This window comes from Sus scrofa, chromosome 14 (genome assembly GCF_000003025.6).
Source record: "Sus scrofa isolate TJ Tabasco breed Duroc chromosome 14, Sscrofa11.1, whole genome shotgun sequence".
NCBI classification, from domain to species: Eukaryota; Metazoa; Chordata; class Mammalia; order Artiodactyla; family Suidae; genus Sus; species Sus scrofa.
Window position 1 is genome coordinate 37735806 of NC_010456.5, and position 143470 is coordinate 37879275.

The window sequence follows — 143470 nt, forward strand, 5'->3', positions numbered from 1 at the left end:
GGTGACCGCGGGCTCAGCGCGCCTCGTACCCTAAAGCCATGCGGACTTCCAGAGAAAGGACTCAACGCAGTCTTCAAAGACCTGCCTGAACCAGGCAGCCTGCATCAATTAGCCTGTTTGAGCTCCGGTTTGCTTGTCTGTAAAATGGGAACACAGTGGTGCCTACCTCTAATAAATGAATATAAAGCTTGATGAAAAGCGTAGGTGGTCAATGAGTGTCAGATGTTTTTTGTGGTTTTCACTAGTTATGACTGAGTTGTGAGAACCTGGCAGGGGCTGTAAGAATGCCCTGTTCCTCTGCAGGAAGGACGTCAGAGCGAGACATTCAATCTCACGGGGGGAATTAAGATAAATTAAAATTGAAAGCCTGATTTCTGGATTCATTCATTGATTCAATAAATATTCCATTAGTGTCCATCTCCCGTTCTGGGCCCTGGGGAATCCAGCTGTGACCAGGACCTTCCCCGGGTCCTGTCCCACAGCCCACTGATCATGAGGCGAGATGGAGGTTGAAATCAACAGTGTCTAATTCAGTGCCAAACTCTCGCCTGCGTGTTTCCTTACAATCTTTCTGGTCACAACTGGGGCGCTGCAGACAGAGCCTTGCCCCCAGGGGAGCGCACAAAAGTGGAGGGCAAACACACCACACAACAAAAAAAGATAAAAAGAAAACCCCACAAAGACCACAGATGTTCTCCTCCACCGAAGACGCCACTGGGGCCGAGACTCAGCGCCAGCCTGTGACCCAGAGCACAGCATCGCCCAGGCGGCCGGCTGCTGCTGTCGCCCTCGCGGGGGGCTGGGGGGGCAGGCGTCCAGCAAAACATTTCAAAACGTGTCTGGGCCCAATTCCGGAGTGTGAGGCAATCCCTCCGGCCCATGCTGCAGGAGGACCCTTTATTTAGGCGCGTTTCAGCCGGGCTGCTCTCATCAGCGCCACTTATGTCATCTTTTGTGGGTGCAGGCGGGCAAATTTGCTCCATGTGCGCCCAGCCCAGCGACCTTGTTCTCTGAGTGGCCCCCACTTCGGCCCTGCGGAGCCAGGGATTTGCTCCAGGAGGGGCTTGGCCTGAGAAAAAGTGGCCACCACAATGATGTTCTCAGCGCCTCTTGAGTGTGGCCCAGGCGGAAATTCCAGCCCAAACCGCGCATTTTGAATTAAAACAAATCGAAAAAGAACTAAACTTTTTACCAGGGTTGGAAATTGCCGCATAGTTAACAATTCCCCAGTGTGTGTCTTCTGAATTATCCAGGCGAGATTGCTGGGTATCCAGACATTGTCCTGAATTTTCTGGATTTACCAGGTGGTCAAAATCTACTCTTATGGGGACCACCATTCAGATTGTATTAGCAAAAGTGAAAGATTCCGTACTCCAGCTATGACTCTGAGGGATACAAAGTCTGCTGAATTTTCGTGATACTTCGAGAGTGTCTTCCTTTCCCAAATTTCCCCATGCCCTTGAGGGTGGTAAGGAGGGAGAGAAAAATGGATGTGGTGTGCAGGGCTCAAGGTGACATCTTCTCAGAGCGTTGTGGGTTTCAAGGTGCTTTCATGGCCTAGGGAAGAGCCTCAGAGTCAGCACCAGGTTTTCTAAATGGAGGTACCTCCCCCCCACCACCACACACACCACACACAACTCCCCAACATGCACACAGAAATTGCAAATTAAAGCCCTCCCTCTGGTCAACCAGACATTAGTTCTCTAAACTTTCCCCAAACATCCAGATAATTAAGTGTATATGGGAGAGAGCAAGCCAACACCAAAATTTCAAGACAATTTTGTAATTTCCTTTCATATCCATTCTCTCAAGGAAGGTGTGGAGGCAAGGTTTTATCTTGAAAGGCAAAAAAAAAAAAAAAAAAAAAAAAAAAAAAAAAAAAGGGCAACACGAAACAAAAAACCTAGTTGTGTTTGTTTGTTTTAAACAACTCCCTCTCTGCCCTTAGCTGTCTGGCCCCTCAAATCTAGTGGAGAGAGTCGGGTCAGGGTTTGGGACAATTTCGTCGACTTTTTCGGCTTCAGAAGCGACTGTCAGATCCCACCCGGAGCGGATATGGTTTTGCAGCCGAGGCGCCAATTTCTGATTCTTCCGTTTCCTGGAGGGCCCCCGCAGGGGAGAGGGTTTCTTTGGCAACTTGTACCTCTAACGCAGCCTGAGGATAGAGGCCGGTTCTGGACTAGCAAAGCACATGGTTTCCCCAACAATTTGGATCTTTGGAAAGGAAAGTGTGCCGCGGACTGGGGGTGGGGTGGAATCATCCTGGTGATCTGTGTGCATCCCAGGGGTAAAGCTCTTTACTTAGAAGCAGGAAAATCTGAAAGCCAAGATGTGGAAGTCCCTTCCCCTGGGGCTCCTGGAGGACTGGGTTTGGTTATTGTCCTCCAGTTGTGGGGCGGCATTTTTGAGGGCACAGGGGTCCCTTGACTTTTACAGCTGGAGATGGGTGATTAAACTGTGTCTGTGGTTGTATTTGGCTGCCCAGCACACAAAGAGGAGGGAATGTTAGGGTAGGTGAAGATGAAGCCCAAAGAAGCCTGTGGAGATGCAACCAAGACACAGGGTGAGGATCACATCACAATGGTTCCCAAAGACTTCAAAATCTGGGTTCATGGATCGCCCCACTCTTGGAGAGGAGATGCAGAGTTTTCACTGCATCTCAAGGTTGTTCCTAACTCCCAAACATTAAGGATACTCTCCTAGAACCTGTTTCCCACCAGTGTCCCCCCATCTACCTACGGACTCTGATTAAACTGAAACACAGCTTGGGGTAGGCTTGGGAATGCAGCTATCAAAATCGAGGCTTTCTGAAGTCTGATGAGTCAGAACGTACCACTTTCCTTACTGACTGAGTGACTTTAGGCAAGCTGTTTAACCTCTCTGAACCTCCTTTCATCCATGAACAGACTCTACCTTCACACAGGAGGAGCAAGCCAAAGAAGCGGGCAGGAGGAGGGAATGGCCAGACCAAGGGCAAGTCTGACTGCCTAGTTCTCAGCCATAGGGTTGCAGAGTGCAGGCTGGCAGCACTCATCTTAGCCAGATGGTGCCAACATAATAAAATAAATATATATTCAAGGACTATTCCAGAAACAGCAGTGTGTGGTGTGGGCTGTCTTCCTACCTCAGCTGTGTGGGTGGATGTCTGTTTCTCACTGCCAGGCCCTAAGCTGTAGGTTCCAACCCAAGCCCTGCCCCTTTCTAGCTGGATAACTTTGGGGAAGTGCCTTCCCCTCTCTGTGTCCCAAGTTCGTGGTAGAAGTGAGTCCTGTCTCGGGGTGGTTGTGTGGATCAAATAAGTAGGTGCCTGGCACCTGGCAGTGAGATTGAGAGATACAATATCACAGCACGTCGTAACAAACACATAAGCACAGCCTAACACAATATACACATCCTAATGGAAGGTAAACGCGGTATAATATCCGATATTACGATGTGTTATATTGTATTATAATCCTGGGCACACGTGTGCGCGCTGGGAGGGACGGACTGCCTTAGCCAGGACGTGTTTCGCCATTGCAGTGCCCGTGGGGGACACTTGGGTTTGCTCTCGCACCTTTCCTCCAGCGGTTGCCACCTGGGGTTTCGTAGCGGAGCTGGAGCGCAGGGCAAAATGCAGGACTTTCGCTTTCTCCGAGTGGCGCCTCTCTAAGCTGGTAGCACCCGCCGCGCCGGGGAAGATTTGGGGAGTCTCCCGGACACCGGGAAACCTTGGCTGGGTCTGGCCGCTCTGTGGCGGCATCCAGTAGCCCAAGGGCATCAAGGAGACCCTGTGTCGGGGGAAACTCCTGCCTGAGCGAACTAGGCAAACACCCTAGGCAAAAATCCACAGCTGCCCGGATCGCGCCGACCTCGGGGAGCAGGGAACTTGGGGAAGGCCAAGAGAGGACCCGAAAACACCTACCCGGATCTTTCCACCCTCTGCTTTTCCATCCACGCTGGGAGCAGGCAGAGCCCGCTAGGAGATGGCACAGTCGGAAGCAAGGCTGTTTTTCTTTAATGGGCCGCTTCTCGGGATTTAGCGGGTCCCGCAGATGTGTATTCTGATCAACCTTTGCGAAACGATTTCTGGGAGCCCTTTCTTTGGCTCTGTAGAGGCATCACGCACCCACACAACTGTTTGCAGCGGTAGAATCACTGGCGGGAACATCAAATCGCTTGCACACGGAACAGTTTGCCCAAAGAATTACATGTCCATTGAGATATTTGCGCACCCCCAGATCCCAGGTCCTCTGCAAGAGAGCACGGGTTTGTTTGCACATCGATGGTCTTATTGCATTTTTTCCACTTTCTGGCATGGATATTTATATTCAGTCTGTAGACAGAATGGTCTTTGCGCACGCACAATTATTTGCACGCGCGTTAGCGCGAATGCACTTCATTATATACACACAAATTAGGGCACACCAGCGGCCGCCGCGCTTCCGCGCCGTCCTTGGCGCGCGCACACACTCGGAGACCTCAGGGTGTTAAGAAACTAGCGAGGTCGGGGTCTCTTATCTTCTCGGGAAAGGCCCGGAGTTTAGAGAGAAAAACTCTCTCCGGTTTGTGTTGGTTCTTTGTTGTCGTTGTCGTTTTTTTTTTTTTTTCTTCCCCCGACAGAGGTCGGAAGCCAGTTTCCCCGCTAGGAAAGACGGCGGGGACAAAGGCCAGGCAGCGGGTCAGCAGTTTTGAATAGAGGTCCAGAAACGGTTCTGGGGTTACCGGCAGGTCTGGGAGCCCGGAGCCCTCCGAGAAGCCTCCCCTGGTCCCAGAGCCAGGTGGGGCCGGGAGGGACCCACGGCCTGCGCTCAGAGGCTTGAGGAGCTGTGTTTATTTTCTAGTTATTCTTGGCCGCCTTCCACGGGATTATTTGTAGCAGCGCAGGGAACTTGAGGGAGAGAGGGGGCCCTGGGGGAGTGTGGGGGTCCCTTTGCCAGACCCTACGAGTTTTATGACATCGGAGTTCGGAGGGCGAAATTACAGGCGGCATCAAAATGTGTAAATTATAGGTTTGTGTTGTAAAGAGGCCTAAGCACGGTCGCCGGAGAAAGGCGGGATGTGGGTTCCAGGCTGACTCCAAGCCCCGCGCGCAGCGCGCCAGTGCGCCCTGGGCGTTTTCAGACTCCATCCCCAGGCGCGGTAGTCTGGGTGTCGGGCCGCTGGACCAGACTGTCCCAAACCGGGTGGCCTCACCAGCCGGAGAGAAAGAGACCAAGCCGATCTCCGGCGCCCGAGGCCCCGTGGTCTCGCAGCCAGGACCGCGGGAGTTGGGGCCCTGCCTCCTCCTCCCCCCAATCCTGCCCGAGAGGCCTTTTAGCTCAGGCTTGCTAATTAGGTTTAATCGAAAATGCTCTTAAAAGCCTAGCCGTGGGCAAAATCTCATTTAAGAAGTTAAGGTCTGTGCTGCTACAAAAGTGGAGGGCGTTGGAGAGGAATTTCGGCAACATTTCAGTTTCGAGCTGTCCTGACTTCATTTCTCATCTCTTTTCCTGAATAGTTTCTGCTTTCTTTTCTCCACGTCTTATCTTTTCCCCCTTCTTCCTCATTTTTTCTTACCTTGGCTTCCTTTCCCTTCTCTCCTCCTCCCCATCCCTCGCTGTCTCCCTGCCGCCATCTGTCTTTTCTTTCTATTCTTTTTGTCCTCACTTTTGAGCTATTTCAAAAACCCCCTTCTTCGTGATATCCTTTTCCTATTTACCCTATTTTGACTATTTTGAATTTCTGTTTTTCTCACTCCCTCCTTTTTAAATAGGACCCCTCCCTTCCTTCCCTTTTCCTCTCTACTTGGGTTCTCCACTTCTTGGCTTAGACTGTGTGCAGCCGTAAACATTTCTTGATTATGGAGAAGCCAATTAAAGCAGGTCACACTGGCCTGGAGAAAAGCAGAAAGGGAGAGAGACTACTCAAACAACAGCCTCCAGAAGCCCTGCCTTTGGGTAGCACCAGCCTCTCCCGGGCCAGGTGTTTTGGGCAGAGGGGGTCTGGAAGATTAATAAGAACTCAAATGTTCCACAGGTAACGGGACTGTCCACTTGGGGTAGAATACCCACTTATCAGCAGGCAGTCCACCCCATGTGTTATCGACCACGAGTGCATACCAAGGACTGTGCCTGGCTGCTGCCCATTCAATTCCCATCTTTGTTCTGGAAACTCAGGAGCAAATCTTGCCAAGAGTTACCAAGAATTTCAAGAAGACAAACAAACACACCCACTGATAAAGTCCTTCTGCGACCACCTAGCTTCCTTCCTGGAGGCCAGGGTTCGTTCTTTCTTGTTTTTTTTTTTTTTCTTCCCTCTGAGCCCAGGTCTCCCTCTTCTCAACAGCTGTTCATCCATTGTTCTATTTATTAGGTAAATATAAACCCCATAAATATGCCAGCATGAAAACCTTCATGTTCCATAACATGCTGTTCAGAGCCGCCAACATTCATCTTCCAACCATTTCGCTCTGGTTTGACAAAGAGTGTAGGAACTCTACACTCTGGCCCCTTTCCCTAAGTGATGAGAATATTAACATCTGACCATTGTGCCCCCATAGGTAGCCTCTACCCCATCTACTTTTCCTAAGCTTCCTTATTAAGAAGAGGTCATTTCCTCCCAGGCCTTAAACTCAGACCAGACAGGGGGAGAATGGTGACATTTCTGAGCCAGTGGCAGCACCATGGTGATCCTAGCCTGGTGCAGGGAGAGGCTCCCCGGGGACCTGAGCTGGGGACTTGTGCTCCTAGGGATTGGGGAGACATAGGCGCTTCTATGTGGCGATCAAGGAGGTGACCTCAGGGAAAGAAACACTGTTCTCTGAGTAATGAACAGTAGCAGCATCACTGTTCATTTTCCAGAGCGCATGCTCTTTAAGTCTGGCTTCCCGGAAAGACCCAAGCGGCTGGCTGATGAGCTCTATTTTTTTAAGCCATTGATTGCCTAGCATTCTTGAAGCTGGAAACCAGTAAGAAGATTAGTAAAGACAGAAATATGGAATTAACTTGTGGTGCTAATGAGGGTGTGGGAAACAGGCTGTCTGCAACACAGCTGGGGAGAGCATACATGCTCCCCACCAGGAGGGGGACAATTTAGTATGCCTTTTAAAAATAGGAGAGTTTGATCCTTTGGCTCAGCTGTTTTCTTGATCCTCTGGATGCAGTCGTACAAAATGATCTATGTATAAGGATATTCCATGCAGCACCGCTGTAATAGCAGAAGTTGATAAACAACTTGGCAGATATTAATGGAGATCTAGTTAAACTTGTGATGATAAAAGGAGCCTTGAAATAGCATGCAACTGTAGAAAAGGCTGAGGGTTTTCTGTGTGTATAGATAAGATCTCTGAGATGGAAGTAAAAAAATTATTAAAAGCAAGGGGCACTTTGGAATAGATAAGCAATGAGATCCTGCTGTATAGCACTGGGCACTATATCTAGTCACATGAGGGAGTATGATAATGGGAGAAAAAAGAATGTGTATGTGTGACTGGGTCACCTTGCTGTACAGTAGAAAATTGACAGAACACTGTAAACCAGCTATAATGGAAAAAATAAAAATCATTTAAAATAAAAAAAAAGCAAGGGGCAGAATGGTTTGTATGGGAGGCTATCATTTGTGAGAGGAAACGCAATTGTGTGTGTGTGTGTGAGTGTATGTGTGTAGATTGTAAAGAAGGGGATATAGGACACTGTTAGCCTGTCACCATAGTTACTCCCGAAAGCTAACTGCACGTTGAGGGAGGAAAATTTGCTTTCACTGGGTACGCTTTTCTACTTTTTCAGTTGTTTTGCCTTCTGCATGTCTTATCTGTGCCAAGAGTCATCTTGAAATGAATTGAAAAAATGAGTGGTGGTTGTCCATGTGGTTGTTCCCAGCAGCTCCCATATTGCCCTCATCCTCTCCCTTCCAAAATTACAGTCAGCATCTGATGAGGGCTTACCACACACAGAGGCTGGGCCAATCACTTTCCAAACATCTCATTTCATTGTCACATCAGTTCTCCTAAAGAGGCATCCTTAGTCCCATTTTACAGGTGTGTAAACTGAGCCTCTTCGAGGCCGATCTCCTGCCCAAGGTCACACACTAAGTAAGATCCTTTTTACCCCAGAAAGCCTGCTTCCTGAGCCAAATAACTGACCTCTATTTCAGTATCCTCCTCTTCATCCACATTTTATTCTCTTTCCAACTCCTCTAAGTCCTATTTCGCCACTAGAATCCGCTGCCCACCCCGGCCATCTCCCACCACTCACAAGTGGGTAAGTGCAAATAAAATGCTTGAAAGAGAACAACCCCATCCAGACCAAGGCAGGTCAGCTTGGTTCCAATGTAAATCCAAAGATAATGTGCACACTGCCCACGGCACACAGTGGCGGTCTTGAACATGGACAGAAGGAGGGCAAGCCCCTCAGCTCTTCACAGGAAACCCACCCATGGACTCAGTGCTCCAGAAGGATTTGATCCTGAGTCCTGTCCTTTTCACCAGCTCCTCCAGCTCCTCCATCCATTCCCATAAATCCTAGCTGGTTTCCATTCCTGGAGCCAGCTCTTAGCCCTGAAAGGTAATGGGGTGTGAGAATATGGCTTCAGAAAATTTCTTGGTTAAGTTCCGGATGTGGAGCTAAGATTCCGGTGGGGAGCCCTTTAACATAGGAGCTGGGTCTCTTACCCAACTTCCTCTTATCTGAGGACTGGGCTTTAAACTTCAAATGCATTCCTTTGCCGCCAGAGCAACGCCCCAGGAAGATACCAGGAATCCTATTTTTTGGCAGCTGGGACTAACTCAAGGCCAAGTCAGCAAATAGGCCTTGAGCACCTAGGATGTCCACGGTGATGCTCAGTGCACATCCGAGGTGCTAACATGTGTGTTAGTTTCATATATATTTGCATACCATAAACATAAATTCAAACTCTATTTAAAGAGTTACACCACGAAAGCAGGTCTCCATCTCAGCTCCTCTCAGCTGTCCTCCAGTTTTCTTCTTCCCAGGCAATACCAAATGTGGCTCCTTCCTTATGTATTTTCTGGATATAATCTATGCATGATGACTTTCTTCTTATTTGCTTCTGTTTTTGTTGTCGTTGTTTCTGGCTGCACCTGAGGGATGTGGAAGTTCCTGGGCCCACGCCACAGCAGCGACAGGATCCTTAACCCTCTGCACCACAAAAGAACCCTTTCTTTCTTTCTTTCTTTCTTTCTTTCTTTCTTTCTTTCTTTTGGTTATTTGAAATTTTAGACTCAACATGCAGGCATGGTCAACAGGGAAAGAGCCTACATCCTTGAATCCTTGTGACTTTGGGCACATCTGCAACTTCTTGGCCTGGGTTTTCTCCTCTGTAAAGTGGGCTGATACCTGCCTTAAAGGTTTCCTATGAGGAGTAAATGTGATGGAACGTGCACAGCATTTAGGATTTTGTCTGCCACAAAGAAAGCATGCAGTGAATATTGGCTTTTAATGTTAGAATGAATAATAAATGATAGTGTTCCACCTGCAGCATTGCTGCCTCATTCTCCTTCACTGGGTTCCTTCCTGATGTGGGTCATAGTGTCTTTTTTTTTTTTTTTTTTTTTTTTTTCATGCCCATGACATGCGGAAGATCCTGATTGAACCCTGAGGCACAGCAGTAACAATGCTGAATCCTTAACCTCTAGGCCACCAGGGAACTCCAGTCATAGTGTCTTAGACCTTTGCTGGAAAAATAACTGACGAATTAAATTTCTACCATCAGAGGAACTATCTTATAATTTGCAACATTTGAAAAGAGGAGGAAAATGCTAAAATTCTCTAATCCTGGCTTCCTTCAAATAGAGAGATGAGAGTTGTGTTTACAAAGTTGAACTGGTATTTCTGTTACTCCATTTGTGTGTGTGTGTGTGTGTGTGTGTGTGTGAGATATCAAAAGTTCAAGGAAATGCCTAAATCCAGAATCTGGTCGTTTTGAATGTGGGTCAGTCGCAATAAGTAACGGAATTTGCATTAAAACGTGAAAATGTTTGTGGTTACATTGAAAAGCAGAGGGGCATTTCCAAATTTAAATTTAAATATGTTTAAGGCCGCAATACAAATGGTAAACTATTGACTTTTGAAAGGCATTCTTCTGGATAAAAAATGCATTCCCTTTTGTGTAAGTGTGTCCTGGCATTGTTTACTTAAATTGAATCCTCTCTTGGCCCCATGTATTTTTGTGTGGCCATTGAAAGATGGCATGTTCCCTGTGTTCTTTTGGGGGAACCAGCAGGATGGCAATGGAGGGCTTTCTCAGGCCTGGGGTCTGCAGTTTAGGGCATGGTTGGAGGTCTCTTTACCTTGTGGAGACACACAGTGAAGGCTGGGTTCCTCCCTGGGCATGTGTTCTGAAAACAATTGCATAGTTCTTTGTAAAGATCATCCTACAGTTGGACTGTAAATAATGCTTTTTTTCTTTTTTGGTCACTAGTAAGTAAAATCTATCCCTCCTCCCTTCCAAGAAAGAAGCCAAGAACATAGGAGGACAGAGAGATTGCAAATATGCTGAGGGTGAGCTTCTCGTAGCAAAGTAAACAAAAACCCTGTGTGCTTTTTCTTTGCACTTGGGAAAAAAATTATTTAAATACCTAGTGCATAGATTAATAGATCTAATTCCTGTGTATTTAACACCCAGAAAAAAAAACTTCACATATTAACATGTGGTCATATGTGTTTCAAATCTTTTTTTTTTTTTTTAACTAACAGAAGTAAAATATTATAAAGTTGAAGCACTTTTCCCTTTTCTGATCTCATCTCCATATTTCTTCCTCTCCTTGGAGGTAACCACTATCATAATTTTGGTAAATACTGGCAGTCCACATTTTTATAGTTTTATAAAATATACACTTCTCCAAAAGCAACACAAGAAGTTGGTTTGTACTTTTTTGTGTGAAAACTCATACTCTGTCCACAGTTGTACAATTTGCTTTCTTTATTCGATGGTATAGTTCTGAGTGTAAATTGGTAAGTGGATATAATACATAGTTGAAAATATTATATAAATATACTAAATTCACTCTAGTTGCTATAGCGATTTATTCTAGAATAATAATTGTGGCTCACATGTGTATAGCACTGTCTACGCGGCAAGTTCTAAGCATTTTTCTCATTTTTTAAACGTTTTATTGACATATAGTTGAGTTACAATGCTGTGATAATTTCTGCTGCACAACAAAGTGATTCAGTTATACATGTACACACATCCATTCTTTTTCAAATTCTTTTCCCACATGGACCATCACAGAATATTGGGTAGAATTTCCTGTGCTATGCTGAAGGTCCCCATTGGCCGATCATTCCATATACCACAGTGTTTTAAGCATTTTATATAATGAATTCACTTAATCCTCACACCTGTAAGATAGCTACTATTCCTATTATACAGTTAAGAAAACTGAGGCATACAGAGTTAAGTAATTAGCCCAAGGTCACTTTCTCTGTTAATAGATATATAGTTTCCTTTTTCATCACTGTAGACAATGATACAGTGTTCATCTTTGTACCTATTTCTTCCTATATCCCAGTCCTAATTTCTACTGAGCAGCCACCCCAAAGAATTGCTGGGACTTAAAGTATGTTACACTGCTGACTTCACTAAACATTTTCAATGTCGTGTTCGCATATGAGATCTTGGGCAGCCTTTGCTTTACTGAGCCTCAGTTTCTTCCTTTGTAAAACCGGGACCTCAGAGCTAGTTCCACCTAAGTTGAAGTGGAGATGAAAAGAGCTATACACAGTAAGCATTCATAACTAGTAGCTGTGATACTTTGTAATAAGAAAATTATTGTTTCATTAGATGATGGCATTGTTGGCTAGATTCTAATCAAGTACACATTTACCAAAGTTAAATGATCTTTAGGACCAAACTGGACAATTCTTTTTAGTTGTGATCATTTTATAGGTTGAAAATAAGCCATAGGACCCCCTGTTAAATTTTTATATCAGGAGTTTCCATTGTGGCGCAGCAGAAGTGAATCCGACGAGTATCCATGAGGATTCGAGTTTGATCCCTGGTCTCTCTTAGTAGGTCAGGATCCTTCGTTGCTGTGGCTCTGTGGCTGTGGCACAGGCCAGCAGCTGTAGCTCTGATTCAGCCTCTAGCCTGGGAACTTCCATATGCTGTGGGTATGCCCCTAAAAAAAATTATATCAAACCACACCAAACAACCCAGAGTGGGCAAAATGAAGCAGAATCTTTTTTTTTTTTTAATTTTTTTTTCTATTATAGTCGAAGTACAGTGTTCGGTCAATTTCTGCTGTACTGAAGCAGGGTATTGAAACGCAGAACTGTGTCATCCTGGGGCATTTGATGACTGCTGTGTGACCCTGGGCAGATTACACAAACTTTCTGGGTGCTTAGTCCTCCAGCTCTCAAGCAAAAATAAGTAGACTTTCTAGACTTGCACCTTAGGGCTGCTATGAAAAGATGGAGGTGGATGGGCGGAGGTGATTATTTTTTAAATGATTGAAAATGAAAACTCTGAGTATATTTAAAGATATTATTTCCTGTACCTTAGATTTGGCTGGACATCCAGAAACCATATTTCTGTTATACACATACCCAAAAACATTTCAGAAAAATATATCTTAACTTTTGGAATTGGTTTTCCTTACTTAGGAGATAAAAAGAATGCACTGTAATGGTGTGTTATGGAATTTTTCCTCATTGCTGTGCCAACTTTGGTTCTGGAAAATGTTGAGGCCTTGTTTTTCGCTGTAAGCTGATTTAGGTGGTAAAAAAAAAAAAATGGAAGGGAGAGGAAAATACAGATACAACTCAACCCAACTGTTGTTTTGCAAACAATTGGTTACTTGATGAAGTTTAATTAGTTGTTTTCAAAACATCTTGCCCGACCAAATTCATCACCCTTCCTTTCGGCCGCTACTGCCAAGATGTTAAAAACCCAAACTAGTTGTGTTGGAAATTTCTTCAATCAGTTATCGGCTAAATTCAGCTTCTTTTTATGTCAAAAATAGCTCCCTGGTAGCTTAAGTCAAGCCAACTGGCTTCTCTTCAAACTGGTTTGTCTGAGGCTTGGGGCCACAGGAAATGCTCCGGCCCTGCTCCTAGTGGAGACCCCATTGATGTCAGTTGGAGTTGGGCCATTTTTGTTTGCTAATAAAGCCCCAGAATCCATGGTGAAGAACTGATGAAAGATCCTGGCTGCTGCTGGATGCAGGGAAACAATGCAACATGTCCTCAGGGGAAGGGAGAAAGTCAGAAGTAAACCCAACCAGTGGTGCAAAGCTATTCTTTTAGCCAAGTCCTAATGCTATACTGGCTGGCTTAGCTTTCCAAACATGGTGTGGAATAATAGGGTTGGAGAGAAAGTGAGAGAGAGAGAATGAGAGAGAGAGAGAGAGAAAGAGGGAGAAAGAGAGAGAGAGAAAGAGGGAGAAAGAGAGAGAAGGAGAGATTGAAAGCAAGGTGAGTGATGAAACTGACACTTTTGTTTTGGTTTTTTGGCTGTGCCCAAGGCAATGCCTGAAGTTCAGGGGCCAGGGATCAGACCTGGCCCACAGCAGAGACAATGCCCCATCCTTTAACCCCTGGGCTGCCAGGGAACACCCACCTAGATTTTTTTATTTCTATAAATTACCTAGGAGAAGAACAGAGACTGGGCATTACTCAAAGACAGAATGGGTTTGCATCCTCTGGTGGGGGAAGATTAGCATGTTATCAGTTGCATGTGGGGTAGTTGTATCTTGTTAGGCGGAAGTACTACTCTGTTGCTGTTGTTATTTGGGGATGAAATACATTTTAAGGAGACTGCTGGTCTGGGTGTCAAGCTGACAAATAGTGATGTAGTGGCTTGGCACTGTGTTTGTGTGAATTTGTGTATCATGAAAGTCATTCCTTCCTCAGATTTGGTCATTATTGAACTCACTTCAAGTGCATATCCAAGCACTTCCTATTTTCTTTTTACTATTATTATTTTGTCTTTTGGGGGCTGCACCTGTGGCGTATGGAAGTTCCCAGGCTAGGGGTCGAATCAGAGCTGCAGCTGCCAGTCTACACCACAAGCACAACCACAACCACATGGGATCCTAGCCACATCTGCAACCTACACCACAGCTCACGGCAATGCCAGATCCTTAACCCACTGAGCAAGGTCAGGGATCACACCTGCATCCTCATGGATGCTAGTCAGATTCGTTTTTGCTGAGCCACAACAAGAACTCCCTCTATTTTCTTTTTTATTCACTTTTCTAAACCTGAATATCCACTTTGGGCTCAGTCTAAGCAACATGAGTTTGGTGGGTTAATCTTTTAAAAAATTATATATATTAAGGTGAATATATAAATATTAACCTTTTTTTCCTAAAGATCATCTGGTTACACTTAAAATCTCCTTGAGAATGGCCAGACTATGGGCCTCTTTAGGGTAATGGTTAAAAACATATGGTTTGGTATCAGTCAGACCTGATTAAAATCTCAGCTCTAACATTTAGCAGCCGTGTGACTTTGTTCAAGTTACTTAAACATTTTGAGCTTCAGTTTCCTCATCAGTAAAATGGAGATGTTAGTGTCATTTTTATGAGGTAAGGGTGAGAATTAAATAAAACGAGGCATGTGAAGTGTCTGCACAGTGCCTGGTGTATCATGCAGTCCTCAGTAGGTAAATCAAAGAGTGTTATGGGCTGAACTGTGTCCTTTAAAAATGCATTTGTTCGGAGTTCCCATTGTGGCTCGGTGGGTTAAGAACCCGACTAGTATCGATGAGGATGTGGGTTTGATCCCAGGCCTCACTCAGTGGGTTAAGGATCCATCGGTGCTACCAGCTGTGGTGTAGGTTTGGATCTGGCATTGCTGTGGCTGTGGTGTAGGCTGGCAGCTGCAGCTCCAATTTGATCCCTAGCCTGGGAACTTCCGTATGCTGAAAGTGCAGCCCTAAAAAGGAAAACAAACAAACAAACAAATAAATAAATAAAAATGCATATGTTGGGGGAAGTCCCATCCTGGTGCAATGGAAATGAATTCGACTAGGAACAATGAAGTTGTGGGTTCGATCCCTGGCCTCGCTCAGTGGCTTAAGGATCCGTCGTTGCCATGAGCTGTGGTGTAGATTGCAGACACGGCTTGGATCCTGCATTGCTGTGGCTGTGGTGTAGGCCGACAATTACAGCTCTGATTCAACCCCTAGCCTGGGGACCTCCAATATGGTGCAGGTGCAGCCCTAACAAGACAAAAAAAAAAAAAAAAAAAAGTTGAATTTCTAAGATCTGGTACCTAAGAGCATGACTATATTTGTAGACAAGTCTTTTAAAGAGAAAACTAAGGGAGTTTTCTGGTGGCTCAGTGGATTAAGGCTCCATCATTGTCCCTGTCGTGGTTCAGTCCCTGGCCAGAGAACTTCTGCATGCTGCGGGTGTGGCCAAAAATATATCAATAAAAAACAAAGAGCTAACTAAGGTAAAATGAGGTCACACAGGTGGGCCTTAGTCCATTGTGACTGATGAAACCATAGAAGGGGAAATCAGGACATGCACAAAAAAAATGAGGAAAGACCATACAAAGACATAGGGAGAAAGTGGCCAACTACAAGCCAGGGGAAGGACTCAGAAAAAACCAGCCCCACCAACAGCTTGATCTTGGGCTCCCAGAATCATGAAGAAAGAGATTTCTGTTGTTTAAGCCCCCCAGGCTATGGTCCTTTGCTATGGCAGCCTGAGCAAACTAATACAAAATATATAGAATATCTATTTATGGAAGTTTCTGGTTGCTCATGCTGGTGATTAGCCATATACAGACATGGATTTAGTCTCTTTTTAGATCCAAGATGATGACACACAAACCACAAAAAGTAATAGTGGAAACTGAATTGAAGCAGGGCCTTCTTGTTGCCTTCTTGGCAAATTCACAAAAATGTTGTCATCCAGAAATGTGGTTATCACACGAGAAGCGTGACTAATCCCCAGTGATTCTAACTTATCATAATTTTTAGGTAAAGATTTTAGGATTTGGTGAAATGCAGTCATTTCTCATCAGCCGAAAGGTTCTAAAGAGCTTCTGGCCCAGATTTCATGGTTCAAGATGCAGTTAATGCTGTCAGATGTTTCTAATGGTTTCTAAGACTGAGAAGTTCATGCTCATCTAAGAATCTTTTTCTCAGCTACTTTCTCTTGGCAAATGGCCTTAACCCCCCATCTCATTACCACATGCCCTTCCAGTCACCAACCAGACTGTTTATATGATTTAATGAGTTCGAAGACATTTCTTAATTGTGGTTATAGAACAGTCTCTATCCCCTTTATTCCCACAAGCTGTGAATGAAGTTGGCAAGGTGGGGCATGCAATGTCACATGCTGTTCTTCCCATGAGCAGATGTTTGATGGTTTGATTTCCCTGGAAGGCTCATCAAGGAGGGTCAACTTGGGTTGGCCCCTCTGGGCCAGAAGATGATAATTTGGATAGGAAGAAAAAAAGAGGAGAGGCTGTTTCAAGCAAGGAGAAATTGAGAAAAATCAGATGGCATTTTAGTATCATCATTTGTTATATGTCCATCTCCTTATTAGATTATGATGAGACCATGGAGACTAGGGATTGGATCTTATTCACCTTCATACACCTGTTGCCAAGCAGAGTGCCTGCAACATGGTTGTCATAAAACCTGGCAGTTATTGTCAGGACCCGTGCGCTTCTCCATGTAATCCACTCAGTGGGCAGAAACACAACTCAAAGTAACTCGAGTGGAAAAAGAAATTAAAAGGAGAGGATTTTGGAGTTCCCATTGTGGCTCAGCGGAAACGAGTCTGCCTAGGAACCATGAGGTTGTGGGTTCGCTCCCTGGCCTCACTCAGTGGGTTAAGGATCCGGCATGGCTGTGAGCTGTGGTATATATTGCAGACGCTGCTCAGATCTGGTGTCGCTGTGGCTCTGCTGTAGGCCGACAGCAACAGCTCCAATTAGACCCCTAGCCTGGGAAACTCCATATGCCGTGGGTGCGGCCCCAAAAAGACACACACACACACACACACACACAAAAAAAAAAAAAAAAAAAAGGAAAGAATTTTATTGGATCATTAAATTGGGAAGTATAGGGGCAGGTCGGCTTCAGGCATATGTGTATCAAGGGCCTCAACAATGCCTCTTCATCTTTTTGTTCTATTTCCCTCTCTGCTGGATTAAGATTTTTTCCAGATAGCAGTTTCTGGATGCTCTGGGTTAATAGTTAACCAGTGCTCACTTTCTCTCTCTCCCTCTATCTCTCTGAATAATATGTGCATGTATGTATACATCTACATATATACACTCATAATTTTTAATGAGCCATCTGAGTTAGAGACATTTTTCCTTTTTACTCTAAACATAACATTAACTGTTTACTGAAAACAAGGGTGTTCACTTATGCAATCACAGCTCAATCAGATAATATAATATTCATTCAATACTATTACCAAATCCACATTTCATTTTCACCAACTGCCCCAATAATGGTGTTCGCAGTTACCTCACCTCCTCTGCCCCAGACAATTCAAAAATCCAACCCAGGGTCATGCACTGTATTTAGTTGACATGTGCCGCTCTTCCTCAATCTGGAAGAATTTCTCAGCTTTTCTTTATACTTTCTGACTATGATGTTTTTGAAGAGCAGAGACTCGTTGTTTTGGTAAATGTCCCTCATATTGGGTTCGTCTAATGTTTCCGTGTGCAATTTTGTGAGCATAATGACTAATCTTTCTGGTGGGGATCGCTTTCTCACTAGATATCTAATATGACAGTGCTCCAAACCTTTGGCTTCCATGAAGTCCATGGAAGTGGGCCTTGAGAAAGCCCATCTAAGTTTCCTATGTTACTGGCTCATGGTTTCTTTTCCTTCCTTCTTTCCTTCCTTCCTTTCCTTCCTTCCTTCCTTCCTTCCTTCCTTCCTTCCTTCCTTCCTTCCTCTCTCCCTCCCTCCTTTCTTTCTTTCTTTCTTTCTTTCTTTCTTTCTTTCTTTCTTTCTTTCTTTCTTTCTTCTTTCTTTCTTTCTTTGTCTTTTCAGGGCCATACCTGTGGCATATGGAAGTTCCCAGGCTAGGGGTCAAATTGGAGTGGCAGCTGCCAGCCTACACCATAGCCACATCAATACCAGGTCTGAGCTTCTGTCTGTGACCTGCACCACAGCTCACCAGATCCTTAATCCACTGAGCAAGGCTGGGGATTGAACTCATATCCTCATGAATGCTAGTTGGATTCTTAACCCGGTGAACCACAACAGGAACTCCTGACTCATGGTTTCTTAAGGTTCATCAGCCAAATTTTTAAGGGTACTGGCTTTGCAAAGACCATGTGATTTTTTAGAGCTACCTTAACCACAGGCCTTTTTAGGTCATCTTCTGCTTGATGTGTTTCTATAAATCTGCTTACAGATTTGGGTCAGTCTTAAGAATTGTTCAGGAAGGAAGCCTTCCTGTAAAAACACAATGGTCTTTGGTTTCCTTTATTGAATCATTTACACTCAAACCATTTCCATGGCGCCACATTCCAGCTTGTCTGAATTGACTTCATACCCTCTAATCCATTTTCATAATTGAGATTTTTCTCACAGGCTGCACTTACACCAATCATGGTGGAGTTCTGAAGTGATTCTTTAGCAAATCAAGTCACTTTTATTCTCTGAGCCTCAAGTGTTCTCATCCATAAACAGAAGACAACAATAGTACCTATTTCATACATTGTGAGGATAAATTTGAGTTAAAGTAAGTGGTGTCTTTTGTAAAATGCCTGATACAATGCCAGTTCTCAAGTCCTTTTCCTTATCTTGAGCTATGCGTTTGTATGTATGTCTATTTACCACTCCATTTGGGGAGATTCCACCCTTTACTTTGCAGGTAAAGATGTGCATGGTCCCTTCCAGAGTAGCTTTGGCGAGAAAACCAGGATGGGGGTTCCCGTTGTGGCTCAGCAGGTTAATAACCCCCCTTAGTATCTATGGGATCCAGGTTCAATCTCTGGCATTGCTCAGTGGATTAAAGATCTGGTGTTACCATGAGCTGTGGGCGTAGGTTGCAAATGCAGCTCAGATCCAGTATTGTTGTGTCTGTGGCACAGGTGGGTTGCTGCAGCTCCAGTTCAACCCCTGGTCCAGGAAATTACATACACTGTGAAAGAAAGAGAGAAAGAGAGAAGGAAGGAAGGAAGGAAGGAAGGAAGGAAAGAAAGAAGGGAGGGAGGGAGGGAGGAAGGAAAGAAAGAAAGAGAGAAAGAGAGAGAAAGAAAGAAAGAAAGAAAGAAAGAAAAGAAAAGAAAAGAAAAGAAAGAAAAAAAGAAAAGAAAAGAAAAGAAAAGAAAACAAGGGATGATGCAGTTGATGCAGGGTTGTTCAAGTCCCTTATTCATTTGTGGTTGAGCACCATGACATTAGAATATGAGCTTCTTGAGGGCAGAGATGTTTATTGATTTTGTTGCAACCTGAGCACCAAGAGTAGTTTTGGGCATGCAATAGACACTCTGGCAACATTTATTTAAATTACAAGCCCTTGCTCAGTACCCATGGAGGTTGGAATAAGATGGGGTCAGAGCATTAAATGAATTCCAGGTTTAGCTTGGATCTCTTCTAGTTGGTCCAGAGAAAAGGGTGGAAGAGATGCTCTCAGCCTTAGACCTGTGTGGCATTAAGTAGGTGCCAATATTTGAGCTGATGGGGTCTAGGGCTGTTAAGTGGTATACTGAAGCTTAATAAATGCAGTACCTAGCCTAATTAACCAATTAGGGTTAAAATTATACTTGATATCCTGCTATTGTGCTTCTCTGGTCTGCCAGGCCCTTGACCAACCTTACCTGAAATCCTCCCTACAAGACGGGTTTTCACAGTCTCATCTTTTCGGATAAAGTTATGAGGTAGAGAAACAATTACCCAGGACTGGATTTTTTTTTCTTTTCCCATTAAAAGGCTTGAGTGCTTTGTTGTGGGTTAAAGGAAGCAAGTTTTCTCAGTTCTACACATGGACCACAGTGAAGAAGAACAGTGATTTTATCACATCTGGCAGCCCTCTGTCAGTGGTGTGTTAAGTGATAAACGTGAATATCTTACTTAATCCTCTCAGTGATCCTGGAAGGGAGGGACCAGTATATCCACTTTGCAGAAAGGGAAAATGAGGCGCAGAGAAGTTTAGTAGCTTGCCCAAGGCTACAGAGATGTGGGAATGGGGGCTGTAGCTGGCGTGGGAGATCACCAGCTCCATTGTCTGGCCACCCAGATCCAAACAGATGGTAATGACTTTCAGCTAGAATGTGGACACAGAGCTGAAAGGCCTTATTTCAGATGTTCCAACCCTTGAGCAAGCCACCTTGATTTTTGGACCCTTCTTTGAACCATCTTCATAATCCAGCAGGAGAGGAACTACAAGTCAGCTCTGAGCAAGACTATCATCCCCTATTATTACTTAATAACTTCCTGGATGTGGGGGGAGCCTTTTGGTATAATGCTCTCCTTTTTGGGGTATAGAAGGGGAAATAAAGCTTTGATACAAATAAACAGAGACTAATATTCCTGGGAAAGGAGGATGTTGTCCTCGTGGTCCATGTGGGCGGTGCAGACATCTTCCTTCACTGAAATGTAAGTTGTTCCAGGTCAATGACTGACATCTCCTGACAGATGGGTCAACGCACATTCACTCCATTCTCTTATGTAAATCAAGGCATGGCTCCTTGATGAGCTATGGAACAGAGGGGATGGGTGGGTGGTGGGAAAACTGGATGCCACAGCCTGCAACTGTGTGGTGGTAAAAGGGCGCTAGACATATCCAGGTGTTTGAACCAACAGCACCCTTGCTTTGGGGTATTGAGCTGCAGAAGACATTTTGCAATCAGAACTCTGTCCATGGCCACGCTGCAGACACTTCCTTGGAAATATAGCCTGAGCAACATGTCTCATCTGGAAGTTTCCTCTCTCCAAAGAAATGTGCCCCACCTTTCCCTAGAGACTTGAGTCAAGTGATCTGAGGCAGAAATTTGGGGTGATGTATCTTACTTGGAGTCTCAGGTCTGAAGATGTACACCATAGTGTGTGAACTAAGCTTGTTCTTCAAAATTGGGATAAAAGCAATTATCAAGGGAAAAATAGGGGAAAATCACTAACAGTAATTGAGCACTCAGTAGGCTGCAAGAATATGCCTGACACATATCATCGTCATCTCCCTAACATGATGACATGAGTGTTGAAATTATCTTGAGTTAAGATGTAGGAAAACTGAGGCTCAGAGAGTTTGTGAACCTACCAAGGCCACATGGTTTGTAACTGCCAGTGTCAGGACTTGAACCCAGACCTGTGGATTCTAAACCACACAACATTGTTCATCAGAGAGACATGCTAAGCATCTTCATTTCCCCTGCATGATGTCCTTTAACTTTTTTTTTTTTTTTTGGCTGTGACCAAGGCACACAGAAGTTCCCAGGCCAGGGATCGAACCTGCACCAAAGCAATGACCAGAGTTGCTGCAGTGACAATGCCAGATCCTTAACCCGCTGCACCACAAGAGAACTCCCATTTAGTTTTTATAGCACCTTTCTTCTCCTAGCAAGTCCATGTTACAGCTGAGGAAGCCAACACTCAAATAAGTCATTCACCCAGGGTCTCAAAGGGAGAGGCAGATCCAGAGTCAAAGCACCTGCTTAGTGTTGTGCTTATTTTCTCAGAATGCCTGCCATGTAGACAGAGATGTCCCTCCTGCCCTGGCTGTGGAGTTTAGTTGTCAGGATGCTAGAAATTTGCCCATATGTCTGGATGTGCTCTGTGAGCACAGATAGTACCACCCTCTTGTTATGGATCAAACTGGATTCCTCAAATTCATATGCTCAAGTCCTAACTCCCAGTACCTCTGAATATGATCTTACTGGGAGATAGGTCTTTATAATGTAATTACGGTAAATGAAGTCATTTGGGTGGGCCCTAATCCAATACAGCTGGTGTCCTTATAATAAAAGGGGAGGAAGTCCCGTAGTGGTGCAGTGGAAACAAATCCAACTAGGAACCATGAGGTTACGGACTTGATCCCTGGCCTTGCTCAGTGGGTTAAGGATCTGGCGTTGCTGTGAGCTGTGGTGTGAGTCACAGCCACGGTTCAGATCCTGCATTGCTGTGGCTGTGGCATAGGCCAGCAGCTATAGCTCCGTTTGGACCCCTAGCCTGGAAACCTCCATATGCCATAGGTGCGGCCCTAAAAAGCAAAAATAAATAAATACATAAAGGGGAAATTTGGATACAGACAGGGATGCAGGGGAGAAAGCCATGTGAACATGAAGGCAGAGATCTGAGTGATGCAGTGCAAATCAAGGTACATCAAAGACTGCCAGCAAACTACTGGGAGCTAGGAGAGAGGCATGGAACAGATTCTCACAGGCCTCAGGAGCCAGCTCTGCTGACACCTTAGTTTCAGACTGGCCTCGTCCACAACGGGGAGAGAATACATTGCTATTGTTTAAGCCACTCCGTCTGTGGTCCTTCATTACAGCAGCCTTAGGAAATCAACAGAGCCCTGGAGGGGAAAGAGACACTGAGAATGGCCCTGCGACTGAACATGACCCGCACTCAGCTGACCCTCTGCACACAGTAACTTCTGTAGTGTCCACATCTGGTGGTGACTAGAGAAGAGTTCAGAGTGGCTCATTTCAAACCTCCTCTAGAGCAAGTCAAAGGACATGTCTGATTAAGGTTAGGATTCTCTTTGCTTGGAAAAACAAGCATGGAATTTTACTAGCTCATCTGGAAGTATATGCCATAGAATATGTTTACTGGCATCCATGTACACATGGAAAGCATCATTATACGTATCTGCTTATTTTTAGTTACAAGTTAAATATCAGATACAGATCTAGGCCAAATTCATCACAATAGCTAACATTTATGGTTCAGTTGCCTGGGAGATTTTCACGTATTATCTCACTCAACCCCCTCTAATAATTCCAAGAAGAGACACAATTACTATCTCACTTTACATGTGGGAACATGGATTCTAAGGATGCCAGGCAGTTGTGTGTTTGGGCAGTTCTCCCCTGGTGGAGCAAGATGGTTATCAAGTAGGTAGCACAAGGTTTTACATCCTTAAAATGCTAAGTGTAGTAGTTAGGGAATTTTTTTTGAAGTATAGTTGATTTACAATGTACAACAAAGTGATTCAGTTATATATATAATATAAAGATATAAAGCTATACATTTGAATGCTAACTTCTTTTTCAGATTTTTTTTCCATTTTAGTTTATTACAAGATATTGAGTATAGTTCCCTGTGCTACATAGACAGAAATCTTCTTTTCCCAATATTTTTGGCAAAAGTCCCACAATAACCTCTGACTGCATAGAATTTGGACACATGCGTATTGTTGAACAAACCACTGTGGCTGGGGCGGGGGGGCATATGCTAATTAGCCATCTCTTGGGTAATTGAAGAAGAGGTTGTTTCCCAGGGGATATCATGATGCTGTATCCAGAGGAGGAAATGGACACTGTCCACTCTGGGCTGATGACTTGTGCTACAGAAAAACCTGCCATAGGGTTTCTCAGAAGGAGTGCGCTCATCCTGCCTCCCAGATCTGTGGGCTTTAGACTAACCAGGAAATTGCTTTAATATACACTTGGCTTTACAGCAGCTCTCTCTCACTCCTTGTCTGCTCTAGTTTCCATGGTTTGAAGCCAGAAGCACCAATGCATTTCTCATGTTTAAATAACCAACACTTGAAATTAAAGCCCAAGCCTGAAAATTTGCAACAGGATTCTTAAAAAGCCTTTCTTTAGAAACTCAAATGTAGGGATAGTTGGGGCTAGATTTAGCACAAGACCTGTATCAGCTACCTACTGCCACAATAGTGCTGTGTAACTAGTGGCTTACATTAATGTTTGTTTTTGCTTATGAGTCTATGGGTTAGCTGCAAGAGTCTGCTGGTTGGGGCTTACTCAGATACTTGTGGTCACCTTTAGGTCAGCTGCAGTCAATGAGTGGCTTTCCTGACCTTGGCTAGTCTTTCTTATGTATCTAGGGACTTGGCTGGGACAACTGGGCTGGCCCAGTTCCAAGTCTTATGCTCCAGTGGGCTGGCTCCAGGTTCAGATTGAGAAAACAGGGAGATGAGATAACAGAAATCTATAAAGTATTCAGTTGTCCCATTGGCCAAAGTCACAGAGGCCAAGTTCAGCATCAGTATGGGAAGGGGCTACCCAATGGGTATCAGGTGATGGGCAAAATTGCAGAGGAGGAATTCCCATCGTGGTGCAGCAGAAACAAATCTGACTAGGAACCATGAGGTTGCGGGTTCAATCCCTGGCCTCATTCCGTGGGTTAAGGATCCAGCATTGCCGTGAGCTATGGTGTACGTTGCAGACTCGGCTCAGATCCAATATTGCTGTGGCTGTGGTGTAGCTCTGATTGAACCCCTGGCCTGGGAACCTCCATATACCCCAGGTGCAGCCCTAAAAAAGCAATAAAATAAGATTGCAAAGGAGAGTGACTTTCCTCCTCTGGAACTGGGGCCAGGGGTCTCTGGGCCCTTCAGACCAGGTCATGAGTATTTCTTGCTTCCTTCTTCTGTCCTTGCCGTGCCTTCCATTCCTCTCCCAAACCTAACCAGAGGAGGCCCAGATCCTCCTTCCAATAGTGCATTTATCAAACCCTACTCAAAGCCTTGCCAGATGCTTGACATAGCATCGCTTCTTCCCCCAAATGAGAACCTGAGGCTAGCATTCTTAGGAGACCAATTGTTCAGACTGAGACACTGAGTCTGAGAGAGGCGAAGAGACTTTCTTGGTTCACACCACCAGGAAGTGACAGGGTCAGGATTTGAATTTGGCGATGCCTGGGAGCTGGGTCACCCCACATATCCTGCTTCCTCTCCAGGCCTTTTCTACCCGAGAAATTTGCTCTCTCCTCAGTTCCTGCCCATGGTTTGGGATTAGATCTACTCTAAATATAATAGAATATAGGAAATATAAATATAAGTGAACTGGGAGTTTGGAATTGGCACATGCACACTGTGGTATATGGAATGACTGCTCAATGGGGACCTGCTGTAGTGTATAGAGGACTCTACCCTACATTCTGAGATCATCTATGCGGGAAAAGAATCCAAAAAAGAATGGATATGTGTGTATGTATAACTGAATCACTTTGTTGTACAGCAGAAATTATTATAACATTGTAAATCAACTATACATCAATAAAACTTTGAAAAAAGGAAAAAAAAAATTCAAGAAAGTTCTCTCCATGAACCCAAGAGAGAGAATTAGAGAGGCTAGTCCAGAAAAATCGATTTGAGAGAAGTCTAGAAAATTTTTTTTTTTTTTTAATGCTCTTGTTAGGGCTGCTCTCATGGCATATGGAAGTCCCCAGGCTAGAGGTTGAATCAGAGCTGCAGCTGCCGGCCTACATCACAGCCACGGCCACACCAGATCTGAGCCATGTCTGTGAGTTAGACCACAGCTCATGGCAACGCCAGATCCTTAATCCACTGAATGAAACCAGGGATCGAGCCCAAGTCCTCATGGATAGTAGCTGGGTTTGTTACCGCTGCACCAAGACAGGAACTCCCAGCAAATGTTCCTTTTAAGCTGACTTTTCTCTCAGCTCCCTAAATCTCCCCTCTCACTAGGAGCTCAGTTCTCCTCCTCCCTGGCCCCTGGGAGCTTCCACCCAGGGAAAAAAAAAGGAGGTCAGGGGGTGGGCGCCCAGCCAGCAAGATCAGCAAGCTCTTCTTTTTTTTTTTTTTTTTTTCTTTTTTCCTGCCAGTGACGGGTCCACACCCAGGGTGCATAAATCCTTTCTTTTATTTTTATTATTATTACAGCTTAGGGTCTAGCATGGGCCATAAACGGATTTAAGAGGCTGCGAGAATATAGAATTTAATATAGTTGGCACCATTAAATAGTGGCATGGCAAACCCACTTGGAGAAGTGAGACCTCTCCCCCCCACCAGCCCTTTACCCCATCTCCTCTCACCTCCCTCCTGATCCGCAGATCCTTCTTGAAGAGGGACTCTCGGAGGGGGCAGGGCTGAGGGAGACAGAGGGAGTGAGGCAAGGACAGAGGCAAACAAGGAGAGGGAGCGTGTCAGCAGCCCCCGTGGGGAGGGCATTGGGCGAATGGCCAATTAGGGACATTTGGGGAGATGGGACAGCGCTTTCGAGATAAGCTTTTTTTTTTTTATCAGCCTATAAAAATACCACTTTCACTTATCTGCTGGCTCCTTGTCCAGGCTCCTGGGAACAGATGGAAGGATGCACAAAAGAAAGGCCCAGAGGACAAGGGAGGCAGAGACTGGGGTGGGGGGCACTGGGGGCAGGAAGAGAGGAAGTGGCTCAGAAAAAGCCAAAAATATGCTGCATGGACAGTTTCTTCCCTCCAGACTTATCTCCATTCAGACTTCTATTCTTATTTTACTGCATGGAGCAGGGAGAGTCCTATGGGGCAGTGTGTCCTGTGCACTGTCTTGATTCCTTATATATGTTTTGTCTCTGTCTCCACATCCTTGGGTCTGAGTCTATCTGTTCAAACACCTATGAAGTTATTCTATTCAACTGGTATTTATCCAGCGCCGACTATGTAAAAAGGGACGGATGCTGTGTTGAATGAGGCAGTCATGGTCTCTGTCCTCAGCAGTTGAGAGCTTGTGGTGGAGAAAGATAATAAATAAGCACATAACAGAAATGATAGGAGGCAGTGGCCTTTAGGAGAGCTGAGAGCAGAGAGAATGGCACATGCAAAAGTCCTGGGGTAGGAACAAAGGCTGGTGCAAATGGGGCATGGAGAAGGAGGTGGCTGGAATCCAGAGGCAGGAAGGGGGCAGAAGATGAGCTGGGAGGGATAGGGAGGGGACAGCTCATGCAAGGCCTTAGAGATATGGGAAGGACTGTTTTTTTTGTGTGTGTGTGTTTTTTTAAGATCTTTGAGCTGCCCTTTGGAGGGTTGTAAGCTGGAACAGGACATGATCTGATGCCTTGTTTTTGCTTACAGGCAGGTAGCTCTGGCATCCTTGGGGGTGGGACTGGGCCAGTAGGTGGAAGGGTGGTGATGCAGTGGCAGTGAGGGTGTGTCCAATGATCCTGCAGTGTGTGGTCTGCAGGAGGGGCAGAAGATGGGGTCCCAGTCCTGGTTCTGCTCCCAAATCCTCAGGCAGCCTATCAGTTCTCCTTCCTATTGTTGTGTCTCTGGACCTCGGTTTCCCCACATGTAAAATGAGAATGAGACTAGTTACTGCTGAGGGTTCACATGGGGCACACCTTCCAGATGAGTCTAGGTCAGAGCCCTGGGGCCCATGGTGGGGGGGATTGACATGCTGCCACTTGAGAGGAGGCAGGCTGCAGGGCTGAGGTGGAGCTGGAAAGAGGCTTCTCCCTCGTCTGCTGCAAAAATCCATGTGTCCCTTCTCCTCCTGAATTGGTGATCCCCTGCCTGGGTGGGGGTGTTGAATCGAGGGGTTCTCTTGAGCCTCAGTAATGATCCGCAATCATGCCCAGGCAGTTACTTCTGCCAGGCTGGGCAGCAGGGATGGGAGGGTTCAAGGTGGGTGTGGACAGTGACGGAGTGGAAATCCTGGATGAATGGATGTGAATATGACTGTGTGTGGGAGCCTGGGTGTGGGTGTGTGTGTACACACATGCTGGTGTGTGATTTGGGGCAATGGACTGTAACTGTGTGTGTGGTTTTGTGTGTGTGACTATGGGCCAGTGGGGCTGCTTGTGATTGTCTATGTGACTGAGTTATGTTCACCTATGTGTGGATGTGAGCCTATGGCGTGACCATGGTTGTGTGTCTGGGTGTGTCTGACTCTATGCGAATGTGGGCGTGGGTTTTTGTGGGACGATGGATATGAGAGATTGTGTGAGTGAACAAGATACGTAGGTGTGCATTTGCCTGGGGGAGCCTGTGTGAGGCTGAGTATTGGACTGTGTCTGTGTACTTGTGTGTGTGACAGCATCAGTGTGATGGTGAGCATGGCGAGTGCTGTGTGCAAGAAGATCACTGCACCAAGATATGTAGTGGGTGAACCTGCCTGATGTAATTTTGTATGTGTGTGTGCATGAGAGAGAGATAGACAGACCAAACTGCTGCCTTTGTACAGGCAGTGGATGGCTCTGCGTGGCTGTGCATGTTAAAAGTGACTCCCAAGTGGCTGGGTCTGGGGCACTATGTTGTTTGATCCCTTGGGGGCAGAGGGCCAGGACAGTGGCATTGACCAGGGGCCAGGACACAGGGCTCGGGGAAGCAAGCTCCCTCCCAGCCAGCACTGTGGGGTCGAAGCAGCCAGACCAGAAACCTCACTACTTTCTGCGCCTGGCTGGTGGAAGCATGGGCTCAGCAGCCCAGGTAAGCACTGGGCCCCTACCTGGACTCCGCAGAGACTGGCTGCAGGTAGCTGTGGTCCTGGATTGACAGGGCTCCAGGGAGCAGACTCATCCTGGAGTGATCCCACCAGGCCCATGGCCTTGGGGGACAAGGTCAAAGCCTGCCTAGGGAGTGAGGCACTTGTGGGAGCAGCCAGGCTGCAGCAACTGATCCCTTGCAACCAACTTCCAAGAAGCAAACTTGGTTAGGATTTAGAGTCAACTCTTCTTCCTCCTGGGCCTAGGGAGGGTCCTGGAGGTGTGTGCTGAGAGCAAGAGCACACCTTGGGGGAGGGGGGCTGTGTGGGCCAGGGAGTGGGGCATGCTTGTGTATCAACTAACCAGCTCCTCAACTCTGCCTGCAGGGCAAGGAACTGCCCCGCCTTCTATCCAGGTGTGTATCCAGCACATTTCTTGCACCGGACAATTCCGACTTGCCAAGAGTGTGTGTGTATGTGTATGTGTGTGTGTGGGGGGGGTGCTTCCCCTGAGCACTGGGGTTCGGGAGGTAGGGAGGGGATTTCATTTATGACACTGTCCCCTCCATCCCCCGGGCACCTTTTGCCCAGTTCCCAGGAAGTGACTGTGGAATTTGTTTCCAAATATAGACTCTAGTGGCCCAGGCTGCCTAGACACGGCCCCTTTGGCCTCCCGGCTGAACGACAGGGCTGTGACTGCCTTCCAGGAGGTGGACCTCCGCTTGGAGCTGTTGGTAAAAATAATAATCATAAAAGTCACCCATAAAAAAAGGAGGGTAGCTGAACATGTGGTTATGAGCCCAGGACACCAGTTGCCCAGTGGTGATGTTTGGGTGGTGGCTGCCTTGCAGGCTACATGCACGCGCATGCACGCGTGCACACACACACACACACACACACACACACGGCATTCCACAGAGACACACAGATCCACACCAGCTCGTACCACACCTACCTGGGGCCCAGCGCACTGCAGACTCATAAGTGTTTTCACATAAGCAGGTACCCGGAAAAAACTATACATGTACTTTCCATGCCCTCTTGCAAGGAAGGACACACAAGAACACACACAAATGCAGACTAACACAACGGCAGAGAGACACAAAGTCCCTTCACAAATGACACATTATCCTCCAGAGAGACTGAAAGATAATAGATTCAGCCACACAGAAGGAGACACCCAGCCACCTCTCCAGGTGAGACGGGGAACTTCCAGCTTTGTTGTAAGATGGAGCCAGGGAAGTGCGTTGTTACTGGGCCCTTGCCTCTGCTCAGATTCAAGGGTTGTGAGGTCAGGCACTCACTCCTGGGTCCTGGGCCCTCCCCAAGACGGGGGCAGCTGTCCTTGACAGAGAGAGAGGTCTAGGAGAAAACCCAAACAAACCAGCTTGGCTTCTGTCTGCCAGGGTCCTGGCTCTGGGGGTGCACGGGGGAGGTACCCAGGATCCTGAAGATGAGGCAGCCTTGCAGAGCGTGCATTTTACACTGAGATGTGAAATATCAATTCCCGGGAAAGGCTGTGGGGCTGGCCTGAAGAAGGGAGGAAGCTGGAGCCTGCGGACCCCTTGAGCCTTTCTTTGCGGGGCTGTCCTGGGGTCTGGACGTCAGACTTCACCATTTTCTACAGAAGTCCTCACTTCCTAAATTGGACTCACCGCAGCCGGAGCTACACCAGGAGCCAGCGTAGGAGAGGTGCTCCCCAGCAAACAGGAGGCAGGAAGAAAGGTCTAGAAGCAGGAAGGCAAGGAGGGCATGACTGGGGAGGCTATAGGTCCAGCACCAGGCTCAGGCTGCTCTGAATCCTGGGTCCGGAGCCCCCAAAGAAGAGATCTAGTATTTCCTGAGACCTGCCATTTGGTGCCCTCTGTCCATCCTGAGCCAGCGTGCAGTGTCTGGCTGGCTCCACACCCTCTGCCCTCTGCAGGCTGAGTCTACAGCCCCCCCACCCCTGCACACTCCCGTCACCTCCATGTCCACTGGGGAAGCCGCTGGGGCTCCCTTTCAAGCTCTGTTTGAGGATGAAAAGCCTAGGGATGGCCCAGAGCTGGGTAAATTTCCAGCAGAGGCTGTGTGACTCGGGCAATTCCCCACTCTCTCTGCGCTTAATTATTTCTTTCAGAAGATGGAACCAGGCACTTCTCCTCTCCCCCTCTACTCCACCCACTCTATTTCTCTGCCCTCCAGGGAACAGGCTTGAAGCTGTGATGAATATGGGCCAGGGTTTGGGAAGAGAAGCGCTGAGGTTTGGAGAGGAGAGGTCAGCCTCTCCCCATCCTCCCTCCTGTCCCTCGAAGGGCTCTGGATCTGTGGCTGTAAAGCCCACAGGCCCTTTCTGGGTCCCTCTGCCTCCTGGGTGAGGGTGGAGAGAGGAGAGAGTGAGTGACTTGAAAAGAGATCTAAGCCTTTATCCACGATTCAGGATTCAGCTTCAGCCTACACTTTCAGTGCTTAAAAAAGTACCCTTTGTATCCCCCTCCCCTATTCCAAGAGACCTTTTCCCATTCATTCCCTTTCCCGGTCCTGTAAAAGGAATAGCTCCTGGCTTCTGGAATCAGAGTGTCTGGGTTCAAGTCCCACCAGGGTAGGACTGGCCTGGAGCCACCTTCTCACGGAGATATTTGGAGCTAGCTGAGCTGAGCAAAATGGTGTTACAACAACTCCCGGCTTGCTATAAATGTTGACTCCGAGGGGCACCTCAAGTGCGAATGGCTCTCTGACCCTCTGTCCTGTGCCCCTGTGGACACAAGCAGGACTCTTCTGAAAATATGGAAGCAAAATGCTGGGAAGGAAAGAAGACAGGGGCTTGGGTGTGCTAAGGGAACCCCTATAGGCTGTAGGCTTTCAGATTCAGTTGGGGAAAAAAAAATGGCTAGAGATGCTACAAGACAGTCCAGCGCTTTGGGGACCTTGGGTGACCCATCAGAAGCAGAGGGAGAGTTTTGTCTTGACCAGCTGGGAGATGAATGAGGTCCACAGGCGAGAGAGAAACTAGGATCAGGATCAGAGGCAGAGGAAGACTCGCTCCCTCCTTCAGAGGCCATCTCTCTCTCCCAGCATCCCTACAAACCCAGCATCCAAGCTGATGCGCACCCTGGTTCTTTCTGAGAGCTGCTGCCTCCCAAATGCACACAGAAAAGCCGTTCTGTGCCGTCCGCTGTCCACCCCACAAAAAAAGAGGGGCATTTCCCTCCACAGGTCCAAGGAAAAAGCAGTGCTCCCTCCGATATTATTTAATGCTCTTTATAAGTACATCCACACTTGAACAATTTTCTCCCTTGCAGGAAAAGGAGTATAATTTATTGTTTTTTTTCTGTAAGACCCTGCAGACATGAATTTTAGTTTCCGACTTTCCTCCTCCCATTTAGGAGACGTTCTTCCAGGCAGGCGACGAGGTTGCCCAGACCCACGCGGGGAACCTCGGGTACCCGTGGGGGTGATCGGCTTAAGTGAAGAGACTCCGTGAGTTCCGGGTCCCTGGCTGAGACGTTCGCGATCAGGGTTTGGGTGAAAAGTATTCTACCGGCTGCCCGCGCGCGCGTCTCTGAGGGCATCGCTTTCAACTCAAAGCGTGAGCTTTTGCTGGAGACCCAAACCTACCTGGCAGTGATTCTCCTAAATCGCGATTTTCTCCCCTGTTTAAAAAAGGAGGAGAGTTTTTCAATCCCTGCGGTGCTGAACTCACTAGGGAGGCTCCGGAAAACCCAGAGCGGAGGGCGGAAGCGCCTTGCAGGCCTCAAGGAGCGCGGCAAAAGTGCGCGGCGATTGTCCTCCAAGCGCCCGATTGTGGAGGACGTTCGTGGGGACTCCAGGGTTGCCATGGCGACCAGGAAAACAGGGCCCTGGCGGAAACAATTGCCCGGAACTTTTCCACCAGGAACCACTGTCAGTTGCCCCCCCAGGGCCGGCCTCTGTCAATTTCACCCCTAGAGCTTTCTGGGTGTGATTGCGCGGGGGGATCGAGGCGTTTGGGGGTCCTCGCTTCTGGACCTTTCGGCCAGGGCTGCCCCCAAAGGCCAGAAACCCTGCTTCGGTGCTCCGTGCTCGTGGCCCAAGCTGAAAGGGAAGAAAAATTAGAGGTCTCAACCAAGCAATCCTTTTGGTGACGGATCCTTCCAGTTTGGGGTTTGGCCGCCCTGTCAATCCGCACCCCCACCGGCCTCCCTTCACCTCCTCAAGGTCATTACTAGAGTTTTCACTCGCAGCTCCAGGCGGGGTGGCCTCCTCCATCCTCCACCCCCTCAACCCCTGCACCGGGTACAGAGCTCTCTTCTGGCAAGTTTCTCCCCGAGAGAGAAGAGGAAGGGAGGTGAGGTTTAGCCCTGCAGATTAAGCTGGCTATTCCAGAGGCAATAAAACAGCCTTTAAGGTTCTTTAAAAAACGGGTAGGCCCGAAGCCTGATCAGACCTTAGGGATTTCCAAAATGACTGGCCTGGTTCATTTTGGCCATAGGATGAATGTTACTGGAATCACTGGCTTGATGAGAAGGCATCAAGCTAAGCTTTCTTAAAGGGGGTCATTATTCTCACAGTTGCCATCTCCTTTGTTTTCTTTGCTGCTCTGCGTTCTGCCACTCTGCAGGTATACCGAGAGAGAGACCATGTCTCTTCCTTCTTAAATAAAACGCTTTATGCAACCTCAGCTCGAATTCTCCCCGGTGGGGACACCTCCGTGCTCTGTGAGGCCCGGGCTGGCTCGAAAGAGGCCCTAGGGCAGCCAGAACTGGAGAAGTCGGAGTTTTGTCTCTGGTTTTGAATTTGGCCCTTTGAGCAAGCTTAACACGTGTGGATTTAATTTCCCTTTCTTTCTTGCTTTCTTTTCTCTCCCCCCACCCCTGTGAGGAAACAAGAAAAATAGTCTGCCGTGTCGACAGCGCGACACCGTTCCCTTTGCCAAAGAAAATTTGTCTTTCCAGAACCCCAGAGAGCAAGTGGGCTCCCAGGTTTCCATCGTATCTTCCAGTTGAGAGAGGGGTTTCCAGACAGGCCCCCCGCCAGCATCCCAGACCTGGAGATATTAGCCTAAATTCTCTATCTTTACGGGGTCAGAGCCCTGGAATGTAGTATTCCCCATCCCCCACTTCTTTGGGGGCTGTGGGGACATTCTGACCCTGCAGACACAGTGACTAAACGAGGAGGCCTTTCTGCAGGTCCTGGGCTGCAGGTATGGTTGGAGTTCTCAGGCTCAGTGTCCATCTATGGGGACAGGAGGGGACTCCTGGTTTTCTCAGCTCAAGACCCTCAGCCTTGTCCTTCACCAGGGACTTCTAAGGTGGAGGGAGCAAGAACAGGGGCTCCTTGGCACCCCAAACACTGTACTGCCTTCTGTTCTTTGGGAGCTTGCAAATCTCTGGCGATGCTATTTCGGCTGAACCGTTAGAACGATGATCCCACAGCCATTTCTTATTTCATTAACTTGACTGCAGTGGTGGTGGTGGTTGTGGGGGAATCACTCCCCCAATTTGGGGGAGTGGGGAGGGATATTTCCAAAGCACAGGAAACAGCATCAAACATGCCTAATTGGTAAAGTAAGGCGAAATACTAATTCTTGGTAGGACATACTGAAGCGTATTGGATATTGAAATAATAATAACAGCCAGTATTCCCAGATACTTCCGGTCAGAAGGGAGGAAACCAGGCACTGAATACAACATTGGGATGGAAGACACTGCAGTCCTTGAAAAAAATATAATAGAGCCAGACTTAACTAGGCAGCAGGGAAAGTGACACCCTGAGAAACAAGGGAATTTCCCACCCTCAGTCTGACCTTTTCTTTTGCAAAAGGAGTTGGTCAAAGTTTATTTTCACCAACATGTATACTGTTGTTTTAATTCTTATTAATTTTCCCAGTCCTATCTGCACTTCTACCTACTTTTTTGTCTTCAATAGAGATCCCAGTCAGGCGGGACACATCGGGAGAGAAACGGAAAGACGGTGGATTGTTAAGTGAGCTTTCTTTGGGGAGGAAAGAAATACGGGGGTTTGGGATGTGACTTTCTTAAAAGTAGAAGGCAAGAGCAAAGGAAAAAGATCAACAGCGGTCGCCCTTGCTTTTATTCTGTTTCGACTTTTCAAAGTAGGAACCTCTGCTGTTCTATCCATTGCAATATTAAAATAAGGGCAGGAATTTTGCAAAATATGGAAAATACATTTCGGAGGAAAACCGTGCTGGGGGGGGGCAGGTCGAGAAAATCCTTCAAAATAAGGAAGGGAGGTTGCGAATCAGAGCCTCTCTTTCAAGTTTATTGTCTAATGGTCGGGAAAAGAACGGAGATTCTCGACTCTAGTTGAGGTCTTAAGTTTATTCTATCCGTGCTGCGGCCTCCGGACCCTCGGGGACAGCGGGTCCGGAAGCTGAGCCTGCGGAATCCTTTGTGAGTCGGTCGGGGTGTATGCGGGGCCCGCGCTGGGGATGCAGGAGAAAGGAACCTAACGGAAAAGAGCTCGCCCCACTCGGAGTTTCGCTTTCCCCTTCCAGTCTCGGCGGGGCCCGGGCCTCCGTTTCAGGCCCACCTCTGCCCAGAGGTCAAATAGGAACCCATCTCCAGGTTTTGGGCGAAGGATTTCAGGTTGCGCTCCTAGGCATGTGGGAACCAACGCTGTACCCAAAGGGCCTTGGACTGGGGAAAAGATACTTATTAATGATTTGGGAAACGAAAGGGAAGCTTGGGAAGGTCACTGAGGCCTGGCCGAGAGGAGGGACGCGGGCTCTGCTTGCTGGAAGCTGCAGAGTCCGCGGCCCGGCTGGCCCGGGCGCCCGTGTCCGGCGCTGGAAACCACTGTCTGGTATCCCCGCGGGCCTGACCTTAGCTCCGGAGGCTGCTTGGTCGATTGCGTTCCTGCACTTTCTGTTGCCGCTCCAGCCCCAGACGGACTGGGCCAGGAGCTAGGCCAAGCTTCGGGAAGCCCTGGGGGCTGGGCAGGCGCGCAACCCGGGGTCGAAGCCCGTAGCAGGGGGCAAGTCCAGATTCCGTTGTCCGGCTCCCTCGGGACCCCTTGGCGAGGAACTTACCCTTCCGGAAGGTCGGGAGCTCGCAGGCTCGGTGCAGAGTAGGCCTAGCTCTCCTCTCGGCGTCGCGGGGGGCGTCTATGCAGTACGTTTCGCAACAGTACTTAGAGCGTTTCCAGCTGCGCGCTAAACCTTGTGCGCATCCGCCGCGGGGCTGCTTAGACGTTATGCCCATAGATGAGACCAGTAACAAGAATAATCGTTATTGCAAAACAAAATAGAGCGCCTCGTCCCTCTGCAGGACCTGGTACTGATTTTTCTCTGCAGAAATTACCCTTCTTCATCCCCACCTCACCACCCACTCGCACCCCGCCCCCGCCAGGCCACGCTGGGACGGGTTGCATCCCCGATCTAGCTAGAGGAGGATTCGCAGAATGGACTTTTTCTTTGCAAGAAACACTGCGCAGGGCTCTCCCTTCTCCCTAAAGTCTCTGTTTCTTCCCCCGCTCCGCGATAACCCAGTGATTACTTCTATGCAAGTCCGCTGGCGGACACTGAGTTATCGCGTCCCAAACTTAACCAGCTAGAGAGGCGCCTCAATTCACGTATGCTGAGTGCTCCTCCTGGGGAAAAAAAAATATATTTTTTAATAATAACACTCTTACCTCCTGCAAGAGACCTCGGCTCCCCTGCCCCACCACCCCAACTTGATTTCTTTCCAATCCCTGGGTTGAGGTGAGCTCCCACCTCCCTTAGCCCAAAGCCCTCCTCCCCCCTCCCTAAGAAAATCGATCTTGGCTCTATTCGTGGCTGAGGTCCGCCACCCCCATTTCCCCAGAGAGCGTTAGATTTGTTTATTTCTTTATTTATTCCCGGGGCCCAGGCGTCTGGGACTTGTGGCTGTGCAGACCCAGCCCGGAGTGATAGGCGAAGACGGAGAGAAATCAACCTCCCGCCGCTGCCCCCCAGTTGAGCGTGACAGCTCGCGGTTCGGTTGCGTGACTCGTGACGTCTCCAAGTCCTATAGGTGCAGCGGCTGGTGAGATAGCCCGTATCGCCTGGTTGCCTCTTTATTTTATTGGGGTATGCCTGGTAATAAACAGTAATATTAATTTGTCGAAGACCACAAACCAACTGTGAGCTGGGAGGTACATACTACTCTTGACAGACGCTGGAAGAAGGCTTGCTCTAAGAGGGGGTCTCTTTTGGGGGGTCCTTTCTAAACTCTTCACCTGAACAACCCCTTACTAGCCAGGCGTCACTCACCGGCTTCCACGCTGGAAAGAAGAGGTGGGATTTTTGGAGGTGAGTGTCGCCCTGGAGAATTCTGGGGATGAGGGGTAAAGGATTCTCTTAGGACTTGCCTGCCCACTGCCTCCTCGCTTTCCGTCTCAACTCAGCCCTGCTGGATCCCCCCCTCCCCCGCCCCTTGCTACTTTTCTCTGTGAAATAATGCACTCTCTTGCTTGCATTTTGCCTTCCAGTGTCACCTGGCAAGAGGAGATTCCCCCTTGAGGTTTCAAAATCCCTGGTTCGCTTGGTGGCCCGCAGTATCTGCACTTCACGAGCTAAGCGAATCTGGCCAGGCAGTTACTTGGGGGAGTAGAGATTCTCCCTCTCCAGAGGGGCCTGCAGATTATTTATGGGAATTTATTTTATCCGCAAATCTCTGAGAATTTAAAGGGATTGGAGAGCGCTTTCTGGATTTCCCCTTCCTTTTGCCCGAGATGCAGCCTCATCCTGAAGCCATGTTTGTTTTCTGTCTTTGGCCGGGGGTCGCCCCTTGAGCGAGCCCAAAGTCCTCGGAGCTGACATTTTGGAAGGGTGAGGGTGTTTTCACAAATAAATAAACTGTCTTGGCAAAAGGCTGTTTGAAAGCAAACCTGGAAGGTGGAGTGAGAACTGCAGCAAATGCTCCAGCTGGTTTTCTCCCTGGTTGTCCCACTTTTAGGGTTGGACGATCCACTCTAGAATTTTGCAGCGATGTGTCAGGCCTGCCTTGGGATTTTAGTTCCAAGGGCCTGAGAGGATTACACCGAGGCGGCCTCAGATCTCCAGGGCAGTTCTCTTCCTTCTGTTCCTCTCCCCAGACCTTGGCTTGCAGGCCTGAATCTCTAGGCAGAGCCCCAGAAAAGAACCGGGTGAAGGAGACGTGGGTGAGAAACAGAACAGGAACCCTGACATTTGTTCCAAGCACTAATTCTTGGTTTTCCAAACTGGGTCTGCTCAGGCTAAGACCTACTGACTGTGTTTACGCTTCTATTGACCTCTTCAACTCGACCCTCAAAATAATACATTTCAGAGAGGAGGAGGGAGGGAGTGGAGATGAAAACCTGAGCCAGCCCCCATTGACTGTTTGATTATTTTAATAATACTGGGCACTGCCTTGTGTACACCTCCAGCCAGGGAGGTCTGGTGGCCCTGGGAGGGTGGGGGTGGGAGCGCAGGGCGATTTCTTGGCATCTTTGATCTCGGCTCCCATCCCAAGGCACCTTCACCCTGCCTTCACCCTGGAGTCACCGAGAGTCAGGGTGATGAGTGGGGAGGGGGGGTGATGTCAGGGCAGCTAGCAGCAGCAGGCTGGGCCAGGCGGGGTCAGGCAGCTCTCCGTCTTGAGGTCAGCGGTGGAGGGAGAACGCTGGCAAGGCTGCAGAGGAGGCTGCTGGTGGCGTGTGTGCGTGCACTCCTAGTGCGTTCAGGCTCCGTTCTCTGCACGGCCCGTGTCACCGTGATTACTTCCCGGGCAGAAGCCGACCGGGGTTTGCTATGATTTGTGCGGGATTTTTTGCAGCCACCGAGCCTCGCTCCGAGAAGCAGAGATGGATGGAGGTTGGGAAGGGGGTGGAGAGGAGGGGGTGATCTCGAGGTCTGGGTTTGAGAGTCCTGTGGTGATTTGAGTGTTCGGGAAATCTAATGGAAAAGGTGGTTGGGGGAGGGAGTGGGAAGGGACTGGGAGGAGGGAGGGAGAGAGAGAGGGGGAGAGAGAGAGGGAGGGAGAGGGAGAGGGAGGCAGGGAATGTGCAGTGGGAGCTAGCTGGATAGGCATTTTCAGTACTTTGTAAGCATCAAGGCAGCCCAGCGTCACTGACCTCAGCTGAGTTGGCTTGTATTTCTGAGAGAGAGAGAGAGAGAGAGAGAGAGAGAGAGACCGACTTACCTCGGATTCCGGAACTCTAACCCCGAAAGCTGCGCTCAGAAAGGACTTCCACCATTCTCAGGGCTCTCTCTTCTCTCCCTCCCTGGGGTGCAAGGGAGAAGCTGGGCACTGAGATCATACTGCTGGGGGTGCTCACAGAGGCTGCTGTTTTGCGTTTTTCGGAGCCCTTCTGGCGCCTGACAACTTGAAGTCTAGAGAGAGAGCGGGCGCAAAGCGGAGGAGGTGTGTGGCGGCTGTGGGTAGTCGCTACCAAGGCTCCCCCGGTGGGTGCTCCTTTGTAGGCAGCGCTAGCCGCCGGTCTGGGGAAGCAGCCCCCCGAGTAAACCCCCGGAGCCACCATGCCCGCGCCCCCGCCTCGCCGCCGGCTTCCCTGCTAGGAGCAAGAAGGCGTGCGGTGAATGCACCAGCTTCGCCGCCGAGCGAGGTAACTGTTCCGTAGATGGCCCGGGAGGCTCGGGAGGGAGCCGGCTGGCCGAGTCGGCCCGGGGAGGCGCGGAAGGCTGCACTCCAGCCTTGTCCGGGATTCTCCAAGGCTCGACTCGCGGAGATTTTGCGCGGCCCGGGGCTGCCCGGCGCGGGGAGCCGAGGAGGCGGCCCGCGCCCGCGGGAGCCGGCGCGGAGGTTTGCAGGACGCGCGGCCTGGTTCTGTCAAACCGCATCTCGTTCGGCTCCCTCCAGCCCCGAGCTCTCGGGACCCGGCTCGGGGTGGGATTGTCCCCTCGGCCGGCGGTGAATGGGAGCGCACGTGGGGGACGCCAGCCCCGCTTTCTTTTGTTGTGAGCAGGCTTCGGGGCTCCTGTTGCCGCCTCCCCCGAACCCCAAGGGCGTGGTGAAGGAGGCCTCGGACCCCATTTCTGGGTCTTCAGCCGCTGCAGACCAGGGTGGGAACCAGCCTTTTGGTGTAGCAGCTGCTAAGATGCTGGGGGGGGGGTGGTGGCATTTCTTGTGCCTCCTTCCCAGTCTTTCCGGGTTTGGAGAGAGGAAATCCTTACTTGTGAACGTAGAGGAGATCAGAGCAGAAGGCAAGCTCCTCCGGGGTTGAAGCGTGCTGCAACTGTTATTTCCAGTGTTCCAACCTCACATGTCCATAAACCCGGGCCATTGCACGCGTTGTGTTGGACCCCCGTGGACTTCAGTGGCCGGTTCCACACCAGAAGCCCAGGATTTACCTGGGAATCACTCTGTGGCCACTAACCTAGAGTTTGGGCCTGTAGTTCCACCGAGCCAGGCCTGGCTGAAGCTCGCAGAATCTCCCCTTGGTGAGGCCGCTCAACAAAACCCCCCTCTGTAGCTAGAGAGCAGAGAAAAAAGGAGAATGCACCCCAGGCCAGAGGCTGAATGCTGGCCTCAGGCACCCAGCACCTCGCCTCCCTCCCAGCTGCTGCTCGGCTTGCTTTCTTGTCCCTTTCTGTTTGGCTACTTTTTATTTCTCAAGTTGCTTATGGTGTGTGCGATGGGGGGGAGAGGACTCTTAATATTAAAGGACTTTTAATTTTAAGGCCTGTAGCTGATAAAAGATGAACGTGAATTCTCAGACCTGGTCTCTGGGTCTGCAAATCTTTCACCTCCTATGTTTTTGGTTTTGCAAGAGGCGGGTTACTTCAGGCATTTTGCCTCCTGCAGAAAACTATTTCTGTTGCCAGATTTAATAAACAGGGCTCTGCTGGCTCCTATAATTTGATGAAGGAGAAAAAATTCTCAGAAGGGCACTAGGTTTGTGTTTTGTTTTGTTTTTGGTTCGTACCCAATGGCTTCCAAAAATACCCAGGCCTTATCTTTATTGGCTCTTCCAGAAGTCCAGACAAATTTGACGGGCAGCTCACTTATCAGGGGGAGCCTGCGCAGGGGAGATGCGGGCCTCCCCTCCTCCCGGTCTGACGCGGGTCTTTCGCAAGAGGTGGTGCGTGGTCATAAAGTAATAGTAATGATAATAATAATAGGACCTTCTGCAGCCTCCTTCAGCAGGGAAAGGAGGTGCTGGTAGCTGGAAACTGCTGGTGGAAGCCTAGTAACTGCTCCCTCCTGTCACCAGAACTGTGTTTCCAACCTTCTCTTTTTTCTCTCTCTCTGCACCCCCTCCCATCTGTCTTTCTCTTTCCTTCTTGTCCTTAGAGCAGGACCCAGAGCGGTCACAGGGCCCTGGGCTCACCATGGCCGACGGAGACGAGGGCTTTGGCCTGGCTCACACACCCCTGGAACCAGATTCAAAGGATCTACCCTGTGACTCAAAACCCGAGAGTGGGCTAGGGGCCCCCAGCAAGTCCCCGTCGTCCCCGCAGGCCGCCTTCACCCAGCAGGTAAGAAGACCAGAGCCTCTCTTTTAGGTGCTTGGGGGAGCCCAGGGCTTGTAATTGTCCCTTTTCTTTTTTATTCCTCCTCAATCCCACCTTTCTCTGCGTGCCTCCCTAACTGCCAGGATACTCTGATTCACTTTATTGTGAAGATGAATCTTTCTGGCCAGAGGACCTTTGAAATACATTGAAGTTGTTAGGGGAGCCTTAATGATCTGACTCTTTGGGGCCAGTGAACAATGGCCCAGATCGTTCCTTTCCTGCTGCACTAGGTGTAAACTCGGCCTGAACGCCTCATTAAGGGCTGGGTCAGCGGCCGCTTCAGGCCAGTATGAGCGATGGCTTGACCCCTCTTCAGATCTTTCGTAGCCTTCGCCTCCGCCCGCCTCCTCCGTGCCGCCGCCCAGCCCCGTGCGCAGCCCCATTTGTCTGGCGGGCCGGAGCCTGGAGGGCTGGTGCAGCCGGACCGGCGGGTGGCGAGGAGTGCGCAGGGCTTGGCTGCCAGGGTGCGGGCAGCCGCGGGCTCGCCTGGCTGGAAGCTGGCCTTGGCCGACGATGAACCCTCGCCTCTCGCTCTGCGCCCTTCACCAGGGTGCCCTGGGCGATTAAGGCATCGTCTGAAGAAGCTTGATGATTTTAAAATAGGGTGTCGGGTGGTTGGAAGCGGGGTGTCTTGGCCAAAAGAGAGGGTTGCGCGTAGCTAAAAGCCGTCTATGGGATTTCGATGTCCTTCCTGGCTTTTCATTGCTTCTCTCCTTTGCCCTTCACGTCTCAGAAAGATGCGAGTATATTTATAGAGAAGTGGCTAGCAGTGGGCCCGCAGTTTCAGAAACTCAGAGGTTTTCTTTCACAGAAAAACGTATCTACTTATTCGACGTCTCCAAATTATTGCAAAACGAAAACTTTGCATATAATTTTTTGGCCTTGGCTTTGTAAAATAACTTATAGTTGAAAGTGGAAATGTTAAATCGCTGTGCCCATAATCAGAATAGCTTGACGTGAACGAAGCTCGATGTGAGGAGGGCCTAGGAGTTGCGTTAATATAGACATTTGTGAATTCACTTTTGTTCGGGACTGGGGGAAATTATTCTAATATGGAAACATTAAAAAAAATTAAAACTGCACCTAGGTCTATATAGGCAATGCCATGGTGAGAATAAACATGCATGTGTACAGTGTTTGCACATCTCTAGGTTTTCGTGTGGGGACATATTGATGTCTACCTAAGAATATCCTGACTGGTTTTTTTTTTTTTTTTTGAGATTGAGGTTGTCTTTTTTTTGTTTGTTTCTTTTTTCTTTTAGCTGCCTCTTGGCTAAATCAGATTAAGATTGGTCCCATTTTTTCTCAGCCCCATCCTCCCTATGCAGATTCTGGAACACCCTGATGGTTGAGGTTTTCCCTAGCCTTTTGTTGGCATTCGGAGACAGCTCTGCATTGTACGTGTGGGGGGTTAAGACCTCTCTCCGACCAAGCATACAGAGGGATTCCCGGGCAAGAGCTATGGGTGCTTCAGAGCCCAGATGCTGCAGCAGTGAACTGGGGGCAGTTTTCAGGCTATGAGCCCACTGGCTCCTGGCGGAAGGAGGAGAGATCTCTCTGTGTTTTCGGGGAGTTTGAAGAAGGAAGGCTCATTGCCTCGAGGGCTTATCTGTGTGACTCTTCTCTCCTTCCTATAGGGCATGGAAGGGATCAAGGTGTTTCTCCATGAAAGAGAACTGTGGCTGAAATTTCACGAAGTGGGCACAGAAATGATCATAACCAAGGCTGGCAGGTGAGATGGTCACCTCTGTGGAGGAGGCATACGGAACTTGTGGGAGAGATGAGGAAGAAAGTTGATGTGGGAGACCAGAGAAAGGAGGGGAGAGAGAGAAGGGGGGAGAGAGAGAGAATGAGGGAGAGAAAGAAAATGAATGTATTTTGTTAGACTCGATTCTGGTTAAAGAGTCACGGAGATTTCCTCCAGCCATCTCCATCAGTGGGGTGGTGGGAATATCTAAAAGGTTAAACCCTGGAAACTGGGTGTTTCTTCCACCTGGTATATAAGAAGAATCAAGAGCTAGAGAGGTTGTGCTATCTGGATGGGTCAGTAACCAGAGGTGGGAGAACGAACGGCAGAACAGAGAGGGGCACAGACACACAGAGATGACACTGGGCTTTGGATTTCCTGGGATCTCAGGCTTGATTCCTTCCCACCCTCTCTGACCTTGGAGTGGGTCCAGAGTCTCACCGGATCACCAAACTCGGGATCCTTGAATGTATTCGCTACCTCTTTCATTGTTTATAGAAAGCAGGCAAAGCCTTTGAAACTGAACCAGGGCTCGGCGGGGCTCTATATACAGACACCGATAAACAGTTTCGTCAAGACACTCACCCTCTTAAAAGCTCGCTGAGTTTTAGTCAGAAATGCGAGACTTCTGGCGGAGGGGGTGGGAGGGTTTGTGCAGCTCCGTATCTCAGCGTGTCAGTGTGTCCGGCCATGCGCCCAGGCCCGGGACAGCTTCGCCACATCCCTGCTGGTGCTGGACAGGCCCTCCGAGTCCCTAAGGGCAGAAAGTCCCAGTCTGGTGCAGGCTGGCGGAAGAGCCGGTAGGCCCAAGCCACCGACAGTGCGAAGGGGGCGGGTGGAGCTGCCTCGCCAGACGCCCACCCCTTCTCCAGCCCAAGCCTCCCGCAATAAACTGACAACAGTGACATTTATTATTATTTGAAATTAAACAATGGCTGCTCCCCCGTTCGGCCCGCGTGAACTAGGAGGCGCGTTCTGTTTATACCAAAGAACTAAGGTCCTCTTCCTATTCCGCCGGGGGAACGAAAGACGCGGCCAGGGCCTCGTTTTCCCCCCATCCTGAGCGGCAGGGATTTAACTATAAAAGGCCTGCGAAGCCTCCAGCGCCTCCGCCTCCAGGCGCGCTAGCTAGGGCAGATAAACACCGCGAGGCAAGGCTCCAAGGGCAGAGGGAGAGGGCTCCGCTCACCCCTTCCCGCCATCCCAGAGCGAGCCAGGTTCCAGCAACGGGTCCTTTGGCCCCGGCCAGCCTTAGGAAGGCGTGCTGGCCGGGGGAGCCCTCCTCCCAAGGTGGGATGGAGATGGGGAGGGCGCCGGTGCGCGGAGAAGGAGTGGGCTCAGCGGGACCGCGCAACCGCCTTCCACCCACCCGATCCTCGCGCAGGGCAGAGTCTTTCTGAAATGAGATTTCTTTGCAGAGGGCCCAAGCGTTTAGACTCTTCTCCCAGGAAGAGCGCCAGGCGCCTTGGAGACGTTATTGGGCATTTAGGGATAAATTCCTGCGGGAGAGGAGACTCTTATCAGAGGTCACACACCTTGCGGGTGGAAGACTGAAACCCCAGCGCAAGGTGTGTGGGTACCCATGCGCGGTTACAGTCCTAGGGCGCACCCACCTTTGTGCCCACGTGACACGTAGCGCTGGGCATAGCGGCCAAAGTACCTGGCTGGGCGGAGGAAGCTAACTTTTTTTTTTTTTTTAACCGAATAAGCCTTTTCCTGCCCCCAGATAAACAGAGTAGGTGTCTGGTTCTGAAATGAGCATTCAGCAACGGTTTAAATGTGGGGTCCCTTTCAGGGTTTCTTCAAAACCAGTCTTTAGAAGCCCTCACCTCTTGCTTTCTATTTCCTCCTATAGACAGGCATAGTCCTAGCCTGCTTTTCTCATCGCTTGGCCCTTCTCCTCTCCATAATTTGATGGGAAACCTGGATTGGATCTTGGCAAGAGCAGGACAGGGGCTACTTTTCTCTTCCACGTTTCTGAAAAGGTGGAGTCTTCAGAATATTTTCATTAATTCCCTCCCATCTCTGTCTCTGTCCTCCCACCTCTCCCGTGTCTCCTAGGCGGATGTTTCCCAGTTACAAAGTGAAGGTGACTGGCCTTAATCCCAAAACCAAGTACATTCTCCTTATGGACATCGTTCCTGCCGATGACCACAGATACAAGTTCGCCGATAATAAATGGTAGGCACCAGTGCTGGCAGGTGGGGAAGGCAGGGAGGAATATGCAAACCAAACTTCCCTCTCCCCCCGAACCAATAAACATTTTTTTGGTGCTCGTCCTGTGTGCTAGAAGTTTTTGCTGCCCATTCCACTACATCCTCCTGACCTCACCAAGAAGAAATAAATAGCAGTCATTAGCCCCCATTTTATAGATGAGAAAACCGAGGCTTAGAGGAAGGAAAGAGCTGATAAACATCTGTTCCTGCACCAGTGGGTTGTGGATTTTTAAAAAGGGTATTGTTACTAAGCATTGGAGCTATTTCTCAGGGCATAAACCATTAACAGTTATTTTTTATGAGTTACCTGCTTTGAACATGCCTTTTTTATGAAATTGCAAAATCGGCCCGGGGTATTTGAGTTAAACAGGCAAGAGAAAAGAGGCTCATTCCTTGGGTACATTGCTCCCGAGGCTGCTAAGAGTCAGAGGCTTGAAGACGAAGCCCACCCCCCCACCTTTGAAAGCCCACAAGGCATTTTCCCAAAACTTTCTTGCACACACAGGCTTCCAGAACCTGCCAGTTTTTCATGGGCAGAGAGATGCTTTGAGGCCAGGCTTTCTGGGCATCTGGCATTGCAGATGTCTGAGCAAGACTTGGGGGTCAGGCCATTTTCAGATCATTCTTATATTCAGCAGCTCTCACCTGGTGCAAGAACCAGGCAGCCGCAAGGTGCGCTAAGACTAGGCGGGTGGTACCTCTCCTTGGTCTAGGTCTGTGACAGGCAAAGCGGAGCCTGCCATGCCGGGCCGCCTCTACGTGCACCCGGACTCGCCGGCCACTGGAGCGCATTGGATGCGGCAGCTCGTCTCCTTCCAGAAACTCAAGCTCACCAACAACCACCTGGACCCGTTTGGGCACGTGAGTACCTCGTGCAGCCCTTCCTTTTGTATCTTCAGGCCCGTGCCTTCTCTTTCTCACCTGCCCTCTTCCCCCCCCCCGCCCCACTCCCTTCTCCAGGAGTTTCTTTCTCTTTCGGCTCCTCGTGCCTACCCATGCTTCTTTTTGTGCTCCATTTCACCTACGTTGGACTTTTTCTCTCTCAGCTTTCTTGACCTGGTCTTCTTGTCCCCTTTCTTTTCCTCTTCCTCATCTCTCTTTCCATTTCTTTTATTTCTTGCACCTTCTAACGCTTCCTCTCTGTCTCCACCTCTCTCCTACTTCGACCTCTGCTCCTGGCAGTCCTCCCTGTGGTCCATGCTCTGGGTGTGTCTTTCCTGGGGCTCATCCTGCATCCCTGCTACCAGCCCCCAACCCTTCCGCCTTTGCTGAGGGACAGGGTCGTGGGGGTGACTAAAGCTGTTCCTTCCGGGCCTGGAATTCCTGTTTGTTCAGTCCCATCTGTGATTAGAGGCAGGGGGATGTGTTTCGGTCCTGCAGAAAACATGGGCCCTCTAGCTCAGCAGGTACTCAGCACAGACCACAGAGTCTGGACCACTGGCGGGAGCCATAGACCTTACCTGCCTCCTTCCAAATCCTGGGATGGTATTTTGGGGATGTTACAGCTGCAAGGAAGACCCTAGGTCCTCTGTTTCCTCTTTTACAAATGGGGAAACCAACCCACTAGGGGCAAACTCCGGAACCTATGTCCCCTTTAGCTCAATACTCTTGGGTTTATCTGTTTTTTTCCAACTTCCAGCTCTCCCCAGCTCCTCCCACCATGCTCAGAGCAGACAAACCCAGATCAGGGTCCTACACCTGGAATCTGAACTGGCCCCAAGAGAGAGGGGCCTGGTGAACTGACTGAAACTGCAGGATTTGGAGCATGCCCCCCTCCCCCAAGAGAGTGTGTAGGTTCTAGCAGGTTCTCCATAGGGTATGACCCTCTCTTCCCCAAGGAAAAAGAATAGAACACTGATTTAGGGGCAAATGTCCCTAAATCTCTTCATTGGAAAGAATCACCAGGACAGAACAGTGTTTTCAAAACCTTAGTTTAATGATTCCATGTACAAATGGGCTTGTTTGTCTTAGGGTATTTGATCCTTATAGCAGCCTAAAGAGAAGGATGGAAATGCCCACACATCTTTGCAATTAGGAGTCCAGCAGAAGGAAGGTGACTTGCCTCAGGTCATATGGCTTGCATTTGGGAACAGGAATTTGAGGCTAGGTTTCTCTAATTCCAGAGAAGTGGTCTCTGTCCTGCCACTTGGTCTCTTTATAGAGAATCGACAGACAAACCCTGTTCCCCAGTTTGGGGATGTGAGGAGACTGGATGAGAATGCATTTAACCAGGAAGTCGGCCAGTTAGTGAGGGTCCAAATGAGAAATCTGCTTTTTTTTGGTGGGGCTTTGGGACTGATGCACCAAGCCTGCAGGGTCCCAGCTGCAAAGAGGACCACGAACTGCCACTGATGCGTTCAGTTTGGCTCCACATGTGGTTGGTGTGAGATTGGACTGCTGGCCACTGGGGAAGAGGGAAGGAAGGCAGGCCCCTTCTGTTTCCCCGCAGTAAGAAGGGAGCAAAGGGGACAGATGGGGCGGGCCATTGTGTGTGGGGGGCTTTCTAGGCAAGATGCAGGGCCTCCTTTGCATTTAAACTGAGGTGTTTTGCCTGCAGTGGCCAGTTTGGGGGGCACCCCAGCCCACAGATGTGACCTCCAACTTGTGTGGGCGTTGGCTGGTGGGTAGTGCCGTGTACCTGTGGATGCTGAGTGGATGCTTTAGGTTAAGTGCTGGAACCATTTTATAAAGGTCCCAGGTGCATGTCCCTTTATGGGGGCCTCCTGGAACCTGGGTGCTGGGAAGCACGACTGTCCTCCATCCCATCCCTGATCCTTAGCCTTCCCTCTGCGGCCCTGGGTATGCCTTTGAGGTCGCGCTGGGGTGGACGCCTGGGGAAGGCGTATGCACAGCCCCTCAACCGAGTCTGAGGCGCATCTGAGAGTTTCGGGTCCTTCTGCGCCGGCGGACTAGGGAACCGTGTTCTGAGCTCCTCCGGACTCCCCAGCTGCCGCGCATTCCCACCCGGACTTTGAGTCCAGAGCTGCCCTAATGAAATTAAGGGCCATTAGATCGTCTTCGCGCTGATGTCTCCACACTGTCCCCGGCCGTCAAAGCAATTTGGCTAAGCCGGGACGATGGCCGCGCCGGCCGGGGGCTGCGGCGGCCCGCGGGGCCCCGCTGCGTCTCTCTGTCGCCACGCCGCCCGGGTCGGCGTCGCTATCGGCCAGGGAGGCGACCGGGCCGCGGCGGCCGGAGATTAGAGCCGAGCAGCCCGGGTCGGGGAGCCCCGGGGTCCCGAGCTTTCCCCCCCTCCCCCGGCCGGGTCGGGCCGCGCCGCGCCGCGCTCTCCTCCCCCTCCCCCAGGCGGATCTCAAGGGTTGGCCCTAGAACCCTGCCGCGGGTCGGGTCATCGATGCAAATAATCGAAGACACGGAGACTACTCCCGCCGTTCAGTTTGCGGTCCGGGGGAAAAAGCAGGCCAGGTTTTCATCTAGGGAAACGCGGCAGTTCCTCCATTCAGTGGATATAGATCAGAACGTTTTGATAAATACTAGCGATACCAGCCTCCCAGGATCATCAAAAGCAAAGTGTCATCAGAACCACAAACTCGGTTTTATTAGTAAGGATGTTCATCTTCTCTGGATAGTTCTGCTCCAGCGAGAATGTGGTGCCTGCAGGGTCCCTGCTGATATTGACAATGGTGGTTGTACTAATAGTACTGCTACAGCACTGAGACCCCGTTTGTCTTCAGGACTCTTCTCTAACCATGGAGAAGATAGGAAGGAAGGAGAAAAACATTCCCCCCAAAGGAGATGCCGCAGTTCTGTCTGGGGCCAAGTCTGGAGATAATTCTGATTGTGGATCCTGAAATGTTGTAAAGTTGGAGGAAGGGAATGCCAAGGGCAGCCAGGCTTCTGTTCCATATTAGGGGTGGGGGTGCTTCCTTCTCCTCCCCCATCACACATCCTTAGAAGCCCCCCTCCCCACAATTTTTCTCTCTTTTTCATTGACTCCACTTTGCACATTCTCCAAAGACCAAACCTGTGATTTCTATTCCAGTTCTGCAAATGCTTGGTCTTTTCCTTTGCATCTCTTTGAGCTTTTTTTGGGGGGGGGATTCTTTGTATGTATTTTTGTTTATGTATTTGTTTCTTCTCCCCTTTCATTCCAAAACTGTTGCCCAGAGAACCTACTGTATAGCACAGGAAAATCTACTCAATAGTTCGTAATAACCTATGTGGGGAAAAAAGTGGATATATTTATATCCACTCTTTGCTGTGCTCCTGAAAGTAATACTGTAAGTCAACTCAACTCCAATAAAATTAAATTTAAAAAAAGACAAAAAAGGATACACAGCAAACAAACAAAACAAAAAACCCCCCAAGTTATTGCCCAGGCTTTCTTGGAGGACACCAGTTCCTTGTCCCAAAATTGCTTCACTCCCACTGCAGGGGGTGGGGTGTTGAGGGGGTAGGGAGGTTGGGGGTGGGCAGTGCCCTATGCAGGGAGTTAATTTATTAAGCAAACTTTATTAAGAATTCTGATTTACTGCCCTGTGTGCTTTGGGTAGATTCCTGGAATATTACCCTGGCTTTTTCAGATGGAAATTGTCATTTTTGAAATGTTTCTTTTTAATGAAATCACTGGCTTCTTTTCAAAAACAGGGGAAAAAAAATCAGACCTTTTTTCAAGAGCCTATATAAGGAATCTAATTTTGGGGTGGAGAGTGGGGTTTTATGGAAACAAAGGGGTTTTGATTTTCCTTACAATCTCATTTTCTTTATTATTTTTAGATTATTCTAAATTCCATGCACAAATACCAGCCCAGATTACACATCGTGAAAGCGGACGAAAATAATGGATTTGGCTCAAAAAATACTGCATTCTGTACCCACGTCTTTCCTGAGACAGCGTTTATTGCAGTGACTTCCTACCAGAACCACAAGGTAAGCCCAGTACCCAGGAATCTGCCAACAGGGTGGGGGTGGGGAACCAGCTTGTTTGCCGGAAGCTGCAGGGGTCTCTTGCTAAAACCTTAAGCTTTATGGGTACCTTTATTCCTCAGCACAGCAGGCACCAACTGCTACTCCGGGGGCTGGGGCAGGGACTGAGCTGCAGCCTAAGGGTCGAAGCTGTTTGTACTGCATTCACGGAGTTGGCACAAAACACACACACACGCACACACCAGGTGGAAACAAAATTGTCAAACTAAAGATGACCACATGGCATCAATGCAGTACTGAGATGCAACAGGAAGGCATCCCAATGCGCTGAAATGATCAGTGGATAGAAACACCTTTGCATGGGCTGGCTCTGTACTCTTAGGTGGGGGCCAGGTGCCACCCTCCTGGGGCCACCTTTTCTCTTGGGATCAGTCTCCTCCTCTCCACTCTGCCTTTTGGATGCATTTCAACTCCAGTTGGGACAGATAGCACAGTTGCTAGACATCTTGAGCTTGGATTTTCCCAGATGCTCCCCTCATTGTTTCAGCAATTCCTGACCCAAGACCACATACTCAAGCAAGGTGGGTGTTGCTGAAACAAAACCAAAACCAAAAAAAAAACAAAAAACCAGCAACCTGGATCACAGCTCTGGGGACTCAGACAAGATCCTGCAAACACACAGCTTGATGAAGGGAGGCGTGCCTGCGGCCAGTGCATCCTTTGGTGGCTGCACTATAGGGTAGTGGGGGGATGGTACAGATGGCTTGTGTCACCGTCAGAACCCCATGCTGTTCGAAATCCAGGCCCCCATTTGGGCATTCAGAGCTTGACAATGGTATTGGTATACGTGCTGGCGCCGAAGCGAGCACTTGACAATGGTATTGGAACAGGGTGCCCCGTAATCACAGGTTGGGGGGAGTAACTTTTATTATTGCTCAGGAGAAAGGGCTTGTCTTGACTTGTCACAGTTCATGTCTGTTCTTTAGAAACCCGGGTGCACGTGGATTCATTTTATTGGAGGGAGGGCAGCGCTGAATGATTCCTAAGACTTGTTAGGGAAAGATCTGGAATCTGGAAAGGCAAGATACAGGGGCTGGGCAGGGGCCATTGCCACTGTGGGTTGTAGACTGTTAGGAGTCTTATGAAGTGATTTGGGGTTAGAAGGCTGTGAGAGGGGAAAGTTGAGGGGGGTGGTCCATATGCGATCAGTGAAGGCAAATCACGTGGACCACTTACCGAGATGGCCATGGGGATGGTGTGCCCCTCCCTCTCCACAGAGCTCATCCCTCCTTACCTTCGAGGAAAGAATGGGGGTTGGGGGGAAGCCACAGGGGCAGTGGGGCCAGGCAGGAGAGGCCAGGGTGGGGTGAGGGAGGAGCCTAGCATCCTAAAGCCTCCAGTCACCCCTTGAAGGTCATTTCATGCAGGCTGGGCGTTGGATAATACGCCCCCCCCCACCCACAGTGAAGCCAGGGCAGTTACGAAATACTGTGGGTAATCGCCGAATTCAGATTGTCAGTGACCAGGCCAAGTCATGATGGATGGTCCCTCCCAGGCCACACGGCCAGTCTGGGATCCCAGGCCTCAAGAGAGCTTCCTTTCAGCAGAAAACTCACTCCCCCTACAAATGCAATTAACTTTCTAAAGGCAAAGAAGGACTTTTCTTTTTAAAGTTCTTCCCGCTCATTGAACCAATAAGAGAAAAAAAACAAAAACGGTAAGGTCAAGTGCCCTGAAAGTTGCAACACCATTTCAGGCTAATTTGAGTTCGGCTGCCAGAAGCCTGTTTCCTCTATGGCTGCTGTAAACCTATGTTTAACTTTGTGGTGATGGCCACAGCAGGAAAAATGGAAAAAATAGCAACCCGGACTCTCAGTTACATATATATATATATACACATACACACACACACACATATGTGTGTATATATATATACATATGCATACACGCACACATATACACATACTGCTTAGTGTCTCTTAGCCCTGACAGAGGGTCTAAAAATAGACAGATCTTTTTTATTCCTGCTAAGAAAACTCAGGTCCATACAGAGGGAACAGAAGTGGTAGACACCTGAAAGTGACCTGTTAAAGAAACCTGTGGGTGATTCAGGTCCTTTAGGGGAAATTCCTAAGTTCTATGTAGCTCTAAGATCTTAGGGGTCCATCAGGAGTGGGTCTATCTAGGGGAACACCTGTTCTTTCTATTTACAACTTTCTTAAGGCCTGTCACACAATAAATTGCAGTATTTGATGTATTCAGTTGAATAGGTTTGACGTAGGTATACACCTATGAAAGCATCACTGTTCCCACTTATAAACATACACAACACCCCCTAGACTTATATTTTGAAAAAAGTCTTCTCCAAGGAATATATTTGGTGATCTGTGGGTATGGAGGCGTGCCTGCCCAGTAGGGTGTGTACGTGTGAGTGTGGAACACAATCTAGGAGATTGTGTGTCTGTGTGCTCATGGGTCTCCAAACGTGAGTCTCCAAATATGCATTTGGCTATATGCAGATGTTGTGGTTTTTGTGTTTTCTTCCAGTTTTATCGGGGTATAAATGATATTCAGCCCTGCATCCATTTAAGATGTACAGTGTCATAATTTGACTTATCTACATCATGAAATGATGATAGAATGCATTGAGTGGTGGAGATAAATTTGAAGGCCGCAAAGGAATGACTGATTTTCTTTATTGGTTGAGCCAGGGAGCCCAGGTGAACTGTACATACAGGTCTTTTTCTGGTTTTGTTTTGTTTTTAGGGCTGCACCAGCAGCATATGGAAGTTCCCAAGCTAGGGGTCAAATTGGAGCTGCAGCTGTCAGCCAACACCACAGCCACAGCAATGCAGGATCCGGCCGCATCTGAGATCTACACCGCTGTATCCTTAACCCAACTGAGCGAGGCCAGGGATTGAACCTGCATCCTCATGGAGACTATGACAGGTTCTTAACGCCCATGTAGGTCTTTTTAACGCCAGCCCACATCCAGAAGAGGGATTTCCTGGGAGACAGCTTTCAATCACTCTCCCCCAGATGAGGTTTCCCCCACTTTTTTAGTCATTGAATACCAAGGCATTTGATTCGTTTGTCAGGAGAGAAGTCTAATGCGGGGCACTTTCCCAGTTGAATCCAGGCCCCTGCACGCATTCCCTGCACAGATATATGATGTGTGACTTATATAAGCGGGTCAGGTTAAGTGTGATTTGTGGACTCTGTTTTGTTACTTTATTGTCACACCTGGAAGGAGCGTTGAGATTTCTGACTTCATGGGTAGAAGCCACCTGAGCTCATGAAGGATTATGGTTGAGAGTCTGGAGGCAGACTGCCTGGGTTCAGACCCATTTGACTTGGACAAATTATTTAACTCAGTTTTCCCCATCTGTAAAATGGATATCAGAAGAGAATTTTTTTGGTATTATCATTGCAAGGATTAAAATGAGATAATTCGTGCAAAGTGTCTCATGCAGAGCCTGGTGCAGAGTCAGGAGAGATTGTTAGTGATGATTCCATTGATTGAGTACTTAACTGATCCATTGATTAATAGGGCAACTCCATTCAAAATGCAGGTGCTGAAAAACTCTTTGACCACCCTCTTTTAGAATCTGAAAGATGGAGATTTTGTTTTGTTTTGTTTTTTGGCCACTCCCATGGCATGCAAAAGTTCATCATCCAGGGATCGAACCCAAGTCACAGCAGCAACCGGAGCCACACCAGTGACAATGCTGGGTCCTTAACCCACTGAGCCACCAGGGAACTCCAGAGACTTTTGAATAAGTTCTTATTTTTGAGGTTGAAGTACAACTATACATGTTAGTCTTTGTGGTTTAGTTGGTTCATTCCCTGATCGTGTCGTCAATCCAAGGCCTGTTTGCCCAGTATTATGCTTTGGATAAGTGCTCGGGGAAAGAAAAGCAGTCTGTGTGATTAAATTGCCAGGACAATTTGGAAAAATACGAGCCACCAGTTTTTGGTCCAAGGGGCTCAGTGCCTCCAGACTGATCCCTGGATGCAGGTACCAGGTGGCGGCAGGTAAGTGGCAGGGTTCATATGTATACCATGGGGTTCCTAATGACACAGCCTATTTCCTGAGCGCAGCTGTGATCCCAAGCTGGATTTGGGAGTTATTTCCCCAGATGGTTGACAGCTTGAAAAAGATATTTAAATGCTCGAATCTTCCCCAGCGACGTTCACTCTGTGAAACACGTTTTTGTAAGGTTTTCGCTTCAGTTGTCAGCAGCTCTGAGAGCAATCCCTAGAAATATTTAGGTGTTAAAAAAAGGTCACATGGGCATTTCATTTCCCCACTTTTGCAACAATGGCTTTGTATGGCAAGCTTGTCTCTCCCCCAATATTAACTTACTTTGCCATTAAAAGGCATTTTCCTCCTGCTTAAATCATTGTGTATGGAGCCTGTATTTATGAGGTACGAGCTTTCTGGTTGGGACCAGGAAATGAACTCCTAATAGAGAGACATAATTAAGATTTTTGGCCCCCGTGAGGTGTTTTTTTTTTTTCCCCCAAAAGCGAGAATTCACAACAATTATTCTCATTAATTTTTACAACCTCTGTCTCCCTGGTTGGAGCTGGCATTTATATTTGCTTTTCCCCCCCACCCAAACCCCTCCCCCGGATATCCGGTTTAATGCTGATTTTGGAGGGAATACATTTGGATGACGAAAGGAAGTCAGTTTCAGTGGAGCCTTTTGGTAGAACTCAGACCTCCAGGTGTATCGGTTTGTGTGCCTGCGAGTGACTAGTGCCGTATGAGGAAGGGAATTTCATAGAGAGCGTGATAATAAGAGAGGGGACAGGAATGAAATAAGAGGAACACTTTCACCTGCCCTGAAGCCTGCAGGTTAACATTTCTCAGGGGTCGTTCTTATGCCCAGTAGGCATCTACACTCAAATCTACAAAGCAGGACATAGGTAAGATCCACGCATCTAAGTGCACATTTAGCAAATCATGCGTATCCTGTGCCATCATATTTTTGGAAGTTATGGTGATAAGAGCAAGAATCAGGTAGTAGTAGTTAACCTGTTTGAGGTATAAAGAATGGGTTTGAACACAAGATTTTTGCTGATGAAATACCCAAACCCACCCTTTTCTTTCCTTTTTTATTCTTTCTTTTTAGGGCTATACCCACGGCATATGGAAGTTCCCAGGCTAGGAGTCGAATTGGAGCTATATATAGCCTTTGGCTTACACCACAGCTATAGCAACGTGGGATCCAAGCCTGGTCTTCGACATAAGCCACAGCTCACAGCAATGCTGGATCCCTGACCCACTGAGTAAGGCCAGGGATTGAACCGGCATCCTCATGGATACTAGTCGAGTTCATTACCACTGAGCCACAACGGGAACGCCCCTTTTCTTTTTTTCTCAGGGTAATTTTTTTGTTGCAAGATCTCGGTGGAGCAGTAACATCATGGAACAGGCATTAATTCAGCCCTGATGCCACCCACCCCCTTTTTTGTCTTCAGTATATTCAGAGGTTGGCTTCTGTCACTGGGTGGATGGGGGTGCAGGGAGCAGGGAAAGAACTCCCTCTACTCCTTTTAAAAAAGATCTAGTTTGTATTTAACTTATGGAGAATCTCCCCCACCTTAAAAAAATGATTTATGGTCATTTGGGTTGCATTTTATTGTCCTAAGAGCCGAGTGAGAAAGCATGTCCTATTAGGTGATGAGCTTTTGGAGTCAAGATAGAACTGGGTTGAGAAGTGTCCATTGCAAGACTGTTTTCCAAAGAGATCTTTATGGACTTGTACTCATCCTGAAGAGCCAGTTCAAAATATGAGAGTTGCAGGAATGGGCAGAGTGGAAAAGATGAGGGAGGAGGGAGGGAGGGATGAAAAGTATTTACATCAGTTTTACTTTTCGGAGCAGCTTAAGGTTCATAGTAAAGTTGAGTGGAAAGTACAGGGGGTTCGTGTGTACTCCTGTCCCCCCCACCCCAGCTTCCTCCACTATCACCATCCCCTGCCAGAGTGGGACATTGGTTAGCATTCGGTGACCCTATACTGACACATCATCACCCAGAGTCTGTCGTTTGCCTTAGGGTTCACGCTTGGTGTTGTACACACTCTGTGGCTTTAGACACATGTATAATGATGCATAGTCACTGTGCTGTATCTCACAGAATTGTTTCGCTGCCTTAAAAATCCTCTGTGCTTCTCTTGTTTCACCCTTCCCTTCCTTCTGACTCTGGCAACCACTGATCTCTTTGCTGTTTCCCTAATTTTGCCTTTTCCAAAATGTCATTTGGTTGGAATCATATAACTTTTTTTTTTTTCCCCTTTTTTGGCCATCCCGTTGCCTATGGAGTTCCTGGGCCGGGGGTCAGATTTGAGCTGGGTTGTGACCACATCACAGCTGCGGCAACACCAGGTCCTTAGCCCACTGAGCCAGGCTGGGGATTGAACATGTGTTCTGGCGCTACAGAGATGCCACCGATCCCATTGAGCCACAGTGAGAACTCCTCCTATAACATTTAAAAAAATGTTAATTTTAGGAGTTCCAGCTATGGCTCAGTGGTAGTGAACCCGACTAATATCTATGAGGACTCAGGTTTGATCCCCGGCCTTGCTCAGTGGGTTAAGGATCCAGCATTGCTGAGAGCTGTGGTGTAGGTCGAAGATGCCACTCAGATCACGAGTTGCTGTGGCTCTGGCCTAGGCCAGCAGCAGCAGCAGTAGCTGCAGCTCCAATTCAACGACTGGCCCGGGAACTTCCATATGCTGTGGGTGAGGCCCTAACAAAAAAAGGAAAAAAATGTTAATTTTACATATATTTTTTTTGTGAACTCACACGTACACATATAGTAATTATATGTGTGTGATAGTCTTGGAGTTAGAAGGAAGCTTTATAAGACCATCTCTTCCGGGAAACAGAACATACCAGACTGCTTGCCCCCAAATAGACAATTATGGGGACATTCATTAATTACGTCTAGTTTCCTAAAGGAGCTACTTGGTTTCTCAAAGTCTATAATGATAGTACTAAGGGCAGAGGAAACAGTTCTGTGGGTACTTGAAGATGATGGAATCATGGAGAGAAAATTGTTCTTGTTCCAGTTATTTTTCTATTTATTTCTGAGAGAGAGAGAGAGAGAGAGAGAGGCTTACCCCAGTACCAGTTTAGGTTAAATATTTTTCTGAAAGTGTTGAATTTCCCCTTACAACAAAGAGGAGGCAGGCTGTAGGCTTGGAACTTTCTGTGGGTACCAGCAGAGAGAATTCAATGTACCTATTTTCTTTCTATCAAATGGCAAAGCTATTCCACTTTGACCTACAGAGAAGTGATATAATTTTTTTTATAAAATAAATTTAAATAAAAATGGCTTGATTTAAATAAATATATTGGCGTTCCCCTTGTGGCTTAGTGGAAATGAATCTGACTAGCATCCATGAGGATGCAGGTTCGATCCCTGGCATTGCTCAGTGGGTTAAGGATCTGGCTTTGCCTTGAGCTGTGGTGTAGGTTGCAGACACTGTTCGAATCTGGAGTTGCTATGGCAGCTCTGATTGGACCCCTAGCCTGGGAACCTCCATATGCTGTGGGTGCAGCCCTAAAAAAACAAAAGACAAAAAATAAATAAATAAAATAAAATAGAGATGCCGTTGGAGTTCTTGTCGTGGCACAGTGGAAACGAATCTGACTAGGAACCAGGAGGTTGCGGGTTCGATCCCCGGCCTCCCTCAAAGTGTTAAGGATCTGGTGTTGCTGTGAGCTGTGGTGTAGGTCACAGATGTGGCACGGATCCCTCATTGCTGTGGCTGTGGTGTAGGGTGACAGCTGTAGCTCTGAATAGATCCCTAGCCTGGGAACCTCCTTATGCCGCAGGTGCAGCCCTAAAAAGCAAAAAAACAAAAACAAACAAACAAACAAACAAAAACTTCTCTTTAAATAAAAATATTGGAGTTCCCTGGAGGCCTAGCAGTTAAGGATCTAGCATTGTCACTGCTGTGGTGTAGGTGTGATCCCTGGCCCAGGAACTTCTGCATGCTGCAGGAGTGGAAAAAAAAAAAAATTATGCAGGCCAGTGGACAGGCCCTGAAGAGATGTGATAATGATGGTAAAGGTGACCTTTGATGAGTGCTGCCCTGGGGTCTCAAAAGTGATCTGATTTATCAAAATTCAATTCATGGAGCTCCTGATGTGGCTCAACGGTAATAAACCCCACTAGTATCTATGAGGATGTGGGTTCCATCCCTGGCCTTGCTTAGTGGGTTAAGGATCTGGTGTTGCTGTGACTGTGGTGTAGGTTGGCGGCTACAGCTCCAATTTGACCCTAGCCTGGGAACTTCCATATGCCAAGGGTGTGGCTCTAAAAAGACCAAAAAAAAAAAAAAAAGATCAATTCACACGCAGCTTTTAGGAAGTTCTTTTACCCAGGTCTGCCACTGTATGCTCACACAAACAGAATATGCGTTAATGGTTTCCAGGAAGGTTCTGGGTCTTGAAACTAAAGTGCCAGTTCTATCACTATATTGCAACAAAAAGTTCTAAGAAGAGGGCTCTCTCTTCTTTACCTAGACAATTAAAGAGGTTAGGCTCTGTTTAATATATATTAGAACTCTAAATGTTAGTGTTTATTAAATTAGACCCCATTTTCCACCTGAGGTAGCAAACCCTATCTGGGAAATTATGAAATAAACATGAAATGAGACATGGTAGGATTTTGAGAGCAATGATCAAGTCCTTCCAAATGGAGATTGCCACGCTGCAGGAAGCCAACACAATGTCAACATGGTACCATTTTCCAAGGGGGAGGGGAGGACCAAGTGTTGAGGCCTAGATTGTGTTTGAAACACAAAATGCTAAGATTAAAAACAAAACAAAAAAGCCAATCCAGCCAGAGCAAGGCAGAGTATGACTCCAATTGATGGGCAAACCGAAACCAGGTTATTTTTCCCCCTTTTAAAAGCTGTTTGATCTAGGACATTTTTCAAAGTCTTCTCATGAATGAAGTGGTGGGTCCCATTGATGTGACTGGCTTAATTTGCTTCTTTGGGTTGCCTGAGGCTGCGTTTCCATGACACTTACTATTAGCCGGGACCCAAGGTAGTCTTGTAAATCATGTGAAAACTCCCTTTCCTCTGCTTTCAGATCACCCAATTAAAGATCGAGAATAATCCCTTTGCCAAAGGATTCCGGGGCAGCGATGACATGGAACTGCACAGGATGTCAAGGATGCAAAGGTAAGTCAGTTGCTTCCTGGGCTCCCTCCTCTCTGCAGCCACCCCCGCCCTCTGCTCCTCCCCCACCCGTCCCCACAATAACGCAGGTGAGCCGACAGCCACAGAAGACCGGGCACAGAGAAATGGAGCCCTGGTCGCCATCGTGAACAAGGAGAAAGAGCCTTTTCAATCCCATTTTCTGATAACTTTCCACGTGATCTCCTCCATCAGGCAACTCGGATGGAGCTTGGAGCATGAGATGGGGACAGGGGTGAGGGGGTGAGTAGAAGAGAATTTGATCGGTCTCTGTCGGCCTAGGAAGGAAAGCTACAATTTCCCCCTCTTTCTCCGCTGTCTCTCTCCCTCTCGTGAAGTCCTTCTCGCCTTCTTCCCATAAGTCACAGGCGATGAATGATTTTTCTTTTTGGCAACCGCTCTTGGTTAATGGAAGGGAAGTTAATGGCTTGATTTCCTGGGGGTGATTATGCAGACAGACTCGACACCACATGGTATCCAGGGCACTGGAGGTTTGGAAGCTGGTGGTAAAAATTGCTTGGTATTTGTACATATCCTGTGGTCACGGTCGCTGATATGATGAATAGAAGGGGCTGTGGCAAATGGACATAGTGGGAATTTGGTCTGATTTGATTGTTGCCAATTTTGTCGAACATTCCCCTCTACCTCTTGATAGGCTTCCAAAATAACTTACCATATGGCAAGAGAATTAGAAATACATCCTGATCCCTTTGACCAAGAAAGGTCTTTTTCTCCCCCTCTCCCCCTTTTGGTGGGTTTAGTGTTTCAAAATAAAATGAGGTCATTCAGGAGGCTTTTCCTTATCCTTTCTGGAAGACACGAAAAGGGAAAGTTGGGCCGATGGATAGACATGCTCAAAGGAGAACAAGAAGTTTAAGAAAGAGAAAGAGAAAAAGGTTGTGGCTTTGTGGTTTTAACGTGAGGTTTAGAAATACATGCCGTGGAAATTGTTTTCAGGTAGCAGGCTTACCAGATCTAATTTTGCATGCTTTTAAAAAAATAAATGTACTGTTATCTTCAGGTGGGACCCGTACACCACACATGAATCCCTGCCTTCATAACTAGTTTCCTTCATGCTTGTGGATTTGTAAGACGCTTTTTTTGTGTGTGGTGAAAAATAACCAAGTTCTTAAATTATTATTTAAAAACACCTTTGGCCTTACATGTCTACATTTGGAAATTGGAGTTGGGTTTAGTCTTATGGTCACTGGAAAAACTGACAAATATCACAGAAAGCTGAAAGAGACCAAACTCTTTTTGGCCCTAGTCTTTTGGAGTGCCAAGTTTTTATTTCTATGTTGTCTGTGAGCCCCCTCCCCATTCTGATGGCTGTCTGTCATCAGCCATTGATGGACAAAGACCCCTCTCTGTTCTTCTGCAGGTAAAGGTCCAGGCTGTGCAGGGAGGGACTGGTTTCAGCCTGCAACCAAAGGGTTTTTTCCATCTCCCACTTCTTCCCTCCTCCTTCCCACAAGGTCAAGAGCACATGGTTTCATGGGCTTAAGGAGTTATGGATCATCCCTTGAAATTTAATCAGTCACCAGGTCCTGTGGAGTCTACCTTCTTCACATATATATCAGGATTTGCCTACATTCTCCACCCAGGCTGTCTTTTCCAGCCGTCACCATCCTCATCTGCCCCTGCCTCCTCACCTCTTGAGACCTGACTTCAGCTCTGTTCCCATCCAGGACAAACTCCAGGCAGCTGCTAAAGACATCTTTGTAAGACAGATCAGACACGCTTACTTCACAGCCTAGAACTCTCCCAGGCCTCCTGTGGCCCTCGGCGTCAGGTCCAGACTCCTTTGCGTGGCTGACCACACCCTTCCCATCTGGCCTGGCTGAGCCCCCGAGCTTTCCTCCTCTCCCTTCAGTCATGCTGAAGGATCTATTCCAAATCTGTCTTCCTCTGTTGTTTTCATTTTTGTTTTTTTAATTTTTTTGTTATAGTTGATTTACAATGTTGTGTCAATTTCTGCTATACAGCAGAGTAACCCAGTCCTATTCACACACACACACACACACACACACGTACACACGTGTTCTTTTTCTCACATTATCCTCCAACATGTTCCATCACAAGTGATTCAGTATAATTCCCTGTGCTATACTAGTTTTTTTTTTTTTTTTTTCCTTTGGCATATGGAGTTCCCAGACCAGGGATCAGATCCAAGCCATAGCTGCAACCTACACCACAGCAGCAGCAATGCTATATCCTTAACCCACTGTGTCGGGCCAGGGATTGAACCTGCATTCCAGAGCTCTAGAGAGGCCACTGATCCCATTGAACCAGATTGGAACTCCCTCATTATTTTTTGAGTAAAATAACACCTTTAGTCTGCCTCAGTCTGTCTCCTCTCCCGCACTTCCCGTGGCCATCTCCTGCCCATCATCACTAAGGCTTCCCTGTAGCTGTCCTTTCTTCCATGAAGCTTCCCTTGGCAGCAGACTTTGTAGTCAGGGTATGTCTGTTCCCAGGAGCCCTCAGGCCAGGGCCTGGTGCTCTGGAAGCTGGTTGGACAGATGATGGCCGTGGAAGGATAGACAGGTGGGGAGGTACAGGTGTTTGAGAGCTCCGCTCCCCTCAACACAGCTGAACAACACAGCTGGCTAGATGTTGAGGCAGATGACTCTACTCTGATCTGAACTGGTGCCCTAACCATCTCCTAGTTGTTGCGGATTGGCCGAGGTCTCTTTCCTGGATAGGCACTTGGAGATGGAAGGAAGGTAGGTTGGTTGGTCTTCAGTAGAAACTCAGGGATTAACGTGTTGGATCAGAACGCCCAGCCTCAGAGTCACATGGATCTTTGTGGCCGCCTTAGGAGTTGCCTTGGAGAACACAAGGGCTGAACTAACTGTTCACCAGGCTGAGCGAGTGGACAGGGTCGATTGCCCGGTTCTTTAGAGGTGGCCCCTGGGGAAGAGAGCGAGCAAAGCAGAGAGCCTCCAAGAAGCTTTGGAGTCAGACAAAGGTGGGTCCCATCCTTGCCCTGCACTTATCAGCACATGACCTTGGCCAAGGGATTTCACCTCACAGAGCTTCAGTATCCTCATCTGTAAAATGGACATAAATAAACATAGTTTCCACTTTCTGGGGGTTCTTGTAAGAATTATCTAAACAGTGCTTGGCTCCCAGTCCACCCTCCAAAAAGTGATCTGATTTGGGAGAAAACTCTTCATGCCTCCTAGTTTTGCCCCTGTTCAGAATTTTTCTTCTGGGCTGTAGTCCCAGCTCCCAAGTTGCAGGAGGCAGTGACAAGTGGGGAAGATGGCCCTCCGGAGACGGCCGTGATAACAGCCTGGCTGGAATGGCAGGCTCACTGTTAATCTTGTAATCCTGTTTCCTGTCCCCCACACACCCGGTGACAGCTGGCTCAGGGAGCAAAGCAGGGGGAATGAAATTTCCTCTAATTCCAACAATCGGACGAGGGGAGAGGGGAGGGGGAGAGGGGTGAGGTTGTGGAGGGCTGAGCATTAACTCAAAGTGATCCCACATAAATAACTTTTGGATTAGCTTGGCAAATGTCTGGGCCCTCACCTCCACCCTTCTCTTCACCCAGCAGTCTGTGATTGGAAGGTGCAGAGGGTGTCTTCATTATTTTCCAACATGTATGCATGGTTTCTGGTGACAGCCACAATAACAGCTTATTATGAAAATGGGGGAGCGAAGGAAAAGCACAGAGAAGAAAATGAAATCATTTGCAAATCCTGCCTCGAGCCGACTGATTGAAATATGTGCCAAGGTTATTTGGAAAGGTTAATCTGTGGCTTAGAAACATCTTATCCTAAAAACCAATATTTCCCAAATTGCATGCCCCCTCCCCTGGTGACAAATGAGATGATTTCAGAGGGCGCACGCAGACACACAGGCACATCAGATTGATTTCATGGACCTTATTGCTTAGAATGAGACTAGGTCCTAAGAAAGTAGGGAAAGAAGAAAAGGAGAGAGGGAGGGAGGAGAGTTAAGGCTGATTATTTAGGGAAAATATTAACCAAAGAGCAGTGGAGCTGGTATGAAGATCTGGAGGCAATTGTCAAGGTGATGGGCAAATCACAGACATTTGGGAGATACACCTGGGTTCATCCTAATGTGAAAAGTGTGACAGCTTTGCTATTGTTTGAAATGATCTAGGCCCTGGTTTTTCATAGAACATTGCTTTCTTTGAACTTTGCCTTGAACTTTCAGATGTGCTCAGACAAGTTCTGAACTTCTTAGGAGTCAAAGATGTTAGTGGCGTCAAGGCCAGGGCCACTGGGGAGGTGGGGAGAGGATGGAGCCGGGCCTTGTGGGATGAATGGGATTTGAGTCTGTTGGAAGGAAGGGTTTTCTGGGTCGGCATCAGGGAAGAAGTGGATAGGGATCTATCTACATGTCTTGGACTTGAGAGGAAGGGTCAGAGTCTAAAGATCTCTGGAAGCTAGGTGGCATGGCACTGTGACAGGGGACACTATGAGGAGGCTCTTCCTAGAAGCACGGGATGCTAGAGATAGAAGGGATCCTAGGAGGCAGCATCTGGACCAACCTGCACCCTTGTGCAGAAGGGGGAAATGTGGCCTGGTGACTCATTTATTTATTTATTTCTGGCCATGCCTATGACATGTGGAAGTTCCCAGGCCAGGGATCGAACCTGTGCCACAGCAGTGACAAGGCCAGATCCTTAATCTGCTGGGCCACCTAGGGAGGTCTTATTTCTTCACTCTTTGATCCTTGGATCTGTTGCTTTCCTCTTAAGCTCACATGCATGTATTCAGTGCCTGTTCCATGTTAAGTCCTGGGGCTGCAAAAGGTAAATCCACACAGCGAGCGAGGGGCAGGGGGCACGGATGGTCCAGCAGGCTCTGGAGCTGGGGTCCAGGCCACCACACTGATTAGGCCAGGGGCTCCTCTACTTCACTGAGCTTCTCCTTCCTCCTCTGTAAAATGGGGGATAATTATAGAACCTCCCTCCAGGGCTGTTGCATGGGTGAGAGGAGGTAATGTGTGTGTCCTAATTATTACTATTGCTATGAAACAATTCACTCCTAAATTTCAAGTGGACCTGCTGCGAAACTCTGGGCTTGCCGTCAGCTCTGTGTGGGTGAGACTTGAAATCTAGGACAGCCAGCACTCCTGTACCCAGCATCCATGTCTCTGCAGTCCTTCCATGAGGAGCTCAGAGGCCATCACAGGGCTCTAGATTTCATCCAGTTGTAGCCTGCCAGCCCTCAGGAATGCTCTCAAAATACTACTTGTGCTGGAAAGGCCAGGCGTCACTCACCATCACTGTGTGTGAAGGGAAGCCTTGGGGAGCACTTTGGCTTCCCTTGTGATGTGTGGGTCTGGAATTTGAAGCGGGTACTTCTGGGTGGTTGTTGCTTGCTGTCAGGTGTTGGTGGAAGTGGCAGGTAGTTGAAGTCCAGGCAAGGCTGGATGCCCAGGATGGTCCACCCCACCACCCGTGGTTGGCACTGGCTCCTGGCTGGGAGCCCATCTGGGTTGCCCAAGAGGCCTGTCCAGCATGGCAGGCTCAAGGGAGAGGGAGTCCCTGCTTGGTTGGAGTCGCAGGGCCTTTGCTCACTTGACCTTGGGAGGCTGTAGTGTCTCTTCTGCTGCATTCTGTTGGCTGAACAGGGCTCACTAAGTGGGCCCAGATTCCAGGAGGAGAATAGACATCCCTCCTCTAGATAGAAGGGGAGCCAAAGAGTAGGCCTGCATTTTTTTTTAAATTTAAATGTATTATTTAAAAAATTTTATGGCTGCAGCTATGGCATATAGAAGCTCCTGGGCCAGGGATTGAACCCGAGCTGTAGTTGTGACTTGTGCTGGAACTTCAGCAATGCTGGATCCTTTAACGCACTGTACTGGGCTGGGGTATCAAACCCATGCTTCTGCAGTGACATGAGCCACTGCAATTGGATTCTTAACCCCCTGTACCACAGTGAGAACTTCTGAGCCCACATGTGTTAATACTGCCCCACCATGTGCAGGAGCTCCTGGTGCGGTCCCTGGCCCAGAGTGATGCTGGAGCATGTCAGGTGTTGAGATGGGATCTGTGCCCTGGTGAAGCTAGAGGCCAGGTTGACCTGCCCTAGGGCCACACAACCAGTCAAAGTGCAGAGGCTGGGCTGTGAGCTTGGGCTTCTTCCAGATGGAGAGAATCCCCTGTCTGCCCTGCCAGGTGGCCACTGGCTTTGGAATGACAGACAAGTAGGCAGAGGGCTCCCCCCAGTAGGCAGAGTAGGCAGAGTAGGCAGAGTGCTCCCCCCACGCCCCGCACCCCAGCAGTTCTGGCTTTAATTCATGTAGCATGGCCTCAAGCAATGCCTGGTCTTTCCATCAGACACGGCATTTATGGAGCGTTGTCAGGGGCTAGCAGAGTGTAGGGTGATGGCCTCAGAGCTCTTCATGGAGGAATCGAGGCGGCCTCCACCTCCTCAACCTTTTACAGGACTGCCGATGCCTTGGCAGGAAGTGGTCTCTGGGGCTGGGGTACCCAGAGTTGCTGTTCAGCTGACCTGGATCTTGAGCCCCCGCAAGCAGAGAGCAGATAGGAAAGCTTAGAGCCCTGAATGTCCCAGGCAGGGTAAATAGGTTGAGGACATCTCTACCACCCACCTGAGAAACTGGCCATTGTCCCCTCTCCGAAGTGCCTCTGTCACCTCCTCCTCTTCTTCCTCGAGGGTGGGGGCTTCTTAATCGGAATCTAGAATCCCTTTGGAGGAGTTCCCATCATGGCTCAGTGGTTAACGAATCTGATTAGGAACCATGAGGTTGCGGGTTTGATCCCTGGCCTTGCTCAGTGGGTTAAGGATCTGGCGTTGCTGTGAGCTGTGGTGTAGGTCGCAGACGCGACTCGGATCCCGAGTTGCTGTAGCTCTGATGTAGGTCGGCAGCTACAGCTCTGATTGGACCCCTAGCCTGGGAACCTCCATATGCTGCAGGAGCGGCCCAAGAAATGGCAAAAAAGACAAAAAAAAATTAAGATCCCTTTGGAAAATCCAATTAAAGCAAGGAACTCTGAAAAACTCACAACATATAAGTAGAAGGAAAATGTCAAACAATGTCAAGGGATTCATAGGGTCCGGGACCCTTGACAGGTTAAAATCATTCTATTGGAGCCATCCCTCTGGTTTCCAGCCCTTCCTTCCTGATTTTAAATGCATGTTCAGCTCCTTAACCTCACTGGTCAGTTTTCAAGTGGGAGGCTTGGTGCTCTGGCGTTCTTATGCTTGAGGTTAAAGGTAACGGGCAGGTCCAATTAAGGAGGTGTGATTTCCAAAACCATATTCTGGAGACGGCATTAACTCCCCACTCCTCGCTGTTCTTTTGGCTATAGGCATGTGGCTCCCCCCCCAGAAAAGTGTGAATTTGTGGCAAACAAGAGGAGGGTTATGTTCGAGAGGCCTAAGCTGTGAGATGGTGCTTTGTCCCAAGGGGTCCCATCTTGGGTCCTGGTTGTCCATCGTGTTCATCATCTTCTAACTTTTTCCCATTTATCTGTCACGCTGTACCCCCCGCCCAGCGAACCTCCTCTTCAGGGACAGTGTCTGTGGGCAAATCACATTAAAGCAGAGTTTCTCAAACTTTTGGCAGACATCACAATTAGCTGGGAATGTTAAAGGAGTGAATTTCTGGGTCTTACCTTCAGGGGTTCTGAATCAGCAGCTCTAGGGAAGGGGTCAGAAGCTGGCCTTTAACAGGTTATCTGCTGGAGAGGGTCCCCTGGTCACACCTGGATTATCCCTTGCCCCTACAGGACGAACAAAGACATGCAGGTAATGCATGATTTTATTTTTAGGAAATAAAGCACATGTGTTGGGCTGTTGTATAGAAAAGAACATTTTTCTCTACTTGGTGCTAAACTTGAGCTGAACATTAGAAGTACCTGGAGTGTGTTTCAGTGTTTTATTACGAAACATGTAAGACATACAGATAACATAGAATTGTACACTTAGCACCTTTATACCCACTGATCAGGCTCTACAATTAATATGTTGCTATGTATTTGCTCTACCACACATCCATCCACCAACCTGTCTGTCCATCCATCCATTCATCCATCCATCCATCCATCCATCCATCCATCCACCCATCCATTCATCCATCCATCCATCCATCCATCCATCCACCCATCCATTCATCCATCCATCCATCCACCCACCAATCCATCCATCCATCTTATTCTTTTCTGATGCATTTCAAACTCAGTTGCAGACATGAGTCCTTTCACCCATGTGTAATTCAGCATGCATACTATTAACTGGCATCTAAGTTTTCGTTCAAGATTCTCTACTGCAGGTAAAATTTATATACAGTGAAATGTGCGGATCTTAAGTGAACCATTCAGTTCTTGACAAATGTACAAACCTGTGAAACCTAAGCCCTGTCATAAGATAGCTGGGGCCCCTTCACTCCAGCACATTCCTTCATGCCCCCTTCCTAGTTAATTCCTCCTCCCCCTCTCTACCAGAAACAAGCAATATTCTGATTTTTTAAATTATGGGTTAGGTTTGTCTGTTATAGAACTTTATGTAAAAGGAATCATATAGTGTTTCTCCTTTTGCGTAAGGCCTTTTTTTTTTTTCCCTCCTGGAGAGCTTTTAAAACTCCAGTGTCCAGGCTGTATTGCAGAACAGTGGCATCAGTATTAAAAAAAAATTCTCCAGGTAATTACAGTGTCAGCCAAATTTGAGACTCACTTCTCAGGAGAGATTCTCCCATGTCTGCCCATCCCCACCTTAAGCCCTGTCTCTCAATTATCTCATCACAGTAGTTAATGCTATCACGTTGGAAATTTGTTTTTGTTTTATTCTTTGTTTTTCTTTTTTTAGGGCTGCACCCTTGGTATATGGAAGTTCCCAGGCTAGGGGTTGAATTGGAGCTACAGCTGCTGGCCTATACCACAGCCACAGCAATGCCAGATCCAAGCCCTGTCTGCAACCTACACCACAGCTCACGGCAATGCAGGATCCTTAACTCACTGAGTGAGCCCAGGGACTGGGCCTGAATCCTTATGGATACTAGTCGGATTCATTTCTGCTGCACCACAATGGGAACTCTCAATTTTGTTTTTTTTAAGGGGTAAGGCAGAACTCTCAATTTTATGTTAGTCCCCAGAACATTTAGCATTCCTGAAGAAGTGGTTGCTTTGGGGTGCCTTTGCCAAGGTCATCATTTCACTGATGGTCACCAGGAGGTCCTTGGCTTAATTCGTCATGACCGGGGGACCCCCCCCCCCCGTGACTCCCCATGGAACAGAGGAGGCCTTAAGACAATCCCTTGAGTGCAGGAAGCAGTTTCAGAAAGGTCCCTGTCCCAAGTTAGTCCAGATCCCTCTGGCCTCCAGCTTCCGGAAGGACAGAGAACCAGCCTCAGAAGGCATCTCTTCACCTTCCCGCCCTCCCTCCAAAATTATTAAAAGACACAGAAGTTCCTTCCCATCGTGGTGTGGCAGAAACCAATCCGACTAGGAACCATGAGGTTGCAGGTTTGATCCCTGACCTTGCTCAGTGGGTTAAGGATCTGGCGTGGCCGTGAGCTGTGGCGTAGGTTGCCGACGCAGCTCGGATCTTGCGTTGCTGTGGCTGTGGTGTAGGCCAGCAGCTACAGCTCTGATTGGACCCCTAGCGGGACCTCCATATGCCCTGGGTGCGGCCCTAAAAAGCAAAATAAATAAATAAAATTTTTAAAAAACCAAAATTATTAAAAGATGCAAACAGAAACTACTATTGGAATTTGTTCTCACTGTGGCCCAGTGGGTTAAGGATCTGATGTTGCCCCAGCTGTGGTAGAAGTCACAGCTGTGGCTCAGATTTGATCCCTGGCCCAGGAACTTTCATGTGCCATGGCTGCAGCCCCACCCCCCAAAAAAAGAAAAAAAAATAAAACTTACCACCACCAACAAAAAACAAAACTACTAAAACTAAGACATGGTTAAACTCGTTCAAATTGTCAGTTTTATGAGTCTGATCTAAAGTATCGAGCTTTTCCATTTAGTCCTAGATACTTGGTAATGCTCTTTGACACACTAAGCGCCCATCAAAGGTTTCATCTGTATGGATCTTTCATGGCTGTGGTGTAACATCCAGCTTTTACCCAGGGGCTCATGATGATACTGCAAAGTGGGCTTTCTTATTCCCATCTGCAGATTGGAGAAACTGAGGCAGATGTCGATGTCGTAACTGTCCATGCAGCTGGTCCAGGACTTTTCTCATGTTGCCAGAGCTGCCTCTGTAGTGTCCCTCAAAACCTTTTTGTGATTCACAGACCCCTCTCAAGTAGCTAATGCAAGGATGGACCTCTCCCTAGAAAAATGGACAAGCTTCTGTTATCTGATATTAAGGGCGGGGAGGTGGGGGGAGTCATAGATCAGTTGAAGCCCTTGCAAGGTAAGAACTTGTGCTTCAAAATAGAATGAATGACGTGTGGTTTATAAGCTGGGGTTTATTGAGCAGTGTGCCCCAACTATATGCTAAACTTTTCAAGCACTGTATCATTCAACCCTCCCAAGAGGCAGTGAGTCTGATCATTCCCATTTTACAAGCAGGAGACCGAGGCTCAGAGAAAGGAAGAAATTAGCCAACCCCCCAGTGGCCAAGTTGGTAGCTTGGTACCAAAGGAAGGCACATGCATGCTGACCAGTGCCTCAACTCGAAACAACCCCCTGGATATGAACTTAATGTAGGTCCCATTGTGGCGCAGTGGAGACAATCAGACTAGTATCCACGAGGATGAGGGTTCAACCCCTGGCCTTGCTCAGTGGATCGGGGATCCGGCATTGCCATGAGCTGTGGTGTAGGTTGCAGATGTTGCTCAGATCTGATGTTGCTGTGGCTGTGGCATAGGCAGCAGTTGTAGTTCCTAGCCTGGGAACTTCCACATGCCATGGGTGAGGCCCTAAAAGGCAAAAAAAGAGTAGATATTTAATAAGGGAACCCCAAGGTCTCTAACCAGAGTGGTCATAAATGGCAGGTGCTCAGGGCCAGAGAGCTCAGCGTCCCTGAGTTTCTTGTGCCACTCAGATCGCTGGTTGAATCAGTGGTGGGAAATCCACATAACCTCTCTGTGTTCCCCTGGTCTTACCAGCAAGATGGGACAGCCAGTGGTCCCTGTGCTTTCCTCCGGCTTGCTGGCATGCTGTGAGTTGAGAAACAAAAGGGTCGCGAGGCATTTTGTAGACAAGAAGAGGGAGCGATTATTATTTGCAGAGGTAAACCCCGTCTGGGGTGAGCTGCCCCACCTCCCCCTTTCCCCCCTTCCCTCCAGTGTCCACACCTCTTAGATAACTTCCCCAAGTGTATTAGAAATCAGAAAGGCTCTCCTGGGATTGCCCCCCCCGCTTTTCATTTTAATCACAGATTAAAGTGCTAGTGAGAGGAGGAATTTGCTCCCCGAGAACAGAGATTTTACAGTCCCCAGCCTTGCCCCAGTGTGCTGCTTTAGTTGTTTGAGAGAGACTGCCAGAAACTGAGTAAGCATGGCCAGGGGAAAACAACAACAGAACCTTCCCCCCCGCAGCACCCCCGTACCCCTGCCACCTGCTCCCGTGAAAAGGCCAATTCAGTCGGCCGCGGTGGAAAACATTCTCAGGGGCATTCGTTAGCTGGCAGCGGGCTGCAATGCAGTTTGGCTGTGGATTTCAATATTCCCTTGTAACGTTTTACAACCCAGACCCGGAGACAATGGCGTCATTCATGGCATCCGCTCACGTGGAACAGAATGTGAGAGCGAGGCAGAGCCGGGGAGAAGCTGGTCTGTCAGCAGCCCTGACACTCAGGGTGAGCTGAGGTACTCAGGGCCCTGGTTGGTTGTCCAGACTGGGCAGAGCATGTCTGTGCCTACAGGATGTGAGTAGAGCTGTTGATACAGCGGAGAGCAGTGGGATTTGTAGGACTGATTGACAGTTTGACCAGTGGAGGTTGATGTTGCCTGCTGTAGCCAATAGCTGACTGTCACCATAGAGGATGCTCTGTGGAACAGAATGGTCGTGTCGCCCAAGCAGCAATGGGAAGGCAACAGTGTCCTGTTATCAAATATACATTAGCAAGAGCATTGGAATAACACCGACCCAGGGTGCAGCTCGGCTTTACCTCTTCTGAGCTGGGTGATCTGGGGCAAGTTGCTTAACCCCTCTGAGCTTCATTTTCTCTAGCTCTAAAGTAAATCTAATCATGCTGATGAAATGGGATTCTTGCCAGGATCCAATGAGGGAAAGCCTATCAGTCAACCAGCACAGTGGCTGGAACATTAGGACACGTGGGAAAAAACAATGTGGCTGGTGAGGAAGAAGATGAGGATGAGGATGGTGATGGCGACAGTGGCGACTAGGCTGGTGGTGAGAAAACTGTCCCCCGTTGCTGCCCCTCTTCCCAGACACACAAGGGCTTTTCAGCTTTCACTTTAATTCTCTGGTGCCCTGGATTCTTCAAGGATGCTCTCAAACTCTGGAGGAAAAGAGTTCATCTTCTCATCACAGGGATTTGAGAGACTTCGCTGTATTGCTACTCACTGAGTTCCTTTGATTGGTCCAAGATGAGCCCCGGGAGAATTATCCCAGTGTTGTTTGATGGCTCCATTTTCTTCTCTTTGCCTCTGTAATCCCATCCTGATTGAGAAGTCACTCCACCCTTCCCGTGCCTCGATTTTGACACCTGTCAGACAGATTGGGGGATGTGGTGTTTCCTACTCCAAGGGAGATACGCTCCATTGACGGTGGGGATGAGGTTTCAGGCTCCTCGGGGAGGGAAACGCACTGGGAGGGACAAGTGGTTATGGGGATAATCTGGCTTTCCCACTTCTGTGAGTGTGAGTAATCAAAAGCAGAATTTGGCCCTTCCAGAGAGCCCTTTTGCAATTTGGCAGTGCCGGAAGGGAGAATTCCACGGAGTCCATTGATACATTCGCTTGTAAATTCCCTCAGCCAACATTTTTTAAGAGTTATTTTCTTTAATTAAAAGAAAATAACCATCCCCATTAAGAATATCAAACTAAATGAGATTTCCCTCTTCCTATTGGATCTCTGACAGCCCGGTACTTGAACTAAACAAGACCTAGATAGAATCGCCAGTGAGATTTGACAACTTTTATGTTTTATTATTATAATAATTTTTCTTTTTTTTCCATTACGTAGCTTGGGCTGCCAAGCTGGAACGCTAAAGCTAATTTCATTCCTTCCAGCCTCCTGGCCCCAGGGGGAGATTCTGAGTGGTGGGGATGCTCATGACAGCTCCAGCTTTGGTTCTGAGATGGCACAGACCACGGGAAGCTGGGCCAGGGGACCCCAGGGTGGCGGGAGGGTGTCTGTAGCCTCATGGAAACTTGGCTGACTCTCCGTTGTCTCCTGCCTGGTTACTGCGATGTGTTTTCAGATGACAAACAAAGGCAGGGGCCCAGCGTGGAGATCGTCATATCACTGAGGGGTGGGAGAAGTGGGAGAAGAGCCTTGGGCCCCTGCACCCCTGCACCCCTAAAAGTATATTATGTTTTCAAAATCGAAAGACGTCATTAGGAGATTTCTCAAAGTCATTAGGGGACTGTTGGGTCAGAATTCTGGTTGTGTCTCTTTCTAGCTGTGTGATGCCAGGCAAGTTACTTAATCCCTCTGGGCCTCAGTTTTCCAATCTGCAAAATGCAGACAAAAGCAATATCCACTTCTTAGGATCACAGAGAGGATGAAGTGGGCTGGTGCCGAGGGCATCCTTCAAAATGTGCTGGGTGTAGTGCTCTTTGTATGTGAGATGATTTCAGGTGTACTCTTTGATTTTAACAGGTGCGAGAGGATCTATAACTAGCACTACAAACCCCTACTTTAATGGATGTTATTACTCAGAGGGAGGCTAAACTTATTTAGATAAAGAATTAAATTTTTTTTTTTTTTTTTTTTTTGGCCGAACCTGCAGCATCTGGAATTTCCCAGGGCCAGGGATTGAACCTGAGCCACAGCAATGACATTGCAGAGTCGTTAACTGCTAGGCCACCAGGGAACTCCTAGATAAAGAATTAATGTTAAGGAGTTCCCGTCGTGGCGCAGTGGTTAACGAATCCGACTAGGAACCATGAGGTTGCGGGTTCGGTCCCTGCCCTTGCTCAGTGGGTTAACGATCCGGCGTTGTCGTGAGCTGTGGTGTAGGTTGCAGATGCGGCTCGGATCCCGCATTGCTGTGGCTCTGGCGTAGGCCGGTGGCTACAGCTCTGATTCGACCCCTAGCCTGGGAACTTCCATATGCCGCGGGAGCGGCCCAAGAAATGGCAAAAAAAGACAAAAAAAAAAAAAAAAAAAAAAGAATTAGTGTTAAAAGTGGAGTAAGTTAAAGAATAGTTGGTCCATGGCAAAAACCACAGCTTAGTTCAGAATTTTCTGATATATATTTCTTCTAGGGAGGGGTTTTTCCCCTGTTTAGGACCATGAGCCTCTCTGGCAGTCTGGGGAAGCTTATGGATGGGTTACGTCTCAGAATGATATGATTAAATGTGTAAAATAAGATGCCAAGATTGCAAAGGAAACCAATTATATTCAAATATCGTTATCAAAGTCTTTTCTAAATGGCGATATAGCAATAAATGCTCTTAATAAATGTCTTAAGTAACAGGATCTAGTAGCAGGTCGAAAATGACTGTAATTTTGAGGTCGTTTTGAGCATAAATGGCATCTGGAGACACGTACAGCTGCAACGAGAGATGAAATTATTTTGTTTCTGTTGATGACAGTCGCTAGGGCTGCTAACTCAACTGTGGCTCATTGCCTGCACCCATCACAGAAAGAAATACTAAATTCCAATCCAAGATTAGTGAAAATAAAGACGTCATTTTGGAAATCCAAGTTCACACCCCTCTGTTTTCCCCAAAGTTAAGACCTCCAAGTTGAGGAGACAGGCTCATGGAACTGCTGACTCTGGAGAAATTTTATGGGCTGAAAGCACGAGTCATTTTGTAACTGCAGACACGATGGTTTCTACTCCATGCCAGATACTTTCTAGAGTGCATTGTTGGATGGTTTCAACAATTTTGTGAGATAACTGACTCTCAGAGAGATTAAATGCCTTGTCCAAGATCCCACAGCGATTAGATGGGAGGGCTGATAGGGAATGCATATTTTCCTGAAGCTCGCTCATACCTTTATTCTTCCCAAGCTACCCTGATTCTTAGATAGTTAAGTAAAAATCAGAGTCTGGTGGGTTATCAGGGAAGAGAAGGTAACTGGGGAACTCAGCGAAGACCGCTGTGGCTTCTCCACACTCTTTATATTGTCCCCGTTTCACAGATGAGGAAACTGACGCTTAGCAAGGCAACTGGCTTCATCTGAGCTCATGGAGTTAGCAAGGACACTTTGGGGGTGCTTCAGGCTTGATGGGGTGGAGGACCCATTTCTGGGGGTTGCATGAAGATTGGACATTTCCCTAGATGTAGTAGCTTTTCTGGATCCACAGATGACTTGAGATCAGATTTGAATCCTGTTCTGCTCCTCTGCCTCCCAGGCAACCCTCTTGAATAAGAAATGTGGGGGGTACTTTGAATATCTTCATTTTCATTTTGCTTTCATCCAAGTTCTCCTGTGAATTTCAGCTCTGTTTCCATTGCCTTTTTTCACTGGAGATGGGGACATGGGGAGGATGAATGGACACCCTGGAGGGTCACAGGTCACACCAGGAGGCCATAAGCACTTCTTTTATTTGTGAGTGTATTCCCCCAAGCCTCGTCCTCCTGCTCTGCTATACTCATAATTATATTAATAATTCATATACTAATTCTGTTAATAATAATTGCTATTATTTTCAACATGGAAATATTTGTCTAAACTTCATAAATGCTCACTATAAGAAACACAGCTCAGGTCACTGCAGAGGTGCAGGTTCAATCCCTGGCCCAGCATAATGGGTTAAAGGATCCAGTGTGGCCACAGCTATGGCTTGAATTCAATCCCTGGCTCGGGAACTTTATGGATGAGCCATAAAAAAGAAAAAAAAAGAGTCATGCAATGCAGATGTGCAGAAAGTAATAAGTTTTCCCATAACCCCAGCTCTTGGAGGGAACCACTGGTATTCATTCCATAATTTAGATCATTTTATGTCCTATGTCTTTAATTTATGTTGCACAGATTTCTGAGTTTGTGCATGTACAGCCTTTTCGTTCCTTTTAAAGGCTGCATAATAGTCCATGGCTGAGCTCTATCAAAGTTGACTTAACCATTAATGAGAACATTTAGGTTGTTTCTAGTTTTTTCCTCTTATTCTAGACAATGCTGCAGAGAAAATCCTTGCGCTTATGTCTTTGGACATGGACCTGAACAGCTTCTTACAAAAATTCATAATAATGGGATTCTTGACTCTACATTATTGTGTGTATTTTTTAAAAAATGGATGCCAACATTCTCTTGTGGTACGACGGGTTAAGGATCTGGTGTTGTCATTGCAGCAGCTTAGGTTTCTGCTTTGGCTTCGGTTTGATCCCTGGCCTGGGATTTCCACATGTCATGGGTGGGGCCAAAAAATGAATGGAGCCATCAAACTCCCTTCCAGAAAAGGTGCAGCCGATCACCCTTCCATCAGCCTACATGCTGTAATAGTTACTCTCCTGCGCAGGATTCCCCTTCCCCGTCCCCAACGGTGGCAGCCCCTTCCTCTTAGTAGATGTGGGAAAGTTATGGGTCAGGCTGTTCTCTTCTTATACACCCCAATGGTTTCTCTCAATTCTCCCTTTTCTCTTTGAGCCATCCCTCCTCTCAGCTCCTCTGCAAACTCTCACTCTGGTCCTTCCTCCACCCACCTGGTTTCTTTTGGGGGCTCTTGGCGATGCTTAGAACTACTTTCCTCCATTCCAAGAGAGGTTCTGTTGATTTTCCCAATATCTTATGAGGAAAAAATAGGACTACCTGGTCTGAAAGCTGTCAGTAAGAGAAGGAGCATGAGAGTGTGAGGGACCAGATTTTGAGCACTTTGGAGAATGCTCTACATAGGCGTCATAAACTGAGGCTCAGAAATGTTGTGGTCCAGAGGTCTGTAAGTGATGGAGCTGGGATGTGAATCTGGAGCTACCTGGTCTTAGATCTCATGCTTGGTTCTCTGTCTCCTTTGCCCTCCTCTTCTTTCTTCTCCTTTTCCTTCCCTCTCTCTCCTCTTCCACTCTGTCTCCCCAGAACTATGACAGTCATGCTGTTGTCAGACATTTGTGGAGCACTCACTATGTGCCAAGTACAGTTCTAAGCCTTTAATATGTATTGACTAATTTCTTCTCTCAACAACTCTTTGAACCGGGGATTTTTATTATCCCTACTTTACAGATGGGAAAACCAAGGCACAGAGAAATTAAGTATTATGTCAGTGGAGAAGACAAGCACAGCAGCTCAAAAGAAAATTCCAAGGCACAAGCAGTCAACTCTCCAGATTAGGATAGCCTAGGGTCGTGCGTGACTACCCTAGGTGGTCAGCCACCATTCTCTAGTAATGCTGGGCAAAGACCGAAGCTCCATGTTAAAGGTGGAGACCAGAGGCGAAGTCTCAGGGACCTTGCAGCACTTTAGCTTTTGAATTACGGAATTCAAAAACATCTAGAGTAGGCTGCAATAATTCAACTGCCCTATGTATTTACTGTTTGTTAAAAGGTGTCCTGAGGAGTTTCTGTCTTGGCGCAGCAGAAACGAATACGACTAGGAACCATGAGGTTGGGGGTTTGATTCCTGGCCTCTCTCAGTGGGCTAAGGATCTGGCATGGCTGTGGCTGTAGTGTAGGCTAGCAGCAACAGCTCTGATGAGACCCCTAGCCTGGGAACCTCCATATGCCACGGGTGCGGCCCTGAAAAGACAAAACAAGACCCCTCCCCCCAAAAAAGGTGTCCTGAACTGGGGGTGCTCATTTTCTTTTCCACATACGTGTAGAACTACTCTTAAAACTACTTGCCTGATGTATATAAGGCATGAAAAGTGATGACTGAATACATCTGCCACAGCATATGATGCACTTGATCCCTTTCTTTCTTTCTTTCTTTCTTTCTTTCTTTCTTTCTTTCTTTCTTTCTTTCTTTTTTGACCATACCCATGGTATGCAGAAGTTCCTGGGCCAGGGATTGAACCTGGGCTACAGCAGTAACCTGAGCCATAGCAGTGACAATGCCGAGTCCTTAATGGCTAGACCATTGGGGAACTCCGATCCTCTTATTTCTTATTCTGTGATTTTTTTTTTTTCTGGTGGATTCTTTGACCCTGTGGTTCAGCCAGTGGGAGGCTCTCTATCAGGCCACTGATCAACGTTACTTTGCATCTTCTCTCTTTCAGTAAAGAATATCCCGTGGTTCCCAGGAGCACAGTGAGACAGAAAGTGGCCTCCAACCACAGTCCCTTCAGCAGTGAGCCTCGTGCTCTCTCCACCTCATCCAACTTGGGGTCCCAGTATCAGTGTGAGAATGGTGTGTCCGGCCCCTCCCAGGACCTCCTGCCCCCACCTAACCCGTACCCACTTCCCCAGGAGCACAGCCAAATTTACCATTGCACCAAGAGGAAAGGTGAGTGTGACAGCCCTGCCAACTGGCTGCTTTCTCTACTTGAAGAAAAAAAGGACACATAACCACATGTATTTACTTTAAGAATATAACCAATACAAAACTGCAGAGAGATTGTAAGAAATTCAAACCATTCGGGTAATACTAGAGATTCCTTTGATATGTCTCCTCCAAGCTCTAGCCCCTTCCTTGGGGACAGACCTTATTGAACTGGTGAGACCCATTTATTTGTTTGTGCTTGCACACACGCATATACAAAGGGTTTTGCTTATACTTTTAACAGTTGATATCATACTGTATGTATTTTGCAATATGCATTTTTTTAAACTTTATAGTACATTGCAGATATCTTTTTGTGAGCCTCCAGTGGCCTCATTCTTTTTAGCTGCTGAAGAGGAAGTATTGTTTCAAATGGATACAGTGGAGTTTATGGTGCCAGTAATGACCAGGGAGTCTGCGTTGTGTTATAAACCAGTGTCTTGGTTGTGTTATAAGCCATGCTGCAGGGAACTGCCTTCGAATTAGATGACTTTTCCTCTTATTATCTGAGTCCAGAGCAGAGGTTAAGGAAGGAAATTTCTCTTGGCATGTTTTTCGAGTCAGAATTGTAAGGGTTGATGTGGGCAGTGGGGCCAGAGAAACCCAGATTTGAGTCTCGGCTCTGCCACCAGCTTCCTGTGTGACCTCAGGCAGGTGTCCTAGCCCCTCAGTGCATCAGTTTCTCACTTCGTAAATAGTGCTGAGTTCCTTAGAGCAATTGGTACTTGGTAAACACCCCGTGGGTGGCAGTTGTGATGGAAAAGTGGCAGGTATCCTTCCAGAAAGTGAGTCCCGGTAGGAAGTGAGGAGAAGACTGCTCATCCAGGTGAAGGCTGGGGAAGCAGGACCTAAGAGGAGGGGACTGTGTACCCTAGGGCTCACTCCCATGGCTTTCAGAGTCAGACAAGTGAGATGAGTCCTAGCTTTGCCATTTTTAAATGTTTATGATGAGGGGCAAGTTAGGAAACTCCTCTAAACCTCACTACAAAACATCTCTAGAGGAGGGAATTCCCATTGTGGCTCAGTGAAAATGAATCTGACTAGTATCCATGTGGATGCAGGTTCAATCCCTGGCCTTTCTCTGTGGGTTAAGGATCCGGCATTGCTGTGAGCTGTGGTGTAGGTCGCAGATGTGGCTCAGATCCCGAGTTGCTGTGGCTGTGGTGTAGCCTGGCAGCTGCAGCTCCGATTCAACCCCTAGCCTGGGAACCGCCATAGGCCATGGGTGCGGACCTAAAAAGACAAAACAAACAAACAAAAAACTTGTATAGAGGAGTTGCCTGCTTCAGTGCAGTGGGTTAATGATCCAGCTTGTCTCTGTGGAGGTGCCAGTTCGATCCCCAGTCTGGTGCAGTAGGTTAAGGATCCAGCATTGCCACAGCTGTAGCGTAGGTTCCAGCTGTGGCTCAGATTCAGTCCCTGGCCCGGGAACTTCCATATGATGTGGGGGTGGCCGAAAAAGAAAAAAACAAACTATAGATTTGGGTTCATGATTGGACCTGCCTCAAAGGCTTGGTGTGAAGATGTCATGAAGCCGTGCCTGTCCTGTGTTCAGCATAGGGTGAACTTAATAAGCCACCCCTGTTTTGCTCCAGCAGGCCCAAATCTCAGTCTTTTGAGTGGCCTGTTGTACCTCACAGCATTGACAGCCAACACGATGCCTTTCAAAGTCCAGTGCCTGGTCCCTGGACCATCTTGGGGGAAAAAAAAAAAAAAAACCTTACTAACCAAAACTGATGGCTGGTGCCTGGACCATCTTGAAAAAAATCTGAACAACTCACTAACCAGAACCAATGGGAAAGGATGCTGTGCTGGCTTTCTCTGGGTGGGGACATAAGGAAAGGAACACACTTTGACTCTAGGACATTTTCAAAAATCATGTTTTGAAGGAGGGAAGAGCTGTCCTTGGTCCAAGCCTGGGGCTGGGGAGCTGACTTGGTGAGACTGAGCTTTCCAGGCTTACCTGAAGCCCATGCAGGCTCCTTGGGTCTGGAGGGACTGAGCACCGTCACCCCAACAAGCCCCCTGGCCCGACTCCCAGCACAACCTCTGCCAGGTGGGCCGGAGACCAGATGCCTGCAAACATGCCTCTCCAGGCACAAGCAGGGGTTAAGAATGCCCCATGGAGCTCAGGTCCCTGCACAGAGGTTCTGTTTTGTGTTATATTTAAGGGTGTCCTGCCTGGGTTCAGATCACAACCTTTTCAAGAACGCTATTAAGTAGTTGCTATTATGAACCCACTCGACAAATGGCAAAACTGGGGCTTACAAAGGGAAAATTGTGTCTGATCATTCTTGAAGGCAGAATTTGAATCCAAGCCTGGTCTGCAGACTCTGCTTGGGCCCTGAACCGTTTCTGCTTCTGTTACCTTTGCGTATGAGTGACTGTCTCCAGATTTCATCCTCTACTAGAGATCTACTCTTGAGATTGGGTCAAACATGCCAATTAAGAACTCACCAGGTTTGGAGTTCCTATAGTGGTGCAGTGGGAAGGAATCTGACTAGGAACCGTGAGGTTGCGGGTTCAATCCTTGGCCTCACTCAGTGGGTTAAGGATCTGGCTTTGCTGTGAGCTGTGGTGTAGGCTGCAGCTGTAGCTCTGATTCGACCCCTAGCCTGGGAACCTCCATATGCCACAGATGCGGCCCTAAAAAGCAAAAAAAACACAACTCACCAGGTTTGAATTAAAGAGTTCTTTCAATTAAATTAATGTCAGACTAAAAAAAAAAAAAAAAGAGGAGGAAGTTACAGAGAATCAGGGCACTGTCTTAGGTTCAGGATTTCCAGCAGCATCATTGTAAGTGCAGCAAAGGATGCAGGGGAAAGACTTCAAAAGCAAGGCTGATGAACCTCTTCAAGTGATGTGAACAGTTGGCTTGTATGGTGCTTCGAGGAATCCTCGAGTGACCTAGGGATCAACTTGAGGTGGCCCCAGGGGAGGCTGAATTCAGTGGTTGGTCCATTGCTGTATGTCCCAGCAGTGTGGTCATGGATAACTTGCTTCAACTGTTTTCTGAGCCTCAATCCCCTTTTCTGCAACATGGGGTTAATAGGAGTACCTACCCAGCAGGTTTGTTATGAGATGAAATGAGATGATCCAGGTCAAGCACCCAAAAGTGCCTGGTACCTATAAGTCCCCGTGAGCTAGCCGCTGCCCTGCCCTTGGGAAACTCACACTGTCACAAGCAGCTCAGACATTGTGTGACTCATTGTAGTCTTGTTTGATGAAGATGGCAATCAAATGCTATAAAGGAGATATGCAAAGTCCTAACAGAAATCAAAGTGGGGGGTTCCCATTGTGGCTCAGTGGGTTACAAACACAACTAGGATCCACGAGGATGTGGTTTCAATCCCTGGCCTCATTCATCGGGTTAAAGATCCGGCATTGAGGCAAGTCTCGGTGTAGTCACAGATTCGGCTTAGATTAGACCCCTAGCCTGGGAACTTCCATATGGTGCAGGTGGGGCCCTAAAAAAAAAAGAAAAAAATCAAAATGGGATATTGGACTAGGGTGGGGTGTGGGAAAGGATTTCAGCTGAGGTCTGCAGAGAGTGGAAGTTGGAAAGGAGATGGGGGAGTCCAGTCTGTGTCCAGGTGTGGAAAGAGTATAAGTGCAGTCTTTTGGAAGATGGGGAGCCCGCTTCCACTGGGGGAGTGGACGAAAGCCTGGGGTGGCTGGAACCCAGAGCAGGGGAAAGTGATGAGAGATGAGGCTGCTAGGGTAGGCAAGGACCAGCACAATGCCAGCTCTCGTAAGCCATTAGAGAAGTTCAGATTTTATCCTAACACTGACATGTGGCCATGGAAGGGGTTTGAACCCCTTAGTGGTGAGCAGTGTGATTCTCTCTCCTTTTTTTTTAATGGTTGCACCCTTGGCATATGGAGGTTCCCAAGCCAGGGATCGACCAAGCCACAGCTGCAACCTATGCCACAGCCGCAGCAACTCTATATCCTTAACCCACTGCACCGGGCTGGGGATGGAACCCATGCCTTTGCAGTGACCTGAGCTGCTGCAATCGGATTATTTTATTTATTTATTTATTTATTGTCTTTTTGTCTTTTTAGGGCTGCACCCGTGTCATATGGAGGTTCCCAGGCTAGAGGTCTAATCTGAGCTACAGCTGTACATCTGCCAGCCTACACCACAGCCACAGCAATGCATGATCCGAGCCGCATCTGCAACCTACACCACAGCTTATGGCAATGCCAGATCCTTAATCCACTGAGCGAGGCCAGGGATCGTACCTGCAACCTAATGGTTCCTAGTCGGATTCTTTTCTGCTGCACCATGATGGGAACTCCTGCAGCTGGATTCTTAATCCACTGCACTATAGCAGGAGCTCATTGGGTTTTTCTTTGGAGCAGTCACTTTGCTGTGATAGAATTGATGCCAGGGCCCTGTTGAGAGCCTGTTGCAGGCTCTGAGGTGTGAGATGATGGTGGCTCAGACCTAGCTGTGGAGGGAAGAGCTGGAGGTGTGGGGGATCTGGACTTCGGGGGTGGCTGCAGGTAACGAGGCGAAGAACTGCCCCTCTCTCATGAATGCAGAAACTGAGGCTCAGAGAGACTGAGAAACTGGCCTGGAGTCCCTCTCAGCTTAGGGAGCAACTCTGCTCCCAAATCATACTGAGGTCTGTGCTCTTGGGGCGCAGGGCTCTTTTCACCTTTACAGAAACCTCTGCCCTTCTCACCTCCCTCCACCCCCCAAAAGGGAGCTCCCAGGGACAGAGAACATTCCAGCCAAGCTCCGTCTGTCCTGCTTGCCTGCCTCGGAGACGACAAAAAGCAATTCATCATCAGCCTCCATTGTAAAGTGATAAGGAATCAGCCGAGGTTTCCTTCCAGTTTGGGATTCCCGTTAAGTGATAACTCCATGGGTGGCTTCCACCCCTCACCCCTCACCCCCCCGCCCCCCCCCCGCCCACCCCGGCCCCTGCCTCTGCCCCACTATCTGACTTCCCCTCATTGTCTGTCTCCTTTCCAGTGAGCCGGGGGGCAGCCCCAATGAAATGTCAAAGGGCCAGGCAGGCCAGAGGGCCCCTTGTGTTTGGACCCAGCTGTCTCCAAACTATCTCTCCCGATGGATGGAGCCAAGAAAGCTGGGAAAAGTCTTTTATCAATGCCACTCAATCAAAGCCAGGACCCCAGGGCCTGGGAGAGCACTTGTCTGTCTTTCTGTCCTCCCCCTCCCACCCTGACCACCCTCCCCACCATTGGAAACCAGATGCAACCCAAAGAAAGATTTTAGCTGAGCCACGTACCATACTGGATGCTGAAAGGGAAGCAGGGGTCATTGGGAGGGGGGATTGCAGATAGTAGAGGCTTTTGTATTTTCTTGGTCTCTACTTTTTAGTAACTCTCCATCCTCTCCATCCTTCACTGGATCCCCACTGTGGTCTTGGAGCCCCAGTAGTTGCTGTACATCCCATTTTGCAGGGGGGCAAGTAGAGGACTAAGAGCTTGGTTAGAGTCCCAAGGTTATGTGGCCGGGGAGTGGCAGATGTGGAAGGCATTCATCGCAGAAACAGGGATTGCACGTTTACTTCACAGTGGGCACTCTGCCGCATGCTGAAGGTAAGGGGGGAGCAAGATGGCAGAGGTCTCTGTTCCCAGGACACTTGTATTCTCATAGAGGGGACAGACAGTAAGCAAAGTCAGTCAATTTCATGGCTCAGGGAGTGGCTAGCTGAGGTTTAAGCTGGAGTTTTGATTCACCATCTGGGATCTTCCCATAATACCATAACATCCCAGGTCTTTTTTTGTGTGTGCTTTCTAGGGCCATACCTGCGGCATATGGAAGTCCCCAGGCTAGGGGTTGAATCAGAGCTTCAGCTGCCGGCTTACGCCACAGCCACAGCTTTGTGGGATCCGAGCCTAATCTGAGACCTACACTACAGCTCTCAGCAACACCAGATCCCTGACCCACGGAGCGAGGCCAGGGATCGAACCTGCATCTTCATGGATAGTGGTCAGATTCGTTTTCCCTGGGCCCAAAAGGAAACTCCCTCAGGTCTTTTCACTTTAAGCTAAGAGCATGGGGACACACACATACAAAAAAAAAAGAAAAAGAAACAAAAATCCATCCATCCATCCATAAAGGTCAAGGTTACTACTTTTTCATATTCTTTGAACACAGTGGGTTTCAGGAAAACTGAAAGGCTGAGCCATCTATTCAAAAGAGCACTGCTTTGGGAGTCAGAAGGCCTGAGTTAGAGTCTTACTTCTGACTTGTTGAAGGTCATTCAGCTAAGCAGTGGCAGCTCACCCCTCTGCCTCCAGGGTCTCTGTCTCTAAGCGTCCTTCATCTGAATGAACTCCACCAACAAGAAAAATGACCCATTTGGGAATGGTGACAATATTTGCTCAATGAGATTAGTGTTTTGAAAGCAGCTCTGTGAGTTTTCGAGCTCTGGAATCCACCCAAATACCTTCAAGTATTGGCTGTCCTTCACAGAACCACCTATCCAGTCTTCCAAGAGGGAAACGAGAATCAACCCATATCACTTGGGCAGATAAGATTTGAACACTGACTTTATGTACAAGAAAGATAGACAGAAAGTAGACTGTGCTTTTATTATCTCAATTCCTACATGAAATTTACGTATTATTCCCATGTATAAACAAGAACTGAGATTGGAGTGTCCAGTGGTTCACCCAAGGTCACGTAGCCCCTGAGTCAGAGACATAACACGGTGCCCTAATATCTGTGTCCTGGATTCATTATTAAAGCCACTTTATCCAGGATCTACAGCATCTAGAAACATGCAAGGCACCAGGGATTTTCACAGTGCTCTGTGGTGATCGGCGGTCGGAATCAGGAAGAGCTTTGCAGTTATCCAAGAGACTCAGTGGTGTTCCAGACTTTTGAAGTACAGTTGACCACTCTTACACAACTTTCTGAAACCAAGCTGTGAGCTCGTCTCATGGAGGACTTGACCCTTGACGCCAGCCTGTTCCTAACCGTGGGAGATAAACAGGACAGAGGTCTTTTGCTGTTGATCAGTTCTCAGGCTCCCAATAAAAAGAAAGAAACCAAACCATCACCAAAATAAACACAGAGATTACATCCCCAAGCATTTATCACGACCAACGTGAGATGTGGATCCTGGCTTTGGAATTTCTTTACAGTGTCACGAGGACCAAGAGGCACTGGGAAACGCTCAGGTCCTGTTTGCATCAATAAGCCAGCATCGAGTTTTTCTTAGGACTCTGCATCAGCACTTTGGGGCATTAAAGACTGGAATGTGTAATTTTATGATTTTCCAAAATGTGCTCTGGCCTTTTTCATATTATTCTTCCTTTTTTACTTGTAACAACTCTGGAAGGGGATCAGAAACTTGGGAATGGTTAGTTTGCCTTGTTTTTTTTTTTTTTTTCTTTTGCCAAGGGTACCCTGCAGCTGTACTTTCTATTATTGAAAAGGGGAACGCCCTGGTTAAATGGAAAACCCAAAGGTTATGATTCCAGCAATAATGGAAACATTCAGATTTATGGATTGGGGGTGGGGGTGGAAGGAAGAATGGAGGGAAGGAATCAAGAGGAGGTGGCCAGGACAAAAAAAAGTCCAGTGTAGCAATGTCTTTAAGATGCACTGCTCCCCTAACCCCCCTGAAAAAAACACACCCAGTTGAAAGATGAAAAATGTGGCCACTTGCTCATCGGGATGTCTTCGAACATCTGCATAGTTGGCATGATGTAGCTAGAATACCTGGAAAAGCGGCTGCATTTTTTTTCACTGTTTTGGGGACCAATATTTGGGCGCCCTGTAGGTCCCAGGTGCGTCCCAGAAAGAGTCTGGCTAAAAATAAGTTTGCTTGCTGTTAGGTGGGTACAACCTTGGTGTAGATGTGTGTTGTTTGGGGATATTTTTGACTTACCTGGGGGTATCACTTGGAGAATGCGGCAAGTGGAGGTGTCTGGTGGAAGCCATCCCCAAGCTACCCTCCTCTCGGTGGGCAGTTGGTTTATAATCCAGCACGAAGCCACAGGACTTACTATGGGGAGAATGGCTGGCTTGGAGCTTGAAATCCAAGGCTTACCTGCTGTTCGCAGAGTTCAGCCTCCCACTCTCGCTGCACAGGGAGGGGGTGAAGAGGGGCCAGGAGGTGTGCTGAATGGTCCACAACTACCCGGCATGGTACCTGGCAATTGAGTAGAGGACTCAGGTAATATCTGTTGGATGATGGGGTGAGTGGTGTTGGATATGAGAGGTTTGGAGAGCTGGAAGCAAGGTGTGCCCAGCAAAAGTGAATCAGACCTGGTTTGCTTCCAGCTTCCGCTCCTTCCCAACTGCATGGCCTTGAGCAGGTGACTTCTCTGAGCTTCGGCTTCTGCTGTCAAAAAGGGAGACTGAAAACAGCCTCCTTAAGGAATGACTATGAGATGAGAGGCAGATCACTTAGCAGGTGCTCAAGAAATAATAGCTCTTTTCCCCTCCCTTATTTAGTCCTGTGTTCTGCCTTCATACCATAGACTGTCATTGTGGTCACAATTGTGGGGATGTTCCTGCTATTTCATTTGTCGTCATGCTCCCCACAGACAGGCATATTCCTTAATGTTACTCATTAGGAAGAGAGTGGAAGGGAGGGAAGAAAATCTCCAGTTTGAGGAGTAAAATTCCAACCAAGGAATGAACCTTGAGGTTTACACCTTGGTAGAAACCCCAAGTATTGCTTCCCCTGAAGAAAACACCTGGAGGTGTCTTATTACAGATGAGGTCTGTCAGGATGCAGGTGGTGGTGCCCTGGCAACAAGAGCTGCCCGTAGTGATGGATACCAGGAGATTTACATGCTCAATTTTATTTCTTAGCTGCCCAGGGTGGTACGTCCTATTAATTCTTATTCAAAGATGATAAACAGGAGCCCCAGAGACAACAGATGTCCTGCTGGGGTAGCACTGATGTTAAGTAGAGGAGCCAGATTCAAACTCAAGCATGTCAGGGCTTCTTAACCCCAGGGTCTGGGTTTTAGGAAGCCACCTGCAGTTGTGTGCATCACTTTGGTCTATACATACAGTTCTTAAAACTTCCTGTTTCAGCGTATTTTTCTAGGAGAGAGCCCAGCATTTTCATTAGTCCCCAAAGGGGTCAGGGGCCCCAGAGAGGTCAATGGTGACCCTCTTTCAGAGACAGAACTATCTCCACTGCTCCAAACTAGGGAATAATTAATTAGTGCCTGCAGGGAGTTCCTATTGTGGCTCAGCGGTAACCAACCCAACTAATATTTATGAGGATGCGGGTTTGATCCCTGGCCTCCCTCAGTGGGTTGAGGATCCAATGACACTGTAAGCTCTGGTGCAGGTTGCAGCTACAGCTTGGATCTGGTGTTGCTATGGCTGTGGCTGTGACTGGCAGCTCTGAGTGGACCTCTAGCCTGGGAACTTCCATATGCTGCGGGTGCGGCCCTACAAAGCAAAATAAAAAAATAAAAAAATTAGTGCCTGCAGTAGGGAAGTGACTTGCTCAGCAAGGAAACAGCAACATATTAATTCGTACCAACTCAATAGATATTACCTGCATCCTTGTTCACATAAGGCATCAGGAAAGGATTTGGGGATTTATTCGCGTGCCCATTCACTGATCCATTTGTCCATACATCTGTCCATGCATTGCATGAGTATTTGTTGCTTGCCTTTCTGTCCAGCATGGCATTGAAGAAAAAGGATTTTTTTTTACCTAGGTGACTAGGATTTGAATCCTAGCTTCACTGTTTATAAGCCATGTAAGGCTGTTTGGCAAGTTTCTTAACCTCTCTGTCTCCTTTCTCTCATCTGTAAAATGAGGATCTAAGGGAACCTGCCTCGTAGCGGGGTTGAGAAGATTAAATGGGTGACCTTACAGAGAGTATTCAGAACAGTGCCAGGTGGTGTAAATGCTCTATGTGTTTTTATCATTTTTGTTGATGCTGTTGTTACTATTTTTGTTATTAGACAGGTCCCAGGTTCTGGGAATATCATGTTGGGTAATCCAGACAATGTCCTTCCTTCATGGAATTTACATGCTGGGGAGGAGAGAAGATAATACTAATAATTGCTATTTATTGAGCATTTCCTTGTGTCGACCTCTGGACTAGGTGCTTAATCTATATTTTCCCATTTCATTGTCAACACTTCCCTTTCTAGAAGGTTCTATTATGCCCCTTTCCATTTTACAGATGAAGAAGCAGAGCTAGTTTCCCCAGTTTACTAGAAACTATATAAAGCATTTTTTCTAACGACTGTCTTAATGTCCTACTGTGGGAATATACTCATTTTTTTTTAAAGAGTTCTCATTGTGGCTCAGCAGGTTAAGGACCCAGCATTGTCTGTGTGAGGATGTGGGTTCGATCCTGGCCTCTCTCAGTGGTTAAGGATCCAGTGTTGCCGCAAGCGGCAATGTAGGTTGCAGATGCGGCTCGGATCCAGTGTTGCTGTGGCTGTGGTGTAGGCTGGCAGGTGCAGCTCTGATTAGCCCTCTAGCCTGGAAACTTCTCTATGTCACAGGTATGGCCATAAACAGAAAGGAAAGAAGGAAGGAAGGAAAGAGAGAGAGAAAGAAAGGAAGGACGAAAGAAGGAAACTGAGCTCAGAAAGGTCAGGCTGTTTGCTTAGAACTCTGTAGCCCATGGTCTTAGCCATGACAGTCCACCCCCTTTTGCTCAGAATGGAGGTTGGCGCTGTCTTCCAGGCATAATTCTTCAGCCCTTAGGCCAAATGTCTGTCTCTGCCTTGAGCTGTGGGGTGGCTGGTCCTGGCCTCATAGGTGTCTGTCCTCCTGTCTCAGCAGATGAAGAATGTTCCACCACAGAGCATCCCTATAAGAAGCCCTACATGGAGACGTCACCCAGTGAAGAGGACCCCTTCTACCGAGCCGGCTACCCCCAGCAGCAGGGTCTGGGTGCCTCCTACCGGACAGAGTCAGCCCAGCGGCAGGCCTGCATGTACGCCAGCTCCGCACCGCCCAGTGAGCCGGTGCCCAGCCTGGAGGACATTAGCTGCAACACGTGGCCCAGCATGCCTTCCTACAGCAGCTGCACAGTCACCACCGTGCAGCCCATGGACAGGCTACCCTACCAGCACTTCTCTGCTCACTTCACCTCGGGGCCCCTGGTCCCCCGGCTGGCTGGCATGGCCAACCACGGCTCCCCGCAGTTGGGGGAGGGAATGTTCCAGCACCAGACCTCCGTGGCCCACCAGCCTGTGGTCAGGCAGTGTGGGCCTCAGACTGGCCTCCAGTCCCCGGGCAGCCTTCAAGCGTCCGAGTTCCTGTACTCTCATGGCGTGCCAAGGACCCTGTCCCCGCATCAGTACCACTCTGCTGTGCACGGGGTCGGCATGGTTCCAGAGTGGAGTGACAACAGCTAAAGCGAGGCCTGCTCCTTCACTGACGTTTCCAGAGGGAGGGGAGAGAGGGAGAGAGACAGTCGCAGAGAGAACCCCAAGAACGAGATGTCGCATTTCACTCCATGTTCACGTCTGCACTTGAGAAGCCCACCCTGGACACTGATGTAATCAGTAGCTTGAAACCACAATTCAAAAAATGTGACTTTGTTTTGTCTCAAAACTTAAAAAATCGACAAGAGGCGATGAGTCCCAACCCCCCCTACCCCGCCCCCACCATCCACCACCACCACAGTCATCAACTGGCCACATTCACACGACCTCCAGATGCCCTCCGGGATTCCTTCTTTTGGTCTCCAGAAAGTCTTGCCTCATGGAGTGTTTTATCCCAAAACATAGATGGAGTCATTCCCTGTCTTGGTGTTACTGTTGACATTGTTATATAATAAATAATAATATATTTTTTTCTTTCAATTTTCTTAATGGGACCCAGTCCCTTATTTTGGGGGAGGTCTGAGGCAAATATGTTTCAACATACTTGCTTGCGGGGTTCCCCCCAACACCCATACTCCACCCCCCCAAATCTAAATTCACCGAGCCTCCCCCTTAACTAAGAAATTACCTACCTCTGCCACGTGATGTTTCTGCAAAGCTTCCTGGTGTCCCAGCTTCTGTCCGCTTTGGTCCTACCTGCCCCCTCCTCAAGGAGTCTAGTTCTGCCTTCTCCCCACCAGTGGAGTCAGGATAAGGCTGGAATCCATCAGGCGTCCCATCTTACCCAGCCGTCCAGCCGTCCCAGCTCGGTGTCTTTCCAGCCTGCTAAAATGTGGCCTATAGCTTCCCTACCGGAAAGAGTGCTTTGAAAAACTTAAAAAGCCCCGGTTTACATTCGGGCAGAACTGTGATAAGCAAGGCGAAAGCTCTGTGCTGACAAGCGTTGTGAAAAAGCCAAAGTAAATACTCGTCCCCATTTAAAAAAAAAAAAAAAAAAAAAACAACCGAAAAAAACAAAGCCAGCCCCCAGCTTCCAAACCTCCATCGCTGACGACCTGACCTGGATGCCTAGATGCAAAGCCACATCCACAACCCCCAAAGAAGAGGCAAGACTGTACTCACTGATCAGCTCTCCCCAAAGGCATCACACCAGCACCAAATGCAGACACAAAACTGTGGTTATTGAAAGCAGAAAACGGTGTTTAAAAAAAAAGTGTGTAAGTAAAACATTATTGCAGGGTTCTTCAGATGTAATATTTTCCTGGTACTATTTATTTATAAATAGGAGTTCTAATTAAGTAATAACGTGAAATGAAATCCAGCATGGGAGCTGGCCAAGAGCTTTTAATTTTATTGATACTCAAAACCAAGTTTGCGTTTTTTGTTTTTTTGTTTTTTCCTTTCAGATGTGCTTTGCTTTCTTGATTAAAAAAAGTTGTTGTTTTTTTTAACTGACCCTAATAAAGAGAACAGGGTAATATGTGAGACTGCGTATGTTCAAGCACGTGAGAGTGTGTATGTTTGTAATGTGAGCGTCTATGCGATTATGTCGTTATATGTTGCGAAGGGGGGGGGTAAGAATTAAGTAGTCGTTCAGTATATTTGTGTGCCAATTAATGCCTAATAAATACTGCGTGCTTAAAAAAGGACAAGGGACTTGAACACCCATTTTTTCCCCCCTGTTCTTTCAGTGGACAATCAGGTGGAGGAAACAGAAGGACTTGCCTTGCAGGAAAGGTTTTCACGCCGTCTACTTTCTCTGGCTAGTCTCAGGGGTGTTTGGAATCCAGTGCTCAGGTGTGATGGGGTGGAATAGGTTTACCTGGTTTAGCTCTCTGGAATGGAGATCATTTGTTGGAATTGAATTTAGGTTGGCTTGGAAAAGAAAAACTGTCCAGAATCCCAACTGATCCAAAAATGATATCGGCCATACTGCATGGAACACCTAAGACGTGGTGTCCTGACGGATCTTTTTTTGAGTCAATTCCCTGGAACCAAGTATTTTGGAGGCCCCTGTAGAGGCAGCTTTATGGACCTTCAGTGAATGTTTACTGAAAACTTGCCAATTTAGGATGCGTGGGTTTGTCCTCTATGACACATACAGGGCAGAACGGGGCAGCAAAATGGCTAAGTAAATGAGGGCTTCAGATTTTCCCCCATTATTATAATTTTAATGCCTACACCTTTCAAGGGATCTAGAACCATCAACTATGTCACACCCCCTTAAAACGGGGACACCTATCTTGATCCCAAATTATTCATTAAACCGGTCTCCCTGGACCTTTCTCAGGCAAAGAGCTCCCAGGAAGTGTGAATTAATTATAAAGAAGTGAAAATTCGGCTTCTTTTAAGTACAGTGGAGAAACTAGGTCAATGGCCTTCCTGTCCTCACAGAGAATGGATTAGTGAAATTTCACTGAATAAGTTCTGTCTGTGATCTAAACGGATATTTATTCTGATGGGGTCAAAAAAAAGAGGGTGTCTTTGAAAAAATAACTTTCCAAACTAATTTACCAGCTATACAAGATAGGCCGTCATCCACTTTCTCAAGAGCATTGCAAGAATACCGAATTAACACACCCTTCCTCAGCACTCAAACAGTTGCCTCACTGGAAAATCATTAAAAACAGGAGCACAGCAAGTTTCATAAATCAAAAAAGGAACATTCTCCTTCCATAACAGATGCAGGTTCACCTCTTTCGGTTTCAAACAATGGCTATGAAAGATCTTTTCACTGAATTGGTAGGTTTAAGGATGTCATATATAAATATCTGTGTGGTTTTATCCTTGTTTAGATGTCAAAAGGCACAACACAAATTGCTATACTTCTGAATTATATTTAGTGGATGATGCTTGCTCTGGACTAGATGTGTGATAAATATTGAGGAAGCAGTGGTGAACCGGGTCATGGAGGTTGTGTCCTCCTGTAGCTTATGGTTTTGTGGGAGAAACAGCCTTTAGGAAATTGCCTGCATAATTAGCAAGTTGCAAAGGCAGAGGAAACCATGGAAGCAGCGTGCATGATGTCCTTACGAAATAAGACAGGGAGTCTTAACTTGGTTTGGAGGAGGTGACTTTTGAGGCAAGCCCTGAAGGATGAGTAGGAATTAGCCAGGTGAAAAGTTGGGAGGAAAAGCATTTCAGGTAGAGGAAATAGCTTGTGCAAAGGTCCTGGGGCAGAAATGGTGATGGAGGAATGAGATACAGATTTACAAATGGGTTGTAGTCACCGAATCTGCATTCATTCATCTATTCAACAAGCGCATGTTAAAGTCACAGCCTTTATGATAAACGCTCTTACTTGTTGAAGGCCCTCTTTTCCAGTTTCTTCCCACAGCTGCAGAGGACAGACTGGACCTATGAGCCAGCAGGCTTCTTTGTTCTTGGCAGAGAAGCATTAGAGCATCCTTCTGGCTCCCTTGTCCAGCCCTGAGCCCTCAAGTGTGGGACTCAAAGTTGTGGGGTAGAGGATCACCAGAGCCCTCAGCAGCTCTGATCATGAGTATTCTGGAGCTCAGAGAGGTTGAGAACACCCCCAAAATCACACAGCTGTAGTGTGGCAGAGCTCAGCACAGAACCTAAGTTTGCCCAAGCCTTAGCTTCCTTAGTCTCTAAAAGGAAATGTTCTATCTCCTTCAAAGGACTGTTGTGAGATTTAAGTGAGATAATACCTCTGGAAATGTCCAGTCAAGTCCCTAACACAGTAGATGCTCAATAAATGCTTGAAAAGACTTTGATATATGAAATGCAAGTTAAATATAACTTTTTACTTACTAACAGAGCAAGTGCATATTTTAAAAATAACTACACATGTTGCTAATGAGAAAATAGGAAATTTCATAAACTGCCAGCTGGAATGAAGATAGAAACTGTGTAAAGAGAGTTTAGAAAAATAGGTCAAAAGTGCTAAAAATGTGCTAATCATTTAACATAAGAATTCTGTTCCTTAGGTCATAATCTGGAGCGTGCATATTTATTTTCTGGAATGTTTATAGTGATTTTTTTTAATCATCCAAAACCAGAGACAGTCTTGTTATACAATATGGGGTTGGAGTACATAAATTGTATATAAATATAAGTAGTTCTATAGCTAGGGTTCAACCAGAGAGGTAGAACCAGTGAGAGATATCCAGATGTGTACTAAGAGCTTTACTGGGAGTTTCCTGGTGGCCTAGTGGGTTAAGGATCTGCTGTTGTCACTGCCATGGCTCAGGTTGCTGCGTTTTGATTCCTGGCCTGGGAAGTTCCACATGCCACCAGGGCAGCCCTTCCCCCCACCCCCCAAAAAAAGAGCTTTATTGAAAGGAATTGGCTTCCTGACTGTGGGGTAGGTAAGTCTAAAATCCCTAGGGCAGGCCATTAGGAAGAGTGGTGCTTTAGTCTGCTCAGGCTGCCAGAACAAAATACCACAGACTGGGTGGCTTACATGACAGAAATTTATTTTCTCATGGTTCTGGTGGCTGGGAACTCTGAGATGAAGGTGTGCTTTGTATTATAGCCTCAGGCCTACCTGGTATCAGGGGAGCCAGATTTTAATTTTTTAAAAATTCTGTTCTCTTTTTAGGGTCACACCTGCAGCATTTGGAAGTTCCTAGGCTAGGGGTTGGAGCAGAGCTAAAGCTGCTGGCCTATGCCACAGCCACAGCAACACCAGATCCAAGCCACATCTGCCACCTACACCGTAGTTCATGGCAGTGCTGGATCCTTAACCCACTGAGTGAGGCCAGTGATTGAACCCATGTCCTCATGGATGCCAGTCCAGGTTCTTCAGCTACTGAGCCACAATGGGAATTCCTGGGAGTCCCATTTTTAATCTTGAGGTTCAGGGCCATGGAAATATCAGATTTTAATACTCTACAGACTGTTTTTCCCATTTTTTAAAACTTTTTTTTGTCTTTTTTTTTTTTTTTTTTTTTAGAGCCATACTCAAGGCATATGAAAGTTCCTAGGCTTAGGATCAAATCAGCGCTACAGCTGCCAGCCTACACCACAGCCATAGCAACTCAGGATCCAAGCCATGTCTGTGACCTACACCACAACTCACAGCAATGCTCGATCCTTAACCCTCTGAACGAGACCAGGGATCGAACCTGCATCCTCACAGATACCAATTGGATTCATTTCTGCCGAGCCATGATGGGAATTCCTCTACAGACTTTTGAGAAGAGGAAAGTGAGGCCTGGGTGTCTGCAAAGAGGAGACAGTGACTTGCTCAAGGCCGTGAGGCTATTTAATGGCAAAGGTGGAGCAAACACCTGGATGAAACTGTACTGGTCTGGGATTCTCTGTGTGATGGGTGTTTGGGATTTTGTGCCCTCCCTGCATTTGTTCCTCCTTCTTTGGAGAATGGTACCCCAGTTCTTTGGGGGGAAGGTTATCATTCTCATTGTGTGCAGTCTTGGTGGCACAGCAGATGCTGTCAGTGCACAGCCCCATCTCCTGGGCTCTTCCTAAGTGTCGCCTGCAGCTCGAGTGCATGGTTCTGCAGACCCCAGTGACTGCCTCTTTCCTGCATCCCGGTCTGTCTCCTTGAAGTCCTTCTCTGGCCGTTGGTGTGTGCTGGGCCAGGGAATTAAGTAACGAGGGATGGGAGAAGCAACCTGTAAATACCCCAGCTTCCTGTCCCCTTGGTGGGACAGTTTCTCTTATGGGGTCCCTAGTGGGACTGAGTCCCAGTTACTCGCAGAGGTGACCTGCTGATTATCACATCCTTCGTTGGTTTCCTTCCCTTCCTGATCTCACTTCCACTTCCTCACCCAAATAAACCACTGCACACAGGTCCCTGTTTTAGGGTTTGCTTGGAGGAAAGCCTATACTAAGTAACGCTGTTAATCCAAGAGCTTCCCCCACCCTTTTAGACAAGAGGATGGGAGCACTTGGCCCAAGAGAGCCTTATTGCCTCTGTGTGTGTCTCTCTCTCCCTCTGCCAGAAAGAGAATCTTGAGTAGAGCAATACACAGACTGAAACTACGAGTGCACACTCAGTCTAGTCCCTATCAAAATTTTTTTTTTTTTTTGCTTATAACCTCCAAGGTATATGGAGGTTCCCAGGCTAGGGGTTGAATCAGAGCTGTAGCTGACAGCCTACACCACAGCAACAGCAACGCAGGATCTGAGTCACGTCTGCAATCTACACCACAGCTCTGAAATTCTTTCTTAGCTCCTTCCACCTCGATCCCCAAGAGTGTCCCTTTATTATAATTATGCTTCTCCAATCTTCCCTTCACTTCTGTGAGCTCCCTTTCAAAGCTGCCACCCGCACTTGTAAAGATTGAGCAGAGCATGGCACAACCAAACACGTCATTCTCATCGATAGTCTAGCTGAATGGGGCTTTTTGAAGTTGTGCAGTGTACTGCCTGCCCAGCTGTTCATGGTGGCCCTGTACCCTTGGTACTTCCAATATAATCTTTCCTTGAAGATTGTACCATAGCAGATAAAGACCTTGATATGGAAATAGCCTTCTGCCTTCAGGTAAGTGAATGTCTAAACACTGAGCATGAGACAATTGCAGTGTAGTTGAATCCTGCCAAAACACAAGCCAGGTATTCTTCAGGTTAAACTTCATCCCTAAAACTAGAGTCCAAAGCAGAAAAAAACAGGTCTCACAAGGAAAACTTGGACAGACTTTGCTTTCTCAATACCAAAGTTGTACAGGGAGTAAGCCTTATTTCTGTTAACTTTCACACAGTTGAAATAACCAGCCAGGAGCTCGGCTAATTGCCAGTGACTTTTCCCAACTCTGTCTGGTTTCTGCCTCCTTTCCATGGGGAGGGAGGTGTACAAAAAAATTATATATATATAATTGGTATATATATATATTTGCAGGAAAAGAAGGAGAGAAAAAGAGACACAGAGAGAGAGATAAAGGAACCTGAGAAAAGCTTTTACATTGCTCTAATTTCTGAAACATAAAAGCTATTCTTTTAGGGTAAATCCATTTTTCCCCCGTGGCATTAAGGATAGAAAAATTCCTAGGAAAATAATTTGTCAAGCCCCGGCTGATCAAAGATACATATGAAAGGACCTCACTTTTTTTCCTCCCAAGGAAAAAACCAGCCCCCATCTAAGCTCTCAGAATGAATTGGCAATTCATTTGCCGACTGTCAGATAAAGTAGCACAATCCCCATCACATCTTTAACTGGGACTGGACCAGAAGGAAGCAATTCTGTGCCCACCGAATGTACAAGCTGGGGGTATGTTAGTGATTAAGGGATCCTGGCCTGGGGGAGGCAGAGAGATATGACTCAGATTCGAAAATGCACCATAAATCTCGCTCTTTTATTCAAAATGTGTGTTTTATAGTCGTTTCCTGGCCAATTGCTGCCTTGAATAAATATATAACATAGCTGGACTTAGCTTTTAGGCCCGGAGCTGGCGTTTGTCCTGAGGGCCAAGTATTCTTGATATTTCCAAGAACTAGCAAGGAGCAAAGAATGAAGCTCTCCTTTCTTCCTGACTCACCAGCCACATCCGACGTGGGAAATAAAAATAAGAGGTCAGGGCAAATTGGGCAGAGGGAGATAAAGCAACACCTGGTCATTTGAGCTAATTTCTAGCAGGCTGTCATTTCCACCTCCAGACACCCCTCAACCAGGTACACCCAATGAAATTGCCAGCTCTGAGCCACTGACAGCCCTGGGTTAGATCAATATAGACTAATGCATACGTTTGGCCAAAAACCTTGGTCTGGAGGATTAAGGGTTTATTAAAAAAAAAAATGTTTTTAGGAGATTTCCATTTGTTCTTGAAACTCCAGACCCCCTCAACTTTCACTGTGTCGCATCAAGACTGCCACTTCCAGAGTGGGAAAAGGGAGGAAGACCAGTCTCTTTTTCATCCATTCTCTTTTTCTGCCTTGTTAGCAATTGCAGTTAAGTTTGGAGTTCAAGCCCCAGAGTGTTTTACATCCCTGATTATTGAAGTTTCTTTAGATGCTAAGCATTTTATGTGACTATCATGCATAGGCTCCAAACTTGCTGTTAAATTTAGAAGTCAAGGTCAAATGCAAGATCTACTTAGTTGCAAGAGTCTCAGCATAGCCCTGCGAGGTGTGCAGGGGACCATTCTTGTTCCTGTTTTACAGGTGAGCAAACAGGCTCAGAGGGGCCAAGTTTTCATGGCTGGAATTGACAAACACTTCCACTTCCTCCGTCCCTGCTGCCGGCCACCTGCCGTGTACCCACTACCAAGCCCAAATGACCTAGTCCCCCTCTCCAATAGCTCTCAGTCCACGTGACATGAAATGTCTCGTGCCTGGATTCCTGAGCGTTAGCTCAGGGCCTGGCAAGACGGGGGTGCTGAGACTTCCTGCCAGATTCCCAAATTCCCAACAGGCTGGCTGATCTAATTTGGAGAGAATGTTAATCCTGATATATATGCCGAGGTCAATGGATACTCGCTTATTTCACAGAGAAAGTTCGCAGTGGTCCGAGGAGAGATCTGGAGGAAGAGAGAGGGGAATCTTGTATAGCCTTTTTGTTACAAGGTCATGGCGGGATCTTGGTGTGGAATGAGTTTCAAAAGGACGAGAAGGGAGGTACGTTGGGTGCCTGAGACAGAGCTGAGGCAGGCCAGCGGGAATGGAATCCCCACCCCTGCTCCTTCTCCCCGACGCCAAATCTGGTAAACGTCTTCGATATCTGGTGCTCTGGTTTGTCTAATTGTACAACATTGATCAGAGCATTGAGAATCAAAGCAGCAAAGGCATAAGGCAGAATCTGCACAGCTCTCAGCCTATAATAAGCACTCAGAAAATGGCATTGATGACCAGCACTGTCCTCTCCTGCCTGTTGCCACAGAGACTCTGACTGCCAAGATGCATGCAGCCCACAGGTGGCAGTTAATAATAATAACGCCAAGAATGACTGGAGCTAAAAAAAAAAAAAAAAAAAAAAAAAAAAAGAATGATTGGAGCATATCAGTGAATCCCATTGGGTTTTGTGTGACCGATTATCTTTTCCACAAGTGCCACAGCAATATTTTGTCTCACACTGTCTTCCGGAACTGTGCTGCCTCTCTCATCAAAGATGGAGCCTGAGTCTCTCCTTAATTATGGGCTGGGGCTTACTTCCGCCCAATGGGCTGTGATGGTGGTGGAGGAACGCTCCCCAGCGCTAAGGGCTGAGCTAAACACAAGCCAGCCCCAGGGTGGGGGAGAGGTGATGATAGTCAGAAAACCTCCCAAGGCCAGGTCGTAAGAGATGCTACAGTTTTTGCCTAATTTGCCCCTGCCATGGGACACTCCCTCTTTTTTTTTTTTTTTTTTAAACACAAGTATATTTTAATACACAACCCAAATACAAAACACCATGGTAAACTGATGGCATAAATACGTGGAATTTCATTTGCAATGCATGACAACTGGTTGACATCCTTAGTCACAAATGAATTCTTAGAAACTAGTAACACAGTTGTTGATATTTCAAGGGAAATGAAAACAAAAGAGGAAAATGAAATAACACAAGTGACCAGTAAAGAGTATATGTACATGAAGATGACTGAGTTGAATGATAAGAGAGAAAAGCAATTTCTTTTTAATCTCCCATTGTCGAAAATTAAAAATCTAATATTTGCACAGTTTTAGGAAACAGACCCTCATAAACAAACACTGGGGAACAAGACTGATGAGGATCCATTTATACACTTGGAAATCTGTAGATTGGACTCAAAAATATAAACTTTGGATATCTTTAGTATTAGCAGTTCTACTTCATTGGAACTATTTCAACACATTATAATGATTTATAAATAATTATTATTACATTTAAATAATTTATGAATAAATCATATTTACTGCAAAGAAAAATCTGTGGCTAGTATATGGACCTCCAGAATGACTTGCATATTAATGTGTCAATACCCTCAAAGGATGCATAAAATTAAGAAAATAAAAGGCAAAGTAAAAACATACTTCACAAATTTCCATGTCCTTTGAAATCTTGAAAAAGATGATTTTTTTTAATGAGGGACCCTCACGTTTGAAATGCAGCTGCCATGCTGTGGGGAAGCCCTTGCGAGCTCACCAGAGCGGCCATAAGGAGCAGCCCAGGTGGAGAAGAGCTGAAGCCCCCAGCCTCCAGCCAGACATGCGAGGGAAGAGCCTTTCCGTCATCCTGCCCTCAGCTCCCGACATCATGGGGAGGAGACCACGGCCCGAGGCCATACCCCATCGGCACTAGTAACCCACTGGATCCAGGAGCAGGAGACAGGGTTGTTTTACATCACAAAGGTTTAGGAGAGTTTGCTTCTCAGCCTTCGGAAAGGGAACATCTTGTGTAGTTCATAGAAATCTCTTTGGCTCTGAGCTTCCCAACTGCCAAAACAAGGAGAGAATTATAGTTAGTTAGGAGAGCCCCAAGAGTTCAGAAAAGACAAACAAATCGAGATGTTTGCTAAAAACCAGGAGGCAGTTTTTCCTGGGGTTTTTGTAAAGATGATGTAGCGCTCTGTACCTTTTTTGGTGATATTCTTGAGGCTTACCGTCATGTTAATGAAGCCCAGTAACAAATACCATAGGACCGTCTCTCTTGGGTTCCCTGCACATGCTGATAAAAACCCCAACACCATTTGACAAACTCAAGTGGTACAGAGGCCAAAATCATAAAATCTGGTTACTAAGGTCTCTGAAGCTCTGGCTTAATTTATTGCTATTAAAAAATTTTTTTATTATAGTTGATTTACAATGTTTTGTCAATTTCTGTTGTACAGCAAAGTGACCCAGTTACACACATACATATTCTTTTTCTCACATTATCCTCCATCAGGTTCCATCACAAGTGATTAGATATAATTCCCTGTGCAATACAGCAGGATCGCCTTGCTTATCCACTCCAAAGGCTATAGTTTGCATCTACTAATCCCAAACTCCCAGGCCACCCCACTCTCTGGCTTATATAAAGGGGATGTACTGTAGAAATCAGTAAGCAGTTGGGGTCACGTCTTTATTACCAGCGTCTAGAGCAGAATCTGGCACCAAGGGGATGAAAGTATCTGTTGAATGAATAAAGTATACATCTTTCCAAGTTCCTGTTGTGATTCAGCAGGTTAAGAACCCTACATAATGTCCATGGGATTGTGGGTTCAACCCCTGGCCTCGTTCAGTGGGTTAAGGATCCCGCATTGCTGCAAGCTGCTGTGTAGGTTGTAGACGTGGCTCAGATCTGGTGTTGTTGTGGCTGTGGCATAGGCCAGATCTTTAACCTGCTGAGTGAGGCCAGGGATTGAACCCATATCCTCATGGATACTAATCAGGTTTCTTAATTTCTGCTGAGCCACAACGGGAACTCCCACATGATTTCTCATCACTGAGGAGGTATAAGAAATACCCTGGTTAAAGAGGTAAGAAGTCAGCTTTGGGAGCTGCCGTCATGGCTCAGTGGTTAACGAATCTGACTAGGAACCATGAGGTTGCAGGTTCGATCCCTGATCTCGCTCAGTGGATTAAGGATCTGGCATTACCATGAGCTGTGGTGTAGGTTGCAGACGTGGCTCGGATCTGGCGTTGCTGTGGCTGTGACATAGGCTGGTAGCTACAGCTCTGATTCGACCCCTAGCCTAGGAACCTCCATATGCTGTGGGTGCAGCCCTAGAAAAGACAAAAAAAAAAAAAAAAAAAAAAAAAAGAAAAAGTCAGCTTTGGAACTGAAATAAATCCAGTTCAGATTCCTGGACACTTCTGATTAGCTGTGTGACCCTGGTGAGTTACCTAACTTCTCTGAGCCTGGTTTACTTATCTCTGAGACAGGGAGACTCATAGCCCCCATCCCAGAGTATGGTAGGAGTTGAATGTTAAAGGGCCCCGGAGCAGGATGGCCGAGGTCCCTTTGAATAGCTGCAGCAGGCCTTTCTCTTTTGCTCACTCTCTCTTTCCTGGGTTTCACACTCTCCCCCGGCCACTTGAGAAAGACAAGTTTCAGTCTCAAGTGGTTCCCCTGGGAACGGGGCCCCAGGTAGGCTGGCGGGTGGGGACCATCTCACCAGCACTCAGGGCTGAGCTAAAAACAGGCCAGGCCCGGGCTGGGGGCTGGGGTGGGGTGATATCCCCCTTCTACAAACCGTGTCGTGCGCTTCGGGGCAGGGGGCCCACTTGGGTGCTTGGTCCTAAAGGCTGCACTGGCTTCCTCCCCTCCCCCGCCACCGCCTTGTTCGGACTCCTCTCAAGGAGGGAACTGTAAGTACTTTAGACAACAGGCTGATAGTGTCACAGAGATGGATGGGTCCAGCAGCTTATCTTACTTGAAGAGACACAACTGGCTGAGCCTGCTGCTTCTCCCCCTCCTAGTCCTTCCCAGCCTGTGAACTGAATTTTCTTACACACACGCGCGTGCGTGCGCACACACACACACGCACATGCACACGCATACAGACTCTGGGAATCTTCTATTTCCCAGGGCCGCTTGCCTTGTCTCCCTCCCTCTTGTCTACTGTTTGCATCACCTATAAAACCCTGAGAGCCACTGGAACACAGAAGGTGGTCTTAAAGAGACATAGAGAAGATGCTGCAAATTTGAGGTGGGGGCAGGGAGGAGGGGATGTATCCCTCCCCCTCCCCTCAGCAGAATGACCTCAAAAAAAGAAAAGGAGGAAGGAAGGGAGGGAGGGAGGGAGGAAGGAAGGAAGGAAGGAAAGAAGGAAGGAAGAAAGAAAGAAAGAAAGAAAGAAAGAAAGAAAGAAAGAAAGAAAGAAAGAAAGAAAGAAAAAAGAAAGAAAGAAAGAAAGAAAGAAAGAAAGAAAGAAAGAAAGAAAGAAAGAAAGAAACTTAGATATAGCAATATAAAGAAAATAAATAAGATATAGGCACAGCTTCCTTGCCTGCCTGCTTGCATCTCTCACAAGTGCCCTATCCTAATAAGTCTTTTTCTTGCCCATTAAAAAAAAAGAAAAAGAAAAAGAAAATAAGATATAAAGAAAATAAAGATGAGATATAAAGAAATCAGTTCCTCCTTGCATTCTTTGGCGGTCTCTTCTACTCCAGAGCTCTGAGCTCCTATTCTAGATTCTAGAATTGTCTTCCAAACATGCTAGGATTCCTGGGCTTTGGGACTGCAGGAGGTGGTATGAAAGGAGAGATGCTTAGGGTTCAAGCCCAAATTCTAAGTCCAGACTCACAGAGACCCAGGTGGGAGACAGGGCGGGGGGGGGGGGGGGCGGCAGGATACCGGCCAGCAGGATATTCCTGGAAAAGTAGAAATTATGAATCGGTGTGGGAACTTCGGAGCAATGCCGACTCTAAGAAAAAGTGTACATGCCATGTAATCCAGGCATGTCTCTTCTGGGCTCCTACCTGAGAGAAGTTGTTCTCAGCCAGGGGTGATTTGCCCCCAAGGGATATTTTTGGAATGTTTGGAGACATCTTGATTGCCATGATGTGTGTGTGTGTGTGTGTGTGTGTGTGTGTGTGTGTGTGTGTGTGTGTGTTTATCCCTGGCATCTAGTGGGAGGAACCAAGGATGCCGCTCAGCATCCTATAGTGTACAGGACTGCCTACCCCCGCCACCAAGCCCCAAATTGTGAACAGTGAGAAACTCTGCCTTAGGGAAATACCAGCACAGATGCGTAAGGGAGGAAGGACAAAGAAGTGCCCAGCAGGCTTTAAAAAAAATCAGCAATGACTTGGAAATAGCTTAAATATGCATGAGGAGGAGTCTAATAAATCTTGACTCTGGCTGCAAGTTAAAATTGCTGGACTTGTAACCTTCTGATACTTACATCCTGCCTTCAGATCTCATTCAATTTGTTGGGGGAGCGATCCAGGCATCTGTATTTTATAAAGGACTCCCCCTTGGACGCACCTTCGTGTTTCAACGTGCAGCTGGTGTTGAATAAATTAGGTTCTATCTACCTTCAGGAGTGCTACACAGCAGTGAGAAGGAATGAGTTGATGTGTATGCACCTATATGCCAAGATTCCCACATACATTGCCAAATTGGAAAAAAAAAAAAAGAGAGAGATGGAGAATCATATGTTCAAGGTGGTGCCATTCAGAAAAAAACAAAAACAAAACAAACCAATCTGCCCCACCAGAAAAACCTACATATCAATAAAATATACACATGCAAAATAAGGCTATCTATGTATGACATACATGGTATATTAAGTACAAAGTAGGTTCTGGGAGGTCCTGCTGTGGTACGCTGGGTTAAGAATCTGACGGCAGTGGCTCCCGTCGCTGCAGAGATTGGGGTTCGATCCCCAGTCTGATGCAGTGGTTAAAGGATCTGGTGTTGCCAAGCTGTGGCATAGGTCTCAGCTGTGGCTCAGATTCATTCCGAGGTCTGGGAACTTCATACGCCACAGATGTGGCCATTTAAAAAGTAATAATAAAAAAACGTCTTCTGCAAAGATACATACATCCTGTAATGCTGTCAGTGAGTACTTCCTGGGAGATATTGCATAGACCCCAAGATGTTAGGGCGGAGTCCACGTGACCTGATCTGCAAGGCTGATTTTTTTTTTTTTAAACAAGGTAATGTCTTCATGATTGTGAAGGTAAAACTTCATTATAATAGCAAATCAGAGGAGAAAATTGGATTTGTAGTCCTTTAAGAGCATCAAAATCCAGTGAGGTCTGATGTTGCCCAGGGCACCAGCCGAGGCCTGGGCTTATTTATGTATTTAGTATCTGGAGGCAGGGGCTTCTCCCTGTATCCCCTTTGTACACCCCCAGCTTTGCAAATGCCCCCAGCAGTGGACAGCGGATTGGAGCAGAGGCTGACAGTCACTCATTATGTTAATAAGTGTCATGTCCGGGGAGCTTACATTGTCAGATTTCTCTCTCTCTCTCTTTCTTCCTAGAAGGCTCCTTTTAGTGATCAAAGCTGTTCTGCATCTCTGGACAAAGTGAGGGAGATCAGAGGGGCCTGGGGAGGCTGTCCCACTGCAAGGAGCTGAACTCCCCACTACCCCCTTGGACTTGAGAAGGGAGATGGGCTTGAAGCAGCGGCAACAGGCAGGGGGATGACTCTCTCTAGGGATTTCTTTTCTTTTCTTTTCTTTTCTCTGCTTTGCTTTGCTTTTTAGGCCCACATCTGTGACATATGGCAGTTCCTAGGCTAGGGGTCGAATTTGAGCTACAGTTGCTGGCCTACACCGCAGCCACAGCTACACCAGATCCGAGCTTCATCTGTGACCTACACCACAGCTCACAGCAACGCTGGATCCTTTACCCACTGAGTGAGGATGATCCTTAACCCTTTGAGGGAGGCCAGGGATCGAACCCGAATCCTCATGGCTCCTAGTTGGGTTCATAATCTGCTGAGTCACAATGGGGAACTCTGTCTCTAGAGATTTCTTGCACACCTATGGTGTGCCAGGTTCCACACAAGGGAGGAAGCTAAAGAAATGAGAAGGCTGGAAAAAGCATCTGGAGAGAATAGATGTGCGTACATTGTGTACGTGCATAGCTGAATAGCTTTGTTGTACATCAGAAATTATCACAACATTGTAAATCCACTATATTTCAGTAAAATTTTTAAAAATAAAAAAAAAGAAGAAAAGGAAATGGGACCAACCATTTGCAGAAGAAATTGTGTTTCTACAATTAGCCTGGAACAATTACCATTCAATCCTTGAACCTCAGCTGTCCAAAAAAAGGGAGACTTTACTGTTTGTTAAATTAATAAAGGACAACGACCAACCAAAAAGAATGTGTTTATCCCTCAAACCCACCTGCAGTTCCACTTTTAGCAACTTAATTCATAAAGCAGGGACATACAGTGAATGCGATCAAAGTGTAAAGGACTGATAAAATAACAGCCCTGGGAGTTCCCTGCTGCCTCAGCAGGCTAAGGATCCACTGCTGTGGCTTGGGTTCCATCCCTGGCCCAGGAACTTTTGCATGCCATGGGCATGGCCAAATAATAATAATATTAATAGCCCTGGATAATTGAAGCTTTAAGAAAAGGAGGAAAGAGTTTCATTCTTACTTTTAAGATAGTTCTAAGTGTGTTATGGTTACAATGAAATCTTCATGACTGAAAAAAAAAAAGAAATGAAAATGCATATAATTATCTCTGCCTTCAGGGAGATGAATAAACATTTCTTTCTCTCTTTAATGAGTATTTGTGGTGCCCCTACTAGGTGCCAGCCTCTGCTAGGTACTGGGGATCCATATGCCCAGTAATGCTAATAACAATATTTATATAACATGATACTTAATACATAGTATGCCAGGCACTGTGCTCAGCTTTAAGGTACATTAACTCATTTAATCTTTGAGACAAATCCATGATGGCGTATTTATTCTTATCTTTACATACTTGAAGAAATGGAGGCACAGAGATGTTAAGGAACTTGCTCAAGGTCACACAGCTGGTATATGGAATAGCTGAGATTTAAATCCAGGTAGCTTGACTCCTCACTTCCTTATGTGTTTGGTAAGGAATGTGGACACCATTCCTGGCCCTCTTGGAGCTAAAAGACAAGTGTATGTGTGCTGGGAAGTTAGACTCAGATTAACCTCCTAGAAAAGTTTGATTTTTTTTTTTTTCATGGTATAGGGACCAGAGCGAAGGCTGTTGTGAGGAAGTGTTGTTTCAGCTGCAATCTGAAAGCTAAGGAGGGGTTAACTAGTAAAGGTAGGGGCAATGGTTCTCTTGGCAGAGAGAACAACAGCATGTGTAAAGGTCCTGAGATGGGACTGAGCTTCATCAATTCTTGGTACAGGAAGAAAAGGTCAGTGTGGCTGGAGTACAGTGGGTGGAGAAGCTCAGAGACCAGGCAGGGACCAGATCACAGGCGTGCTTGGAGACAGGAATAAGAAATTTTGTCTTTATTCTTTGGAACATGGAGAAACATGGCTGGGTTTGAGGGGTGTGGGGCATTTCAGTACAGTAAGTGAGAAGAGGGCTATAGAATGAGAGGCTCCACCCACCAAGGGCCTTCTCTCTCTTCCTGTTTCTTCCTTTCCAACTTCCCACCTCTGTTACCTCCCCTGTTATGTCCCCCAAATACAGCCTGAATAGCCATACCCAGCCGACATTTAGGTGTTCTGTTTTTGCCCTGTTTTCTGATATGTGCCCACTTGTGGTCTCAGATTGTTTCATGCATGGCTGCCTTGTCTCTCTGAGTAAACTGGGGTGCAGATGGCCGGATACCCACCTTTGAGGCCTCTCAGGCAGATACTGTCAGTTCCTTGCCTTTTTTCTTAGCCTGATCAAGGCAGCAATATGCCCATGGCAATCCCATTCTTTTTTGTCTTTCTTTTTTTTTTTTCACCCCTCAGATACCTGTCTTCCTAGCTTCTCTTGCAGCAAGAAGTGGCCATGGAAATCAGTTCTGGCCAAAGAATCATGGAAGAATCCTGTTGGGGGGGGGGTGCTTCTCAGAAAAATTTTCCTTCTTTTTAAAAGGAAACTTCTTGCCGTGGGTCCATTCCTCTCTGATTTGGACATCAGAGTGAAGTGTGATACTTGGTGCTCTGGCAGCCATCATGTGACCATGAGACAAGAAGGATGAGATTGAAATTAAATATGGTAAATAGAAAGGATTGACAAAGCCTGTAACTTTGATAAAATTATTGAGCAGTTGCAGCAGCTCTGGAAATTCTTGCCTTCAGATTTCTTGTGAAGTGACACTGAAATATACAATATATTTTAATGATGTTATTGTTTATTTGACTGTTACTTACAGCTGAACATATCCTGAATGAAATAGCATGACAGGAAGGATAGGAAGCTCAGAGACCACCTCATTCAACACTGATCTTGGACAGAGGAGAAAATTAAGATTCAGAAAATGGGAGGGACTGGTGCAAGGGAAATCACTAGTAGAGCTGAGGGCCAGAACTTCTGCCTCATTGGTATAAATGGAAACCTAAGCTATCCCAGCCTGGCACTCTTGTTTGTGGTCCTGTGGGAAGGTCTCAATGGATGACAGGAACATCCAGGAAACATAAATTCTCACTCTATTCCTCATTTACAGATATGTCAGGTGCATTAGGGGAGAAGCCAGGGAGGTCTCAGGTTTCTTGTTGCCATTGACATAGGAGAAATAAAAAGTCTTTACAACAGCCATGTGTATTAGTTTAAGCATGTAGGCTAGGGATTGAGAAACCTCAGATCTAGGGTAAAGACAACACACAGTATGGAAGGAAGTGTTGTCAATTATCTCTAAATGGATACACATTCTTCCATCCATCCATCCATCCGTCTACCCATTCACCTCTCCATCCATCCACCATCCACCCATCATCCATCCATCTACCCACTCAACTATCCATCCATCCATCATCCACCCACCTATCCATCCATCCACCCACCTATCCATCTATCCATCTAATAATGTATTCAAAAAATATTTACCAAGTGTCACTTTGTGCCAGGCACTGTGCTAGACCCTACATGATGAGTGGAACAGAACTGCTATCATCACCACTTATTGAGTGTGGAGATTCTACAAGAAGCTCATCTATATTAGTGTGGATCCTTTGAGAAGCAGACGCTAAGGTGAAAGAGGACTTTCAAAAAGTTTATTGAAGAAAACATCAAGGGGGGCAAACAGGTTGGGAGTCCGAGGAGGCTGGGAGAGCTGTTAGATTGTGATGCAGGTCTGTCCCCTGTGAAGAAACAGAAGTAGGAAGGAAGCTTGGGTAGGAAGATTCTCACACTGCAGTGCAGTTCCAAGAAGGCTCAGCAGGGCCAATGGAAAGTCATCCATCAGAAGAATCCTATGTCTCTAAGGTACACCCCTGTTTTGGTATCTCTGCTGTGCTCAGTCCTTGGAGAAGCAGCCCAAGGGAAATGTGGCTTTGGTGCAAACCTGGTGATGGGTTTCAGAGTGCAGCAGCTGGAGCCCTTGGTCAATTACTCTCCCTGTAATTGGGGGCCTGGGAAATATATTCTCCTGGCTACCCCAGCATCATTTCATTCAATTCTCCAATCCACCCTATGAGGTGACAACCTAAACTGACTTAGAATGTACTAGGGAGTCCTAAAAAAAACCTTGTAATGTCTCCAGGCTGGGCGGCATGGGGGTTGATTAACTCAGTGACATCCATCCAATCAAGGGTCCAGCCTCCTTTCAGTGTCTTGCTGTGCTGTCCTGAGCCTTCTGATCAGCTCTTTGCCTGGGTGCCAGCTGACTGCAGCAGTTACACGTACTGCAATAAGAGTTAACAACGTTCAGGGTAGCAGAGAAAGGGCTGCCTACCTGCCCCCCTCCCCCACCCACCATGTCTATCTCAAATCTCATTGGTCAGATTTGGATGCGGTGGGGGGGGTGAGGGTGGGTGGGAGGCTCTTCTTAAAAGGATTACTGGCAGGAAGAATAGGATTTTTCATAATAGGCTTAGTCTAACCAGGATGCAGCCCAGGGGCTGATGCCTGTTCCCCCAGAAGCATAGAGTTGCTTGGAGGAGGATCAGGTCAACAAAAGCAGGGTTTTGTCAACAAAGTGGAAAAGGAAACATGTGGATATTGGATCAATGTCACAAGCTGGAGTCTCAGAAGGAGACCCTGAGCTGGAGTTTATTGTGCAAGGGGTTCATTAGGGAGTGCCCTTGGGAGTCACAATTGTAGAAAAAGAAGGAGAGGGAGCAGGATGGGCAGAAGGAGTTGGGGTGAGATGGGATGGTTTGTTTTGTTTTGTTTTGTTTTTAGGCCACACAGGTGGCTTATGAAAGTTCCCAGGCTAGGGGTTTAATCAGAGCTGTAGCTGCCAGTCTACACCACACCGCAGCAATGCAGGATCCGAGCCACATCTGCAACCTACACCATGGCTCACAGCAATGCCAGGTCCTTAATCCACTGAGTGAGGCCAGGGAATGAACCTGTGTCCTCATGGATACTAGTCAGGTTTGTTACCACTGAGCCACAGTGGGAACTTCCTGGATGCTGTCTTTTCTTTTCTTTCTTTCTTTTTTTTTGTCTTTTTGCCATTTCTTGGGCCGCTCCCGTGGCATATGGAGATTCCCAGGCTAGGGGTCAAATCGGAGCTGTAGCCACCAGCCTACGCCAGAGCCACAGCAACACGGGATCCAAGCCGCGTCTGCAACCTACACTACAGCTCCCGGCAACGCCAGATCCTTAAGCCACTAAGCAAGGCCAGGGATCGAACCCACAACCTTATGGTTCTTAGTCGGATTCATTAACCACTGCGCCACGACGGGAACTCCATGAGATGCTGTCTTAATGAAGCTGGTCCTACAGAGAACTTGGTATTAATTATAAATCTAGCAGCTTAAAGCAGCACACATTTAGTCTCTCACCATTACAATGGATCAAGGGTCCAGGCACAACTTCATTTGTCCTCCAATTCTAGGTCTCTTGCATGGTTGCTATCAAGGTGCTGGACAGGGTTGGGGACTCATCTCAAGGCTCAAGTGGAGAAAGATCTATTTCTATGGTCATGTGGCTGTTGGTAGAATTCAATTTCCTGCAGATTGTAGGACTGAGGACCTCAGTTTCTTGTTGGCTCTTGGCAGGAAGACACCTTTGGTTCTTTGCTACGTGGACCTCCCCACCATGGCCACTTGCCTCATCAAAACCTGCAAGGTGAGACAGATATTGCAATTGTATGTGATGTCATCACACAAGTGGCATAATTCACCTTTACTACATTCTATTTTTAGAAGCAAGTTATAGGTTCTACATAGGCTCACGGAGAGGGAATTATACAAAAACGAGAGAATCCAGAGGTAGGAATGAGGGGCAATCACCTAAGAGTCTGTCCACCACAAATTCTGAAGCTGCGATGTCCTTCGGAGTTGTCCTGAGTTGGGTCAAGGGGTCAGGTTTTTCTGTCTCTGCATGGATGTGTCATTGGATGGGGGCTGTCCCAGGAAAGGGTTGTGACCTTGGATGAAGTGGCTTTCTGCTGATGAGGCAGTTTCTGACATCTGAAGTCTATCAACTGGCAGTCTTTCCTATGGGGACGCCTGTGGTTGAAACCATGGCAACCATAATAGCACACAGCCAGCAGGATGGACTACAAACATCATCTCTATTTACAAGTGAGGAAGTGGAAGTTAAGCTTTGACTAGGTCCACATATTAGTATGTAATTAAACCATATTCTAATACAAGTCTGCCTGCCTTGGGAGCCCAGATGCTTAACCAGTTTGATGGTTTCTTCCTGATGGAATTTATAGTCTAATTGTGGAGCAAAGCAATAGCCTGATTTGCAATTACCTAGGTATAATCCCAATGGTTGATGTTCCTTGCCACCAGATATGCTGCTAATTATAGGGTCTGGGGCATTTACAAGTAAAGATGAGTTATGGGGGATACATAAGAAGGTTGCATATTTTGAAAGCTAATAGACTTTTTTTTCTTTTTAGGGCTGCACCTGTGTGGCATATGGAATTTCCCAGGCTAGGGGTCAAATTGGAGCTGCAGCTGCCAGGATACTCCACAGCCATGACAACGTGGGATCTGAGCTGCATTTGCAACCTACACCACATCTCACAGCAATGCTGATCCTTAACCCACTGAGTGAGGGCAGGGGTCAAACCTGGATCCTCATGGACACTAAGTCAGGTTCTTGATCTGCTGAGCCACAAGGGGAACTATGCTAATAGTCTTTTCTGATTGTATTAGTCAGGGTTGGCTAGGTAACACTGTAGTAACAAGTCTTCCAAACTCAGTGGCTTAACCCTCTCACTTTCATCACCATCTAACATGGGTTGACAAGCCATCTTTGGTGGCTTTCCTCCAAGTGATGATTCAGGGATCCAGGCACCTTCCCTCTTAGACACATGGTCTCCTAGGTGCTCAAAAAAGAGCAGACAATTAGGAATGTGTAGGAAGTATCATGGCTGAACCCAGAAGTAGTGTATATACATCTATCTACCTCTCATGGGCCAAGACCTAGTCACATGTCTTCAACCTAACAAGGGATCCTGGGAAATCAAAGATTGAAACGGCATTTTCTGAACGCATAGCATTATCTCTGCCATACTCAATGATGTGTCCAAAAAGGAAGCAGACCATGTCGAATGTGAACTCTCTAAAACTAACTAGTACTTACAAGGGTGTTTGGAAGGCTTCAAGCTCCAGCTTTGATTCCCCCTCTGCCCCCACCACCCAGTGGAATATCTGCTGGTGGAAAAACCAAATGGCCCATATTTGCCAAGCCTCCGGGCACTGATAACTTATGTTTTCTGAGTCGGTTTGACCCTCTCCAGGTTTCTTGAAGCTCTGTGCAATCTGTGGATCCTGGGGGCCTCAAGTCTGAACCAAGAGACCCTGGAAAGGAAGAAAAGCTATCTGGCTTTAAACTATTCCCAGACAAAGGGGCGCGTAGTGCCTAAGCCTCGAGGGGAGAGACACTCGCCTTGAGAGACTGTCTGAGGCAACACCTGGAAGAGATTGATTGAGAGACAGTTAATACGGCTGTGTGATTTATGAGGAGGAGATATTGTAGCCAAGGTGCGCGGGCAGGGGGGTGGATGGGGTGAGTGCAGGCGATCCTAGGTACTTGCTGCTGGGTCAGGAAACACTCGATAACGTTCCACGGTGGAGTTCATGGCTAAGGGAGGGGGAAGGGCCAGGCAGATGGCGCTGGGAGAGCTGACTCCAAAGCCAAGTGCGGAGGGGGCTGTGGGCTGTGGGGCGCTTCTCCCATGGATGCTGGTTGCCGTGGGACCTGGGGCTCTCTCAGCCTTGCTGCCTCACATTCATCATGTGGATGAATGGTCCCGTGTGAAATATCACATCTGTCAGGAGGCCTCCGCACTTGCTGGCGTCCATTGCTTTAGCTTCAGCTCATGTCCATTCAGTGTCTATTGGGTGCCAAGCGCTTAATTTCACACACGTGTCTGAAGCCAGACATCTCCGGGAGAGTGCACGTTCCTTGGGCTTGCTGCCCTCTGAAGTAATAAGTAAGTTCTCTATCAGGAGCTTAGCTGATCCTTGTGCCCTTTGGGACATATTGGTGACTTCTTGTGAATTTCCTAGTACTTATCTAGACCTCACCCTACCATCTGGAAAGTGGCAATGAGTAGGTCTTCTTTGCTTGCCTCACTTGCAAGAATCCCAGCATAATACTAGTTTGAGGTCTAAGGCCAAGGGCTTAGGCATGAGTTGGAGTCCTGGCTCCACTCCCTGCTAGCTATGTAGCCTTGACAAAGCTACTTGACCTCTCTGAGAGAGTCTCAGCTTACTGACCTATGAAATAAGTGATAGATGCTTCTTTTTAAATTCTTTTTTTTTTTTGTCTTTTTAGGGCCGCACCTGCGGCATATGGAAGTTTCCAGGCTAGGGGTTGAATTGGAGCTGCAACTGCTGGCCTACACCACAGCCACAGTAACGCAGGATCAACATCATGTCTTTGACCTGTACCACAGCTCACGACAATGCCGGATCCTTAACCCATGATGTGAGACCAGGGATAGAACCCAAGTCCTCGTGGAGCTAGTCAGATTTGTTACCACTGAGTCACAAGAGGAATTACTTTTTAAATTATTGTCTTTCTTTTCTTTTCTTTTCTTCTTTTCATTTCTTTTCTTTTTAGGGCCACACCTGAAGCATATGGAGGTTCCCAGGCTAGGTGTGGAAATGGACCTGCAGCTCCTGGCCTACACCACAGCCACAGCAACGTCAGATCGGAGTTTCATCTTCGAACTATGCCACAGCTTGCGGCAAGGCCAGATCCTAAACCCAATGATAGAAGCCAGGGATCAAACCTGCATCCTCATGGACACTACGTTGGGTTCTTAACCCACTGAGCCACAATGGGAACTCATAAATTCTTTTAATGCTTAATTTTTGGCATATAAAATTATTATTAATTTTAATATAAAATTAAAATTTAATTTTAAAGTTAATTTAAAGTTTAATTTTAATTAAAATTTTAAAGTTAATTATTTTTTACTTATACATAACTTTTGAAATTTATCACTAGACTTGTTGATTTGGGGTAGATCTTTCTTCTTGCAAATAATGTTTTTGCTGTGATTAGTCAATCTTATCTTTTTAAGATTTACCTTCAATTATTGCTATGTTTACTAACTGCTTTTATGAATTCCTTCATTTAACATTCTTTGGTTTGCTGTTTATGATATTATTAAGTTAACTAACTATTTTTCTACATTTTTGGGTTTTTTTTTTTGACTGACTTTTTAATTAACATATATTTAGTGTATAATATCATGTTAGTTTCTGGTGTATAGGACAGGGATTCAGTTACACACATATATATGCATGTGTGTGTATGTATTATTATTCAGATTCGTTTACTAAATAGGTTCTTACAAAATATGGAGTATACTTCCCTGTGCTATACCGTAGGTCTTTGTTGGTTATCTCTTTCATGTATAGTAGTGTGTATATGCTAATCCCAATCTTTTAATTTGTGATAGCTACCTCTTAATGTCATCAGGAGTTAATATGATGATCTCAGTAAGAAGCTCACCTCAGGAGCTGATACACAGCATGAACTTAACAAATGAGACATAAAATAATGACTACTGATAATATTAATAAAGGATGGCTATGGAGTTTCCTCTATGGCAGAAAGGATTAAGAATCCAGCTCAGGTCGCCGTCAGGGGTGGGTTTGATCCCCAGCCTGGTGCAATGGGTTAAAAGATCTGGCCTTGTCATAGCTGCAATGTAGTCTGCAGCTACAGCTCAGATTCAATCCCTGGCCCAGGAACTTCCATACGCTGTGGTGCACCTATTCAAAGAAGAAGAAGAAGAAGGATGGCTAAGGGGCATGCACAAGAAAGTGTTTACAAGCATAAGCCATTGTTACCATTGGTTATATACACAAGGTTCATGCCAAGCTCTGTCAAAGAGATAAGCTCTAGGATGCCCACACACATTTGTACAGCTTCCTTTAGCAGGTTTCATACCTCTTGGCCAAACCCCTGTCAGCCAGTTGGAGAATTGAGCCTGAATAAGTCCATATTTATTTTTTATCATCCAGACATTATTCTTCTTATGGATCAGTGGAGGAGATGTTTAAACAAACAAATGGATGAAAATATAGTCTGATAAGGATTTCTGATAGAGTCAGTACAATGGGAAATGGAGGTAACCCAGAAAAGAGTGATCAGTGAATCACGTTCTGGAATGGTCCAGAAAAGAATTCCAGAAGGTTGCAACATTAGAGCTGGGTTTGCAGGGAGCATAGGAGCTTGCCAGGGACATTTTTTAGGTTTCTGCTTCTTGAAACTTTTCTGCCAGTGGGTGGATAGAATGCCTATAAAAATTTTTGGCTGATAACATATCATTTAACCTTCAGAGAAGACTAAAGTGTCCCCAGAAAGACCCAAGGGCTGGAACGCCTGGGCGATGGAAAGACAATAACTAAATAACTAAAGTTAAAAATTGGAAACTTTTTTTGTACAATCTCTTTGTAGCAGCCATCTTGTGGTGTTTGCTGTCCAACATTCATCTTGTCTTTTTTTCCTGACAGAATCGTCATCCCCCTATGCCTTTGTAGAACCACTTATTCTCTGATTCCATTGTGACTGGGGAGGAGTCGATCACAGTTCTCTGGTTCCCAGGGTGTAGACATGTCCCAAGCCTGGCCAGTGAGAGAACTCCATTCCCTCATGGAATTCTAAGCGATTGGTCTAGAGGGTGGTCATGTGATTTTCCAACAGGCCAATAAGACTCTGCCTTGGTGCCTTTACTGATACTGTTGGGAAAGAGAGTCTGTCTCTTTCTGATGGTCTAGAAGTTGCATGGATGTCAGCTTGGAGTTCCAGGAAGCCACTATGAGCAGAAGTTTGGACTGGAAGAAAGCTAACAGGGAAGAGAGCAGAGTTGAGCAAGAGAGAGAGAGAGAGCAAGTTCTGATGGCATCAACATGCTCTGGCTTTTCGGATGCTTTAGTTTTGCATCTATTATGTTGCTCAGGTCAGTTTGAATGGAGTTTCTCTTGCTTGAGTCACAGCAATCCTAATACAACATTTATGTTCTAACTATTGTCGATGCTGACTACATGCTAGGAAGAACTGCATGGTTATTATAGTTATTAAAATATCTAATAATAACACATTTTAAATATTTCTATTAACACATACTTACTAACACACTTAGTAATAATACATTTAAGGCATTAAAACATTAATACATTTAAGGCATTAAAACATAATTATTATTATAATTATGGAGCTTGGTTTAGACTAAATACAACTGTCTCATCTACTCCCCTTCACATCACTTTTATGAGGAAAGTTCTACTATGATCCTTGTTTACTGATGAAGATACTGAAATTTGAGAGCAGGAGTAAATTGTCAAATATCCTACTTGCTTACCCTAGGCTAGAAAGTCAGGGCGCCCAGAGCATGAGGAAGTGGGATTTAAATAGCCCCTCCCTCTCCCCACAAGGTGCCCCGCCCTGTGCTGTTACTGGGGATAAAAGCCAAATGAAACAATGGCCTTTCTTTCCAGGAGCTCAGAGTCTGCGGGACTGACTGCCCCACAGAGACAGAGAAAAGGCCCACGGGTGGGGTGTAAGGAAGCAGGGATGGTTCTGGAAGCTCACAGCCTACTGGCCTGTTGATTTTGCTTTGCTCTCATCAGCCCAATGGCAACAAGCCCTGTCTTCCATCTCTTGTTTAGGAGGTTATTCATTTGTTGAATTCATTCATTCAACAAATATTATTAACAAGCCAAGTGTTGTTCTAGATTCTGGAAACATAGGAGTCAACGAGACAGAAAGGAATCTGCCCTCTTATGGCTTTTATTCTGGGTGTGTGTGTTGGGGGGCACTGGCAGTAAGCCATTAAACAACTAAACAAAGAAGGTAGTTTCTAATGGTGAAAAGGAAATAAACTGAGTGATGTAATATACCCCCCCCCCCGGGTGGGGAGACTACTTTAGGTTGAGTGGTTCAGGGAAATCATCCTTTTTTTTTCTTTTTTTGGTCTTTTTAGGACCACACCTGCGGCATATAGAGGTTCCCAGGCTTGGGGTCTAATCGGAGCTGTAGCTGCCGGTCTATGCCACAGCCACAGCAACTCAGGATCTCGAGCCGCGTCTGCGACCTATACCACAGCTCACAGCAACGCTGGATCCTTAACCCACTGAGCGAGGCCAGGGATCGAACCTGCATCTTCATGGATACTAGTTGGGTTCCTAACCCACTGAGCCATGATGGAAACTCCCATGGAAAGCATCTCAAAGGGGCCTTTGAGAAGGCAACTGGTTGAGATTTGATGGTTGAGAAGGGGGGCAGCTGTGCCGAGGTCTGGTGGAGGCTTCTGGCTGCAAGACTACCCATTTGCATTTCCCTATAGGAGAGAAAGAGGAAGGAATCGGGCCCCTAGTCTCAAGTGGAACACACTAAGTGTGGTGAATTTATTGACTAGCCCAGGAGCACAGGGAATCGGATCTGCCTATTTGGGACCCCAGGGAGCTCTTTCCAGCTGGGCATTTGAACTTCTGTCCACTGGTTCTTCCAGAGGCCAGCCTGTAGCTGCCCAGAAGACCTTGGAGACATGCCAGCCCTGCAGCCAAGGCTGGAGCCAGCCTATGCCCACCCTCCATTGGGCTTCAGAGAATTCACTCCGCTGTCACTCACCTCGGGGTCTCTCACAGAAGAACAGCCAAACCAGGCCGGATCCCAGGAGGGCTACTGTAAGGTTTTCCTTGCCTCCAGATAATGAAGACAGCTGCTTTAAAATCAATTTGGCATCTCTGTTTTTATAGGGGAATGAGCTTGCTCACAGCTCCAAGGGACTGGAAGGTCATGGAAAGGCACAGATGCTGTATTATTAGTTCTTGGGTGAGGCTGATGATAACACACTGAGTCCTGGTTACCGCCTGTTTGGGTGGCAGGGGCTGGTAGTTACTAGGGTAATCTGATCTTATAATAAAAATAATAGAAGGAAAGGCCAAACCCCATCCTGCCCAATGGTGCCATTCACGTTATAGGGGTTTTCTTATTGGATCCTTGGTCACTATGGCAACAACTCTGAGTGGTGGTGTTTTGGGGGTGATGAAGTTTTGAGTCCCATTGACCTAGGTACAAATCCTGGCTTCAGCTATATTACACTACACCATACACCCTGATTAGGTTTATGCAACCTGTCTGAACCTCAGTTTCCTCATCTGAGAAATGGGGATGTGGTAACATTGACCTGCATCTCAGAGGGTTTTGGAGGTGAAAGAATTAAAGTGCCTGGAACATAGTAAAACCTCAGTACCTGAGAGTTGTTACTCTCACTATTATTATTCATGGTGATAATTGTCTTATTATTAGCACTCAGAATTAGCAAGTCCTGCCATATTTCCTGATGAGGAAACTGAGGCACTGAGCCATAAGATAACTTGCTTTACTCAAGTCTTCCCATCTCTCATGACAATAATGGGCTTTACAGACCCAACGAATGGGGTTTTCAGAGTCTTCCCCATAAATAAATGGGAAAAAAAAAAAGCAATCTCTTGGCCCTGGAGACGACTTCCTAGCCTAGGATAAGCAAGTAAAATATTTACGACGCAGCCACAATAGAAGGGATATTGTTCTGGGTGGACTGAGAGGGAACATCTAAAATGCTTCCACTATTTTTTTTTTTTTTTCTTTTTCCTAGGGCTGTCTTTTTCATAAAGAAAGATCTTATTGCCTCACATAGGGGCCACTGGGATAATTCCAGGTGGTAGCTCTGGGAAAATCCCAGAAGAATATTCGAGCGAGGAAGGATTTGGGAGGAGAGCAAGATGAATGACCTACTCTGGTTTTCAAGGAAAGGAGAGGAAAACATAAAAATGGAATTAAGGTTAGTAAGGGAAATCAGCCAAGGGCCTTTTGGGGAGGTAGGAATAACAGGAATAGCAATAACGTTTGGCAGGTAGGAAGCACCTACTATGTGCTGGGCTTTCATTGGCACTTGATGATTTCTGTTGTCTCATTTGGTCCTTGAAAACATCAGCCAAGAAAGACAGTCATTTCGGAGTTTGAGCATAGAGAAGTCATTTTCTGTTGAGCCTTGGATTCCAATTCAAGCCTTGTTGGCTGCTTTGAAAGCCCACTCCCTCCCCCCCAGCCTCCCCACCCACCTCAACTATTGAATTGCCAAACCAAGATGATGAATGCCGATTATAAAGATCTACCTTAAAGAAATGGAGGCCCAGCCTTGTGGGGGGTGGGGAGGTTGGGGGGGTGCAGGTTGTACAAGCTTGACTTAGGCTGATGCGTTGTCCTCTTTGCTGGATGAAGAAATTCTGGCCTCTGCAATAGCCCTCCTCTCCTGCCAAGAGGCCAGAGGCTGCAGCCTTGCTTCCTCTCTCTCCTCCTGCCACCCACACACCCGCGAGTCACTTCCAAGGGTGGAGGCGCCTTTGAAGTCAGTGGTGAGGCCGTGGAAGGCGAGGGCGGCAGGGAGCTGTGGAAGAGGTGAACACGGGGCCAGCAGATAAGCAACCTAAACAACCACGAGCGCCCTCCCAGTCGCAGAATGAGGAATTTCTGACAGCGGGTCCTTGCCTGGGTTTTGCTTAGTCTAGTTTTTAGAGCTATGAAGAATGATGCTCCCAAACCCAGCTGAGCCAGAAACAGAAGGGAGGATGAGCTCAGCGGTGGTCCAGGAGCTTTCCCTCGGGCTAGAGCTCTGGGCTCTCCCAACCCTGTGGCTGTCTTGCCTGTGGCTTCCTCTCTGTCTGCGTCTGATTTGTAAATCAACGCAGCGTTGGGGGAGGGCACAGGTGTATCGTGTGTGAATGTGCATTTTTCTCTTGAGAGTATTCATGACTTGTACCTGTGTCTTTGGGATCCCTTTCTGAAAAAGGTAACAATTTTCTGTAATAAATGAATGAAAAAAAATGAAAGCCTTTACCAAGTAGGTGGAGAATGCCAAATATGTTTTTGTTAATATTTATCTAAAATTACGAATTTGGTATGAACTTGTACACACTACTATATATAAAAAAGATAACTAACAAGGACCTACTGTATAGCACAGAGAACTCTATTCAATATTATGGGGAAAGAATCTGGAAAAGAATGGATACGTGTATATGTATAACTGAATCACTTTGCTGTATACCTGAAAGGAATGCAACATTATAAATCAAATATACTCCAATAAAAAAATAACATTTGTCTATTGTCTTAGGTGGAAATGCCCCAGAAGTATCTCAAATGACCCTGAGATGAGGATCTGCATGTCAGTAATTTTTGTTTTGTTTTGCTTTGCTTTTGGAGGTGATCCCAGCAAGCACCAGTAAGGGTGTAGAGAAATTTTCAGGACAGCAGTCAATACAGAATGTATGCATGAGTGGGTTTACTGCTGTGGGAAACTGAGGCTCAGCCCTGCTGGGAACCTCTGAGAAATGATGGATCATCTCAGAGGAAGGACAGGAAGGTGGCATCTACATCTTCCAGATCCAGCCTGTTATTGTCTGAGGGCTACTCCTGGACTTCTGGTCTACCCTGGGAGCTAAGGCCAGGGGATGCTTTCAGGTGGAGGGCTGCCAGTACTTGCACTAGGAAGCCATCAGCCTGCATAGGAAGGGTGTGGGCTGAGAGCATATGGGTGAACTCCCCACGGCATCTGCTATAGCCATAAATTCACATTTACTCATTTCATTGCTGAGTGCAATTTTCTACTTATGAGAGATGGAGCTCTGAAGATGACAAGCTTGGATTTTGTAGTGAATTAGCAACAGGGCTCATATAATATTAATTATATAAGTATTTACATAAATGCTGTGGGCTTATAGGTGAGCTTCTGGAACGAAGCATCATGAAACATTTCTTTGCGTGGGAAATAAATATGTGCAAATGTGGTAGAAGAAATAAAGAAAATATGAAATTAAGAAACAGTAAAGTCGGAGTTCCCGTCGTGGCGCAGTGGTTAACGAATCCGACTAGGAACCATGAGGTTGCGGGTTCGGTCCCAGCCCTTGCTCAGTGTGTTAACGATCCGGCGTTGCCGTGAGCTGTGGTGTAGGTTGCAGATGCGGCTCGGATCCCGCGTTGCTGTGGCTCTGGCGTAGGCTGGCAGCTACAGCTCCGATTTGACCCCTAGCCTGGGAACCTCCATATGCATGGGAGCGGCCCAAGAAATAGCTAAAAAGACAAAAAAAAAAAAAAAAAAAAAAAAAAAAAAGAAACAGTAAAGTCGGAGTTCCCATCATGGCTCAGTGGTTAACAAATCCGACTAGGAACCACAAGGTTTCGGGTTCGATCCCTGGCCTCACTAAGTGGGTTAAGGATCTGTTGTTGCCATGAGCTGTGGTGTAGATCACAGATGCAGCTTAGATCTGGCATTGCTGTGGCTGTGGCATAGGCCGGCGGCTGCAGCTCCAATTAGACCCCTAGCCTGGGAACATCCTGTGCTGCGGGTGCAGCCCTAGAAAAAGGCAAAAAGACAAAAAAAGAAGAAAAAGAAAGTAAAAGAAACAGTAAAGTCAAATGAGATATCTATAGTTACCCTCAAAGTTAGACTGGTTTAGGATTCAGGTGGTTCAAGTTCTAATTCTGACACCTAGGATTGTGTGACCTCCCGAGAAGTTGCTTAACCTCTGAGTCTCAGTTTTTGTCCTTTAAAAAACAAAACAAAACAAAACAAAACAAAACAAAACAAAAAAACCTGTCAGCCGAATATTAGTTTTGTCTTCTCTTTAGCCTGTCAAATTTTATAAATACTGATCACATATAGCTGTCATGAAAATTAAGTGAGTTAGTGCCTACAGACAATAGTTTTAGGTTATATTATTTGTTTAGTATTCTTTCTTATTTCTCACCTTTGTCATGACTTCCTGTGTCAGGGGTATACTTCCTGTCTCATTGACTTAAGACTTGGCCATTTGGCTTACTTTGGCAAATGGATATCTGTGAAAGTAACATATACACCCTCTGAGTGGAGATTTTATTTATTTTTAATTTTTCTTTTTTGGCCACACCTGCAGCATGTAATGGTTCCTGGGCCAGGGATCAACCCACACCACAGCAGCGACCTGAACCATCGCAGTGACAAGGCCAGATCCTTAATCTGATGAGCCACAAGAGAACTTCTGAGTGGAGACTTTAATTGTGCTTTTGGTTTTGATTTACCCAATACCATTTATTAATACCATTTACTTCACAGAGTAAAGGAGTGAAATACCCAGCACGGTGTCTAGTGCATAATAGATGCTCAATAATTAATTCCCACTGATATAAAGGTGGCTTGGGATTAGAAGAAAAACTAATGGTTGACTTGGAAAAGGTATTTCTACATTAGAAAGATTTCCTCCAAATGATCAAACAAGTACACTTTGAGGATTTGGCCAGGAATCTCTAGACTTTATTAAAATTATGCATTCTTACTAATCTAAAAAAATGAGGATGATATATATATATATTTCCATGTCCATATGCCATATATTCATAATGTACTCATGTATTATTAGTAACATAATAAATATTATAAACATATGCAAAACTTAGACATGAAATGACCTAAAAAATTAACATAAATGGAAGTTCTGCTATTTTCCTCCAAATTCCAAAAGATAATTCCATGCACCCTACTTTGCCTACCACAGTCTGGGTCCTTGCTATTCAAAGTGGGTTTCCTGGACCAGCAGCATCAGCATCACCTGGGAGCTGGTTTGAGATGCAGAATTTCAGACCTCACTCCAGGCCTGCTGCCTCAGAATCTGCATTTTAACAGGGAACTGAGTGCACATTGAAGTGTGGGAAGCACTGCTTTCCTCCATGGCAGTTGCCCTGCCAGTCTTGGACCTTCTCCTCATTACCTGAGGTGGAATGAGTTTTTCTTATTGTCTTCAAATCAATGGGCATTTGAATTTGCTGGCTGCCTGTGACAGGGCACCAAGTTCTGTAAACCTACTTTGGCATAGGCTGTCCCGAGCCTAGCCTGCTGAATGTTTCTCATTTAGCCTATACGTAGTGATGCCAGCCAATTTGGAGACATCCGCAAAGAAAGGGCTGCTGGTCTCCACAGTTTGAAACGTGATTGCTGAGCGATTCCATAAATCTGCTTCGGAAAGGCCCGGCAATATTTTTGGAGGTAAGAAAGCTAACAAAACTAATCCCTCGCCGTTCCTTGAAGTGGACTCAGATGGAAATAAAATCTTTCCACAAAGTGAGCTTTGGCCCCACTTCCTCATTTCGGGTCCAAAAATGACTTTCAGAGAGCATGTTAGCAAGAGCTCTGGCTGGAGCTCAGAAAGGCAGGCCTGCGGCAGAGAGGTGGAGGGGCCGTCATCAGGGAAGCACGCTAATGGGCTGGGCTGCACAAACATTATTTTTTCGTTCTGAGGGTAGAAACAACTGTTGGAGAATTCATCAAACTCTAGGCAGGGAAAGGGCTTGGTTTCTGCTGCCCTGGCACTGCCCCCAGCCCAGAGTGGACTTGAGTCACCTCTAGTCATTTGGGACACAGCCAAAGGTTTGGTTGCCAGCCAGCCCATTGGACTTTATGGGAGCGGAAGGGGGAGGGGTGGCCAGGCCAGTGGCTCAGACTGAAGACTGTGAAAGGGGCTACAGGATGGCTTTCTGATGGAGGGCAGTGTTGGGCAGCACCATGGCAGAATGTGTCTGTTTCTTTCCCCATCTGAGTTTGACCCTCAACTCAGCGTCCAATGGCTGCCATGTTGGAAGTCAGCAGGGTGTTAAGGGAGACAGATCGTAGAGAGGGACCTCGTGCCCCTTTTTGGTGCCCATCCCTGGCCTGTTCCTCTTAAATCTATTTCCTGCCCTTCCTAAGCTCTCTTCCATATAGCAGATGGCTGACAACTGCAAACTACAATTCCCAGTGTCCTTTGCTTCTGGTTAGGTTTAGCCAATGGGAGCCGCCCATGGAAGGTTAGAAGGTTGGGGGATGAGATAATGGAAGATGCAGCTAAGGTCATTCTCCCACATTCCATCCTCCTCTCTGATGAGCGGCCTCTCTGGGCTGTGTTTCCTAGGTGGTTCCAGCTTTCTCTATGTCCCTCCATGGTCCCAACTTGCTTCATGGCAGCCCCAGCTCCCTGGTTCTGGTAATATCCCCTCCTCTTTGGGTCCTTCCTGTCACAGATGTTAGGGACTTTCTGTTTCTTGCTAATCTGAGACATCTCCCACGCCCTATTTGCCCTTTCAGCTCTTCCACACATTTGTCACTAGTGACCTATGTTAAATCCATTTTCTTGAACTACCTGATGGGATGGCCTTGTCTTCCAATCCAGAGACTGACCAAAAAATGCTGAGCAACAGCAAATTGAATGCTATCAAATGAGTAAGTATTCAGAGACCATTCCAGGATCTGATGACTCTGGGTAACCTAAACAATGTGTTACAAGGACACTGGTTTTTCCTGTGATTTGAAAGCAAAATGGAACAAGAGACCCACAACAAATAGAAAGCATGAAGTTTCCAATATTTAGGGAGAAGGAATTAATAGGACAATCTCCTTAGGATACAACCTTTGAGATAAATCACTGCTTTCCTTAGGTGTTTCATAGCACTCATGATTCATTTCTTAGAAGAGAGAGGCTTTCAGGGCCACTGGTTGACCAGAAAGCCCAGGGCAACTTGACTAACAGTCTCACCAAAATTGCAAATAACTGGGAGGGAACTTGTATTTTCTAGGAAACTGTATGAACTTAGGGGTGACACAAACATTCAAGTTTGTAGCAGTCTCCTTCCTTGATTTAATAGTGAGGGTGTCCTATCTGAAACTACAAACCCAGAGTACCTTGCATGTAATAGATTCTTTTAGTGGACTATGTTGATTCAGTTGCCCACCATCTTCAGATAGCAGCACCTTGGTTTTCCTTTGAGTAATGCCAGTGATTAGACTGCTGGTTTCCCTCCAGTATGTTTTCTCACTCTTGCATAGCAAGGAAATAAATATGTCCATAAGAAATCTGTAGTTATAGGAAATAAAGAGAAGAACAGGGCAAGGGAGTAGAGAGTGACAAGGTGCATCCAAGGGCAGTCTGTCTAGGAAGGTAAATTTGAGCCAAGACCTGAATGATTTAAGTCAATGAGCCATGCAGCTTTCTGGAGCAGAGCTTACTGTGCAGAGCAAATAGCAAGTGCAAAGGCCCTGGGGTAGGAGCTTGATTTGCATTCTGGAGGAAGAGCAGAAGACAGTGTTGCTGGGATGGAGTGAATGGGGGAGCCAAGGTAGAAAGAACAGTGTGCATCAAGTGCTGCAGAGGCTGAGGATCATGGTTAGGACTCCAGATTTTACTTGGAGTGAGCTGAGAGCCATTGAAGGTTTTGAGTGGGATATGTTTCAGATCAGATGGCTGATCGCTGTATGGAGAACAGACGGTGGTGGGGAGCAAGACAAAAGCATTATTCTCTACAGTTTATCATCCACATATCAGCCAGAGGATGAGTGAATGTGAGAAGGTAAAAGAAGGAAGGGATATTGAAAGTTAAACAAAACGAGATTTAAGTAAGAGTTCAAGACAAGATTGGAAAGGTCACTCCAGGTCTGTGCATGAGTCATTGCCAAATGCAGGGAGTAGACAGGATTTACTCTGGGAAATCTGAGGTGGGAGCAAACACATGATCCTGGGGAGAGAGGGAGGTGGGGTTTGAGCGGGGCTTGAAGGATGAGGTGGACAAATTCCAGTCCGTGCCATCACAGGAATTCATAAGCAGAGGAAAAGCTTGGGTCAGATGGATCTACCAGTTATTTTCTGGCCAACCAGGATTATTAATCCATCCAGCTGTCAGGGGTGGAAAGTGATGAATGATTCTTGACTCTATTAGCACTGCCTAGCTTTCTGTTCTCCTGGGAAGGCTATGAGTTCCAGCCTCTCTGGCTGGCAGAGTCTGGACTTCTTAATAGAAAATGAATGGGTGAGGTACAGGGGTGTACAATGGTGAGTCAAACACACATGCCCCTCTCCAAGGAGTTTTTAGACAAGTAGGGGAATGCAGTGCTAAATAAGTTAAAAAAAATTGAGTTTCCGTTGTGGCTCTGAGGGTTAAGAACCCAGGTAGTATCCATGAGGATTCAGGTTCAATCCCTGGCCTCACTCAGTGGCTTAAGGATCCAGCATTGCCCCAGGCTTTGGTGTAGGTCACAGGGGTGGCTCGGATCTGGCATTGCTATGGCCGTGGTGTAGGCCTGCAGCTGCAGCTCCAATTCGACCCCTAGCCTGGGAATTTTCATACACCACAGATGTGGCTCTAAAAAAGAAAAAAAAAAGGTAAAAAGGAGAACTGTATCTTTTTAAGTCTTGGTGAATGTGATGTGGGAACAGATTAAAGTGTGAGTGGGGCAGAGGAAGGGCACGGGGAGGTCTTCTGGGAAAGGGACATCTGGGGTGAACTTGAAGGAGTCTCAGCTTTTGAACAAAATTGGAAGGAACAGCATAGGTGGTAGAGGGAACAGTAGGTGCTAAGAATTCAGGGCAAGAGGTATCTTCCTGGATTCAAGGACATATAAGAAAGCAAGTATGTTGGGGACAGGGTGTCCAAGAAGAGTAGGACTGGAGGGAGATTCTCCAGCTATTCCTTATTTTCCATTTATTAGAGAAAAGGCAAAGAAGTATGTGAAGGCAAAAACATGGAGTTTGGGGGGGGGGGTATTTTATTGCAAACCATTATTTCCTGTATCTGGAATAATGCAAGTTGGGGGTATGAGTTACTGATCATTGATAAGAGTGATCACTGTATTGATTCCCACTATTTTCATTAAGAAGTAATCACTTCCTGGAGTTCCTGTCATGGCTCAGTGTTAGCGAATCTGACTAGGAACCATGAGGTTGCGGGTTCGATCCCTGGCCTTGCTCAGTGGGTTAAGGATCTGGCATTGCCATGATTTGCAGTTTTGATTTGCATGATGATTTGCATGATTTGTAGTTTGCAGACGCGGCTCAGATCATGCATTGCTGTGGCGTAAGCTGGCAGCTGTACAGCTGTAGCTCAGATTAGACCCCTAGCCTGGGAATCTCCATATGCCGCGGGAAGTGGCCCTAGAAAAGGCAAAAAGACAAAAAAAAAAAAAAAAAAAAAGTAATCACTTCCCAGCCTGACAAAGTCAAGAAAACCCACTTTAAAACCTTGGCCAAGCACAGTTTTGTCTTCCTGGCTCAAGGGTTTCAATTGCTGTCTTGGAGAGCATTTTCCCCCAAGGCTTTGGTGGTCTAAACTGTTTGCTTAATTGCCACTGAATGTCAGTTAAGTAGGAAACTTTTTCAGATGCAAAGGTGCTGCCTTTGGGCTTATTCCAGGTTGCAAACAGACAAATAATCAAACAAACCCAATCCCAACTACTTACCAAAAAGGGCTTGGCAGGCCCAGGCACTGGGTGAGCTTTGGTACAAACCTTAAAGTTTTAAAAGCCACTTGTTTCCAGGATCCGGCAGATATTAAAATCCTTCTTCATTCCAAAGCCATTTTATGTTCCAGGGGCTTTTAATTCATGTGGTTCAGATTCATTTGCACCCAACTCATTAAAACAGATTTGTTATGGTTTCAAAAGCCACACAGCATCATTTGATACCCAAGAAACCTCACCATCTTTGCAGACTCACCAGCCAATGGTTTCTCACCAGTTCTCAACAGGCTCCAGAATGAATTTGGAGCCCCATAGTCAGGAGCCTCCTCTATTGTTGGCAGTGGTGTTCTTTATTTGTTATTTTGTTTCCAAATTGAGAAAAAGATTGGTCCCTGGACTGTATTTTAAAGAGGTTCTTCTCAACATCTCCATTCTCTGTGACAAGGGTGATCACTCATTCATTCAACAGGCATTTGGCGAATGCTTCCTGTGTCCCAAGCACTGTGTTAGAAATGGGGAAACAATATACAGCGTGGATCTGACTCATGCTCTGCCCTAAATGGAATTTGCAGTCGATTGAGGAAGACAGGCGTTAAACCATAGTGACTCATAAAGCAGTTTAATTACAAAGGCAATTTTTTCAGCAATCAACCAATGTCTAGAGCATATTTCTATGGGAAAGACATCATTTGGCATCAGAGATAAAGCAGTAAAACAAAACAGACACAGCCAAAAATAGGGATATAGATAGCACTGAGGTTGAAATGAGAAGAATCAGTTCTCAAGGAACTTTATACGGGAGATGAGAGCTAGGTTTGTGACAAGGTCAAGGGCAATTTCAGTTATGCTCAGAAAACAAAGCTTTTACATTTATCTGTTTGGGTATCAGTCTCCCTCACAGGATTATGAGTTGCTTGAGGCCAGCAGATGAGTCCTAGATGTCTTCGTAATATACCCCTTATACGTCGACTTCTTTGCATTTCTCTGACCTGAGCCACTCTCTCTCCCTCTCTCTCTCTCTTTTTTTTTTTTTTGTCTTTTTAGGGCCACACCTGCAGCATATGTGGGTTCCCAGGCCAGGGGTCGAATCTTTACAGCTGCCAGCCTACACCATAGCCCCAGCAACACAGGATCCTTAACCCACTGAGCGTGGCCAGGGATGGAACCCAAGTCTTCATGGATACTAGTTAGGTTCGTTACCGCTGAGCCAAGCCAGTCTCCTCTCTTGCCTGGATGCCTATAGTAGGCTCCGAAGTGGTTTCCCAGAGCCCTCTCTTTCTATAATTCAGAATCATGTTAAATGTACAAATCTCATTATTTCACTCCTCTGTTTACAGTGCAATGGCTTCCCTTTGCATCAAGAAGAAAATCTAAACTCCTTACTCTGGCCACAAGGACTCTCCTGTCAGTTCCTTAAGAACTGATTCTTCTTTGAGTCCCTCCCAGGTTTTGGTCCACTGCAATGCATGGAGGCAGTGGACCACAAATATTTGTTGCCATGTCATGAGGGTTAAATCACTAAAATGAATGATAGTACTTACTAAGAACTAAGATCGAGGACCAGGCTCTGCACTTGGCGCTTTACCTTTATCATCTCAAGTCACCCCCAAAATAACCCTTTAAGGTAGATTTTATTGTTTCCCTGCATTTTTGTAGCGGAAACGATTGAGGCTTAGAGAGGTAAGGCCACGTGTCCCTGATCACACAGCTTGTCAGCAAATGATGAGATCAGGATTCAAACTCAGCTCCGCATGACTTTTTCAGGCTCATAGCTGCAAAACTGTATTTGTTCCTCCTTTATGGATAACCAAGCCTCAACTCCATCTTTCTTAAAGACAAAAGCAGGGAGAACCCCTGGCCTGTTTCTTCATGGGCTACCCATTGACTGCCATTTGAGTTAGAGCCTCTATAAAATTTGGTGAGTTGGGGTGAAGACATGGTCCCACATCACAGGGGTCTGATTATTTATGTTCCTCTATAGGCCTGGAGTACAGTGGATGGAGACTCTGCTTGTGGTTGGACAGGTTCATTCTGCTGCTTGTTGGCTGTGTGGCCTTGGCACGTCACTTTATTTCTCTGAGCTTCATCAGTAAAATGGTACCGGTGGTGATAGCTCTATTTCAGTGGGTATCTAGGAGGATTCAGTGTGCCCTTAGCAAGCACCCAGAGCATGCTTGTTGTTATCATTGCTGTCATAGAGGTGCAGGTTCAAGGGTAATAAAATGGAGGGGTCACTTCAAGGATCTCTATATTTTCTGTTTTTTCTTTCTTTCTTTCTTTTTTCTTTCTTTCTTTTTTTTTTTTTTCAAGGCATGAACACCTGTGGCATATGGAGGTTCCCAGGCTAGGGGTCATATTGGAGCTGCAGCTGCTGGCCTACACCACAGCCACAGCAACGCAGGATCTGAGCCGTGTCTGCGACCTGCACCACAGCTCATGGCAATGCCAGATCCTTAACCCACTGAGCGGGGCCAGGGTTTGAACTGGCGTCTTCATAGATACCAGTAAGATTCATTACCACTGAGACACAAAAGAACTCCTCCCTTTCTTGGCCGCACCCACGGTATCTGGGCCAGGGATCATAATGCAAGCCACAGCTGTGACAATGCTACATTCTTAACACACTACACCAGGTCGGGCATTGAACCTGCACTGCCAAAGACAAGGCTGGATCTTTAACCCGCTGTACCACGGCGGGAACTCCAAGCACCTCTTTCTAAAGTTACAAAAGGATGTAACTGAATTCTTCTGGGCGTGAATTATTTGCAAGTCCAGGGTCTTCTTGACCTGCTCCTCTCTTCCAGGGTTCCCCTCCCTTCCCCTCTTGTGATTTGAGGATTCTGAACCCAGATTTTGGCCTGGGAGCCAGAAGCCCAGCAGTTCTTTGGAAGTAAAAGATTTAACCATCCATCCAGCTCACAAACCTCTTCCAAGTCTCAGGGGGAATATTTCCATTTCTGATAAGGAGTAAAAACAGAGCAACTCATTCCATATGGGCCATGGAGAGGGGTGGGCAGGAGCGGAGATGGGGGTGGGGGCAAGGTGTGCAGGCCTGCACGGGGTGGATGTGGGGCTGATGAAGGACCCACTGGCCTGCCAGGCCGAACGTCCTCCTCTTTGGAGGGATCAGGAGAGCTTGGGGACAGAGGGAGAGGATCGGAGTTCTGGACGAGGAGGTGACAAGTCAGAGGATTCATCCCAATTTTTCTTTTGGGTGGCCCCAAGGATGTGTGTCAACATCTGTTGTTTCGAAAGAAATGGCAGCTTTAACTAGAGAGGGATGTGGAAAGGGTGGGATTTATCGTTATTCAGCTTTGCATCCATCTGGGTTAAGATGTGGGTGGATTTTAGAGAAAATGACACAGGATGTCTTGGTAGGCTGTTTGGCAAGAAAATGATGTCATTTTCCTTCCAATGGATGTCTAGAAAAAAATTAAATGCTGCTTGAGTTGAATTTGATTTGGGGCTGTTTGGCTGGATTCTGCCCACTGATGCGGGTTTTTGTCTTCCAGGCTATGACCCAGGCTGTGCCCTCTGTCCAGACTGTTGGTTCTCCTTATTTTTAACCTGGAAATTTACTAACACTTACCTAATACTGTTTCCTTGCCGAGTATTTTCTAAGCACTTTCTAAAATGTTAATATCCTTCTAAAACATGAACTTCTTTAATCCTTCCAGTAAACCTATCCGATTGGCATCATGATTATTTTCAGTTACACTAACAGGGAAACTAATGTAACCAACCCACCCCCTCAGAACACAGGTGGCAGACCCAGGATTTGAACCAGGCCAGCACAGCTCCAAATGCTTAACCAGTACTCTACTTAATTCTTAGACTTTTGTTATACCTTCCAATATCTCCACTTAGATTTTCCTGGTCAGAGATGCTCTCTCATCTTCAAGTGTCATATGACTTGTTTCTCTTCTGCTCTCTTTAGGACCACTTAATTGCCCCCATGAGAGTGTGAGAGAGTCAGAGTGCCCTGTTCAGATTTCCTTCCCCAAAGTCCTGTCTGAAGAGGTTGCACAGACCGAAGAGGCTGGATCAACCTCCACCTGAAGGTGCATCCACAAGCCAGGTAGCATCTGAGCCCCATGAAATTATCAAGTCTTTGCTCCAGTGAGTGCTGGAGACCACAAGAGCTACTCTTCCTGGTGATGTCTGGCTAGGACCTCCTCTCAACTACAGCCAACATGCCCCATGTTGAACATCGGTTTACAGGGCCGTGAGACTTTACTGAGTCAGTGTGTGACTTTCTCATGGAAGAATCTCCCCTTCCATTGTCTTGGACATTCGTAAGATGGAAGGTGATGGAGGTGGAAGTTGGGGCCCTGAACATCGCTGAAATGAGTGGTCATCCAGAGGACCTGAGAGCCACCTATAAGCTGTGACTCAGTGGGGCTGAAAAGGACCAGCCAGAGATGGTCACTGAGCTTTAGCAGTTGTGAAAGATCCTCCCAGTCTATGTGCTTCTAGATTTACTTAGATCTTGGCTCAAATGTCACTCTTCAGAAAAGTCTTCCCTGACCTTGAGTCAAAGGCTAAGTTATTCTCCAACTTACAAGTCTATTTCCTCCCATTTATCACCATCAGAAAATGTCTTCCTCGTTTAGCAACTTGTTCAGCATCTCTGTCCTGCCTAGAAGGTGTAGAACCAGATGGGCTTGTTCAGGGTTCTAGGCTCAGTGCCCCATCCAGAGCCATCCCATCCCCATCCTGTATGAGGCACCCAGTGCTCTGGAAGGAATAGATGAACCCCTCCTTGTCTTTAGAATAAAGTCCAAGATGCAGCATGTTACTGCAGAGCTCCTATCAGCAAAGGGATGAATGGATCCATTTAGAGGAATGGAAAATGGAAAGGTGGGAATAGCCCATGAAATGTTGGGTGGGGTCATTACCAGTCATGGGAATGGGGAGAAGAACATCTCAGCCAGAGCCATGAGCCCTGGGTCAGTGAACGAAGAGATGGAAGTGGTCCACATGGACATCTGTCACTCGAGGTAAGGCAGGAGGATGCCAGTCTGCCAGTCACATGTCTGCTACAGCAAGGTGGACCTTGGCCAAGTTTGAAGCATCCCCCCTCGATTTTCATTTTGATCAGATAAGATTCCTGATTGCTTAACTCCATTTATGGTCTTTAAAAAGCTTCGCTGCTGGAGCCACAAATTCTTCAAGGGCGATCCCTGCTTGGAGCAAGCCATTGGCCTGCCTTCAGCATGGGCCCTTGGTAGGCAGTAAATCATTCTTGCTTCCTTCCACCCTTGGAGCCAGAGATGGGAGCTGCTTGCCAGAGTTAGTCAATGGGCCAAGGGCTCTCTGGAGACGGGGATCTTCTTTGCAAAAACCAGGGGGGTGGGAGTGGGGTGGAGGTTAGGGCACCCTGAGGGAGATCTGGCTTCTTTACTGGGTTTAAGGATCCAGGGGTCTCTCCAGTCCCCAGGTCTTGGCCAAGGGTGGGAGGAGAGGCCTGTCAGAACCAGAGGACGGGTCCTCCTTGGTCGGTTAGGGAAAGACTAATAGCCTAAGAACAGTAAAGGTGATCACAATTAACGAGAACTCGGGGGTGGGGGGTGGGGGAGGGTGCTTAATGAATATGTATTTAGAACTCTCTATATTCCTGAAGTAATCCCATGTTTTTAAAATAAAAATAGAAGGGCACAGACAAGCCAAAAAAAACTATATACGTATGGATAATCCCTCTACCTAGACATAACATCATTAATATGTTGTGGTTTAGCTTTCTAATAATTTCATGAATAAATATATATATATGCTTTTGATTAAAATGGAGTTACACAAGAGACTGTTGTATGACCTGCCTCTCTCACTCAACATTTTGTCAGGATGTATTTCCTTGCAAATAAACGTGGAGCTGCCTCATTATTTCTGATTGTTGCCTTAGAGTTCAATGTATGGATGGCCTGTGATTAAATAGGAATTTAACCAAATTACTACTGTTGACATTAAGACCATTTCTAATTGTTTGCACTCATGAATAAAAGTACTATGAGCATCCTTTTATGTCCCTCTTTTCATAAGTTTCTGAATATTTCTTTATAATAAATTAATTTAAGTGGAATTGCTGGGTTAAGGGTATGCACATTTTTATGATTTTTTTAACATATGCTGCCAAGAAGTCTTTCTAAAAAAGTGTATTAATTAAATTCTCATGAGACATATTTATGAGACGATGCCTTGATAGAAATAACTTTGAAAGCAATATATCTTATTTTTAAAAATATAGAAATATAAAAGGAAAGTTACTGCTTTGGTTTTCCTTCCTAGAAAAGATCACTTTTTTGAATGTCTTTTTTTATTATTATTTTTAATAGTTATTTCCCCAATACAGTTTTTTTTTCTATTGCACAGTATCATGACCCAGTTACACATACATGTACACATTCTATTTTCTCACATTATCATGCTCCATCATAAGTGATTAGACATAGTTCCCAGTGCTGCTCAGCAGGATCTCATTGCTAATCCATTCCAAAGGCAAGAGTTTGTATCTATTAACCCCAAGCTCCCAAACCACCCCACTCCCTCCCCCTCCCCCTTGGCAATCACTAGTCTGTTCTCCAAGTCCATGATTCTCTTTTCTGTGGAAAGGTTTGTTTGTGCCTTATATTAGATTCCAGATATAAATGATATCATATGGTATTTGTCTTTCTCTTTCTGACTGACTTCACTCAGTATGAGAGTCTCTAGTTCCATCCATGTTGCTGCAAATGGCATTATTTCATTCTTTTTTATTTTTTTACCGCACTGATATCAGATCCCAATTTCCATTGTCTTGATTCTGCCAGACTAACTCCACCCTCTTCGTAAGAGTTGCTTCTGGACTATAGGATCTGGAAGGGTCAATAGGCAAGACATGGAAGCAACCTCAATGTCCATTGACAGAGGCATGGATAAAGAAGATGTGGTACATAGACACAATGCAATATTACTCAGCCATAAAAATGATTGAAATCTTGGCATTTGCAGCAACATGGATGGACCTAGAAATAACCATGCTAAGTGAAGTTAGTGAGACAGAGAGACAACAGTGTCATATGCTATCACTTATATGTGGAATCTAAAATAAGGACACAATGAACTTCTTTGCAGAACAGATACGGACTCACAGTATTTGAAAACCTTAAGGTGTCCAAAGGAGCCAGGTTGGGGGGGAGGTGGGGGGAATTGGCTGGGGATTTGGGATGGAGATGCCATAAAATTGGTTGTGATGATCATTGTACAACTATAATTGTAATAAAATTCATTGAGTTAAAAAACAAAGGGAACCCAGAGAGCTAGCTCTCACTTCTGCCATGTGAGATAACTGTGAGAAGGCACACATCTATGAGGAAGTGGGTCCCTGCCAGACATCAAATCTATCAGCTCCTTGACCTTGGACTTCCAGCCTTCAGAACTGTGAGAAATACATTTTTGTTGTTTATAAGCCACCCAGTCTGTGGTATTTTTCTATAGCATCCTGAACAGATGGACTGAGACAAGTCACAACTAAAGAGATACATATCTGGATGTTGTTACAAAGGATCTTTTCTTAATATTTTATATATGGAAATATATATATATGCAGAAATAAAATATATAAATATATATATTCTCACCAAAAATATGTACATGTACACACATAAACACATAATTTTAACTTGGAAATAAATGTAAAATTACTAACTTTTATAAATAATTAAAAATTTTTTAATTAAAAAATTTTTAAATAAAAATAAAATAAATCTGGAAGGGTCAAGACTACATTTATTTTGTTCATTTTTGCATAGTAGTGCCTGTTTCAGGGCCTGGCACACATGGATGTTTATTGCATTAGTTATCAATTGCTGTGTAACAAATTATCCCCAAGTTTAGGAGTTTAAGGCAATAAATATTAAGGACTTCTCATTGTGGCTCAGTGGGTTAAGGACCCAACATTGTCTCTGTGAGGATACAGGTTTGATCCCTGGCCTCGCTCAGTGGGTTAAGGATCCAGTGGTGCTGTAAGCTGCAGCGTAGGTTGCAGTTGGAGCTCAGATTCGACCCCTGGCCTGGGAACTTCCATATGCTGCAGGTGTGGCCATAAAAAGAAAAAAAAAAGCAATAAACATTTATTATCTCATAGTTTCTATGGGTCAGAAATCTGGGAGGTGCTTAGCTTGGTGGGTCTGGCTCTGGGTCTTTCATGAGAATGCAGTCAGGGTGTTGACTGGGGTTGTGGACTCATCTGAAGACTCGCCTGGGGCTTAAGTATTCACTTCTAAGGTGTGTCACTCAATGGCTGTCAAGTCATGCTTGCCGTTAGCAGGAGGCCTCTGTTCTTTGCCACATGGATTTTCCACAGAGCTGCTTGTGTGTCCTCACAACACAGGGGCTGGCTTCCCTCAGAGAAGTGATCCATAAGAGGTGGCGTGGTGAAAGGTGTAGTGTCTTTTATGACTTGGCTTCAGAAGTCACACCTTGTTATTTCTCAGCAAATTTTACTTCTGTTCTTAATTCGGCAATACAGACAGATCTCAGAGATATTATAGGCTGGGTTCCAGACCACAGTAAAGCAAATACTGCAATAAACAAGTCACATGAATTTTTTGTTTCCCAGTGCATAATATAAAAGTTATGTTTACACCACAGTGCAGTCTACTAAATGTAGTAGTACACCAAAAAAATACACATATCTTAATTAAAGAATATTCCATTGCTAAAAACATGCAAACCATCGTCTGAGCCTTCAGAGGGTTTTACTCATAACACTAAAGATCAGGTATCACAGATAACTATAACAAATAGAATAATGAAAATGCTTGAAACCACGTGAGAATTACTGAACTGTGATACAGAGACATGAAGTGAGCAAAAGCCATTGGAAAAATGGTGCTGAGAGGCTTGCTTGACCAGGCCACAGCCTTCAATTTGTGGAAAAAAAAAAAAAAAGCCAACAAGCATATGAAAAAATGCTCAACATCCCTGATTATTAGAGAAATGCAAATCAAAACTACCATGAGATACCACCTCACACTAGTCAGAATGACCATCATTAACAAGTCCACAAGTAACAAGTGCTGGAGGGGGTTTGGAGAAAAGGGAACCCTCCTGCACTGTGGGTGGGAATCTAAGCTGGTACAACCACTATGGAGAACAGTATGGAGGTACCTTATAAATCTATACGTAGAACTACCATATGATCCAGCAATTCCACTCTTGGTCACATATCTGGACAAAACTTTCCTTTAAAAAAACACATGCAGGAGTTCCCAAAGTGGCTCAGCGGTTAACGAGCCCTGACTAGTATCCAGGAGGATGCAGGTTTGATCACTGGCCTCGGTCAGTGGGTTAAGGATCTGGCGTTGTTGTGAGCTGTGGTGTAGGTCAAAGATGGGGTTCAGATCCTGCACTGCTGTGGCTGTGGTGTAGGCTGGCAGCTAAAGCTCTGATTTGATGCCTGGCCTGGGAACCTCCATATGCCACGGGTGTAGCACTAAAAAGACAAAAAAAAAAAAAAAAAAAAAAAGACACATGCACCTTCATGTTCATTGCAGCTCTATTCACAATAGCCAAGACATGGACACAACCCAAATGTCCATTAACAGACTACTGGATTAGGAAGATGTGGTATATATATGCAGTGGAATAGTACTCAGCCATAAAAAAGAATGAAATAATGTCATTTGCAGCAACATGGATGGAACTAGAGACTCTCATCCTGAGTGAAGTAAGTCAGAAAGAGAAAGACAAATACCGTATGATATCACTCATGTCTGGTATCTAATATGGAGCACAAATGAAACTTTCCACAGAAAAGAAAATCATGGACTTGGAGAATAGACTTGTAGCTGCCCAGGGGGATGGGGAGGTAGTTGGAGGGACTGGGAGCTTGAGGTTAACGAATGCAAACTATTGCTCTTGGAATAGATTAACAATGAGATCCTGCTATGTAGCACTGAGAACTATGTCTAGATACTTAAAACGTAGCGTGACAATGGGAGAAAAAATTATGTGTTTATGTATGTGTAACTGGGTCCCCATGCTGTATAGTGGGGAAAAAAAAATGTGTTTGGGGAAATAACAATAAAAAATAAATTAAAAAAACAACAACAACAAAGAATTATCAGCAGGAGTTCCGGTCGTGGAGCAGCAGAAACAAATCCGACTAGGAACCATAAGGTTGTAGGTTCAATCCCTGGCCTCGTTCAGTAGGTTAAGGATTCAGCATTGCCGTAGCTCTGAATTGACCCCTAGCCTGGGAACCTCCATATGCCGCAGGCGTGGCCCTAAAAACCAAAAAAAAAAAAAAAAAAAAAGAATTATCTGCAAAGTACAATGAAACAAGGGATGCCTGCATTTTGCTGGTCACCAAGGTCAGCCCTATTTAGTGTGGGAGGGTCCATGTAAGGACATTCGTTCCAGACAGCAGGGAGCATTGGGGACCATCTTGGAGACTGGCCATCACATTTCTTCAAATGGGCTGAAGAAATGATGAAGAAAATGAACAGCGGCTTCTGATTAGTAAAGGCTAATGGCATTTTCCTCACTTTCCAGACTGCTCTGCATAAGCAATGGGATAATTATCTAAGAACTGAGTTGGGACCAAGCTGTGGATTTGCTGTAGAAGCTGCTGATCTGAACTATTTTTGTCTTGAGTCAGGAGAGGCAAGCAAAGGCCCACAACTCCCAAAGACATCCAGGAAATTCCCAGGGGGTTGGGGGTCTTGAGGTTCAGACCACAAGCCCAGAGAAAAGCTGGTTCTTGCAGCTTGAAGGAATGCCAGGCCTGCATGTCAATCAAGGCAGGGCGGGTCATTTGGCCAAGGGAGGTCACTCTCATCATTGAAATACTCAGTAGTTTACGACCTCCATAAAGCTATTAGCCCCGGGAGATGAGGGGAAAGTGGTTACCAGCACCCTTCGCCTCTCTGGGGTCCATTAACATCAGGGCTGTAAACTGGGTCTTAGGCCATGGGTGACTGGTTTTATTATCAATCAATTACTGTGCTTGTCAGCAAGTCTCTAGCATCCTGCAAGCACAGAATCTGGCCCAGATAACCACAGCAACTCTGGACAATACGCCTCTACTCTTTGGGTCTCAGTTTCCCCATCTGTAGAGTCAGACTAGACCATAGTTGCCCACACTTCTCACTATCAAAGTCAACCCCCTTTGTTTTACTTCTATTGTGTTTATTTCATGTTTTGAAATCATTTCCCCAGCAATTGGCATTTCTTAAAAACCTGTTTCTCTTTTCCATTAATATTATTAAAGACAATTTATTTTTATATAAAAAGGCATGCACAGGTGATCCCTTGTGGCTCAGTGGGTTAATGGTTCAGCTTGGTCACCACTGCAGATCTGGTCCCTGCTGTGGAGAGTGTTCAATCCCTGGCCTGGGAATATCCACATGCTGCAGGGGCAGCCAAAAAGAAAAAAAAAAAAAAAAGGAATGTGTAACTGACAATCAAAAAAAATTTTTTTTTTCTTTTTAGGGCCACACCCACAGCATATGGAAGTTCCCATGCTAGGGACCGAATGGGAGCTGCAGCTGCTGGTCTACACCACAGCCAGAGCAACTCGGCATCCAAGCAACATTTGAGACCTAAACCATGGTCTGCAGCAATACCGGATCCTTAACCCACTGATCAAGGCCAGGGATCGAACCTGCTTCCTCATGGATACAAGTCAGGTTCTTAACCCACTGAGCCACAACGGGAGCTCTGACAATCAAAAATTCTGACCACCCCAGCTTGGGTTGTGCCCAGAGTACATGGGACTGTGGGCAAATATTTTTAGCAGGGTCCTGTCTATATAAACACTTGGAGTTACTGGAAATCAACATGTTAGGATGACTTTGGTGGCACAATTCCATGAAAGAAATACCATGCAGGCCCCCAGGAGTGATCCATACCCCAGGCTGCCCTCCTGGAAATGGGACCAGACATGGGACCCTGTGACAACCCCAGCGGTACAAATTCTGGAGCTCCTCAAGGTGTTTGCTTAACTTCGTGCATGAGTCTGAGGGCCAGAGAGAGCCACAAAGGAGAGTGTCAGGGACCAGGAACTCTGTGGGTCCCACCCAGACTCAGAGTGTTCTGCTCCGTCAGGGGAGCCAGCCCTGACTGGTCCCAGGCATCAGAGGGCACTTGGAATAGTTCAAGGAAGGTGCTCCAAAGCAGAGGAGAGGGTGGTCAGGGTCCCCTCTTGATCAGACCCAAGGACCAGGCTGACCATGGGATCCTCATCATTTCCAGGATGAGTTTAAACATTCTGTCCCAAGTGAAACAAACACTCTGTTGTTAATCTGTGAAGCCAGATCACTGGTAAATGAGCAATTCTTTTTTTTTTTTTTTTCTTTTTCGTCTGCACCTGGGCCAGGAATTGAATCTGAGCCGCAGCTGTGTCCTCTGCTACAGCTGTAGCAGCACTGGATCCTTAAGCTACTGTATACAGTGGGAACTCCCTAAATGAACAATTCTGTTCATCTACTGGAAATATAAAACAAAAGTCGAGGCTTGATCTTGATATCTTCTAAGACTTGGGGAGAACCAAATAAGCAGTCATTATATTCCCTTATTTTACTCATTTATTGAGCAGCTCGTTTGCCCAAGACCCTTTATACATACTATTTTCTTTTTTAAAATGATTTTTATTTTTTCCATTATAGCTGGTTTACAGTGTTCTGTCAATTTTCTGCTGTACAGCGAAGTGACCCAGTCACACATACATATATACATTTTTTTTCTCACATTATCCTCCATCATGCTCCATCTTAAGTGACTAGATACTGCAGGATCTCATTGCTTATCCATTCCAAAGGCAATAGTTTGCATCTATTAACTCCAGATTCCCAGCCCACCCCGCTTCCTCCCCCTCCCCCTTGGCAATCACAAGTCTATTCTCCAAGTCGCTGATTTGCTTTTCTGTGGAAAGGTTTATTTGTGCTGCATATTAGATTCCAGATGTAAGTTGATGTCATATGGTGTTTGTCTTTCTCTTTCCGACTTACTGCACTTAGTATGAGAGTCTCTCATTACATCCATATTGCTGCAAATGGCATTATTTTGTTCTTTTTATGACTGAGTAGTATTCCATTGTGTATATATGTACTATGTCTTCTTAATCCATTTATCTGTCAATGGACATTTAGGTTGTTTCCATGTCTTGGCTGTTGTGAATAGTGCTGCAATATTTTCTTTTTTCTTTTTTTTGGCCGCAGCATGCAGAGATTCCCAGGCCAGGGATTCAACCTACCTGAGCCACTGCAACGACAATGCCGGATAATTAACCCGCTTATGCTGAGCCATACAGCAACTTCACACATATTATTTTCTTAACCTTTTATGGGAATCCTGTAAGGAGTCCCTTTACAGACGCATAAACTGAAATTTGTAACACATTCTTCTGGCTGAGAATTGTAGGAATAGTATATCTCCAAGATTTACTCTCTAATAATTGCATCCAATGTTTATTACAGGTTTCCTATGTACCAGACATTGGGCTTTTCAATCCCCAGAGTAATAATTTAAGGTAGGAATTACTATCACCCCATTTCACAGTTGAGTAGATTGAGGCTCAGAGAGGTTACATCACAGGCCTGTGTCAGAGCGTACATGTGATGGACATGGGATTTGAACTCAGAGTGTCTCTAGGACCAGGGCTGAGTTCTTAGCCACTAAACCACACTGCCTTTCTGACCTCACTTTCCCAAGATTCTACCCAAGGAATATCAGTCTAGCAGGACTTTTGGAAGAAATGTGCTTGGGCAGCCCAGTTGGGAGGTAGAAAACTAACCTTCGAAATCTTGAGGGTACTTATTTGTACAAGTACAAGTCTCCCTGTACTTCTTTGCGCCTCAGTTTCTTCTTCCATAGGATGGGGATAATCTCATCTTGCTAGTGGTTTTGTGGAGATAAAGTGATACAGGGTACAAGGAACTGGGTTTACAAGAACTTGCTAGCATTTCTATTCTTAGCCTAAACTACCCAAGGAATTAATGACTGACTTATGACAATGGCATCTTTATGATACATGCAAAATGGAATTAAGTTCTCAGGAAAACAGGTGAGTGATGCATACAGTGTCAAAGGAAATACTGGTAGCTTGTTTGGCAAGAGTTGATGCAGGCAGAAGTGGGGTAGGTTGTAAATTGGAAGAACTTCAGCATCCGTGTCTCAGGTTGGATTTCTTGGAAGCAGACACTGAGTGACCTGTATCAGGCCGAGCTGGCCAGGCATTTATCATTTTCATCTTGCTCAGCAGCCACTGTAGGCTGCCCCTAGAAGGGTGTGACCTTGAGTGGGGTGGCTTTCTGCAGCTGAGAGAGAACTGAGGGGGCTGGCTGCTGCAGGTCATCTGTAGAGGGAGATGAGGGAGTACATGCCCTCCATCTGGAGAGAAAGTCCTTCCCTGAAGAAGCATCTGGAAGGCACATCTCCATGTCGACTAAGCCTGCTAGGCTAGTGGGGCCAAGCGCGTTGGGAGAAGAGTGATGAGGTCATTGGAATGAGCAGATTAACCACATTTTAGACTACTTTTACCCTCTCTGACTCCCCCTGCCTGAGGTTGGATGACTCTGGATCATTGTCTAAGTCCTGCCAGGCCATCAAGAATGCCCTATGTCACCTCTCCACATGGCTGCCAGTGTGTTCTCATCTCTCAGGAAACCCTGATGCTGGTGAAATAATCACTACGGAGCCAAACTGGAAATTCCAGGAGTCCTCCACTAGCCTCTCTCAGCCCAAAGGCTTGAAATGGAAGCTTAGGAGGCTCTTGGCCCTTCAGTCCCCAATATCTGAGCTCATAAGAGCCAACTCATGGTCAAAGAAGGCTTCCAAAGGGGAGGCTGTTTCTGGGGAGCCGAAGAGTAGGAATGGCTGAACCCAAGGACTGCAGAAGAAGACACCTACAGTAACTCAGGCTGCTGGCTGGTGGGGATGTCAGCTGCGGTCCTGCTAAGTTCTGCCTTTCTGTTTCCTTAGGATGTTCCAGCATACTGCACAGGCTCAATGGATTTCTTGAACATCTCAAGCACAAGTCAGCCTTGGAACCCAGAATAGAAACCAGTGACAGAGGCAGATTCAAAACCAGAAACTGTGGGGACAATAATCCTATGAGTTGGAATTTGATAACCAAGAGTGTGACCAATAATTATAGCATGTATCCATATAGAAAATAGTTAATAATTATTGCAATAAAATATTTCTATAATTAAACAGTCACATGAATATATATATATCAATTTATTATTATTACAGTTGATATTTATTGAATAATTCTGGGTGATTTGCCTGCATTATCTCATTTCATTGCTCAATAATCCCATAAGGAAGACATTATCATTATCCACTATTATTATTTTTTTGAACAGAAAAATTAACTCACTTGCCAAATTCATGTCAATCTTGGAGCCATCTGGAGCAAGTACTGGGCTTATTTAGACCAGCACAGCATGGCATGATCTTTAAGGACACAAACTCCGGAGCCAGATCATTTGGATTTGACTCCTAGTTGTAATACCTGTTAGCTATGTTACCCTGGACAAGTGACTTAGCCTCTCTGTTCCCCAGTTTCTCATTTGTAAAATGAGGTTTATAATAAATACCAAGGAGTGGTGGCAAAGGAATTAAATGTGTTGGCATATTTGGCGTTCTTAAAACAGTACCGGCAAACAGTAGGTATTCCATAAGTGACAGCATTTATTGTTATTTTGTACAAATGTCTTCATTCAACGGATCCCAAATTCCCAGCCATTTGAATTCCACCATGCTGATGAGACTCATGTTATACTTTGACTACCGCGCCTGGGACAGAAGGCTCTATCCAAATGTCATAAATAGTGACTTAGAGTTAACTTATAGGTTTACAGCTGCCATTTACTGAGCTTGTGATTCTGCAAGTTGGAAGGGCTCAGTTAGGTGGTTTTCTGGCCTCTCAGAGCTCACTCATGCATCCACTGTGAGCTGCAGTTTGCTTGGGGGTTGGTGGGACTAGGATGACTCCTGCTGGCTTCTCTATGTTCCCTGTAGTCTCTCCTCCAGCCAGCTAGCCTGGGCTTGGTCTCAGAGAAGCTCTCAAAGAAGAGGCCACAAGGCTCAGAACAAACACCGTGTTGTCTCCACACATTCTGTTGGTTGAGGAAAATCACACCACCAGCTCCTTTTCAAGGGGTGGAGAAGAGGTTCTACCTTCTCATGGGAGGAGCTGGAAAGTCACATTGCAAAGGAGGGGATAAAAGCATCCATGCTGGCAAAGAGGCCACCAGTTACTATACAACTTATATTTGAAGTTGGTCCCAGTTTCTGCTCCACAGTCACCATAAAACAGTTCAGTGAACTGAACACTGAACTGTTTTACGGTGTTCTAGAAATGCCCACCCTTTAGCTTTCACCTTTATCCATCTCCCTCTCTCTCTTTTTAAACAATATCAAGGATTTATTGAGAAGCAAAGTTTTAGATTGTGTTTTGAAGTCCGTAGACAAGCCTCCAGTCTCCATCTGTCTCTTGTACTCTGTAGTGAAACAAAAACTCTTTTTCATTTCGGGGGGCCCAAATGACAGCTAATAAGGTAGAGCTGTCAGTAGAGTAGGTAACTTGCAACGTGGGGGTCTGAGACCCCGATTCAAATCCAGATTCCACCACGTATTTGCTGTGTGACCATAGCCAAGCCGCTTTCCCTCTCTGAGCCTTCGTTTCCTCCTCTGTAAGATGGACTCAGAGAGTCCCAGGGCCGTTGTGAGGATGAAGGGAGACAGCAGGTGCAAAGCACCTGGCACTTGGCCTGGACCTGGGTCCATTTACTGATATTCTTCTTATTATTCCCCCACCATGACAACAGAAATTATTTTTTCCTTCCCTGCTCTGCAAGATCCAGAGGCAAGGAGTGAGAGTGATGCATTGTGACCTGTAATCCATGCAATGAGCCATGGACAGCTACTTCAAATCCCACTTCCTCCTGCTGGGAGGATAAAGGGAGACACTTACCTTCTCAAAGCCAGAACAACACAGCAGCATCAATAATGACCAAGTGTAGGATTTAACCTTGAGATGCCCCTGAGAGGGGAGACCAGCACGAAGGATTAGAAAGCGTTTTGGAAACCTGAAGTATAGTGTCTATAATTACTTCTTTGACTGGCTTTTCTTTCCCTTCCCCCAGGCAGATCTCCACAGCGAGAGATGCAGACCAGAGGATCTCAAAGTACCACAAGCCACATTCGAGGGTTTGCTCAGGATTAAAGAAAGGCTGATCTGGCCAGAGAAGCTTGTGCCTGGAGGCCTTCCAGCCCAGCTCTGTGGCTCTGGCATGTGGGGGTATGGTTTTGATCAACACTCCAGCTTGGAGTCCTGGCTCTGGATCGGGGCGTGCTGATTGTAGGGCCTGATGGGTGCTTTGGGCTGGGGTGTGGGTTTCCACCAGCCACGACCTTTTGGAAAACTTGCCCATTCTGAAGTTGCCTTCCCCAAATGCTTGACCTTTCCCACTTTGTTCCCTGCTGTCTGAAGCCTGGGGCTCAGCACAAACCTAGCTAAGTGGACAGTACCAAGGCCAGTACCTTTGGCGCAGAAGAAAGGATGGAATGAATTTGCCCTTTCGACATGGAAGCACAGGCTCTGTGGGCCAGCTGGGTGGGTGCCCTGAACCTCTCTGAACTCTGTAGGATCTTAGCCACTCCAACAGGTGGGGGGAACTACTTTTATTCTTTCCTTTTTGTCAGGCGGGAAAAACAGAGTTGCTGATGATGAGAGCATTGATGATAACTTATGTTTGTTGAGCATTTCCTATGTGCCCGGCAGCATGCCGACTG

General features: G+C 46.6%; 1 protein-coding gene and 1 long non-coding RNA gene across 11 annotated transcripts; one reads left to right on the forward strand and one right to left on the reverse strand.

Moving 5' to 3' along the window:
* On the reverse strand, window positions 31504-38628 carry LOC106505937. Of its 6 annotated transcripts, none has more exons than XR_002338462.1 (4): window positions 38341-38628; window positions 37067-37297; window positions 36450-36510; window positions 31504-36272 (listed from the first exon to the last, which is right to left on the reverse strand). It is a non-coding gene; the product is annotated as an uncharacterized LOC106505937 (long non-coding RNA). The 6 variants fall into 6 exon arrangements; XR_002338461.1 differs by having other exon boundaries at window positions 31504-35806; window positions 36133-36510; XR_002338460.1 differs by having other exon boundaries at window positions 31504-35397; window positions 35713-36510.
* TBX5 (T-box 5) lies at window positions 36400-90210 on the forward strand. 5 transcript variants are annotated; one of them, XM_013982915.2, is made up of 9 exons: window positions 36400-36488; window positions 40453-40637; window positions 42311-42405; window positions 44482-44601; window positions 45350-45497; window positions 49374-49526; window positions 58638-58729; window positions 76993-77219; window positions 88015-89571. In XM_013982915.2, exons 2-9 carry the CDS (start codon window positions 40491-40493, stop codon window positions 88593-88595), a joined length of 1563 nt encoding a protein of 520 aa, XP_013838369.1. In that variant the 5' UTR covers window positions 36400-36488; window positions 40453-40490; the 3' UTR covers window positions 88596-89571. The 5 variants fall into 5 exon arrangements, with proteins under 5 accessions (XP_013838369.1, XP_013838364.1, XP_013838365.1 ...); XM_013982910.2 differs by lacking the exon at window positions 36400-36488 and adding an exon at window positions 37590-38012 and having other exon boundaries at window positions 88015-90210; XM_013982911.2 differs by lacking the exon at window positions 36400-36488 and adding an exon at window positions 37596-38012 and having other exon boundaries at window positions 88018-90210.

Coding starts and splice junctions, on each gene's coding strand:
- TBX5 (XM_013982910.2), top strand. Junction 49,527..58,637: donor CTTCCTACCAGAACCACAAG/GTAAGCCCAGTA, acceptor CTCTGCTTTCAG/ATCACCCAATTAAAGATCGA. Junction 58,730..76,992: donor AGGATGTCAAGGATGCAAAG/GTAAGTCAGTTG, acceptor TCTCTCTTTCAG/TAAAGAATATCCCGTGGTTC.